Source organism: Castanea sativa, chromosome 3 (genome assembly GCF_040712315.1).
Source record: "Castanea sativa cultivar Marrone di Chiusa Pesio chromosome 3, ASM4071231v1".
NCBI classification, from domain to species: Eukaryota; Viridiplantae; Streptophyta; class Magnoliopsida; order Fagales; family Fagaceae; genus Castanea; species Castanea sativa.
This window is the reverse complement of record NC_134015.1, coordinates 32918514-33062692: the sequence shown is the minus strand read 5'-3', so window position 1 is coordinate 33062692 and position 144179 is coordinate 32918514. Positions and strand designations below refer to the sequence as shown.

At 36.1% G+C, this 144179-nt stretch overlaps 5 protein-coding genes across 6 annotated transcripts in view; 1 reads left to right on the top strand and 4 right to left on the bottom strand.

Annotated features, from left to right (window-relative positions):
• Window positions 1-17926: 17926 nt before the first annotated feature.
• Window positions 17927-20673, bottom strand: LOC142629889 (uncharacterized). The gene is made up of 2 exons (XM_075803940.1): window positions 20210-20673; window positions 17927-19193 (listed from the first exon to the last, which is right to left on the bottom strand). Exons 1-2 carry the CDS (start codon window positions 20544-20546, stop codon window positions 18286-18288), a joined length of 1245 nt encoding a protein of 414 aa, XP_075660055.1. The 5' UTR covers window positions 20547-20673; the 3' UTR covers window positions 17927-18285.
• Window positions 20674-50074: 29401 nt separating this feature from the next.
• Window positions 50075-50921, top strand: LOC142628835 (uncharacterized). Its single transcript, XM_075802872.1, has 2 exons — window positions 50075-50808; window positions 50912-50921. Exons 1-2 carry the CDS (start codon window positions 50075-50077, stop codon window positions 50919-50921), a joined length of 744 nt encoding a protein of 247 aa, XP_075658987.1.
• A 5047-nt stretch (window positions 50922-55968) lies between these two features.
• On the bottom strand, window positions 55969-61368 carry LOC142629842 (uncharacterized). Its single transcript, XM_075803884.1, has 5 exons — window positions 61250-61368; window positions 57988-59217; window positions 57778-57883; window positions 56793-56998; window positions 55969-56449 (listed from the first exon to the last, which is right to left on the bottom strand). Exons 2-5 carry the CDS (start codon window positions 58764-58766, stop codon window positions 56179-56181), a joined length of 1362 nt encoding a protein of 453 aa, XP_075659999.1. The 5' UTR covers window positions 58767-59217; window positions 61250-61368; the 3' UTR covers window positions 55969-56178.
• A 4997-nt stretch (window positions 61369-66365) lies between these two features.
• Window positions 66366-99925, bottom strand: LOC142627854 (myosin-1-like). The gene is made up of 24 exons (XM_075801742.1): window positions 99605-99925; window positions 98508-98887; window positions 96585-96686; window positions 96363-96506; window positions 96087-96237; window positions 95934-95961; window positions 93305-93470; window positions 93100-93163; window positions 92965-92978; window positions 92801-92885; window positions 91816-91919; window positions 91572-91710; window positions 84908-85026; window positions 83123-83275; window positions 82935-83024; window positions 76910-76987; window positions 75080-75238; window positions 74530-74736; window positions 73960-74165; window positions 73692-73827; window positions 69678-69807; window positions 69433-69579; window positions 68270-68337; window positions 66366-67404 (listed from the first exon to the last, which is right to left on the bottom strand). Exons 2-24 carry the CDS (start codon window positions 98871-98873, stop codon window positions 66751-66753), a joined length of 3510 nt encoding a protein of 1169 aa, XP_075657857.1. The 5' UTR covers window positions 98874-98887; window positions 99605-99925; the 3' UTR covers window positions 66366-66750.
• A 32205-nt stretch (window positions 99926-132130) lies between these two features.
• Window positions 132131-144179, bottom strand: part of LOC142629359 (superoxide dismutase [Fe] 3, chloroplastic) — a 21985-nt gene continuing 9936 nt past the window's right edge. For both annotated transcript variants that reach the window (XM_075803330.1, XM_075803331.1), the window contains exons 5-8: window positions 132896-132969; window positions 132789-132815; window positions 132663-132686; window positions 132131-132586 (exon numbers count right to left, since the gene is read on the bottom strand). In XM_075803330.1, coding sequence (XP_075659445.1) covers window positions 132461-132586; window positions 132663-132686; window positions 132789-132815; window positions 132896-132969 — 251 coding nt within the window. In that variant the 3' untranslated portion in view covers window positions 132131-132460. The remainder of the gene's footprint in view (window positions 132587-132662; window positions 132687-132788; window positions 132816-132895; window positions 132970-144179) is intronic.

Below are 144179 nucleotides of genomic sequence, written 5' to 3'. Positions count from 1 at the left end.
CTAGATGACGAAGGGTTACTAAGGAATGAAAAGCCCTATCAGCAAACAAGCGTGCCCATTAGACGCGATCAAGATAATGCATGCTCAAGGTGGGTCGTCTTATAGCTGTAAAAAAAGAAAGTGAATAAAGTTAGATAAATATAACAAAGGATGTAAGACAAGCAGTGAAAATTAACATACCCTCTGGGCAATGGTTACCCATCTCACTAGTGTACGGAGGAAATCGGTCCCTGCCTACCTTAATAGGGTTTCCAGCCTAGAACCCTGAGATAATGAAAAACTATGTCTTCCATCTTCTATCAGATGTGGGGGGGGGGGGGGGGACTTGACCAACCTACAGTTGTGTTGAAAAAACTGGTTTTGTATCTCATATAAAACACACAGCGGAAGCAACAAACAAGGATCTATTTCATTCATGATTGATAACATGCACTATGTAAATTTCAGAATTTAAGAACAAGATAGTGTACCTTGGTGTGGTGAAATTCAAAACAAAAGATTAGAAGTACTTGGGAACACTTTTAATCTTTATTCCAATTCCACTTCATGCCGAAGAAGTGTGGTCTCTCAATTAGTTTCCAAGGGAGAATTATCGAGTGGCTTCACTCACACATACACACCATTTCACAATGATGTCTTTCTTTCTCTAATTTTCTTGATAAAAAATTTTGTATGTTTCTCCCTTTATAACTAACTGATTATCTAATTGGGCTGGCCTATTGGGCCTTTCCAATTGGACTTTAGTGTGTGGCTTGGAGTGGGACCAAAAGGGACCAATAAGACACTAACTCCAATAGGCCTTGAGCTTTTCTGTCAACTCTTGACAAGTCCAAAATTACCATTAATTATATTTTATACCACTATATAAATATAATTGCACTCTAGGCCTTATTAATAAATTATATCCCAAGACTTTGTTATACATGTAACCCCTTCATAAAATATTTGTAGTAATACAAAGTCATGAATGTAGACTGCCACTTTGAAGATTACTACATCTTAATCCTTGAGTACTCGGTTTACTCCTTTAAGTTATTCATCATATATTTATGAAATCCAATTTCATAAATATATACTTTAGTATCTCCTTACTAAAGTGGTTAGGCCTAATACTCTGAATAACAAACCCATTAAACTTATCTCAAGGGAATATTTTATGTCTTCGTTAAGAGATTTTGAATTCCATCTTGAGAATATATGTTCCATCAACACTAAATGTGGCTGCCTAACATACTGAGGTTTTGATCGTGACTTTAGATCTCACTCCTGATATATCATAGCAACCTACACGTCATAATCAGGTCCAGTATTCTCTCAGGATTAAGAGTTCATGCAAATAGAAGTCGTGAGATTTATTATTCATTTAACAGTCATTAGGAGAATAGTAAATCTCACAGCGGTCCAGTTCAATATGTCTTAAATCTTAAAACATATCAACAACTAGAAGTCTCCACTTCCATGATCAAGACAAATCATCTTAGTTGATACGTCATAGTCTTCGCAGATGAAATGCCCAATTTCATCACCGACTACTAACTATAATTCTGAGTTTACAAAGAACTTGTAATTTATATCTTCTGTGACTTTTCACATAAATCACATACTATGCATCTCACGAACTATATGATAATGTCCAAATATTCATGTTACTATTATTTTAGATAAAAATAAAACAACTTTATTAATCATAACATTAAGTCATACATAATGTCATACATAGCATCATACAATAGGATTTAAGGGCACACATCCTAACAAGTTGGAACCCCTAGCAGAAAATTGGTAGGAGCCTAGGGATTGACTTATCTCTGAGGGTTTGTATCAATAAAGGAACTCATCCACAGTAAGAGGACGGTTCCCTCCATAATATTTGCAGGGATATAATAATTCTCCATGCGTTAGGGTTGAGCTAGTTATGCCTATACCTAACCTATGGAGTATTTCCCTAGCAAAGGCATTAAGAGGCAACCTAAGCTCCCCTAGTAGATAAGCCTCATATATGTCAACTACAAAATGAGGATTACGGAACCATTCACCATGGACGGCCAAATGAGGGTTAAGGTCTTCGGGGAAATGGTACCAACTCCTAAGGGAATTAAGTTTCTTCTCATCCGTCGTAGAGGCAATGCCTACAGCACAACAGTATAAAGTTTCTTCTTCACTTGAAGAGGCAGATGAGGGGGCACTGGTGGATGGACCAACGAATGACCTAGAGGCCATCCTCATCCTCATCTCTTCTTGAAGGACCTCTAAAGGAATCCTAGGAACTCCAACAAGTATTGCTCGCCTGTGGAGTTCCCCCCACTACTACTACTACTATCATTGTCACTACTACTACCACTAGAGTTACTCTCATAATGATACTCATCTATTTCCCTCTCATCCCTATAGCTAGACGAAGACACTATTATCTCAGACATTTTGAAAAAAGAAATTTAAAGTAAAACCTAAAGACGAAGAAAAGAGGATACATGGCTCTAAACAAGGATGACTAAGGATGGAAGAAAATTCCCAAATGAGACACTGGACAACAAATGTCAAAGGAGAAAATATGAGGAATGTGAGAGGGTAAGAGAGGAATTGCACTATTTATAGGCGACAAACCAGGACACTGAAACGACGTGAACCAACCAGAACTTGCCACGTGGCACTTTTCTTGAAGAACGAAACGATGCAACAAGCAAGCCCTGAGATTACACCACGTGTCAACATCTGGAGCATTCAATTTTAGATTAACCTTAACAAATAGAAAACCACCACGAGTCAAGCCAACAGGAGCATGGACGACACAAGGACAAGGGGCAACTGATGGGGATCAATCTAAGGTCAACTCATCCATAGTGGTCGTCAATAACTAGACCACTTCTAGAAAGCTTTATGGAGAAAATGAACTTAGGGTGAGCATCATAGGTGGAAATAAAACTCATTCATAGGTAATAAAGTCTTTCAATTTCAAAGTCATCTATGACCCAAGAGCATGGACGACTAGAGGACACTTAGTGAATTTTATGAGAAAGTTCTCCAAAGGCTCCATATAATCAAACCATGATGCACTACTCTTAAAACATGGAGGGAATTCCCCGTAATCCGCTCCACGTACCTTATTTTCAACCAAAATGGTGGTAGATCTGAACAAGTAGACCCACTTCTAATTCTCTATAAAAAGGAGCACGTCCTATTCACCCAAGGTAAGTTCCACCATTCACTATTTCCCATCCTTGTATTCTAAAGAGAAAATTGACTTAGTCGTCAAAGGGTCCTTGGACGGGTTACACCGGTTACCCTTAACAGTTCTTTCTTTCTTTCAGGAACTACAGCCATCACCATCACCTGAAGCATTCCAGCCTACCGATTTTCATCCCTTATAGAAACAATTTATCATCTTTTAATTTGAGCAATGAGAGAACCACCCATTTATTATCTTTTCTTATTGTCATCATTTTTCTTTTTCTTTTTCTTTTTCTTTTTCTTTTCTTTTTTCCATTTCATGTAATTTTTGTTGGAAAAATACATGTTTGTATCACAAACAAAACATACGCAGCAGAAAATTAAAGGATCTACTTCATTCACAATTGATAACATGTACTATGTAAGTTTCAAAATTTAAGAACAAGAAAACGTACCTTGGTGTAGTGAAATTCAAAACAAAATTAGAAGTACTTGAGAACACTTTTAATCTTCACTCCAATTCCACTTAATGCCCAAGAAGTGTGGTCTCTCAATCAATTTCCAATGAGAGAATAAGAGAGTGTCCAACACCCACATACAAACCATTTCATTCCTAGTATAATCTTAATGAAAACACTTATGAAAAGACTTCTGAAATTATGTATGTTTCTCTCCTTATATATAACTAATTATCTAATTGGTCTAGCCTTTTGGGCCATTCCAATTGGGCTCTAGTATGTGGCTTGGAGTGGGACCAAAAGGAAACAAATAAGACTCTAGCTCCAATGGGCCTTGGGCTTTTCAGTCAACTCTTGAAAAGTCCAAAATTACCATTAATTATATTCAATACCACTATATGAATATAATGGCACCCTAGGCCTTATTAATAAATTATATTCCAAGACTTTATTATACATGCAACCCTTTCATTAAAATATTCGTAGTAATACAAAGTCATGAATATAGACTGCAACTTTGAAGATTACTACATCTTAATCCTTGAGTACCCGATTTAATCCTTTTATGTTATTCATCATATATTTATGAAATCCAATTTCATAAATATATACTTTACTAACTCCTTACTAAAGTGGTTGGGCCCAACACTCTGAATATTTTATATCTCCGTTAAGAAATTGTGAATTCCATCTTGAGAATATATGTTCTATCAACACTAAATGCGGCTGCCCAACATACTGAGATTTTGATCGTGACTTATAGATCTCACTCCTGATATATCAAAGCAACCTACACCTCATGATCAGGTCCATTATTCTCTCAGGATTTAGAGTTAATGTAAATAGAAGTCATGAGATTTATTATTCATTTGACAGTTGTTAGGAGAATAATAAATCTCACAGCGATTCAGTTCAATATGTCTTAACTCTTAAAACATATCAACATATCAACTAGAAGTCTCCACTTCCATGATCAAGACAAATCATCTTAGTTGATATGTTATAGTTTTCGCAGATGAAACGCCCAATTTCATTACCGATTACGAACTAAAATTCTGAGTTTACAAAGAACTTGTGATTTATATCTTCTGTGACCTTTCACATAAATCACATACTATGTATCTCATGGACTAAGATAATGTCTCATTAGTTCATTTATAGATAGTCTCATATAATTAAACAAATTAATTATTTATAACATGCCAATAAATTAGATTTTAGGGCATAAACCCCAATAATTTTCACCCGTGATGTCTGATAATAGATTAATTTTGTATATTTATGTCATTATTAGAAAACATTATCATACTGTTTTTTAGTTAATTAATGGATTTTATAGTTGGTTTTGGAGTAATGATAAATAATCAATTTTGTGCTTAATTGAATTTTAATGTGTGAATTTATCTTTTATAGGATAATGAAATTAAATAACTGGATTTGTGCAAAGAAGAAAGCTAACGGATGTTAATTTTACAAGAGCCATGATGAAGTAAAAGAAGGCCAACCCAATTAAATTCAAGTCCAATTGGAGTAAGGAATCAAAGGAAATTTGCACCAAATCCAAGTCCGATTCGTATTAGGATTCTAGCCTGCGTACCAGTTAGTATTTGGAGCATAACTTTCAGTTCAGATGTCTAATCGAGATGATTCAAGTTGGATTGGAATGTTAACTTAAAGGGATACAACTTTGTAGTTTACCAAAAGTCCAAATTCTGAAGTTAAATGGGCCACAAATGTCCGTTAAGTGAAGCCTAAAAGCCTGGGATTTATCCAAATAGGAATTCAACTTGTAATAGGATTCCTTGACCTACTTAAAGGCTCTTTAGGTCCAAATTCAGAGGGAAGCTTACGTAGAACATAATTTATATTTTCTTAAAATTTCTTTACATTTTTAGAGTTTTCTTTGTGTTATGGCTTGCTAGAAGCCTGCTAAGACAAGGGGTGAAACCCATCCATTTATTGGTATGTTCTTAACAATTATTTATTGGTTTTAATGCTTATGTTTTTATGCTTTTGATTGTTTTACTCATCTAGAAAAGTGTTTATTTCTGTATAATCCTTAAATTAATCATAGACTCTAGGCACGTTAAATGCTTAGTACTCCCTACGAACTAATTCACTAGTTTTGTTTTGCCTAAAATCAACCAATCTCATAAAACTACCTTAGACAATTAATTTTTGAGTTTTTATTTTTAAATTATCCGACTAAAATCATCCTTCGTATGAATTTTAGTTGAGTTATAAAGTAAATATTGTTAAGACTATCGATAGATGTGTTATGTGTGGATCCCTAAACCTTAGCACCTTAATATATTGTTATTTTCTCCCAATTTAAATTACCTTTACTAAACCATCAAAAATCTCATCAATTAAACTTTTTTATTTTAGTTTTATTCTCTTGTGGTTTCCTAATCAATTCCCTTTTCCCTGTGGATTTGACCTCGGACTTACCGAATTATTACTTCACGACAATCCTACACTTAGGAGTATTATTTAAGTCGCAACAATGTCCTTTGAGGAATTTTCGCCATGCCCATGGTATTTGCCCCTATCTTTCGCCTAGATTTCCCTTTTGGGTTTTCAACCTAGCAGTGTTCTTTTGCCTTAACTTTTGCCCAAGCCGCCCTTTCGAGTTCTCAACCTAGCAAGCTTTTTCCTTTATTGTTCTTATCAAATGTGGTATTTTCAAAGCCTATCCATGTTGATCAAGTGAAGCATCTCTTCCCAAATCCAAGTCTATTATTCTTGTAGCACCTCCTAACATAATCTTCTTGATAATAAAAGGACTAGACCATCTTGGCTTCATCTTTCCTCTCGAATCAAAATTTTCATCTCTAAGCACTTTTAGAACCAAGTCTTCCTTAAGGTTTCTAGGTCTCACCTTTTTGTTAAATGCTCTAGCAATCCTCTTTTGGTATCCTTGTGGATGGCATTATGCCCTAACTCTCTTCTCATCTATCAAAGCCAATTGCTCATATCTTTGTTTCACCAAATCTTCCTCTAGGACTTTGGTTTCTACTAGCACCCTCAAAGATTATATTTCCACCACAATAGGATGTACCACTTCACTACCACAGACCATAGAGTAGGAGGTTGCCCCAGTTGATGCACGCATACAGATTCTATAGCTCCATAAGGCAAATGGAAGCTTCTTGGACCAATCTTTGTATGTCACTACCATCTTAGCTAGAATGTTCTTGATATTCTTATTGGCTGCTTCTACGGCCCCATTGGTCTGTGGTTGATATGGTTAAGACTTATGATGCTCAATGTTGTACAGTTCATAATTGTTCTAACCTCTCCCTCAAAGTGAGAACCATTATCGGAGATGATCTCTTAGGGTACTCCATACCGATAAATGATGTTATTCTCTATGAATCGAGCTACATGCTTGGCTTTTAGCACGGAGTAAGAGGCTGCTTCCACCCACTTAGTGAAATATTCAATTGCCACTAAGATGTATTCATGTCCATTTGAGGCCTTAGGGGTAATTCTTCCAATCACATCTATGCCCCAGACTAAGAAAGGCCATGGAAGGTCATGCTGTATAGCTTAATAGGTGGCACGTGATTCAAGTTTGAATGTGTTTGGAAATCATGGAAACTATTCACAAAGTCTACACAATCAATCTCCATCGTATTCCATTAGTACCCTATACTTAAGATCTTCTTGGCTAACATTTGCGCATTCATATGAGGACTACAAATCCCTTGATGAATTTCTTCCATAACTTTCTTGGCTTCCTCCTTCTTTAGACAACGAAGATGTATACCATCATAGGATCTCTTATAGAGCTGACCTCCACATAAGATGTACTGTGTTGCCATCATTCTAATCGAACGATGCTCTCTCTTGTCAACACCATCTAGATATACCCCTAACTCTAAGAATATCATGATGTCATAGTACCAAGGAACCCCTTCCTCTTTATAACCAAGACTAAAGTTTTAGCCTTCTCTTTGTGTACCATCCCATAACTTTGTTCAATCTCTAAGGGTCGTGTCCATACTCCTTCAGATATTTCCACCATGGAAGCTAAGGTAGCCAAGGTGTCTGTAAACTGATTCTGTGCTCTAGGGATGATCGTGTATTCAATCTTGTCAAAAGTTTTGGTCAAATCTTCTAAATATTGCTGATAGGGCTTTAAGTGTTCCTCCTTCACTTTCCACAACCTTTGTGCTTGAGATATTACCAAAGTTGAATCCCCAAAGACCTCGGCCTCTTTCGCCCCCAATTCTCAAAAAGCTTCCATTCCAGTGATACAAGCCTCATATTTTTCCATGTTATTAGTTGCCTCGAAGTTTAGCTTAGCTGCCAAGGGTATGTGAGATCCTTTAGGAGTGATCAAGAGTACTCCTATCCCATTTTCATATTGGTTCATGGCTCCATCGAAATACATCTTCCATGCCCCTAGCTCAAAATCCAAAATATCCCCATCCGAAAAATCTTCTCTATCATCCTCTCCCTCCACGAGGTTCCCGACACAAAAATCTGATACGATGCTCCCTTTGATAGTTTTCCTCACCACATACTTCAAATCGAATTCCGCTAGTAGGATCAACCATCTTGACAGTCTTCCACTCAAAGCAGGCTTCTTAAAAAAGTACTTTAATGGATTCATTCTCTATAGGTGTATACCTAGTCTCATAATCATGGAACCTCTTGTGCAAACAGTTTTCAGCTCTCTCATTCTTATCATCGTCTTCTTGTGCAAGCATACTTCCAACTGCATCACCTATGATAGAAAGGTAGAGGAGTAATGGTCTCCCAGGCATTGAGGGTATCAAGATAAGTGAATGGAGGAGATATTCATTAATAAACTCAAAAGCTTTCTGGCATTCATCATTCCATTCATGAGGTTTATTCTTCCTTAGGAGCTTGAAGATGGGCTCACAAGTGGAAGTGAATTTGGCAACAAATCGGCTAATGTATTGCAATCGGCCCAAAAATCCCCTTATCTCCTTCTCACTTTTGGGTGGAGCATCTTTAATATGTCTTTGATCTTTGATGGATCCACTTTTATCCCTCTATCACTTACCAAAAAGCCTAAAAACTTTCCTGCGATTACTCCAAAAGTGCATTTATGTGGGTTCAATCTCAACCTATACTCTTTGATCCTTTCAAAGTACTTCCTTAAGTTAATGATGTGACATTCTCTCTCCTTGGATTTCACAATCATATCATCGACATATACTTCAACCTCATTGTGCAACATATCATGTAGCAAGGCTATAGGCATTCTTTGGTAGGTCACACTCACATTCTTGAACCCAAATGGCATTATGGTGTAACAATAGATTCCCCATTCTGTGGTGAAGGTAGTCTTGGTCATATCCCTAGGAGCCATCTTAATTTGGTTATATCCCGAGAAACCATACCTTTGGATTTAGGGATAAGCCTCTTACATGTGAGAACTCCTTTTCTTTTGTCCCATTCGTCTTAGGGTATGTCATAACTGTAAGGTCATCCTTCCATTTTTACATCTTTTATTTGTCCTTTAGAATTAGATGATCAGAAGATATATGATTAAACAAACAAGAGATATATAAAGAGTATTCTTTTTTTTTTATAGGATCTAAGATCTCTCTAAATGTGGGTAGTCTTCCCTAAGGCTAAAGGGATCGATAAGTAGGTCACTCACAACTAAGTGGGCCATAATTCCAACTGAGGGCCTCAGTGGACCTTTGTGGATTGGTGGCAAACTGTTAACGTACTCAGTGCCCATCATAGGCAATGGCACACATTATGAGTTGGTGTAATGAACTTTGAAAGACTTGGGCCCGAATGGAGCCTTCCATCTTCCAACTCATCATCAACCGAGGTTAAGGGACAAAATAACCATGTAATGTGTGTGCAAGCAAGTATTGAATAAGTCTTTATTAAGGTTAAGATATAGGACACATAGGAATAAACTCACAATCCCTAGTGGAGTTGCCACTGTGGACGTAAGGGGGCATTTAAAGGAGTCATCACCTATTTTTTGCAATGGTCTAGTAACCATATATATAGCATCCTTCCGAGGAAGGACCTTTTGATCATACTAACAGAGATATAGGTTCAAAGTTAAGGTACAGCCTTGGGAAGGTGTTAGGCACCCAAAACCACCCAACCCTATGGTTGGCTTCCCATCATTGTGTCTTATGTTTTAACCCAATTAAAGTCACACTCAATACTTGTATCTAACTCTCTCTCTCTCTCTCTCTCACACACACACACACACACACTAACATACCTAATAATCAACATGGCATCAAACATCCCTAAGCATACACCTATCATGCTTGCAAACAATGCCTAGCATACATCTAACATGGCATCCCTATCATACATCTAGCATGGCATCACATTATCATCATCAAACAGCAACATATGAATCATCAAATCACAACAAGGATATAGGCAACAAGCACATCATATCATCATTAAAAACATTGCATGTACACTTTGGAAACACTTAACCAAACAAGCATGATCATCTTTACCATCAAAGCAAGACCATAAATACATGAACATTACAAATGCATGACTTACCCTTACGTTGCAGTAATTCAGCACCTATGACATCATGCATGAGCATGTGAATACATGTTCATATCATTGAAACAACAAAACCTTGATTCTAACATGTGAGACAAAACAAGCAATTAAACATGTGAAACATAAACCTTAAAAAGCATAAAAACATGGGAAAAGAAGCTAAACAAAATGAACATGTGAAAGCAAAAGCAATACAAATAAAACAAAATTAAGGTTTCTGGGCAAGTTCATGCACAAGCATGAACAAGCCTGTGTGCACATAATCAAGCCTACGTGTGCTAGCAAGGTTATGCATACGCAAGTTCTTGCCCAGAAAACCCTTAAAAAACAACAGATGCAATAAAACTTCAAAACGAGAAATCTAACATCCTAACATGCTTTTAAAACATACAACTACATAAAACTAACCTAGATAGACATATTCAAATATATTATAGGAAACGAACAAAGCGAACTGTTGGTAAACCATGATCAAAACGTTTAGTCTTATTTTAGACTATCTCAAAGTATGTTTGAGTGTAAAGTTGGAATCGAGTGTTCTGCAGGATTTACTATGTAAATCTGTCTGGCTCGATCGATCGATCAAAGCTCATGCAGATTTTTTTTCTATAGAATTTTGCAACTCAACCCAAGCCCGTTTGACGTGTAGGGTTTTATGTTTTGTCTTAAGTATAAAAGGGAAAACCCTAGCCACGTTTTAAGGTTGCTCTTTATGCTGTGTGTGTAAATCTCTTGTGAGATCTAGAGGTGTTTACCTTCACATACACTTAGGCTTATCAAGATCTAGATTGATGTCAAGAGTTTGGTGATCGATTCAATTGCAGATTCAAGAGCTTAAAGATATACAAGCGGGAGTGCTTGTGCTTGCTATGAATCTGAGAAAAAAGTAGTCCGTGGACTCAAAGCTGTCACGTGGTCATGGTAGTAAGTTTCCTACTCGAGGTAGCAATAGGATGTTGGTGGTCTAAGTCGCTATTGTGTAAACTTCAATTATTTCATAGTGGATTCAGTTTACCTTGAGGATAGCTAGGTTAATTCCTCCCCACATTTTTTACTGGTTTGGTTTTCCTGGGTTATCATATTGTTGTGTTCTTTATTTTTTGCACTTTACAATGATATGATATATTTGTGTTAACCTAGATCTATTTAATTTGACTAAGTAATCACTTGGCTAATTAACTAAGTTAATCTGGTTGTGTTTAAGGGGTCTAAAAACCGTACACAAACAGAAAGATTTATAGCATTAAAAGAAAAGAAAAGGAGAAAGAAAAAAAATTTAGACTAATACCTCAAAGAAAATCTCTTCAAGCTTGATATTTTATCATTCCCCTCAGTCAAATCTATTCACAAACTAATAAGAAAGTGATTAGTAATATTGAACTCAAAGATCAAGGTCAGAAAAGGCCCTAATCAAAAGAAAATTGACTTGAGGATGTTTTGTGAAAAAATCCATCTTTGATTCATTATTTTTAGTGAATCTTAGTGTTTTCCGGTAAGATTTTTGTGTTCGTTTTGAAAATATACCATGTAAGGCTACTTATAGTGTGAAAAAAAAGGTTTGGAACGATCTCTAGATGATGTGGGATTTGTTCCAAACCTCAACATTAATGCAGAAAACTTGTCTTGTATAGTTTCTGGAAATCACTATGCATGCGCAAGATCGAGCTTATGTACGCATGCAGAAAGCTGCTGCGTAGGCTGATTCTTGCATGTGCATAGCGAGGGTTTCCTTTGGCCATATTTTTCAAAATTTGATTTATTTTCTCATTAAAAGTTATATTTTTCATTTTAACACTTCTCAAGTCAATTTAACTTCTGATTGGGCCCTAAACCAACCTTAGGTCTTAGAATTCAGCATCATTGGGGAATGGAAGCCTAAGTCATAAGGGGTAAAAAATGCAGTGTCTATAGTTAGTCAACAAAAGAGATGGAGAACAACTAGAGATTGTCATTCTTGAGATGCTAGCAAGTGATGTGGTAGTCAATCTAAATGTGCTTACTGCGTTCGTGGAAGACATCGTTATGAGCAATGTAGATAGCACTACGATTATCACAATAAAGAGGAGTGGCAGTGGGCTATGGAGCATCCATGTCAGTCAAGAGCCATCAAAGCTAGACAAGCTCGCAAGTGGTGTCAACAAGGTCACCATAATCAACCTCAGTACTAGAACAGGAAACCACGTCCTACTTGCTACGCCATGAGATAAGAGAAGTACCCAACAAGAAACAAAAATCTGTGATAGACCATCAATCAGTCAAATCACCTACCCAATCCACATCTAAATAAGAAAAGACCGAGAGGAGTAGTGAAGACCATGATAAAGTGTGCCTTTGACGTATCGGAGAATCCGAAGAATGGAAGCATAGTGGACAGAACGAGGGGCATCCATGAACTTACTAACCATTCTCACGGCATGTGAAAATATCTGGGCAAGTGATAGTGAGATAGATCAAACTTCCAACCAACTGAGGATAACGAGTAGCATCTGATATAGGTTCACTATCTAAGGGTGTGAGCCTGGCATTGTATTCCAAGGGAGTGGAAACAATCTTGTTGTCTATGATACCGGCTTTAGAGAAAAGATCAGAAGCATGTTTAGCTTGGGAAATATAGTATCTGATGATGTAGAAAATCAACAATTGAGATCGTCGTCTGTGTGGATAGATGATGGTAATGGCTTCATCCAAGGACAAACTTGCAACAAATCTGATGATTAAGTTAGAATGGGATTTAGTTGAAGTGTATTGTAAGAGAATTCAAATTAGGAATAGTTTTTGGGGTGAGAATTGTGTGTGTACCTTTTGGTGTTGTTCCTTTCTGACTTTATATCCATCTCTGCCTTTAATGAGCAACGAATCTCTGCATTCATTCTCATTTGTAACAATTGAGGTGTTATAGACTGGTGGTTTGACTTATGTAATGTCTTCTGTCCCATTGCTCCGTCCATTACTCCTTGTCATAAATGCTCGCTATAAATGCGTAGTGTAGCTCAGGTTCGTCCATTGTTGAATGATGAAGCCATTAGTTTTTGGACTCATCAGTTGCCCCTTTATTCTTGTCTTCGTCTATGTGACAAGACAAGAATAATTTGGAATCTTGTCTCTTCGTTTTCGGTGTACTCGTATTTATTGTGAGATGACATCTCGTCTGCCCTCGTGACACGTATAAGGCTAAGATTACTTCGTCGATGCCATTTTTATTGAGGATTTGAAGCCTTTGATGACCAAGCCTTCGAATGAATTGATACCATCACACATTCAGAAGATTATGCAGGTATGATTTTATCTTCATCATATATTTGTATGACGGTTTTTCCTTTAATTTCTTTTACCTTTTTTCATTTCAGGTGTTGGGCAAATCTCTATACATCTCAGAGAAATATTTGAATTATAAGGAGAAGATCGCAGTGGCTCAGTCCAAGGCTGACTCGTGTTTCTCTAAGAATGAGGTGTTGAAGGCAAAGGTTAAGTACCTTCCTGACAAGTTGGAAAAGGCTCAAGATCGTCTGACGACTTTGGAGAGAGAGGTGAACACTGAGAAGGCTTTCTCCAAACTGAAGGATAAGCTAATCAACGATACCCAACTCAAAATTCAGAAGGTTGGTCCTGAAGCAATGAAGAAATTCAAGAAATCTGACAAGTATTCAAATAAGTTGTGTGACTACTACGTGGATGGTTTTGAACTTTTTCGCAAGTATATGGCCAAGCATCATTCAAATCTAAACTTCTCTACTCTTGACATGGAAGCGGTTGAGAAGGAGATTCTAGCGGATCATCCTTCCCTTGGTGTGGCAACTGATAATGTAGATGGTGGGGTCGAAGTTACTATTGAGGCTCCAGTGGGTCTGTCTCCTCCTAATCCTACTTGAGACACTTTTTTTATTTCTCGCTATTGAAAAACAATTTGTTTGGCTAGTTTGTTTTTGGGCAAGTTTACTTTTTCCCGCTTTTCATCTCGTGAAGCCAATTGTTTTCAACATGTATATTTTATTTGCTTCGGCAGTACTTTGCTTCATGTTTGAATATTTTGACACTATATTTTCAATTGCCTCGTCCTTGGCATGTTAACTTTCAATTGTTTTTGTGACCATGTTTGAACGATGATTGTGTTCTGCTTACACATAACCTTATAAGTCACGCATCAACAATTTTCTTTTGTGATGATTTTGCTATGCATTAATAACTCTTTGGTCATGATTCTTTTAGTCACATATTAATGATAATGTCATTATGTGTTAATGACGTATAAGCGACGGATTCGTTATGTATTCATAACTCTTTTGTTCATGATGTCGTAGTTCTGTATTAATAACTTTTGGTCATGTATTAATGACTTCTTCTTTTAGTCATGACGATTTAGTTATGTATTAATAACTTTTGGCCATGTATTAATGACTACTTCCTTTAGTCATGATGATTTATTTATGCATTAATAACTTTTGGCCATGTATTAATGACTACTTCTTTCGGTCATGACGATTTAGTTATGTATTGATAACTTTTGGCCATGTATTAATGACTACTTCTTTCATTCATGACGATCTTCTTTTGTTCATGACGATTTAGTTATGTATTAATAACTTTTGGCCATGTATTAATTGACTACTTCTTTTGGTCATGATGACTTAGTTATGTATTGATAACTTTTGGCCATGTATAAATCACTTCTTCTTTCAGTCATGACGATTTAGTTATGTATTGATAACTTTTGGCCATGTATAAATGACTTCTTCTTTTGATCATGATGATTTAGTTATGTATTGATAAATTTTGGCCATGTATTAATGACTTCTCCTTTCAGTCATGACAATTTAGTTATCTATTGATAACTTTTGGCCATGTATTAATGACTTCTTCTTTTGGTCATGATGATTTAGTTATGTATTGATAACTTTTGACCATGTACTAATGACTTCTTCTTTTTTGAATAATACTGCTCTTCTTGCTTTATTTGTGGATGATAGAAAACGTAGCAAAAGGAAGAAATAAAAATGGAAATACACTTAACGTGAAAATGAAAATTCTTCAAAGTTTCTTGTTGGTAGTAATTTTCTAAGCACTTTATGCTCTATGGACGAGCATAACTTCGTAAGCTCCTTTCATCTGCTTCTAACTTGTTTGTTATCAACCTTACTTCACCTATGGGAGCCTTGGTATTGTCTATCTCTTGCCCATGATTCTTTTCGTCTCTCTGTTGTCATCTATGTGAACCCGTCCTTTGTACAAACTTCCACAACCGTCCTTGACGAAAGGAGTAAAGTTAGTAGAACTTGGCCTTCGACTTGGGAGGTTTCTCTTTCCATCCAAAGTCTACTTTGAGCTTTATGTTTCCTTCTTCTCAGGGTGGTGACTTGTTCCTTCATCTCTTTTCCATTTGCCGGTTAGTTCCATTGTGACTACTACATCTTTTGCATTCATGTACTTTTGGGTTTTGTAAAACAACTCTACTATTGACTTCGATGGAAGAGGTTGATTCAACACCTTAGTGGTGAATGGTGAATCTATGCTTCAGATCATTACATCCGAGTTCTCCATATCTTTTTCTTTTACGATCCTCCTAAGTTTGTCAATCTCTCTCCTAATGCTACGGAGTTCACCTTCCATCCTAGATTAATTTTCTTCTGAAGCTCTTGTTCTACTATTATTGTTTCCTTCCATCCTCTCAGGCTGCTCATATCCACTTTAGGTCTCAGTTGCTTTTTCACAATTCTCCATTCTGGCACATCAATTCTGCTATATTGGCTGTGAAAGCTTGAATCTGTTGTGCGACTTACTCAGGGTCCATCTCGCACTATGGAGATCTATTTTGTTAATTCGAGAAACTGTATGGCTTTGCAAACGTTCCCCACAGACGGTGCCAAACTAATGCTGTAGAAAATCAATAGTTGAGATCTTTGTCTATGTGGATGGACAATGGTAATGGTTTCATCCAAGGATGAACCTACAACAAATTTGAAATAGAGAAAAAGTAATACGTCAGTGTGGTGTTTGCCAAATACCCTCCGATGATTAAGTTAGAATAGGATTCAGTTGAAGTGCATTGCAAGAGAACTCAACTTTAGGAGTAGTTTTTAGGGTGAGAATTGTGTGTGTGCCTTTTGGTGTTGTTCCTTTCTGACTTTATAGCCATCTCTACGTCCTTTTTTACTTTATATCCATCTCTACCTTTAGTGAGTAACGAGTTTCTACATTCATTCTCATTTGTAACAATTGAGGCATTACAAACTGGTGCTTTTACTTATGTAACGTCTTCTTACTCATTGCTCCATCTGTTACTCCAGGTCATAAATGCTCACTATAAATGTGTAAAGTATCTCGGGTTCGTCCATTATTGAATGACAAAGCCATTATATTTTGGACTTATCAATATCCATCAAAGGATGAGGTAACCTTAATCCTAGGGAAATAGCTGAGAGTGTCCAGATCTTTCATCTCAAAATGCTGACTAAGGAAGTGTTGAAGAAATCGGATACTTGCATAATTATCTCTAGTAATAATCATGTCATCAACATAAAGAAGAATAAGAGTGATACCATCAAAGGATATTTGAACGAAGAGAGCAGTGTCATGAGGACTCGAAGTGAAACCCTGCTAAGTAACAATTGAGCTAAACTTGTCAAACCAAGCCCGAAGAGCCTAGTTGAGGCCATAAAGAGCATGGCAAAGGCTACAAACTTGACGGCTTAAGTGAGTATAACCAGGGGGTGGTCGCATGTACACATCTTTTTGGAGGTCTCCATTGAGGAAAGCATTTTTCACATCCATCTGTTAAAAAGGCCAAAGGCCAACGGCAGCCGCATCAATGAGACATTTGACAGATGTAAGGTGAGCAACCAGAGCAAATGTTTCCTCATAGTCAAATGTTCAACAGATCCATCAGCCTTGGTCTTGATTTTGTAAACCCAACTAAAACCTACTAAGGACTGACAAGAAGGCAAATCAAGCATATCCCAAGAGTGATTTTTGTGAATGGCATCTAGTTCTTCAAACATAGCTTGCTGTCAAAGAGGATTAGTATGGGTGAAGTACAAGTAGTATGAGTATCCTACAAGTACAGTATACTCATCTCAATGTATATTGACACAAACAAATGTGAATAAATGAGTGGGAGTACTATAAAGTTCCTTTCACTCGTATGCAAATTTAACTATTTAAGAGAGCAATTTACAAAAGAAGATGCTGAGAAATTGCAAGGGAAAAAAAAATGATCAGACTCACCGCTCACAGGTCACAGGAAGAATTAGAGAAAAGAGAGAAGACAAGGTTATAGGTTGACAGCAGTGCGAGTGTAGTCTTCAACTAGACGCACAGCAGAACCGAGGACGTGGGTGAAATTGTGGTGGGGGGAGAATATGGAAAGGGCTCGAATTTTGGTTAACAAAGATTGTGTGGAGAAACAGCAGTTAGAAAGTCTATACTTGGAGGAGCAGAAAAACAGCATTTAGGAATGGGCATTTAAAAGAAAGAAACCCATTTAGTCAATGAGCTCTAGCTAGCTCAAGCTCAACTGGCACCTCCCCTAGGCCTAAGGTGAGGTTCAAGACCCATGAGTGCGTGTAATTAACTAAAAAATAAAAACCAATTATATAATGTAATGAATAGACTAATTTCCACACAAAAAAAAAACTACTTTACAAAAAATATTATTTGGCAAAAACCCACAACCACAACACTATCAGCTGTCTTCCAGTTCCTTTCATACGTCCAAATCCCTGCGGGCCAATGAACAATGAATAATAATCTATGCGGGACATGAAATAGGAGAAATCGATTGCTACATGTGCAGAATTATGTTATTGGACAAAGATTCAAATCCAGAGCAGGGGACAAATTACAACAATATTTTACAATCCAAAAAATAAACAAATAAAATATAGCAGAAGAAAGGAACCGAAAGACAATGTACATGCAACATATTCAAGTATATTCTGAGTGATAAATCATAAATGTACAAGCCCAACAATTCGTCTGAAAGCCAGACATTAAACAGCAGTGAACAAGACTGACACTATGATTAGCCCTCGCTGGTTGCAGTTAACCTGTAACCTGTCAGGCTTTCAGAGGTAGAATTTTCTGTGCGAGAGCTTGAAAGGTTAGAAAATTTCCCAGAATGCATAACTGTTCAATTCAAGGGTCTTAAAAGCGACACATCAGGCTCACATAAACTCCCTGCAAAGTTCACTTCACAGCATTGAGGAAACTGCAATCCAGCCTCGTCACAACCCGCCTTGGTAATATGTGGGCATGACCTCACATCCAGATATTCCAGAGAGTTGCAATTGTCCAAAAGCACACCTATCCCCATCACCGTGATCTTTGGACAGTTACTAACCTTCAAAACCTTCAAATTCAACTCAATTTCCCTGGTGCCTAAACCCTGGAAAGCAGCATCTGTCACCTCCTCACAGCACCCGATGTCTACAGCCTCTAGGTTTCTGCACTGAGTGAGGACACAGCTTAATGAAGAGTCAGTGATATTCAAACACCAATCCATCCGCAAGTTCTTCAGACTATTTTTACAAGCAGCAGCAAGTGATTTTATAGACTCATCAGAGATGTCCCGGCAGCCACCTACAATAAGAGTCTCAAGATTTTTACAGAATTGGGCCAAGGATAATATGGACTTGTCCCCAATTCTGTAGCAATCCAACAACTTGAGAGTCTTAAGAGAAGTTGAGCAGGCCTCAGAAACACTTGACACCCCACTGTCTCCAACATTGCTGCATTTATTGATGTCCAAAAACTTGATTCGTCGACACCCATTTACAAGATCTGTGAGTCCAGAATCAGTTATACTGTTGCATCCTTGCAGTCCCAACTCTTCTAGATTGTGACAATTTTGGGATAGAGATTGTAATACTTTGTCCGTAACAAATCTACAGCCAGCAATATGTAGGCTTCGTAGGTCACAACAGCCCACAGCAACAGCTGACAATCCCTTGTCAGTTAGCTTCCTGCAATAGGATACATCCAAGCATTGTAGCGAAGAAAGACCACGCCCAATTTCTATCATGCCAACGTCCGTAATTCCTGCAAAATAAAGAAAAAAAAATAACAAAGAAAAGCCCATTAAGCATGTTGAATCAAGCTTAAGAAGAAAATAAGCCCAGAGTTAATTGTTAAGAGACCATTTCCATCGAGTGAATATATTCAAAGAAGAACAAAGGAGATTACCCCAGATGAAATGGCATGTTAGTAAAAAACATTTGGAGATTAAAAAGCAGAATTCTATATCAGATACAATGAGCTGGCTCACTTCCATCAGCAATTAAAACCACCAAACCGCAAGAATTTTGTTTTTTCACCTAGAGGCCATTTAACCTACCACGACCAAACCATATGAACATTCATAATCCTAAAATCATTTAGTATGATGCAAACTTCCCTCCAAACTCAATTAACCAAAAAAAAAAAAAAGCAATATTCTTAATTGAAACACATGGATCTCTTCTAATAAAAATCAAACAAGATAACATCTTATGCCTAGCATATCAATAAATTATTTAACTGAAGCTCAAATTCATTTAACTCCGCATGTGTCTGCTTCATGTCACATATTTGTTCACTTCTAGTTCCTAGCCTAGGAAAAGGTGGGAGGGGGGTTGCGGTAGGTTGATTGCCAATGTAAAATTTAATCACTCTATTATGAATGGATCCAATAGAGATACTTGTTGGGGCATCCGCTACAAACACCCCTAACTAATTTGTTGTGGATCCATCATCCATAGCTGACCATGGGACTACTAAAGCATTGTTGTTGCGGTTGTTTCGCTAGTGACATCATTTGTAAGTTTGGAACTTCAAGCCCAACCAGAAAAACAGTAGGAAAGGTTATAGCAATATTTCAACACAAGTTGTTAAAATGTTCCAAATCAAATCATGGGATTCCACCCTTAATTTAACAAATAAAAGAAAACACACAATAGTATAGCTCTAAATAATTCTGCTTGCACTTAATATGAACATCATGAAGTTATTAAAAGCATTGAATTATGATTTGTGAATTTGTCTCTAAAAGTAAAATCATGAATTGCAATCAAGCATACCTTTGCAATTGTGGAGAGAGAGGAGTGTGAGACAGGTAAAGCCATGGGCAATAACAGAGAGATCGGAATCAGTAACACCAGGATAAAAGGACCTGGAAGCAGACTGAGCAAGGTCGAGTTGGAGAAGCTTAGAGAACCTGGCAGCCATCTTGCGAAGCATGTGAGGGCCAGCACGTGCAGCGAGCCTCTTCCTCTCAGTGCTCTGTAAGTAAAGCCATTTCTTACAAACCAATCCGAAAGCCTCCTTATCCTGATCGCTCTCCACCTTACCCAGAATAGCTCGAAGCTCATCCTCACCAACCCTTTCGTTTATGCATATGCTCGACCTCGATTCCATTATCACTACTTTTTTTTTCTTCCCCCAAACCCTAACCCCTCTTATTAGGCCCAGAGAGACTCTCTTTCTTTCAAAGCTACCCAAACATCCTCGCCTCGGTGGAAAAGAAAAGAAAATAGTGAACAAATGAATAAAATCTGGATAGGTTAAATTTTCCATTTCATAAATTTTTCTTCAAAATTTTTAAATTAAAAAAATTATTGAAAAATATTTTTAAAATTTTTATTTTCAAAAAATTTTAACAAAAGTTAATGAAAATATTTTAATGGAATAAATGAATAATATTTGTTAGCCCACACTGCACCTAATCCAACCGAACGTAGGCATGGTTGTACTTGGATAGGTCATTTTTTTATATATACTAATTTCTGAACACGCGCATGAGATGCTCTTTTATTTTTTGGATAAAAATTAATAATTTTACATTTATTATAATTTGAAATTTCTACTTTTTACCAATCAAAAAAAAAAATCTAAGAGTGATGAATACATGAGGTGAGCTTTGTAGATTGGAGGAGTTTTAAAACTAATAAAAGCTTGTAGGGAGTTAGTGAGTAGATGTAGAAATTTAAATCAACATAAAAGTAAGAGTTTATTAAAAGCAAGAAGACATTTCAACGTAGAAGTAGAAATTTATTATTTTTTTCAATTTACTATTTTAACTTCATTTTTAAGTTTTAGGTAGGGGTATTTTTGACAGTAAAAAAAACAATAACTAACTTTCTTTTGCTAATTTACTATTTTAACCCTATTTTTTAATTTGTTGGTTAATTAATTTAAGCGTATTTTTTACAAGAAAAAAAACAATAACTAACTTTCGGAATTCTCTTAATATTTACAGATACTAGTCTCGTCATACCCACTCTGCATATGTGATGAGGCTTTTTTTTTAGTGGTTGTAGCAAAAAAGAAAAATCTATATTTTTTTTATTTTGAGAATCTAATTTGAAAGTAAATAAATAAATTTAAAAATCAACAGGAGAGTAGCCCTATTTTTTAGGCAATGTTTTAGTGGAAGTTAGGATTATATTTTTACCGGATCGTCCTTTAATTTTGTCTCTACTTAAACATAAGGATGTAGGGGTATTTTAGAACAAAAAAAATCAGTCTAAATAAAAGAAGTCCCTTAAATAGTAATGTACATATATACACACACCCACACACAAAGTCCATTTCCTTTCATACGTGGGATTCCAATTTTTCTTCACTTTGTACGCAACTTGTTTTGCAACCTCTGTTTAACTTCACACCTAAGGCAAAATCGTTATTTTATGATATGATGTAAGAGCAAAATATTTGAGAACAAATATACAAGTTCCAACGATTGACATAACATTTTATCTTCTTAAGTCGAACCATCAGATTGCAATATATAGCTTAATCCATATTTAATGGTTCTCCAACGATTGATACAACTAGACACGTGATTATAATTAATTAATTAATTGTGATTAATTATCCAAAGGATTAATTTTGATCAATGATGTGTCATAATTTCAATGGTTTGGGCTTAGGACAAGAGCGTGCAATCAAGCATAAGATTAATTAATTCTATTGAACAATATGATTGCTTTCGAATTTTAGTTAATTATCATAGAAGTTCATTAAAAAAAAGTTAATATCTTATAAATAAGAGTTTTAATTAAAGTTAAAAAAATTTTACCTAAATATTTGTTGAAGCCAAAAAATGGTCATTACTTAATGACCTCATCAGAGCTTATGATGAGGTAATGTTCCCCACAAAGATGAGAGAGAAAGACACCGGAATAGCATTAGCCAATAGTTCTTCGATGATAAAGTCAGTAGAGTTCTCAATATCTCTCAGATAATCAGAATGTAATTCTCTATTTTTGAATTTGTTTACCTTTCTTCTAGTGCTTGGTGGCTTATTTATAGCCTTAGCACAATTGTGAGAGCCTCATTATGAGTGTAATCATTGGTTGCCTCTTAATTGCTCTCTTGGTTGTTTTGAATAACATCTATTTGAGCTTAAATGGAGGTTTGACTGGCTAATGATTGGCATTTTTGACCGTTAGAGCTCATTAATTATGAAACCAGTAATGACTGCACCATAAATGTCGTCTGGTCGTCCTTTTATGGACAACCCTATGGGTTGTATGCTCGTCATCTAATGAAACAAGCTTGTAGATGTAACATTCTTCCACTACATGGACGAGCTTATAATTTCAATACTTGTCAGTTGCCCCCTTATTCCATTGTCGACCTTCTAGACAACTGTAGGAATATTAATGGTTTACACCTATTTTGACCGGGATTTCCCTCTTTTGATGCCATTCACATCACATTAAATGCGCCTTGTATTGTACGTCTAGCCATGGCCACGTCTCTTTGTTTGATAGGTTGGACGTGTGAGGGTTGAGTATCAGTTTTCCCACGCTGATTTCTCTCGTCTTTCTTTAACGCTCCGTTTGTTTCGAAGTAAAATATTTTCAAATGTAAAATACTTTACAAGTAAAAAATTTTACAGTAAAATATTTTCAGTAAAACATTTTCAAGTGTTTGTATTGTCCTAGACACTTGAAAATGCAAGCACAAATCAACCATTACCAACCATCACGGCCGCTGCTACCAACTAGCCATCATCAACACCGAAACCCACCCCCAACACCATACCTAACCGCCAAACTCAAAACAAACCCCACCAAAACCATACCCACACCCAGCCACCACAACAAACCATTGATCACCCAACACCATACCCAGCCGCCAAACTCAACAAAACCCAGCAAAACCATACCCAACCACCACGACAAACCATCAATCACCCAACACCATACCTAGCTGCCAAATCAAAACAAAACCCAACCACCAAAACTCAAAACTAAACCCACCTACCAAACTCAAAACCAAACCCACTACCGACAACCCACCTATCCATATTTGAGAGATACGGCCTGAAAGATCTTAGGAACATAAGGAAGAGTGTAAAAGGGAGGAGAGAGAGACACAGCAACCCAGATTGATGATTGGCACCGCACTTACTGCCACAACCTCTATGCTGGAGACATCAACGCCGTCGACCGCCTCACCGCTCACCAATAGGAGTCCCAATGGATTGCCAGAGAGAAAAGAAGGAAGATGAGGGAGAACTTGAGAGTGAGAAGGTATAGTAGTCGTGAGGGAGGGAGAGCAAAAACTAAGAGGGACTGAGTTGTGAGGAAGTGAAAGTATCAAGTAAAAGGGAGGAGAGCAAATGTAAAATGTTTTACCAAAATTTTAAGCATAAAATATTTTATACAAATTTGCCTAGGTTGATTTGGTTGACTGAAAATATTTTACTTTTAACTAAATATTTTACTACAAAACAAACATGGTAAAATAGGAAAATATTTTCCTAAAAATATTTTACATCGAAACAAACGGAGTGTAAGAAACCGTTCGTTTTCCTTTTTATTTTTCTTCATCTTCTTCAAGCTTCTGAGTTCATTCTTCTCTCATGTGTTTCTTTGGTGAGTTCTTTCTCTACATATTCTTGATTCATGGTTGATTATGTTGTCGTTAGGTTAGGGACCCCTTTTATTTTATTTTTCTCTGCTAGGCTAGGCATCTTTCTTGAGTACTCTAGTGGTCGCCGCCCCTAAATGGGTTTATTTGTGTCTCGAGAGTGTGCCTTTAGGCCAGTCTTGCTTGAGCTTTACCTCTTGATTCGACATTCTTTAATTCAACATCACTTGGTGAGCGAGATGGTCGAGGAGAGGGTTGTTGGTTCTAAGGTGAGATCAAGCGAGCTGGATACGGGGTTGCTATCTAGCAATGACCCTGTGGGTATGGAGGTAGACACAGTGTTGTCTAAACCATCTACATCTTCTTCGTCAAAACCCTTTCAGGCTTTGATCAAGGAGTGTGTCTTGGAGGGGAAACACTTGTAAAATTTTAGAAAATGTTTCTGATTCCCTGCTAAGATAATAATATTGTTGAGATTAGTGCCCTAAAATCCTATTGTATGTCATGTATGACATTATGTTCTATGTAATAAACTTGTTTTATTATTATCTAAAATAATAGTAACATGAATATTTGGACATTATCATATAGTCCATGAAATGCATAGTATGTGATTAATGTGATTTAGTCACAGAAGATATAATTTACAATTTCTTTGTAAACTCAAAATTTTAGTTCGCAGTTGTTGATGCTCGGCCCAAAATAGAGAACCGTGGACCTTCGTTCGACCACCCGCCGTGGCAACGCTCCCATGCGCGCGGGGCTCGTTGGAGGCCCCTCTCGAATGATCGGCGTGGTTCGCGCAAAGCTTCAGGTGCTCTCTCTCTCTTTCTCTCGGTGGAGGAGGGCAGGTGTCTACCTTTGGTGGTGTGGCGGGAATCTTTGCCAAATTTTAAGGGATTACCAAAGGTGAGAGAAGTCGCCACCAATCATTGGGTTTTTCTAAGGTGTGATTGGTCACCTGATTCTAGTTGATTTTATTACCAACCCTAGGCTAAAAAAAATGGCATTTTTCCAAATCTAATATGGATGGAAAAAAATCTCAATTCTTGAGTCTGGAAGTTTGGTTACATGTGGGGAATGTGTTAGGCACCCCACAATGCCTGTCCAAGGACAGTTCTTTGTTTTGATAAAACCATAATTTTTGGAGACTGGCAGTAAAAGCAAGATTTTGGCATTAGCTTTCAGGGCTTTGCATGCATGGGAAGCTTTGATGTTTGGCTTTTGAAAGGGTGTGGTCCCAATTTATGCTTTCCTAAGGCGTTCGAGCAAAATTCGGCGACGTGTCACCTTACTTTAGCAGTGAAAATTAGGCATTGCTTGCCTTAGGTGACATGGACTATGACAATCAAACCGGAAGGGGCAGAGCAAATATATATACATACATCATGCACAATGCTATCACACAGAGCAGGAAAGTAAATGCCTACATCCCTAGAGCATGGCCCAAAATATAGGTTTAGGAAAGTAAACAGGGGTCGCCACACTCTAGAGATGAGGACGAATGGAACACGGCATGATATACCTAATACAACCCATCTAAGAGAGAAAAGAGGGACGAAGGAAGAGGGTTTTAAAAGAGTACATAACCTAATGGGAGAGGCTAGACCCTCAAACCAACTAAACATAGCCGCTCGGCTCATATTTACATGCTCGCATCCATGCCCTTTTTGCTTGCGCCTGGGAGACCGTGCCCTAACTCCAAGCGTCCTCGCTCCATATGTGTACATGTGAGGGCAAAGACAAGAAACCAGGAAATAAGCGAGAGAAGGAAAAGACACAAAGAGCATATGAAAGAGTTATAAACAAGATGAGCATGATAGACATGGCAAGCAAACAAACAAGAAGGCGAACAAGTAAGAAAACAAACAAAAGGTGGTGTCCGTGAGGGACAAATGTAGGTTTGGATCAAATGTCCATAACTTCATTATGTTGAAGCATGGACAACACACTAGCAACCAAGACTCATGCATCGACATGAAAGCAAGCATGTAAAGATGCATAGAAAGCCAATGGGTGGCGCAAACAAGATGGCAAGCATATCATTGTACAGAGCGGAAAAGAGGGAAGGTATGCACGAAGCAACCCGGCATCTAGAGACGCATCCCAAGTGATTACACCCAAATTAGGCCTCAAGGGCGTCGGATGTAACCACACAACCACAAACCCGCTAAGGGCATCAAGCATGGCAAAGCCTAGGACAAGAGAGGCTAACATGGAAGATAGAGCATAGAAGCAAGCAAGCATAGACGTACCAATGGGGTGATCCAAACCCCTTGATATGGGCCAAGGCGTATGGATAAGGACCAAGACCATAGGGTCAAGATCGGATCTGAACTAGTAGGCCAAAACACAAGAAAGGATGACAAGAGCGACAAAAGGGCTATTACATGACATGGCAAACATAGCCTAGGCCTAGGCACACGAACATGGCATGAAGCGCACAAGCACATGAAAGATGGCATAAAACATGTAGAGAACATAGATCTAATCATGTGGGCATGTGAGAACATAGGTCAAGACAAGTAGGCATAGACACATGCATGTAAACATGTAGATCCTAGCACATAAACATGGAAGAACATGAATCCAAGCATATAAGCAAGCAAAGACAAGGATCTAACAATACAACATGGAAATGTACACATGAACACATAGATCCAAACAAGGCATAGCCAAAAACATCATACAAGCATGTGAGCATGTAACCCTAACATCAACATAGAACGAAAACGGCAACAAACCATGGGAAAACATGGCATAAAGCATAAAACATGCAGATAGAGACAAATAACATATAAACAAGCATGGAAGAACATGGATCTAAGCTAAGAACATGCTAGGAGCAAGATAAAGCAAGAAACATGCTAAGGAAAGCAATAAATCATGTTATTAAGGCAAAAAGAGCAAGATAAATACTAGAAAAAGATTTAGAAAGTTTGGGGTAGCTAAAAAGCTACATCCACACCCCTATACCCTAAATCCAAGATGTAGAACCAAGGAAAAGAAGATTGGGTGCAAGAACACTGCCTTGTTTTTTTGGTGAAGAATGAAGAATCAAGAGGCATTGATGTGTTTTTTTGTGTTTGGAAGAGAGAAAAACTGTGTAGAAAACGTCCAGCAGAGCAGACAACTTGGGGAGCCTCCTCTTTTTTTTTTCTGGGGGGTGCCTAGGGCTATTTATAGCCTTGGCACGCTTTTTGAGGTGGCGACCCTTCAAGGGCCACCACCCTCAAACTTCCTTGGGTGGGTTTGATCATGAAACCTCTGGAAAGATCTTGATTTTCTAATTCTTAAAAGGTATGGAACTTGAAAATCCAATGGTTAAATCAAAAGTTATGGCTCTGGGAAGTTAGTGGTGCATCGATCAGTGCATTAACCCGGTTTTCATGATATCTCGGCCTTTCTAACTCCGATTTTAACCCGTAAAGAGTCTTTGGAATGAGAATTTGATTATCTTTGTAATGGCATTGGTTTTAACCGGTTCTGACGACTAGATCGAAATTGGGGTTTCTAGGCCCAGTAGGGTGTTTTGGTCATTTTGGCTGGAAAATGCATTTTGGGTGCTCTAGTGGTTGCGCCACATCATTCTGGATGTTCTCACGTCCCCATGGAGAGAATAATATTTTTGGATTTTTTGGGTCTAACACGCAAATTGAGGACGGACAAAATACAGTATCAACAGCTACCCCTTCTTTATCGGACATCTCAAGTACAATGAGAAGAATCAGATAAAGAACGTGATTTCAAATTTTGTCGCCCCCAAATTGCGTGTGGAGACTACTCACGAATCGAGACCGGACTTTACCTTACTAGACCGATCTGTTGCAGCTACTTTTGGACATGGATCTAAGCTGTGGGAGAGAAAAAGGGGGGTTTGATCGGGTCAATGGGTCAACTTTGACCGGGTCAACGCTGACCAATGGCCCTTGTAGGATCGTTGGGCCTACACGGTGGCCATAGAAGGTGCGTCGGGCAACCCAGGCACCCCAAGGGCCTATAAATGCCCCATTTTGGCTCATTTGACCTCATTTCGCTCTTTTCTTTCTCTTCTCACTTCCGAAAAATTTTCTGGAGCAACTCGCGCACTAAGCGGGTCAAGCTTATCAGCTTCATTCTGCTACTTCAATCTTTCCTGCACTTAAAGTCAGTGTCTATTTTTTTCCTCTCTTCTTCTTTTCTGTAAAATGTTAGTAGCAATACTACTAGGAATGCATGCTAGTGCTTATTTTATTTTTGGAATTTTCTTATATTTATATATATATATATATATATATATATATATATATATATATATTTGCCATGATTTATGCCATGCTATCTTATAAAAATGCATATATATATATATATATGTATGTACGTATGTATGTGTGTATGTATGTATGTATGTATATATATATATATATATATATATATATATTTTTTTTTTGCTTTTTGTCTGTGTTATATAGGTATGCAAAGATGTGAAAATGTAAATGCTGAAAATAAAATACGGGACATAGGTAAGGGGACTTACCTGGTGGTCAAGAATAGTGAGAATGGTGAGGCATACAGTTTTGATCTTAGGCCGGGATAGAAACAGAGGATATCTGAATAGCAATCCCGATTGGTGTTAGGTAGGAACGAAGGATATTTGGATAGCAGTCTTGATTTTTGCCAAGTAGAACTAGAGGATATTTGAATAGCATTCTTGGACTTATTCCGGGTAGAAGCAGAGGATATCTGAATAGCAGTCCCGATGGGTGTTAGGTAGGAATAGAGAATATCTGAATTCTAGTCTTGATTTTTTGCCAAGTAGAAATAGATGATATCTAAATATCAGTCCCGATGAGTGTTAGGTAGGTACAGAGGATATCTAAATAGCAGTCCTGATTTTTTCCATGTAGAAACAGAGGAAATCTGAATAGCAGTCTTGGACTTAGGCCGGGTAAATCAAGGATATCTAAATAGCAATCTCGATGAGTGTCTGGTACGAAAAGCGGATATTTAAATTGCAGTCTTGATTTTTTGCTAAGTAGAAATAGAGAATATCTGAATAGTAATCTCGATGAGTGTTAGGTAGGAACAAAAGATATCTGAACAGTAGTCCGGATCTTTTCCAAGTAGAAACAGAGGATATCTGAATACCATGCTTGGACATAGGCCGCGTAGAAACAAAGGATATCTGAATAGCAGTCCCAATGAGTGTCAGGTAGGAACAGAGGATATCTGAACAGCAATCTTGATTTTTGCCAAGTAGAAACAAAGGATATCTGAAAAGCAGTCTTGGACTTAGGCCGGGTAGACATAGAGGATATCTGAATAGCAGCCCAATGAGTGTCAGGTAGGAACAGAGGATATCTAAACAGTAGTCCTGATTTTTGCCAAGTAGAAACATAGGATATCTGAATAGCAGTCTTGGTCTTAGGCCTGTAGAAACAGAGGGTATCTGAATAGCAATCCTGATAAGCACCAGGTAGGAACATAGGAAATCTGAACAGCAGTCCTAATTTTTACCAAGTAGAAACAGAGGATATCTGAATAACAGTCTTGGTTTTTGCCGGGTAGAAATAGAGGATATCTGAATAGCTGTCCCAATGAGTGTCTGGTAGGAACAGAGGATAATTGAACAGTAATTCTGATTTTTGCCAAGTAGAAACAAAGGATATCTGAATAGCAATCTTGGACTTAGGCCGGGTAGAAATAGATGATATTTGAATAGCAGTCCCGATGAGCATCAGGTAGGAACAGAGGATATCTGAACAACAGTCCCAATTTTCGCCAAGTAAAAACAAAGGATATCTGGATAGCAATCTTGGACTTAGGCCGAGTAGAAACAGAGGATATCTGAATAGCAGTCCAGATGAGTGTCAAGTAGGAAAGAGGATATTTAAACAATAGTCCTGATTTTGGATTTCTTTCACAATTGTGTGCTGGGTATAGACCTGCATGTTTGGAAGATAGTGCTAATCCACTTGTGTTTCCATTTAACTCATGGGCTTACTAATTGTGCTTTGATTTTCTTGTTGTATTATAGATTATGTCACGGAGGACGAGATCCGAAGGAGATCGGGGGAAGGCCTCTGTCTATGTGTTTGATGAGGGGGATTCCTCCTCTGATGATGAAACTGCATCCGCTGGAGAGCAGGCGGCCTGAGTCTTGCAGAGCCACTTTGATCATGGGTGATGACATGAAACCCACTGGCAGTATTCCTATGGAGACTAGTTCCAAGAGACGACGTTCAATCTGGACGGCTAGTGCGTTGTCTGAGTGACGCACTATTTCTAGTTGGGCTTCCTCATGGCGCATGCCGCCTACAGGGAGAGGGACCTCTAAAGGAGAGATGCGAGCTGAGGATCTCCTTATCGATATAAAGGATTTGTCTAGAGACGAGGTTCACCTGGACTTGGGCCCTTAGAGGAGCAGTTTGAGGCCGAGGTTTCCACCATGCTAGGCCGATGTTGATGCTTGTACTGGATTGGTGGATGATAGCATCAGAGACTCTCATCTTTAGTAGGGGCTGAAGAGGCATCCTTCTGCTTAGATGTGGAAGGGAGAGGTATGCTATCTTCATTTTTCGTCAATTAGATTCTCGTTGAATGCATGTGCTAATGGAAACTTTTGGTTTTGAATGGAGGGGCCCGACAAGATCCGTGGTCGGGGCACTTGGTCTACCTTCCTGCGTTTGTTATCCAATCCTAGGACCCACCAGCGCTATGTGGATTTCTTGAGGGAGCAGGGATTCAAGGACTTCTTAAGGATCTCTCCGTAAACTATGACGCACAGCATCGGGGAGGCTTTGGTGCAATAATTTCATGCCTCGATTGGCACCTTTCATCTGAGTTGTGGGGAGTATACAATTCTCCCACTGGACTGGACAGCCATACTGGGCATTAGATTCAACGGGTACCCGATCCCGACTGATGATATGAGCTTTGAGATGGCCTACGAGCTCTTGGGCATCCCCTTTCCATTGACAGAGGGTACGAGAGCATGTTTTGGACCTACCACATCACCACAAGTCCGTACTAAGTGGCTACAGGGTAGTATCCCTTGGGGTGTAGCACCGACTAACATCCATCTTCGCCGGTTTTGCATGTTTTTCCTTGATAGTTGCTTCCTTGGCAACAACCGATCGGTATTGATCTACTAGTTATTGTGGACCTTTAGGGGAGTTTCAGATGTTGGGAGCTATGACTGGGGGTCCATCACTTATGGCTTCTTTATATCCTTCCTAAGGCGAGCTTTATAGCAGGATTTTAGGAGCCTAAAAGGATGTTGACAAATTTTGACATGGTGGGTTTATGAGTACATCCCGGCTTTGCGACCTCAATTCTCCAGTTTTTCCATGACCTTGTACCCTTGAGCATATACTTGGGCTCTCTACACGATTACCAGGGTTGTCTTGGTGCAATTGGTCACTATCTCTGCGGTGTTGAACTGTGTCACTTGGGGTGAGATGGTGGTTCGCCCTTATGATGGATCACTGCTAGTGAGGTCAGACCTCACTATTGCCATGGGCCAGTCGAAAGTACGACACTGGTTCTGGGCCCTGACGAGTTAGGAGTTCTTTTTAGCTGAGAGGACCTTCCACCAAGTCATGCCGGTCTTTGGAGTACCTAGAGATCCACCTCCACTAGGCTTGTCATTTGAGTCCATTGTGATGGATGATCCGGCTTATGCGACGAGCTCTTTTAATGCCTATGTGGACACCAACATAGACTATGCGCTTGGTTTACAGTGGCCTCTATGGGACCTATCATGGGAGACGTCCCTGCGAGTAGGGGGCCAAGTGCTAGGAGGCATTGCTCGTGCCCAGGTAACTTTTGGAGCGGAGTGGAGAGCATGGGTAGAGGCTTTGCAGGCCAGAATGACAGAGCTTGAAACCACTGCTGCCACTAAGGAGGCGCACATACAAGAGGAGACTACTTGGACATTAGCTTGGGAGCGGGAGCTATGGCAGAGGGATAGAGAGACCCGCGCTATTGCCATAGAGAGAGAGCGGGGCTAGCTTAAGAGTAAGCTAGCCCTGCTTCATGGTTATGCCAGGGTCTTGATAATGGAGCTGCGGGCACTTCGGCAAAAAGAATCAGATCTATTTTGGTTGGCAAAAAAAATGATTTTGATTTGTCAAAATACCATATCTGTTTTGTAGTATGTAGAAAAAAATGGTTTTAACTTTGTAAAAATCAAATCTGTTTTGTGATGATAAAAAAATGATTTTTTTTATAACAAAAAAAAAATATCAGATCTGTATGTTGTAAAAGAATGAAAAAGATTTTTTTTTTTTTTTTAAGAAGAGAGTTTCACTCATAATTTAAATTTATTCAACATGAATCTAAATAAAACAAACACAAACAAAATCATGTTTTATCTTTTTCTTTATTTCAAAAATCTGCAAATGTAAAAGAAAATTCAAATCTGTATCTAAGGAAGATACAAATTAATTTTTTTAATTGAGAAAAATTCAGATCTGCATCTATGAAGATGCAGACCCATTTTTATTTTAAGAAAAAGTTAGATCCATATCTAAGGAAGATACAGATCTATTTTTATTTTAAGAAAAAGTCAGATCTACATCTAATGAAGATGCAGATTTGTTTTTATTTTAAGGAAAAGTCAGATCTACATCTTAAGAAGATGCAAATCCCTTTTCATTTTTAGAAATAGTTAGATCTGTTTTTATTTTAAGAAAAAGCCAAATCTACATCTAATGAAGATGCAGATCCGTTTTTATTTTTAAGAAAAAAAGTTGTTCACATGCAGATTATTGACATTCAAGAAAGAGATTATAACAATTGCATAAAAACAATCATGCTCTAAACAAAACAAAGATCAATAATTCGAAGATAACAAAACATTCATCATTTTAAACAAGAAGCAAAAGAAAAAAGAAAGGGTGATTGACCACAACCTCTTGCATGAGCACTCCTTGTTCTTGAGAGGATGTTTTAGGGTTTAAAGAAACTTATTTAGTTATCTTTGAAACCTAAAAACGCTAATTTAAGCAGCAAAGTTCAGAGAGGATCAGCAAGTATCAACAATTTGAAAGTCTCAAAACGTATGCCTCTCAAAGCGTAAAAAAAAAAGTGTTGAATTATGAGACCTAGCCTCTATTTATAGGAGCCAAAAAACTCTAAAAAATAGGCACAGACGATTAGGATGTGAATCCGGACGCATCCTTTTGCGAAAAGATCGAAAAGGGTGTGCCTTATCGTCACCCAAAGGCTATTGGGCCAAAGCCCAAAAAGGGGAAATTCGACCCTTTTAGAGTGCCTTTCGGCACTCTAAAAGTGCCGAATTGGCACTGGGACACCGAACACTCTTTCATGTTGGGGTGCCGTTTGGACTCTCCTTCTAGGGTTTTTTTATCCGATCCTTGCACCTAAACGTGTTTTCATCCTATGTCCATGATTTTTTTATCTCTTTTCTAGATAATTCAGGCTTTTTAAGAACAATTATCTTGTAGATAAATATCCTAAAATAAATCTTGATAAAGTTCAGATTATCCACAATTTTATTGTTATCCAATCATCCCTTTTATTCCTATGCATGCAACCCTATCTTAGATACTAATTATCAACCAACCACAAAATTATTCAATTAATTTTAATTGTTCAGCCAATCAGAATTAATTTAAATTAATCGTGTATGGTCGACTCTTCCTAGACACAATGCATATGGACCGTGCAAACTTTATCATGCGATATCTTTCGATCCGATGGTTCGATTTAGAAACCGGACACATCATTGTAACCGTTAGAATCTCAAGATCATTGTTATGATATGCAATGAATAGAATGATGCATACAATGCAAGAACAAATGACGCATGTAATGCAAGAACAAATTGATGCATGTAATGCAAGAATGATCTTTGGGTACATGGATGGTCATTCTAGTCATCTTCCTTGATTAAATCATGGGTGCAAAATCGAGTGTCTACACTGCCAGAGTATGTGTTCAGAGTTTAGGTACGATTTAGGGAAGGTGTTAGGCACCCAAAACCACCTGACCCATGGGTTTGCTTCCACTCAGTGTGTCTTACGTCTTAATCTCATTAAAGGCACATTCAACTTTGCATTCTACACTCACACACACTAACATACATCTAGCAATTAGCATGGCATCTATCTCATACTCATCCATAGCATAAAACCCTACCATTCGTCTAGCAATAAATATCTAAGGGCAACAAGCACATCACAAGGCAATAGCATCAACAAGGCATTTAATCAAGCAAATTTAATCATTCAAACCTAGTATTATGATATTCATCAATCAAGGAGACCAATCATCATATTCAAAGATGCATGTTCATATTCATATGCATGACTTAACATCACTTACCTCGCAGCACCATAACACCTCAGCACCTATCAATCAATGCATGTTCATGTTCATATGCATGTTCATGTGGTTCATCAAAGTTACAAACCCTAATCATCAATTCAACAATCAAAGAATGTGAAACATACTATTCTATTAAATCTCCAATCAAAACATGATGAGACACAACAAAACAAATTAAACAAAGAAAAACATATTTCTAAGCATGTAAGAAAAATAAATCCAATTAAAAGCAACAAGGAAGAGCCATGAAGAGAGACTCACCTTACTTATGGAACACAACTTGATTGATATTTAACCGGCCCCTTAGTGCCTACAAAATAAGATTCAATGGGATAATCAACTAATTCAAAGTATTCAATGGTCCATTAGTAATCACAACTCAAAAATGAAAAGATGCTCTTAACAAAAGCTTTAGAAAGAATGTTCGAAAAATGTTTCATGGAATAAGATCAATAGTTTCTACCTTAATGAATAATAGAAAGAGGTTTTGAAGAACCAAAAAACATGCTTGGTGGCTGTGTGTGTAGAAAATCAGAGTTAGAAAAGAGTTTTGGAAGATTTTAAGTGAAAAATCAACTCTCTCTTGCTAGGGTTTGAGTTTGGAGGCATAAGATTGTATTTATATGTTTAAACTAGGGTTTTTAGGCTCATTTAGACGGTTTTTGACATTCCAAAAGGTCTAGGGGCCGGGCTCCATTGAAGAGGGAGGCTTTGGGTACCAAAAATTAATGTTTTAAGGTTCTAGAATGGGCCTTACATACACAGGTTTATGCATGTGTACGCATGCATCCCTAAAAACCCTAATTTTGACAACTCTAATGGCCCGACTTCAAATGGTTATAACTCAATCAATTTAAGTCCAAATCCGGCAAAATTTGTGTCCAAATTGAAGCCCAAGATGTCTAATTTACAATGAAACAATGCTCACTCAAAAATTTTATGGATCAAAAGGTATGGTCAAAACAATGAGCAAAGGTTATTTTTTAGCGTCATTTTCAAAGCGATTTGAGCACTTTTGAGTTGTGGTTACTTCCAAACTATCAAAATAACTTCAATTACCTTTTTTAGACATGTCAAGCTCAACATTAGGACTGAGAACTAAAGTTTATTAATCGGGTACAAACGAGGTGTCTACACCAAGGCAGATGAGCAAGATGGAGTAGAAGGAGAAGGTAAGGGAAAAGGCCCTGAAAATGCTCAAGCTGCTCATTTAGATGATCCCCTTGCTGACCCTGCTATTTATTTTTCATTATTTTTGTTTTTGTTTTTGTTTTTGGGTTTCCCTAGTTTTTATGCTAGCTCTTGTCCATGTTTTGACGAGTTTGTTAAAGACAATCTTTTTCTTTTACTTCTGTTTTGTGAACAATTTGGAGCATCGGATCTTTTGCATGCTTCTTGTTTAACTACGAAGTACTTTTTGATTTGTTGACCATGTTTGTTTATTGCATAGTTTTTTAATGACTGCTTTCTCCGAAGTAATTATGCTCATCAATTTTTATACTTGTGACTTTAATCAAATGACTCAACCTTGTTTTGAGGGTTAGGTCGTCAATATGATTTTATTCCTTGGTTTTAGTCTTGTGAGTTTGACCATATGACATATTTTTTTCTTTGAGAATCTTCATTGTCAATATAACCTTACTAATTGATTTTAACCTTACGGATCTAAACACATGATTTTTCTCTTGTGATGAGATTTAGACCGTCATTGTGACTTATTCTCATGTTGAGAATTTTATCGTCATTATGTTCTACTCGTTGGCCTTTACCCTTGTGTATTTAATCAAAATGATTTACTAAAACTGACCAAGGGAGATTCAAAAGGACAAAGCTTTTCGAGTCGATCTTCATTTGTTGGAAGACCTTCATATACATGATGTTTGCTAAGCTCCCATTGTCGACCAGCACTCAACGAGTGTTATATCCTTCTATTGCAAGCATAATTACCAGTGGATCGTCATTAGGTTGTTTCACTCCTCCGGTGTCGTGTTCGGAAAACACAATGTCCTCTGCTCCAGTCCTTCTACACTTCATCATCAGGTGTCTAGCATGAACACTATTAACATGTCTTTGGTAGGCCCTTCGCAAGGATTTGAACAACCCTTCAGGATGAAGCTTTTTGGGTCGATCTTCATTTGTTAGAAGACCTTCATATACATGATGTCTACCGAGCTCTTGTTGTCGACTAGCACACAACGAGTGTTATATCCTTCTATTGCAAGCATAATTGCTAGTGGATCCTCATTAGGTTGTTTCACTCCTTTGGTATCATGTTCTAAAAACATAATGTCCTCTGCTCCAGTCCTTTTATACTTCGTCATTGGGTGTCCTGCATGAACAGTATTCCTGTCTTTAGTAGGCCCTTTGCAAGGATTTGAACGACCCTCTAGTGATCATTCTTATCTTACCAACAGTAGCCCTAGTATTTTCTTTCTCATCATCTTTCCTTACATTGGTTTTTCTTCTACCTGGTGATGATGATGATCCATCTTTAAGAATTTCTGTAATTTCCCCATATGTATCATTTCCTCAATTTTCCCCTTCAGATCTCTACACTCTTCAGTAGTATGGCCATGATCTTTGTGGAATTGGAAATACTTCTTTTGATCTCGTTTGTGTGGCAGTGAAGTCAAAGGCTTTTGCCACTTCGAGCTTTGATTGTCCTTGATTTGCAACAAGACTTTTTCAACAAGCATCTTTTAGAGGGGAGAAATTTACCATTTTCTTCAAGAGGTTCGAGCTTCCTTTTTTGTTCTTCTGATTTGGGGAACAATCCTTCTTTTCTTTCTTCTTTGTCGAGGCTCGTCAATGTCGTCTATCTTTCGCTTGCCATCCATCCTTTTTGCTGTCAATGCATCTTCTTCGCTCATGTATTTTTTAGCTTTGAACAAGAGATCTGTCATTGTGGTTAGTTGAGCCTTGGCCAAGGAAAAGATAAAATCTTTAGTCATCAGACAGGCTTGGAAGGCCGTCAATTGGACTTGGTCGTCTGCTTCATCTACTTCCAGGATTGCTCAGTTGAAACATTTCACATAAGCCCTTAAAGTCTCTCCTTCATGCTGCTTCACCCTCAACAAATGGGAAGTCAACCTTTCATGCCTTTGAGCCCCGATGAAATGCTGAACAAAAGAGTCAACTCAATTGTTTGAAGTTTGCTATTGAGGACAATTCTAGCTTGCTGAACCAAACTTGAGCAACTCCTTTAAGAGGTGTTGGGAAGAATCTACACATCACTTCATTAGGTGTCCTCTGAAGGTTCAGTAATGTCTTGAAAGATTGTATGTGATCTAATGGGTTTGTATGCCCATCATAAGATTCCAACTGAGGGAGCCGAAACTCTTGTGGGAGTGGGCATTCAAGGGTAAATGGTGAATTTGTTCTCTTGATTATCCCATCAAACTTTTTGGTTGACTTCCCTTTCAAAGTGTCCTTCATCTCATCCTTTTCCTACCTCATGTTTTTCAAGAGCCCATCATTATTACGATTAGGTTGTTTAGTCCACCTGGAACTAGACTGCCTTGTATATCTAGAATTGGACCGCTCTGTTTTCCTAAAGCTTTCTTCTCTATTACTAGTTGAGGGGCTATGATCCCCATCATCGTCATTGTTTCAATTACACTGGCAAGAATGGGGCATGTTGCTATTTGTTAGAACATATGTGAATCATGTTAAGAACATATGTAGTTTATAATTGGCTAATCCTTTGACAAAACGCATTTTACTTGTAATTGGGTAGATCTAGGATGTGTTTAATACTTCAAGGAACAAGAGTTCAAGTCCAAGTATTGAAGCCACTCAAATCTGTCCAAGAAACAAGTGAAGAAGGGTTGTTCATTAAAATTAGACAGATTCTCGACAACTACTCGACAAATACTATCTATCGAGGCTCAACAGCTGCTTGATATCTATCAAGAATTATGAAATCAGAATTTTCAGATTTGATTTTCAGTCCATGCTGACATGTATGTGTAGGGTTTCTTTTCTCACAACCCTAGACATATATAAGGCTTAATTTAAAGGCCATCACATAAGATAATAAAAGGAGAATACATGAAAAAGTGACCGAGTGCCTTATTCTCTCTGAAAGAAGCTACTGCGTCTTTGCGCCTTAAGGTTTTGTAACCAAGTGCTTCTTGATCTTTATTGTTGATGAAGTGAAAAACTTTGCAGCCAATAATCTTCTTTAAGTTGGTGAGTTAGTCACGTACTGGGAGCCGTGCATCATTAGTTAGTCACGTACTGGGATCCGTGCAAAAAGGTGGCGTTCATATATTGAAGAGTTCAGAGGTTCTAAAGCGGTAGAAGGTTTCTACTGTAAGTTCATCTACAGGGATTGTAGAGTCTAGGGACAAAGGTTTTGTACTAGATCTAAAACTTCTCTTTATTATAGTGGATTGCTTTTTGAGAAGGTTTTCCCTCCTATTTTTTTTTCTATGAAACTAGTTTGTTTCATTAATTTTCCTGGGTCATCATATCTTATCTTATTTACTTTTCCGCTATGCATGATATTGATGTTAGTTTGTTTTAACAAAGTTTATTCATAATTAATCTAATTAACAACTTGGGTTTAAAACTTGTTAATTCTATCAATCGAGGTCTAAATTTCCCAACACTATTCTCATGGGAGATGCGCTGCCTCAACTCCTCATTCTACTTGGTCAATTCTTCAACACTCGCTACTAGTTTTTGAATCTATTGGATTATCTGCATTGGACCAAGTGGGCTTGCTGAACTTGGATCCATTGCATAATTTGAATGGTAGAGCTACGAAAATTTGTGATTCAGATCTACGATCCCCACAGACAACGCCAAACTGATGAAGCCAAAAATGGTCATCAATCGATGACCTCATCAGAGCTTATGAGAAGGTAATGTTCCCTACAAAGACGAGAGAGAAAGACACCAGAGTGGCGTTACCAACAGTTCTCCAATGATAAAGTCATTAGAGTTCTCAATATCTTAGAGAATCAAAATGTAATTCTGTATGTTTGAATTTGTGTACCTTTCTTCTGGTGCTTGGTGGCTTATTTATAGCCTTTGTACAGTTGTGGGAGCCTCATTATGAGTGTAACCATTGGTTGCCTCTTAATAGTTCTCTTGGTTGTTTTGAGTAACATCTGGCTGAGCTTAAATGGAGATTTGGTTAGCTCATGTTTGGCCTTTCTAACCGTTAGAGCTCGTCAGTTATGAAACCACTAATGACTGCGCTATAATGATGCATGGTCATCCTCTCATGACGACCCTATGGGTTGTATGATCGTCATCTAATGGGACGAGCTTGTAGATGTAACATTCATCCGCTGCATGGACAAGCCTATAATTTCAGTACTTGTCAATATTCAATCATTTTATTTGACATAAAGGAGACTCAAAGTAGTTCCCAAGTTAGAATTGTCTCAAAAACTAAAAATAATTTGCATAAAAAAACCAATAAAGTTGGAAATCGCAAGTTAAAGTTCCATTTGACACTTTGGGAAGACTTTCATTCAGCATCTCAACTTCGAGTCCTCAATTTCAATTTTTAGTCATTTTCTCTAGTTTTTTAGCACTTATGCAAACTTCATGGAAGATTAAAAAAAAAAATTTTTTAAAAATTTTAAAAAGAAGAAAATTACAACCTTGAGAAGTCAAGAATCACTCAAACTCATCAACTGAGATCTTCTCCTCAATAAATATAGGCTAAAATGCAAAAGGCACTCTCTAAGTATGATTGAAATTCATTTCAGTTCTTTAACTTTACTTTCGTTCAATTGACAAAATTTGCCAAAAGGCCTGAGAATTGAATAAATTTGAAATTTAGAAGACGCAATTGAACGAAATTAAAGTTTGAAACCTAAAATGAATTTCACTCAAACTAAGAGGGTGCAATTTCCATTTTAGCCATAAATATAACAATCCTAAAAGGAATAGTTTTGTCACAATTGAAACTCCTTATAGTTTTAATAAAGCCCAAATCAACTCAATATATGTACGATCTCTCGAACTTATATCTCTGACATTCTCATCAAGACCCACTTTGTGAGGCAATGTCTTTGAGACTACATAGGGTTACCAGGCTGGCACTGATACCATTTGTAACAACCTAAGGAATTTGCTAGCCACATTTACGCTATTCCAAAAAAGAACTAGTGTAATCACAAAGAGTTTTACTTGTGATTAGACTAGTTCACACTTCCAAGAGTCTAATCACAATTAAGACTCTTTGTGATTATTAATAAAATCTAGATCAACCCAATATATATTCAATATGGGACTCAAAACAGATCCACATAAACACACACTCAACAATATCCAATCAAATTTGGAGTATCACAATATATAGAGGAAGAGTTCTCACTTCCAATGAACAATCTGCAGGAAAAATACATGTTTGTATCGCATACAAAACATACGCAGTAGAAAAAATAACGGATCTACTTCATTCATAAATGTTAACATGTACTATGTAAGTTTCAGAATTTAAGAATAAGAGAGTGTACCTTGGTGCGGTGAATTTCAAAAACGAAGATCAGAAGCACTTGGGAACACTTTTAATCTTCATTCCAATTCCACTAACGTCCAAGAAGTGTGGTCTCTCAATCAGTTTTTCAAGGGAGAATGTCAAAGTGTCTAACACTTCTTACACACCATTTCACAATAGTGTTATTTTTTTCACACACAAAAAATTTTTGTATGTTTCTCCCTTTGTATCTAACTGATTATCTAATTGCGCTGGCCTTTTGGGCATTTCCAATTGGGCTTAAGTGTGTGGCTTGGAGTGGGACCAAAAGGGACCAATAAAACACTAGCTCCAATGGGCCTTGGGCTTTTCTGTCAACTCTTGACAAGTCCAAAATTACCATTAATTATATTTAATACCACTATATAAATATAGTTGCACTCTAGGCTTTATTTATAAATTATATCTCAAGACTTTATTGTACATGCAGCCCCTTCATTAAAATATTCGTATTAATACAAAGTCATGAATATAGACTGCCACTTTGAAGATTACTACATCTTAATTCCTTGAGTACCCGGTTTAATCCTTTAAGTTATTCATCATATATTTATGAAATTCAATTCCATAAATATATATACTTGAGTAACTCTTTACTAAATTGGTTAGGCCTAACACTCTGAATAACCAAACCCATTAAACTTATCTCAAGGGAATATTTTGTATCTCCGTTAAGAGATTGTGAATTCCATCTTGAGAATATATTTTCCACCAACACTAAATGTGGTTGCCCAACATACTGAGGTTTTAATCGTATCTTTAGACCTCACTCCTCATATATCAAAGCAACATACATTTCATGATCAGGTCCATTATCCTCTCAGGATTAAGAGTTCATGTAAATATGAGTTGTGAGTTTATTATTCATTTGACAGTCGTTAGAAGAATAATAAATCTCACAGCAGTCCAGTTCAATATGTCCTAACTCTTAAAACATATCAACATAGCAACTAGAAATCTCCATTACCATGATCAAGACAAATCATCTTAGTTGATATGTTATAGTTTTCGCAGATGAAATACTCAATTTTATCACCGACTACGAACTAAAATTTTGAGTTTACAAAGAATTTGTGATTTATATCTTATGTGACTAAATCACATAAATCACATACTATGCATCTCATGGACTATATAATAATGTCTCAATATTCATGTTACCATTATTTTAGATAAAAATAAAACAACTTTATTAAACACAACATTAAGTCATACATAATGTCATACATAGCATCATACAATAGGATTTAAAGGCAAACATCCTAACACAATCAAGAGAAATTTTTTGAGAAAGATCATAAGGAGGCTCTAATCCTTTTAGTTAGTTCACAATTCAACAATCTCATTAAATTCTTTGCTCACCAACCTTATAATATTCATAAGCACAAAATTTTAATGTAAGGATCATCCCTCCAATTCCTAGCTTATCATCAAGCCCTATGAATACATGTATTTCGCAAACCGATGTGTGTTAGATCTAGATTATTGTGTTTCAATTGGTTAAAAACTTGTGTTTTTATGACATGGGCAAAATTAGTACCAAACATGCTAGTTTAGAATTAGGGTTCATATGTTGTTATACTGATTAAAAAACAAATTCAAAACCCTAGTTATTAGATCTTGTTTTCCTATTAACATGGTATCTTTGTTTATAACGTGTTTGGATGAATGGATTGCATGACATAATATTGACCTCTATATTATAAAAGATGAATGCATTAGGCAGGATAGATGCTAACTGTAAGTTTCGTGATCTGTGCCCCATTTAGATGACATATCAGCATGTTAATTCCTTCTCGCAAAGGTGAGGTGCACAGTACTTAACCTCCTTCAAAGTGGTTTAAGAATCAAAGTCAACGCGAGCCTGGGAGTACGCGGTACCTCTTAAAAAGAGACATATGGAGTCGCCACCTAGTTATAGGTTCAGGAAGCAAAACATGACTCCATGAAGTTCTACCTACCAGACTGGGTCTGGAGTTAAGATACAAAATGGAAAGATGTTAAGCACCCCAAGCCTGCCCAACTGTAGCTAGCCTTCATATATTGTTACTGGATAGTGGATAAATTGTATCTATCTAATGAGCCAATGTGAACATGCGCATGCATCTAAGCCCTAAAGTTTGTCTACAGATCATGTGGACAGATAAACTAGAAAACAAGAAATAATCATGTGAAAGGCAATCAAGCGTGTGAATGTCAAGAAGATATAAGCATACGAAGTCTGATCATGTGAATATGGAAGCATATGAAGATATGAACATCCAAGCATGTGTATGTGTGAGCACATGAGCATCCAAATATGTAAGCATCCAAGCATGAAAACATATCATCCAAGTACATGTGCATGTGAGCAACCAAGTATGTGAATATGGAAGCATCTAGGCATGTAAGCATGTGAGCACACAGTTATGTGAACATGTGATCATCAAAGCATCTAAACATATGAGCATAAGGACATACAAGCATGTGAGCTTGAGGGCATACTAGCATGTGAACATCAATACATGTGAGCATATGATCATCAAAGCAAGTGAGCATGTGATCATCGAAGCATGTGAGCATGGGAGCATGTGATTATCAAAGCATGTAGACACATGAGTATACAAGCATATGGACATGTGAGCATGTAAGCATACATGCATATAGACATATACAAGCATGTGAGAATATATAAGCATGTGAACATCTAAACATGTACCTCTTACCGCCCAATCACCTCAGAATTCAAGCACAATCTTCAAAGTATGTGAGTGCATGAATGTCCATCTACATGAGCACCTAAGCATCTAAACATATCATCATCCAAGTGTGTGCACACGTGGATACAAAAGAAGGGTTGATGCTTAATGAGAAATACGATTAAGTCTAATGAAGGAGTGACACTTAATTGGAATGGAGTCCTCATTATTGTTGAGTGTCTTTCCTTTGTTAAACTCAACATCAATTATTAAATATGCCCTTGATTTTTAAGTGTGCTCTTGTCTTTTAATACGCTCTTCAATCATTTGACTTTGATTGCCTTAGCTATCAAATTAGTTTGAATTCAAACATCCAAATCTTTTAGGAAGGATGCTGAAATTAAATTAACCATCAATTTTTTTTTTCATTTCTTCATAAAACCTTTAAATTCAAATTTAACTGTCTTTAATATATTAGGCAATATGATCTCCTTGTAAAGGAGAATCATATTTAAATATTGGCATTTAAATCTAATTAATTATCATCTTTTATAGGAAATCTTTTTGTCTTCCATGCATATAAGACCATTATCTTTTAGGAAATATCTCAAAAGTAATGTTTGATTACCTTTAATGATTATCTTTCAAATTTTATGACCCACACTAACCTTAAAAATTAAAGAGGATTAAAGAAGGAAAGAAGGCTGATTAAACAATTTTTAGATATTTTTGGTATTTTGAATATATTACAAGAGAGAAAGAAGGAAACAAAATAAGATAGAATATATACACTTGAAGCAAATTAGGCAAATTAAGGAAAGATAATAAAACAGTATTAAAAGCAAATAAAAATAAGAAGGAAAGAAATATAGGTTCTGTCCAGATTGGTGTACGCCATAAGAAAGATGTGTATGCATCCTTCTAGCGGCATACACACTTGGGCTTCAAGCCAGATTTCTAGGAAAGCAACCAAACAAGAACCCTAACCGTCTAAAACATGTGTACGCCGGGATATGGGTGTGTACGCATCTTATCCCATGCATACGCATCTCAAGGTAGATTAGGTTGTCACATGTTTTTAGCACAATCAAGAAAATAAACCAAACCAAAGACACAGAAAAAATTATCTACACATAAAATAACATATTAAGACTTAAAAACAACAAGAAACATAAAGGAAACAAGAATCGAGGAGGATAACATGGATCATGGGAAAGATCCATGTGTCCTCCTCGTAACACTTACAATGATGCTATTTTACCAATCCCTCAGCTGAAAGCAACTACCGCGGCTTTGTGTTTGAATCTACAACTTGAACAAATGTTGATTTTTTTTCGGTTTTGATTAAGAAACCCAAGACTAACAAAATGATGATTGAAGGATCTTAATTAAGAAATCATAAGGAAAAGATTATTTTTCTAGCAATAAAAAGTTTGAAAACTCAATCAAGGGCTCATAAAAAATTTCCTTGCACTATTTGAAACTCACTAAGTATTTTGGAGTGATTTTGAAAAAACTTCCGCTATGGGTGAAAAGTTGGGATCCTTTTGGTGGTGGAAAGTAGGGGTATTTATAGGTTTGGTGGAGGCTAGGGTTTGGTGGGACATTTTAATTAATCAATGAGCTAGATTAATTGATCAAAAATCCCACCAAAAAGGGGGAAAATCAATTTTAGGCTTCTAACCAAAGAGTACATACGCATTCACATTGGGTGCATACGCATCCATACACATACGTGCACACTCTTGGTAAGCCTTTTGGAAGTTGGGCTAAAAAATGGGTATTGGGCTTGAAAATGAAGCATAATCGTTGGTAGCAAATTAAGTCATTGGGCTCCACACACAATTCTAATCATTTTGGTAGCAAATTAATTTCTCGTTAGGGATTGGGGGGGTCAAATATAGGCAGGAATGAAATAGATAGTCTACACTAATACCTTCCCATTTGTAACTTAGTCCTAGATCTTAGATCAATGTTTCTAGATTAGGTCTTATCAATTTAATTTTACTTTTTAACAATGTAACTAGGATTCAAAGCCATGTAACTAACATATATGCTCTATCAAGAGCAAATTATTTCAATCAATAAAATAAGGCATTTTATTTATGGTTTTCTTATTTATTTATTTTTCGTAAATAAATAAGTTTTGATACAAATATAAAACTCTTGATCTAGGGGAGTCCAATATTATTAGTGGAACTACTCATTTTATAGAGAAAAAATGTCAATTATTATTTTTCACTTCATTATTTATAGTATAAGAATCTATCTTGTTAAATGTATTACCCTATAGGATACTAGCCTATCATGATTCCACCCTTCACCGCATATTGCCATGTATTTGTGTTAGACAGAACAACGATATCCTTTCGATCAGCACAACTTAAAGGGAGTGATGCCTAACAATAATACCAACAATCAACTGCAATTTGTTTTTATATCAACTCTTCCTGATGTCAATGACATTACAAACCTTTTTTTGCCATTGAACTTCCAAGTGGTTAGTGGATAGATGAGGTACATGAATAGAATGTAGAAGGCGAGGCACATGAATAGAATATAGAAGGCTATGAATTAGATAACCTCTGTTTGCATATATGAATAAGATTAATAACTTATTTATATCAGATAAACTCTGTCCAAGAATTACGAAAGTTATGTGTTAGGATTGTGTATTAGCTCACTGCTTTGTGATCAGATGCACTACGAAGAGAAGTGTACATGCAAGTTAGATTTGAACTTATATGGAAGAGTGAATAAGTTTTCTAACAATACATCTCAATGAGAAAGCTCATAAGTGACAAAAATGCATGCTTTGACATCATAATGTCTAGAGAAGAAGAAAGTGGTCGCAAAAATGTAAAGTGAACACAAGAAATAAGTGGAAAACCCTAGGAAAGGGATGAAAAACCATGGTTTGAGTAAGAAAGAATCATTCTTGCCCTGTTCAGCCTTGTATTGTATGGAAAAAGAGGTAACCCTTGTACAATATGGATGTTCTTCCTTAAAAAAGAGACCTTGTTTTCTATCTCGCTTTCTTATTAACTTTCTACTCTCTTCTTAAAAGATCTACTTGGGTTCTTACCCTAAAAGTCCAGCTACATGTTCCTCTTATAATTTGAGGAATATAACTGAGTACAAAGACAGGTGTCAAGTCATCATTTCATTATTTTAGACCTTATTACAATTGTATTACTATTTGGTGACTAGAGGAGAGAGAGTACGCCAACATCAGCACTGCGGCATGTGGGTAGATGACTTTGCCACTGCCTAAGGAACAACTTTTAAGCAATGAGAGGGACATCAGAAGTACTGTAAGTGATACACGTGTCTCTGAAGAAGTCCAACATGCACTCAACCAATAAGGGTTGTTTCTATAGTTGCTGACCTTAAGAGGTCACTATCTCCCTTTTGTGAGTGCTTGAGTACCATGTTAGATGCATATCTTACTTCCTTCACAAGGTAGTCACGCCCTTGGCACGGACTAAGGATAAAATCTTGTAGCCAACGTTTCCTTTTCCTTGCTCACAACCACTCCACATGTAAAATCCAAATCAATCCACATCGACACTCTCCCATGCCTTGCCTGGTGTAATGTTCAAGAAGCAAGAGCTTCATTGGTAGCAACAGTAGCACGACTCTCTTCCATGGCCAAGGAATGCCAAGCTCTGATACCAAATGCAAGGGTTCAATTGAATTACCCTTGTGCTGTAGCTAAATTCGAGGACAACTAGGCCTCCTTAGAATAAAGAGATGGAGAGAGAGATGTTGAGAGAGTAGAGTTTATGAGTAAGAGTAATCTTTATTTCTTAGCTAATAGAATCAGCATTCACAATGCACTCAATGCCACAACAACACACAATGCAGTGAGCTAATACACAATCCTTGTACCTTACAATCCTTGATGAATGTTGTTTTTAAGCCATTTTTGAGAAAATTTGTTCTTGTTTTCTTTGATGATATACTTGTGTATAGTAAGAACTTGGATGATCATATTAGTCACCTTAGACTGATATTGGAGGCTTTAGCTAAGCACCAACTGTATGCCAAGAAGTATAAATGTATGTTTGCTTGTAAGGAGGTGGAGTACATAGGACACCTCATTTCAGGTGAAGTGGTGAAGACTAATCCTAGGAAAACTGCTACTATGCAATAGTGGTCTATTCCTAAGGATGTCAAGGCTTTGAGAGGGTTCCTATGCCTCACAAGATATTATAGGAAGTTTGTGAAGGGGTATGGACAAATTGCAGCACCATTAACTGCTTTGCTGAAGAAGGATTCTTTTTCTTGGACCACAAAAGCTTCTCAAGCATTCTAATTACTTAAGGATGCCATGTCTAATCCACCTATGTTGGCCTTACCTGATTTTACCAAAGCTTTCACTGTGGAGTGTGATGCCTTAGGCTTGGGGTTAGGTGCTGCGTTAATGCAAGATCAAAGACCTACTGCCTTTCACAATCAAGAATTGAAGAGAAATGCTTTTTTGTCAATCTCTCTCCCCTGTAGGAGCTCTCTCTCTCTCGTGATGAAGCAAGACTTTTCTCCCTTAAGTGTCAGAGCTTAAGGGTCCTTTCTTCGCCCTGGTTTTATTAGCTTTCCCCTCACTATTTCATCTCATTCTTTTCACCTGATATGGAGCAAACCATCGTCGACAGCCTGAAGAAATTACAGCTTACAAAAGAAGAAGAGGAAGATATTTTTATCTCTTTAAATAGTTCACCAGACTTGCTGGAAGAATGTAAGCTGAGCTTGTTTGGGAGATTATTGGTAGATCGGAACCAAAATCAGAGAGCCCTTAAGAATACTTTGCGATCAACATGGAAGATGGGCTCTGATCTTAGGATAGTGGAGGTCGGAAACAATATTTTGCAATTTAAGTTTAGTTCAAAGTATCAGCTAGAGTGGGTGGAACGACGTGGGCCGTGGAACTTCGAAAATAACCTCCTACTCTTATGCCGATGGAGGAGGGGTTTATCTTCAACCAACTTGGTCTTCACCCACGCACCATTTTGGGTCCAGATTTGGGGCCTACCCTTTGAACATATGACTGAAGATGCTAGACGTGATATAGGGAGCAAGATAGGAAGAGTCATAGAGGTGGACAAAAGGTCATGGCAAGCAGACCAAGCTAAGTTCATGCGAGTAAGAATAGACTTGCCCATTGAGAAGCCATTAAGAAGGGGCGGATATATTACAAATATGGATGGAGAAAGATGTTGGGTCTCTTTTAAATATGAGAGATTGCCCACTTTCTGTTTTATCTGTGGAAAAATAGGACATGATGAGAAGCATTGTGGATCAGTGACTGAAGATCTTCCATCGGAGAGGCAATATGGAGAGTGGATGAGGGCAGGTAGCAGCTCCAAAGGAACAAACGAAAGGCCCAGAGCCTCCGAAAATAGTAGTAACGAACCAAGAAGTGGAGGCGAGACGGAGAAGAAGCTCCAAGCTACGGTGAGGGAGCTGGTGGTTTCCGTTCAGACTGAGAATGAGCGGAGCGGTAGCCTGGGCAGAAAGGACAGACTCGGAGGAAGAGAAAATCTTGAAAAACGGAGACATGATGCAAAGTCAGGTATGTGTGCAGCAAGTAATCAGAATGGATGGGACAATTTGGGTTCTGAGAAGCAGGAAGTAACCAAGGGAAAGGGCATTAGCATTACTCAAAAGGTAACTAAGAGTGGTTTAGTTAAAGAGCTGTTCAGAATCAACGAGGAAGGGTCAACTACAATGGGCCAGCCTGTGAAGCCCAACACGAGTGAGCAAGAAGGGACAAGTCCACTTAAGCCCAAGCTAAATAATAAAAACTATGAAAGCAGAGATATGCAAACCGGCCCAAGAAAAGAAAAAAGTGGAGCAAGTAAGGGGAATTTAAAAAAGTTTGCTAGGGAGATGGGAAAGGCCCAAGGTACTGGTATGAATACTCAGGAGACAGTAGTAGGCACGAAGAGGCGTGAAAACATAGAGGTGCTGGCAGAAACTGAAGGTCGGCTCCAGAAGAAAAGTTGCGACGACGAAAGTAAGGAATATGAGAATTTCTGTGAGGAAACGGCGGTGGCTGCTAGGCAGCACCGCCGAGAAAAATGATTTCCTTAGGATGGAACTGCCGGGGGCTGGGGAACCTCCGGACAGTTCGAGTGTTGGGCGAATTAGTCCAACGTTGGGATCCCAAAATTGTTTTCCTATCAGAAACAAAAATTAAGAAAAAAGCTATGGAAAAAATAATGGAGAAAATAAGCTTTGTTAATGGGCTGATTGTGCCTAAACAGGGTAGGGGTGGAGGTTTAGCAATGCTGTGGAAAAGGGAAGTAGATTTAGAAATTATGGGATATTCTAGAAGTTTTATAGATGCGGTAATCTCAGAAAAAGATTCAGGTTTCAGATGGAGAATCACCGGTTTTTATGGGAATCCTAAGGCACATAAAAGGAAGGAATCGTGAGATGAACTGGCAGCCTTGAATAGGAAGCTTCAGCTCCCTTGGTTGTGCTTTGGTGACTTTAACGAGATTCTGTCTGGAGAGGAAAAGTTGGGGGGGTCTCGAAGACCCCAAAGGCAAATGGATAGTTTCAAGGAGATAGTAAATATATGTGGCTTTAAAGACTTGGGATATAGCGGTCCTGACTTTACGTGGTGTAACATGCAAGAAGGAGAAGACCGTGTATACCTAAGGTTAGATAGAGATCTAGCCACCACTGATTGGAGTGACTATTTTAATGGAACCAGAGTCCTCCATTTGGTAGATTCGACTTCAGACCACTGTGCCTTATTGATTACCGACTCATCAGTTGTGCAGCCCCCTCGGAAGCGTAGATTTCAATTTGAGGAGATGTGGACAAAAAAAGAGGAGTGTAAGGAAATAATCAAAAATGCTTGGGTGGGGGGTTTGCACCAAGGTACACCTGAAGGCATAGCTGCAAGTCTGCAAAGCTGTGCTGCAGATTTGGCAAGATGGAACAAGTCAGTTTTCGGTTACGTGCCCAAGCAAATCCAGAACAAAAGAAAAGTGCTTAATGCTTGGACCCTCCAAGATAGAGATGGAATCATGGGAAAGGAGATAAACAGCTTAAGAAGAGAGATTAACGACCTTCTTGATTGTGAGGAGATTTTTTGGCATCAAAGGTCAAGAGTTCTTTGGTATGGTCATGGGGACCGCAATACAAAGTATTTCCACTCTAAGGCTTCACAGAGAAAGAAGAAGAACTCCATTAGTGGTCTATGGGATGAGAGTGGAAACTGGTGTGATTCAAATGAGAGCATAGCTGCGACGGCCATTTCTTACTTTGAGTCTTTGTTCACTACGTGCCATCCCAGCCGGATTTCCGAGGTCACTGACACGATCCCCACTAGAGTAACTGATGAGATGAATCAGAAACTGATCTCAACCTTTACAAAGGAAGAAGTAGTAGCTGCACTGAAACAAATGCACCCCACAAAAGCACCTGGGCCGGATGGTATGTCTGCTATTTTCTTTCAAAAATACTGGGATGTGGTAGGGAATGATATTTCATGTATGGTTCTGAATGTGCTAAATTCCAATATGTCCATTGCTAATATAAATAGAACCAATATTACTCTGATTCCAAAAACCAATAGTCCATCCAAAATGTCTGATTTTAGGCCGATAAGCTTATGCAATGTAATTTATAAGCTAGTATCTAAAGTAATTGCAAATCGCCTAAAAAACATCCTCCCTCAAATTATATCGGAAAACCAAAGTGCCTTCCTATCAGAGAGGCTCATTACTGATAATGTATTAGTTGCCTTTGAATTGATGCACTACCTTGAACACAAAAAAGAGGGGAGGGAAAATTTTTTGGCGGTCAAGCTCGATATGAGCAAGGCCTATGATCGGGTAGAGTGGGGTTTTATTGAGAAAGTAATGGAAAAATTGGGTTTCCTTGAGAAATGGATACAACTTATAATGAAGTGCATTTCTACTGTTTCTTACTCTGTGATTATTAATGGAACGGTTCATGGATGTATTTTTCCTACAAGGGGCCTCCGACAAGGGGACCCATTATCTCCTTATTTGTTCTTGTTATGTGCAGACGGATTCTCATCTTTAATTCAGGATGCAGCAAGGAATCAGATGTTGAATGGGATCTCTATTTGTAGAGGAAGTCCTATGGTCACTCATTTATTTTTTGCGGACGACAGTCTCTTGTTTTGCAAAGCCACTGAGCAAGAATGCCATAAACTCATTGAGATCCTGGAGCTTTACGAAGCTGCCTCTGGCCAGAAAGTTAATGCCGAAAAATCTTCAGTCTTCTTCAGTCATAACACCCCTCTGGAAAAAAGGTGTGAAGTTTTGAACATCCTGGGTCCAATGCAAGATACTAGGCATGGCAAATATTTGGGGCTACCATCCATTATTGGAAGATCAAAAACCGAAGTGTTTGCGGAAGTGAAGGAAAAAGTTGGAAGGAAATTAGCGGGATGGAAAGGGAAATTATTGTCCATAGGAGGGAAGGAAATCTTAATAAAGGCGGTAGCGCAAGCGGTCCCCGCCTATACCATGAGCTACTTCCTAGTCCCGAATGGCTTGTGCGAGGAGATTGAAGGGATGATAAAAACTTTCTGGTGGGGGCAAAGAAATGAAGAGAGGAAAATTGCTTGAGTGAGTTGGGAGAAAATGTGCAAAGCAAAGTCAAATGGTGGAATGGGTTTCCAGGATTTCCAAGCCTTCAACCTAGCAATGCTTGCCAAGCAAGGTTGGAGACTCTTGTCAAACCCAGACTCCCTATGTGCCAAAGTCTTTAAAGCTAGATACTACCCAAATGGAGACATTCTAAGCTCAAAGCTTGGCTGCAATCCGTCATATACATGGAAGAGCATTTTTAAAGGCCTGGAGGTGATCCGGAAGGGTACCCGATGGAGGGTTGGCAATGGAAGGCTCATTCACATATGGGAGGACAAGTGGCCCCCCCCCCCCCCCAACAACTTACAAAGTAATCTCTCCTCCTCGGCCTTTTGATGACTATCCTATGGTGTCGGCCTTAATTGATGAGGATTCTAGAAGATGGGAGGTTGATACATTGAAGTCTTTATTCCTTCCTTTTGAGGTTGAAACAATCCTCAATATTCCGTTGAGCTACAATCTTCCTGAGGATAAAATAATTTGGGTGGGAAATAAAAAGGGAGAATTTTCTGTAAAAAGTGCGTATTATGTAGCCTTAACTGTAATAAATCCATCAGAAAGGGGTGAGTGCTCTCATGGTGACCCTAGAACCCCCCTTTGGAAGCGGATTTGGCAGTTAAAGATTCCCCCAAAAATTAGAATCTTCATCTAGAAAGCTTGTGCTAATGCCCTGCCAACTATGCTAAATTTAAGGAGAAAAGGGGTGAATACTGATGGAATGTGCCCTGTGTGTGGTTTGGAGGCTGAATCTATTGGTCACGCTCTCTTTTATTGTAGTGCTGTGAAGGGAATATGGAACCAATGGAAGGAGTGTCCAACTGCCTTTGGAGCTGAAAAGTTGGACTTCCCTGATATGGCTTTAAAAATGCTAAATGTTGGCACCCCTAGAGATATGGAGTTGTTGTGTGGGGTAGCTTGGGCTGTCTGGCATAATAGAAATCTGAGGGTGTTCGAATCAGTTAGTCAGGGGGCTGAGCAAGTCTGGAATCTTGCAATTAGTATGCTTGAAGATTTTAAGGAAGCTACAAAGTTTAGGTGGCTGGGGTCTTCGTCATGTGAGATTAGTTGGAAAAAGCCTCCAGCTGAGATGTTCAAAATCAATACTGATGGGGCCACTGCAGATGATGGGAGGCGGTCAAGTATAGGGGTGATTATAAGGGATTGTTGGGGATTAACTGTTGCTGCACTATGCCGTGTTCTCCCAGGGAACTTTACTGTGGAAGAGACCGAAGCTCTAGCATTGAGGCGGGGATTCTTCTTGCAAGGGAGCTGGACCTTCAACAGATTATTATTGAATCAGATTCACTATCAGTAGTTAATAGCATTCGGTCCAAGGATTCCAGTGGGGGTTTCGGCCACATTGTCAATGGTATTTTGAGCTCTCTTGATGAGTTTAGCAGTTGGCAGATCCGGCACCTGAAAAGGGACTTCAACAAGGTTGCACATGAGCTGGCCAGGTTTGCTAAAACTGATAATGTTAACCAGGTGTGGAGGGGTGTGTCTCCCCCTGTTGTGAGAAATCTGATACATTTAGACTACTTGTAGCTGGGCTGCTTTCTGTGCATCATTGTACTTCCGTTGCTGAGTGAAATGGAATTTCTCTTTTCAAAAAAAAAAAAAAGAATTGAAGAGAAGGAACCTTACTCTTTCAACTTATGAAAAGGAATTGCTGGATTTAGTGGTTGCAGTGAAGATGTGGAGGCCTAATTTGCTTGGCAGGCCATTGTGATTAAAATGATTATCAAAGTCTGAAGTATTTGCTAAAGCAAAGGGTGGGCACTCCAGCACAGCAGATGTGGATTACTAAACTCCTTGGTTATGCTTCTATAGTGAAGTATAAACAAGGTAAGGAGAATTTGGTGGCTGATGATCTTTCTAGAAGGGATGGATATCTAGCTGCCACAACAGAACCTTTTGCCACTACTGTTGGCACCTTGTGTATAATTTCTTTCCCTACTCCTACTTGGCTTTCTAATCTCAAGTCTAGTTATGCAACTAATCTTGCTATCCAAAAAATTATTTAAGCTATTCAGTCTAGACAAGTTGCTCCAAAAGGGTTTACTTTCTGTAATGATTTGCTATTCTATAAGGGCAGGCTATACTTGGGGGATTTAATGGTGATTTGGAGGCAATGGTGATGCAGCAAGTCCATGATGTTCCTTTAGGATGTCACTCAGGCTATTTGAAGACTTTCAATAGGCTCAAGAAGGACTTCTATTGGTCTGGTATAGGAAGGGACTTGAAGCAGTATATTAGAGAGTGTGATGTTTGTCATAAACTCAAGAGCGAGACTCGTTGCCCTGCTGGTCTGTTGCAATGCTTATCCATTCCAGAAAAACCTTGGTTGGATAAGTATGGATTTTATGGAAGGTTTACCTAAGTCCTAAATGAAGACTGTGGTGTTTGTGGTGGTGGATAAGTTAACTAAGTATGCTCATCTCATCCTTCTCTCTCTCACCCTTACACTACTGCCAAGGTAGCCAACCTTTACATACAATTTGTTTTCAAATTACATGGTATGCCTTCCACCATTGTGAGTGATAAGGATCCTATCTTTACATCTAAATTTTGGTCAAAATTGATGAGATTACGAGGGGTTGTTCTGGCTATGTCATCTTCTTATCACCCCCAATCTGATGGTTAAACTGAGGTTGTCAACAAGAGTTTGGAACATTACTTAAGGGCTTTTGTAGCGGATAGGCCACATTCTTGGGTTGAATGGCTTCTGTTAGCTGAATTTTGGTTTAACACAAACTTTCATACATCCATTAAACTCACTCAATTTGAAGCTCTCTATGGTTATCCTCCTCCCAGAGTTATGGATTATGTGCCAGGCACCACTCAAGTAGGGGATGTGGACTTGTTGTTGAAGGATAGACAGTAGCTCTTGTCCTTACTCAAACACAACCTAGGTGTTGCTCAAGAGAGGATGAAATGGTATGTTGATAAGAGGAGAGTGGACAGGTCATTTGCAGTGGGAGATTAGGTTTATCTCAGGTTACAGCCTTACAAGCAAGCCTTTGTGCAGCACAAGAAGCTAGGGAAGTTAGCTCCTCAATTCTATGGTCCATTTCAGGTTTTGTAGAAGGTAGGACTGGTCTCTTACAAGCTGGATTTGCCTGAAGGCTCACTCATTCATCCTTTTTTTCATGTGTCCAATCTCAAACCTAAACTGGGACAACATGTCCTACCTAGGCCTACCTTACTAGTTGTGAATGCAAACTTGATCATCTCACCTGAACCTGTGTCAATTTTGGCTGACAGATCTCATCAGCTGAGGAACAGAATTATCACTCAAGTGTTGATGCAGTGGCAAGGTGAGAACAAGGATGATGCCACTTGGAAAAATTTGTTTGATCTTCAACAAAAATTTCCACACCTTATGGGCAAGGTGCTTTAAGGGAGAGGGAATTGTTAGGATTGTGTATTACCTCACTGCGTTGAGTGCTGCTATAGCATTGAGTGCATTGTGGTATTGTTGATTCTATTAGCTGTTGATGACATTACCTTTACATTTGTATACTTGTACTGCATTGTGCTAGAGTTAGTTAACAAGGGTAGTTAGTAGGGTTGGCCAGCTATGCAAGAGTTAGTTATGCAGCTGTGCTAGTTGGTTATAGCAGTTAGTTGCAGATTGCATAAAGGGTCTAGTAGTATTGTTGAAAAGCTAAGAAATATAGACTACTCTTACTCACACACTCTACTCTCTCAACATCTCTCTCTCCCTCTCTTTGTTATAAGGAGGCCTAGCTGTCCTCAAATTCAGCTACAACACAAGGGTAATTCAATTGAAACCTTGCATTATGCGACTTGTCACATAGATGATCATCTTTCATGTCTTCACTATCAATTTCAGAACTGAATGAAAGACGTATTTGTTCTTTACACGTTTTAATAATAATAATAATCCTTTCGATTTTGCTAACAATAAATAAATTTTGAGCTGTATAAATATTAACTGAAGTAACAATAAAAAAATAAATAAATAAAAGGGATTTATGGTTAGTGACTCAATAACTTGACTATTGAGAACGTTTGCAACAAGTAAGCACACAGTCCTCCAGAAACTGGGTCAGCTGCAGAGTATATAGTTTTGGATCATTTCTAAAATGATCAACATGAGGTGTGGACACAAAGTTGCATGCCCTGACCTCACGCCCAGCCTTCCGCTGCTCCTTTATGAAAGATTCCACAGAACCTGCAGGAATGACTCTGTCTGCAGAGCTATAGATGTACAATTGTGGACAGCTTGGTTGTCCTGATGATAACAAGCCCAATACATCGGAAAGCCTCCTGTAATTCAATGAAAAGTTTGCAGTAGTTTAGAGACCAGTCAAGTCCAGCTTGTTGATTATGCTATACAAGTCTCTTATAACAACTAAGTCACTGACAGCAGTTTGTAGCATAGATTAGCATTTTCACCATTGCTGTAATATTACACTAATAAAACTCAACCTCCAAGCAATTTCTCAGTCATAAATGTTTGCATGCACGGGAAAATTTCAATAAATGCTTAGCTGCACAGGTGCTACAAAAAAAAGGGGGGGGGGGGTTGAGGGAAAGATCACATTCTATCTAGAAAATACTTATAAATGAATCATAAACAATGTTAAACTTTTAGCATATGATTAACTACCTGTTAACTTTAGGAAGATTCAAAACCACCTCAAAGAACTTCTCCAGAACTAATAGCAAAGCAGCTTCAGTCACTGCTGGTTTGGGTTCCATAACTTCTTTGCTGCCAACCAATACCTTCATGCCTGATTCATTTGAGCAAATAGTTCCCTTTGTTGCAACACTATGCTTTTTGAGAAAAGCTGCAGAGAAACCTGATGCCCAGACCTAAATAGAAAAAATGAAGAACTAAATAAAATTTTCCAGTACATTCATCCAAAACTCGGACTGCCAAAATATAGTTGACACACTTGAAAGACTCTGAATGATAACACAGACATCAAAATCTCCACAAACCATAGGTCCTCTCTCTCTCTCTCTCTCTCTCTCTCTCTCTCTCTCTCTCCCCAAAAAAAAAAATACAAATGCTGATCTCTCAACTTACCGACTAAAGGGGTATTGTCTATCATAAAAGGCAGTGAGAATATACAATCAACACCAAACAATCAAATTAACACAATGCACAAGACATGGAATATGTATTGAGTTCTTCTATAGACACACATTTTGACACAACTTGCACATTTGTCAATGTGTAATTGGATTACATCACTTACACATGGAGACCACCATTAGTTCTCGTGAAAATTAATCTAATCACCCCTTGAAATGTGTACTAGTTGCAATAAAGTGTGTGCAAGAATGCGTCTCTAGCCTTTTTGATATTATATTGGAATTTAAGATCACACAAAATGTCAACACACAGCCTATAGTTTCACTTTTTATGATTATTTTGGGCAGGATCTCCCAGATATATTTAGGCGTTCCGAAATTGATAATTAACTATAGGTCAGCACTCATGAACAAAGCATGGATGAACATTTCTAATAGGACACAAAAATGCCATGTGTGATACACAATGGGATGTCAATGACAAAAGTCTACTCCTCCCCAACATGAGAGCATGTCTCATTAAACAAGTCCATAAAACTGGCAGTATCATTTACCTGTGGATCAGGTGCTGCCACTGGTGCAGAATCTACAATGCAACCCCTTATCCTTCCCATCAAAGAAGGATCCTGCTTCTTAAACTTCTCCAAAATAACTCCATACCTGTTTGCAAGATCAATCCAAACAGCAATTCAAGAAAAACAATTCTACTGGAGCAGAAAATAAGAAAAGAGCATAAGGGTGTATTCAAAAAAGAGTGAACTCACGTTAACCATCCAGTGTTGCTAAAGGTATGAAAAACCAGGTTCTTTCCAAGCTCCTCTTCTAACCAATCAGCCAAATGGTTCACAAGCAAATCTACATGCTCTTCAGCTTTCCCACCAACCTGGTAACTGAGAATCTCAGCCATTGGGAAAGTAAAGGTAATGGCATGAAACCCCCTGGAAGTATACAACTCTGCATATCTATAAAGATGTTTTTGCTTTGCTCCCAACCATCCAAGCAAAACCACCACTGTCCTAGACTTTGCGGATGAACAATTAGAAGTACCCGAAACATCAATTGCATTCGGCTCTGGTAAATGCCATCTATACATAACCTCAGAAGAAGGCGAGGAGGTAGTTATACACTGCTGCCCATAAGCAGTTGGCTTTGGAGGCTTAGCCAACTCTGCAGAATGATACAAATTGAGAAGAGCCGGAGAAGAATACAACAAATAGGGAACAAAATTGCGGCCCGAATCAGGAACCGGCGGGAAGTTAATGTTGGGAACAGGTACTCGAATTCTGGTTACAAAAGACAAGTTGGCATGCTTAGAAACGGAGAAATGAGAAATCCATGATGGCTTGGGCTTGGGTTTGGGTTGTTGCTGTAAGGAATTGGAAGTTGAGGAGTTGACGAAATCTGATGTAGAAGAAGAACAAGAAGAAGAAGAAGAGGTATCAGAGGATCTGTGAAGGGGCCGTTTATCAGCAGAAACAAAAGCTACAGCAACTGTGGTAGCCGCAGCTAAAGGGCGTTGAAGGATTCCTGAGAAGGAACCCATATTGGAAATAAAGCTCAAGATCTCTCATAACAATAAATAAATAAATAAAATATATACCAAGCAAGCAAATTGAGGATTAAGAAGAGTCCAAAATAATTCAGAGGGAGGACTAGAGCTGAGCAAAATTATTATAAAAAAACAATGGGAATGAACAAATTAAAAGAGACGTTGAGTCTGAGAGAAAGAAGAAGAAAAATATATAGGAAAGCAGAGTAAGTGAGTATATTCGATAAAAAAGAAGAAGAAGGTAGGAGAGAGGTGGGGAATATTCGTTAACCTGTGAGGGTGTTCAAAAAAAAAAGGCTGCCAAACGTTGTCCACAGCCCGATTCTCACTGTATATTAACTATGCACACACCCACCGACCAAAGAGAATAATCAAATTTGTACTAATGTAATGGGTCAAAGCCAGCCAGCCCCCACTTCCCATTTCAACAACTACCTTCCTCTTCCTGCAACAAACAAAGTTATTTTTACCATCAAATTAAATAAAAAGATAAAAGATTAATTTTCTTCATAATAAAACATTGATGAATTACGGGGGAAAAACATGTGCCAAAACTTCATCTTGTTAACGGTGGCTAGCTTAGGCCAATTCCATAAAATGTTTTTAAAAAATAGTTGTTAGTTGTTAAATGCATGCATTGGTTTTCCTTTCTATTAATTAAATGGGTTTTACTAAGCAAATATAAGTAAACCATTTTAAGAATTTTTTCATAGAAAAATAATAATATTAATTAATTGATTTGCCAACTTTTTCAATTTTTTATAAAAAATTTCTTAATATGTATGACCTTATTAAAAAGAAAAGAAAATGGGGCAGTAATAGGAGGAGATTAGACGAATATGAAAGTAATAGGAATTGGTCTTTTTTTTTTTTTTTTTACAAAATATAAATTCTAGGGGATGAGTCATTTTCAAAGGGTCAATGAAGATATTGAGCGAATCGAGTTCCTCCTCCAATGATTTAGGAATAGGAGACCCACCCATGTACACTTACTACTCCAACTCCAACTCAAACTAAACAAAAGAAAACATATAACTTTTTTATTATTATTATTATTATTATTATTATTATCTATTCTACTATTTAAGACAGTTCCTCTATTTCAAATCATCAATTTTAATGCGCAAAATACCCTCAAACTATTATCTTACAAGTAAAAAAAAAAAATTTAAAAAAAAATTGCCAGGTGAATTCTACTTTCCATGTTTTACTCCAAAAAAAAAAGTGTTTTTAATATGTCAATAACGTTTTTCACTTTTTCAATTACCAATTTTTTTTTTTCCTTTTACAGCCTATTATATTTAGATTTCACTCCCATGTTTTACTCTCATAAAAAGAAAAAAAAATGCTTTTAATCTATTCAGTTTTTTTTTCCCTTCTACAACCAATTACATTTAATTTTTTAAAAACTATATTTTAGGATTAAACAAAATTTATAACTGCCATAAATAAAAAAAATTTAAAAAAAACAACACTAAAAAATAAATAATTAAAAAAACTAACACAAAAAATGTGAGCCTTTTACCGAATAAAAACTATTAAAATTTTTTACTTTGTTTTGTTATGGATCTGGACTAAGTGAAAAAATCACATCCATTTTACTTCCATAAAAAATGTTGAGTTTCTTTAAAATTGAGTTTCTTAGTTTTAAAGATAATTGTTAAACTGAATTTAAGCTTTTTTTTTTATTATTGTTATGCTAAGTGGTTAAATTTTGGGATCAAAGATAAATAGATAACCCTCGTCAACGGAAAATTATTGAATCCTTATTGAATGCTCTAATAGTATATGCGTACTCCTCCTTCTCACATGATTTGCGAATCTCACTATAAATTTAATTATTGAGACTCACATTTACATGAGAAAAGAGAGCACATATTTTTTTTTCAATAATTACTCCTCGTCAATAAATCAGAATCTTCTCTTAAAAAAATATAAGAAATAATTGAGGAAAGAAGCGTAAATAAAAGTTTCGATTAAAAAAGAAGTATTCTTTTTCTATACTTCACTAAAAACAAAAACAAAAATTTAGATATTCCCAGGAATATGGGATTCCCAATTCCGATAACGTTACGTTATCAAGAAGAGTCAATGAACCAAACCCGCAAATTACTGTTGTGACCGAGGAGGTTGAATGGAAAATCGAGTCAAACCCAAAACTCACCAAAATTTGTAATGAAAAACCAAAACCCAATTCACAATTTCCGCTATTCTCTATCTCTTAAACCATTTTGCTGTTATTTCAAAAATATCTACTAGATCCGCAGCAGAAAATTAGGGAAACCCTAAAATTTCGTATCATTCAACATTATGTAGAATAGAATGGAATTGGATAAACTCGGACAGATAAAGCAAATTAAAATTTATAATAAGAATATATATATATATATATATATATATATATATATATATATATGAAATCCTTTGATAATGGAAAGTAACACAAAGAGAGAGAGAGAGGAAAAAAAAAAACCAACCTGTGATAGAAAGAGGGAAGAATCTTCTTCTTCTTATTGTTTGGCGTGGTTTGGACAAAGAATGAATGAAGAATTGGAGGAGCAATGTAAATGTATTATTATATATAAATATATCGGAGATTAAATTTTTAATTTTATTTTATTGTGTTTGCTTTCCTAAATAGTATAAAATACTAGTGGTGTGGTGTGGTGTGGCGTGGCGTGGCGTGGTATGTTTTTTGCACGGTCTGCGGTTGTGGATGGCGTGTCCTGTGTACCACCGAAAACCAAATTTTAAAAATAACTCTTCACCTTCCTTCTTTTCCCATTGCCTCTACTCGTTTTCGTGCCTTTTCTATTTTTTTTTAAACTTCAAAAAAAAATGATCTCTACTATTTTGAGGTCTCACTCCTATCCCAACTAGTATTTACCCCTTTTTTTTTTCATTATTTACTTCTTCGAGGTAGGAGTAGGAATATTATTTTTATTTTACTTTTTTATATAAGAGAGAATTCTATTCTAATCTAATTTAAGTGTATATGCGTGTGAAATTCCCTCTTAGAGACTTGAACCCCGACCTTACCCCCGACACTCTAAAAGCACTTATACTTGTGGAGGAATATTATTGAAACCAAATAAGAAATACCAAACCATGATTTTATTTTTGGGAACCAATACAAGAATTAATGTATCAACAAGGCAAGCATGTGTTATTGTTTACTCTCTTTCATGGGAGAGAAGAATTAGGATTTAGATGACACTCTTATCTCAATTGGCAGTTCAAGGCTTCAAGTTGATTAACACTATGTGGAATTGACAATTTGATGTCCAAGTTCCCCTTGAACGTGAGGAACGTCTAATCATTGGTCTTGTGCTTAATTTGTAAAATGTAACACATGTTTTAATTTATTAGAGTACGATTAGTTTTTTTTTTTTTTTTTTACATATAAGATAAAATTCTACTCTAACATAATCTAAGTGTAAATGTGTGTAAAACTCCCTCTTGAATTCTACTCTTTCCCTATCTTTTTGTTCTTGCAATGGAGGCTTTCACAAAAATAATGAGGTTTAGAGTTGAAGAATCCCATAATTTTAATTTCCTTTCCAATTGTGCAGATCTAAGAATCACCCATTTTGAGTTTAATTTGCAGACCACCTTTTATTATTTGAAGCTACTAGTGATGCCCTGAAGGAATTTAAGGGTCGTTCAACTAACTCTTGATCTCCAATTTCAAATTCTTTCTTTTTTATAATTCAAATCAAAAAATCTCCCCCTCATGTACTTGGGAGTTGGGATTACCTCCCAAACTTAGCTCAAGGGACTACACCCCTCCAATTGAGAAGATCATTACAAGACCAAGAAAATTGTCCTTCTCAAGCAAGCATCTCCTAATCCAGTCAGTGCTATCTCTATAGCATCCAGATGTATTGGTCTAGTGTGCTTATCCTCCTTAAGAAAGCCGTCAAAACTATTGAACAAAGATTCAACCCTTTCTTCTTTTTTGGTAAGGGTCTGATGATGGTAGGGAAAATTTAAAAGTTTCTTAGGATCAAGTGTGCATTCCAAAAAAGAATTGGGTGTTAAGACTTGAAATGGTGGAATATTGGAATAGGGCAGTGGTCACTCAAACTGGCTCCTTGAAGGGTAGGTGCTTTTTAAGTACTGAAGATTTCCCTAGAATGTACATAGGGATGGAGGAATTTACTAAAGGTTTTTTAGGGAAGTGGATAGGCAATTCTTAAAAGTTAAAACCATGACGTTGGTGATGGAAAGAAAATCCTTTTGTGTTTAGACAGATGGCGTCCAGTTGAATTTTCGTATCAAACTAATGGATATAGAATAGTCTACATAGCAACAAGTTCTCTTGAAGCAAAGTTCGACAGTCACTATGTTGAAGAATAAATAAATAAGGATAGTGTGGTCTAGTCAGAATCTTCTTCAGGTATATTCCACCAAGGAAAGAATTTGAAGCAAGAAAGAAGGGAGTGCCTTGGAGGAAACTGATCTGGTTTCCAGTTGTAATCCCTAGCATAGATTTATCATTTATTGGCTGGCTTGCTTTGAAGAATAGATTAGCAACAAGAGCAAGGATGTTGCAGTGGGGTTCACAGGGAATTGTGCATGCTCTTTTTTGTATAATAGTTACAGAGAGCAGGAGTCATTTGTTCTTTGAGTTCTTTTGTACAAAAATAATTTGGAAGAATATTATGGTGCTTTGCTTGGTGAATGATATTCCCTCCAAATGGGATGATATTTCATGTTGGGACACCAGAAATTTTAAAGGGAAAAGCGACCCTCCCATTGCCAGGTGGCATGGTGGACAACAATTTTTCATTCGTGGATCCATCATAATTGTAGATCCAATGGATGAGAATTCAAGATAGAAGAGCAAATTGTTAAGAGTATTAACAGAGATGTCAAATCCAAGATGAAGCTAAGGGCATATATTTGGTACGCAATAGATCCTGTAATAAAATAATTGTTTGTGTAATAACTTTTTGATTATTTTGTTGTATATTCATTGCAAGAAGTAGTTTTAAAATTGTTGTAATAATTATTTCTTAGTAAGTATAACAACTTTTAAAATTAATATATTTCTAAAAATACAAACCTTCCATATGCATCATCCTTTACAAACTTTCCACAAGTGACAATTAATTTCAAAACCACACGTAGGGGTATTTACCAAACCGCTCAAACTACATGACCGCACCCAAACCAACTAAAACCGCCCACAAAATAAAGTAATCGCACCACACGATAAGTGGTAATAAACCACACTGCACCGCACCACATTGTGTGGTGCAGAGTGTAGTTTTATAATAAAAAAATCACACCGCACCGCACCGCATCCATATATATTTATTTATTTTATATTAAATATATGCTAATAATTTAATATTATATGAAGTAAGGAGCCAAACCAATTTTAGTGCATTCCAATTTCACGTCAAAAACTTCATTTTGGCTAAATACATAATCAAAAGTTCAAAAGTTTAATATATATATATATATATATATATATATATATTTATTGGATATACTTTATATTTGTGGCACTTTTAGTTTACTATCAATTTATCATGGATTTTTTTTTTGTCTTGTATATATTTTAGTTACTTTTTTTTATTACATGGGTTTTTTTTTTTTAACTTTTTGTCATATTGTCATGATTATTAATAGTAAATTAGAAATTAGTCATAACATCTTGAAAAATATACCATCTCAAAACCGACTGAATCGCAACTTGTATACCGTACCAAACCATACTGCACCACACATATGACTGCAAAATTGAGCGGTGCAAATATGGTTTTGGCAAACTGCACCGCAAAGTGCGGTGGTTAAAATGGCCCTAAAATCATGCTAAACCACACCGCAAACACCCCCTCCACACCCATCACAAAGTATGAATAGGATTAGAACTAGTTATTCCATTACAACACCTCTTAACCCCAGTAAACAGTAAATAAGATTACTATTCCAGGGAATAATTACACTAAGAGTAATTTAGACAAATCCAAGGATTGATTGCTAGAGAAAATTGTAGGATTGAAACATTCAATATCCGATTCAAATTTAAATTATTATTGACTTTTATGTATAATCTCTATTATAAATATGGATTCCATTGTAATGTACTATTAAAAAACAATTGTATGAAGCTATAGCCCTTTGGGCTCTTGTTATGTGGATATAGGCCACAAAGCCGAATCACATAAACTCTTATCTTTTTCATCACAAATTTCTATAGGGTTAACAGGCTCAGATCCAGTTTTATCAAGTCTATTAACATCACTCCCAAGTTGAGAAGGAAACTACTAGAATTACAGGATGGCTCCAAGCCAACTCAAAGGGACAAAGAAAAACATTAAATGCCCTAAAGATATTCTTCTAAATTACTCATGATCTTTGAAGTCTCTTATTTTATAAAATAGCTTAAAGCCTTCATTCTACATACATCTTTAGCTTACTTTTGCAATGTTCTTAATTATCTATCCGTCATATTATTATATATAAGGGAGAGGATTTGCTGCATACCCATATGCAGCAATTGTTGCATACAGGATTAGGTGGCAGTAGAATGAAGCAATGAATGTCTAAAGGTCATGTGGCCATCACTTCACTTATATATCAGTTTTATATCACTAGAGAGTAAAAACAATTGTGTTGTGTCCATGTCAAAAGAGAAGGATAATTGCGGGGTCTTATTTGTAACTAATGCTTTAGGTAGTTGATTTGGTGTTTAATTTTTGCTATCATTTCAACTATGTCGACTCCATAGCAGTTCCATGAAATGGAAAAAGAAGTGTAGACTACTACATTCACAATTTCGAATTCTCATTGTTGCAGCTCTTGTGATTTTGGCACACTGAAGATATAGAAGGTTAATGGGAATGAAAACTATTTTTGAACGATATTGAGGTTTCATTGGCTCTAGTTTATAGGTTTCAATCGTCTAAACTTATAGCGTCAGAAAATATAGTGCTGGTCAAAGATCCTCCAACAATTAAGGTATTCCCCAAAAACTGAGTGAGAGTTAGGAAATTTCACTCATACTCTGCAATGGAAGAATCCTGGTATTTATAAAGTGGCTTAGGGTTAAGTAGGAGGATCTTAGCGTTCAAGTCCAGAGGACTCATGTTATTCTGAAGAGCCAAGTATCATTGGTTGTCTGCCAGACCTGGTCATCTGTCAGCCCTGGTCGTCTGCCACCATTGGGTGTTGGACGACTGGTGCTGGACGGGTTGGTTCACCGCCACGGGGCTGGTGTCAATCAATTTGACTGACCGACTGCTATAACGATCCACAGGTGCTAGACGAATGAAAGCATGTCAAACGATCAATCTAAGAATTAGCTTATATTGTTTTATAACCGGGCAATGAATTTGTGACTTTAATCTGTTTGTTATCACAGAATTGGAAGTATTTATTTAGGTACAACTAAGACTCCACTTTTTGTTCGGGTTTAAACAAACATTTTATTTAGGGTCCTTCAGTCTTTGACATGTAAAATAAATAAATAAATAATAAGTTATAATAATTTTTATAAAGCACATGAAGCATCTCAGCAATACAAACTTCCTGGAACGCTCACTGTAGATTGCCCAAATTGCGAAAGAGTGAGAACAAGTCAGAAGCCCCAAAGTGAATGCTATACACAAAACAAATGGAATCAATCATTCACAAACCATATTGTCAGATATAAGCAGGTGAAAGCATCATTCAAGACCAGTAGTTCCTATGCCTACGGTAGACAACTCGCATTTCATATACTTAACTCTAACTATATTTAAATTGATTTACATATTTAAATCACTAGGCTCTGTAGTGTACCAAATCGTGTAACACCAAAAACTCTTCACAATTTCTCTATGCAACAAACTCGCAACCATAAATATAAAAGAGCTAACAACAAATGATGATGAGGCAATAAACCTGCTACAGTGGGTTGTTCCTCAAGAATTTCCAGAGACAAATGGAAAGGGACTCAAAAAAATATTCAGACAACTATAACCTTCTAATTTATCCTTGAGCTGTTCCTCCTTCCCCACCATTTCCTTTTCACAGTGGAACCATCTTCATTTCCAAGCTTATGCAAAACCACCTTTGTCTCCCGCAGTCTTGCCCCATAATCCTTCTTCCATGCTTCAAACATCTGCTTCAACCTTCTAAGCTCGCGGTCTGGATTTAAACTTGCTTCGACTTGACCAGTTTTTACCTCCACCAAGAACTTAGCATCATCACCAAATACTTGACTCCTCTGCTCAAATTCTTCAGCCAATCGGCTAATTACACTCAAACCTGCACTCATTGGTCTCAACCCATTGCTCTCGACTGATCTAGGATTACTTCCCATATCTGAGCTATAGTCTCTGTCATCACTTGCATTTACAGATGCATCAGAGTTTCTTTCAGAATCATCAATGGCTAGGCTCTTTTTTGCAATGGAGAGGCTAGATTGTAGGGATCTCATTTGTTTCTGCCACACTTCTTCCATGGATTTCATTTTCAGCTCATATTCAGACCAACGACTCTCATACTGTTGGAGACGTTGGTGGAGAATGTCATTCTCCTCTTCTTTTTCTCTCAGAGCAGCCTCAGCCTTCAGAACTCGACGTTGTAATTCAGCAAGGAAAGAAGACTTTACCAGCACCTCATCTGACTCGTTAGCCTGTTTGGAATTCATAATTGTGAAATATGTCAAACAAAATGAAACAGTTGATAATTCATGCAAACACAAGAAAATACTGGAAAGTTTAACATCGTGCAAACACAGGAAAATACTGGAGAGTTTAACAAAATATGATTTTTTTTTTTCCCCTCTTTTACTTTTTTTTTCTAAATATGAAATTTGATAATTATGATAATTAATAATAGGTATTTATTATGATTGTCTTTGTATATGAAATTATCTACTCTATCATTTAAAGAAAATATGATATGGTAAGATTCTAAAGGAGTCTTTAAATATAGGATAGAATTTCATCTATATATATTATATAATACTGATGTGTAAAATTGTGAGACCTCAAAAACTTATATGGAACAATATGAAGAGGTCAACCAAAAGTCAAACGCTTCAGTTTTATACATATTATAGATTATAGATTATAGATAATAGATAAGAGGGACCATTGCATGCAAAATATGTTATATTAAACTACAACACCATCAAAAGACAAGCTGTCCATACAAGATTAGCAAAGATACTTCTATGAACATTAGTATCTCCATTTTATTTTATTTTTGTGTCAAAAAATTGATCCACATAATTGGATCTTGATATGTAATATTTACTTAGGAGATTAAACATGGTAGCATAGAGGAGAAAATGGCTCATAAATTTTCCAGCAATTATTTTTTGTAGGGCAAAAAAAATGTAAATAATTTGGGAAAGATTCAGTATGTATAAACATTAATTACATACATGGAGATAATGTATAATTTGATTTGATAGCATGAAAATGAAGAGAAGCAAGCCTGTTCAGAAAAGTTGAGAAGTTAGAAAAGGAGCATTGTCAAGGAATATGGAGTACCTTTATGCCCTCAGATTTTAATAGTCCTATATCTCCTGAGCATCTTCTGACCAGCCAGCCACGAATGACTGCCAAAAAGCAACAAAAAAATATAATGTATGGTAACATTTGCCAAATGACTTTAATGTCGGCAATCTAGTTAAAATTTCAAACTTAAGCAACCCATGTTAAACAATTCCTACTTGGGTTGATAGAATCAGTTATCCCAACCCTATTCCAGTTATTAACTAAAAGGTAAAATTATAGATAACACCCTTGTGGTCAAACCAAGTGCACAAGTTCCCACTTTTGCAGGGTCTATGAGAGGATATTGGCAGATAGCCTTACCCCAATTTTTGTTTGGAAGTGGCTAAATCCCAGACTCAAACAGCAACCTATTGCATTTGGTATAGCACCACCCTTGTGGTATACCCTTAAAACACAGAATTACTTTATGCTTTATTTTGTGACACTGCCCCTGTGGTTAGCTCTGTGAGGCATCTCATCTATAGTCTTAGTGTTTTGTCAGTTTATACTTAGAATTGGAGGAAAGACCACTTTGTCATGACGCTTATGTTGTACAAGTGATTGTCAGATTGGGATAAGTTCGTGTCACCTTAGAAGTTTAATGATCTCTACTAGCCTTAGGTAGAATGGTCTTTTTCTTCATTTCTTTCTCAATAAGTGATGTTGGCACTTGCCACATCATCAAATTCTGTAAAAGCTAAAACAGAAATCCCTTACGGTTACCATGAGGGAGATAAGTGTCACAAAATAAAGCACAAGATAGATCCATGTTTTAAGGGTACCACAGGGGTTGTATATGTAATTTTTCCTAATTTCAAATATAATTATGTACTTTCAACATTTCCATTTCAAATTATATTTGATTACACATGCCTTAAGGACTAAACCACAAGAGAGATAAGTGTCAGAAAATAAAGCACAGGATAGCTACATGTTTTAAGGATAGGGGTTGTATCTGTAATTTGCCCTAGTTTCAAATAAAATCAATCTGAATTTTTTTTCTTATAAACAAATTGGTGCGTTGAATTTGGGCTGAAACTACCCATATTGAATCTATTAAATAGTTCTGTGCAAATCATATCTGAAGTGAATATAATAATAACACTATTACCATGCATCAGAGGATTTGATCTACAACTTAAGAATTTAATTTTTACCTGATTGTATCAGAATTGAGGCATCACAAAGATTCTTCAATTTCTTCCTAGAAATCCTGGCTTTCATCTGCTTTTGTATTACAATAGCAGCTCTATGTCTCTGCAGTAAGACTGCATATTCCTTTCTAGTTTTGTCTGACCGAACAACTGCATAAGTGGATGCAACAATGTCAATTCTTGCAAGAAATTTCTTCTTAACAGAGTATGAAATATTTCAACAAAGTAGAGTTGTCAAAGGGAAATACATGACTGAAGGATGGAAATTCCTCTTCTAAGCTCCTTAAGGTAACAGCGTGCTTGGTGTCCTCTGAAGCAGCTTTGAACCCGTAGAATGCCGTGGAGCGTACGGTTTCTTGTATCCTCAAGTACTCCAATCTGCATCCATTGTCCTCAACACTTTTATATTGGTAATCAATGAAATTATATGGATTGCATTTTCACAACAGCATATCATCCACGCCGAACAAACTAAGACAATGTTGAAATAAGCCTTTCACTACCAAAAAGGTTGTAACTTAAATAAGTTTTAATACCATTTGACTGGGGCTAGTTACATAAATCACTTTAAGCTACTTAGCCCAATCTAGAGCCACATGCCCAATTCTCATTCTAACAATCACGTTTTCTTTAAACCCACATCATAATTAAGGAACAAAGTTCAAAAGTACTCTCCACATAATTATACCCAACAGAAAATTGGCTAAAAAAGCTAATTCTGACCAAACCCATAAGGGTTTCTCTGGTTGATAACATGAGTTGCACCCTTTATGCTTCAAATGATACCTGGACTTTTTTAGAGAAAATAAATAATAACAATAAGAAATTCTTGCGGAGCATCAAATCTTCTGAGTTGCGACTGCAAATAAACCAAGCTGTTTGCAAAATTTAAAGCTTAGTTCATAAGGAGGCAAATGGCTTGGATGTTATGCCATGGAAAAGGAGACATTGTGGAGAACAGTGGTACACACCAGGTATGATACTGACTGGGGTGGTTGGGTGTCTGAGATGACCAATGAACATTATGGTGCAAGTCTTTGCAATCATGTCCGTAATGGGTGGGACCGTTTTTTACTTTCATCAAATTTGAAATTGGTGATGGCCAATGTGATCGATTTTGCATGAATGGTGGTATAGAGAAAGAGAGGTGATTCTTCATGAGGCTTTTCCCACACTATTTAACATTGCTCAAGATATAGAGGCTTTTGTAGGAGATTTTATGCGTGGGAATAATGGCACTATGCGTTGGTATATCACATTCATTGGGCCTATTAAGGACTGGGAGTTGGAGACATTGAAATTGGTTTTTTACCCTTCTTTACTCCTCCAAAGTTGGAAGGGATGAGAAGACCAGATAGCTTGGACTCCATCTAAAAGAAATGTATTCTAGTGAAGTCTTATTATAAGGTTCTTTCTCATGGTAAACCCCATTTCTTTCTGTGGAAAAACATTTGGAGGGTGAAGGTTCCTCCCAAAGTAGCTTTTTCTAGTGGAAAATAGGTCAACAACTAGAGGAAAGATGCTCCATTGTGAATATGCATCTCAGCTTTAGTTTTTGCATTTTGTCAGTTTGGACCTCTTTGGGCTATGTTCAAGAGGATTGTGTATATGTTGGCCTGCTGGAAAGGGAATTTCGATGATGTGCTGCTTTATGGGGTGCAATTCCTTTATGCAACATGTGGACTTAGGAGAGAATGCACGTTGTTGGATTTAATATTGATTTTGTTACATACTACGCATGATTGGATGGCTGATCTTTTTCCAAGTTGAAAGAATTTCTAGATGTCTGAGATCAGTGATGGTTTCGTATTACCCTAGTACACTGCCTGTGTACAAGGGGTGCACTGTACTTTCTTTATTTCCAACAAAATCTTTCTTACTTTTCAAAAAAAAAAAAAAAAGCTTCACTTAATTTTGTTTAGTAAATGAACAGGTTTAGCAACTTGTGTATCAGAAAAGCTGATTCCAAGCAAGGAAATGTCAGCTCCTTTAGCCTCATGAAAAATGACCTCATAAACAAACTCATATTGGCCAGGCAGTAACCTGAATTAGGAATTTAGGATCAGGAACAGAGATATGTAGATGTAATAAGAATCTAATTATCCTTCTAACCATTTTTCTTTTAGGGAAAAAGGATGAGGATCATCTCTCTCCATTGCCGCCATCATCTCAAGATACCCCCCCCCTAACCACCCTTTTCATTGTGGGCTTTTTGGGATTATGATTGATGTTTCTAAGCTATCTATGTGTTCCTAGAGTGTGTTTAGGAAGCAATGAAACTCAGCTTATTAGAGTTTTCAGCTTATTTTTTATACTATTCATGGGTCCTATTGTACTTTTTGGTACTATTCATAGGTTCCACTGTACTATTCCATTAACTTTTAGCATTTTTCTACAGTACTTTCAGCAAAAAGTTTTCAGTTTCAACTAAATAAGCTATTCCCAAACGGACCCTAGTCTCATTTTTTACCCTCCACTTAATGTTGCTGTTAAAAATTGATCTAACAATAGGAGGTATAATGGACTTAATGCTGATATTTGCAAAGGCACTTCAAGCTCAAGTCCAAGATCAACCCAAAAAACAAACAAACTTGAGCTTAGACTCAATTTTCCAATCAAGCTGACGTGAGCTCAAGCAACCAAGCTTTTCTAATATGTTTTCCAACTGATCAAAAAGAGGTGTTTGTCCACACCCTAGATAAAATAAAATCGCAATAAAGAGAGTATGCAAATCATAAGCATAAGAAACAAGATTTTATTTGTTCAGCACACCTTCTCTATGTTCATAGATGAGGAGAAAATCCATCATCACCAATAAGGCTTACAAAATTCTCAACCCCTCAATTCAACTCAAGTCAACTAAGCCCATATTAAATTGTGTCACAATCTATGGAAAATCATCAACCAATCCAGTAGGCCATAGCATTCTTTTGCACCATTTTCAAAAATTGTAGTCCACAATGCACAAAACTTTTAAAATAAAAGAGACAGTCATGCCTCCTTTTCCTCTACTTAACAATGCAGTATCTTCATGTGGACTCCTGCTAGACCAAGAATTTCTTTTCCTTAACACAGTCACAAAGCTACTCTCCAACGACATATTCCTAAGCTCGACCCAAACAGCCCAAAGTTTTGTGGGCTAAGACATTATATCATGGGAGCACTTCACACCATTCTCCAGAAATGTGATTGATCAATTACATGCACTCATAGTTATAAATAATTTGTCTTCCCAATTTATTTTATCATCCCAGTAGGAGGCAGGACTTGAATAACATTAAGAGCATTCACATTGGGCTACTCATATGGTTTTTTAAACCAAATTCTAGCTAGCCCAGCCCAAAACACATGCTCCACCAAGCTAGCTACGTTTTTAAAAATCTACACTCCCTTGGCACACCTAGTAGTATCATAGCAAATTATTTTCTCTGGCTAGCTAAAATGTAAAAAAGCTACAGTAGCTCACCATGCCTAGCAAGATCATAGAAAATTAATTTCTCCTCTTTTTGTTTATTACTTAACCTCTCTCTTTCTCTCTCTCTCTCCTCCCCAAAGGTAAACACCTTAGACATGGATTGTTGCAACAACATGATTGTTCCATCTTTCTCACGTGAAACCCAAATCAATTGACAACTACAACCAAACCCCATCAAAACCAAAAATCACCTCCGGCACCAATCACCAAAATCCATAAATCCATCACTGGCCACCGCCCAAGGCCCATACACAACCAAAAGCAACCTGATCACTTTCAATTGACTTTAGTTGGAGTAATGACACGGTGGGATGGCTTGGTGGAAGTGGAGAGCTTGCTATAATTGGAACCACTGGGTAGGGGACAGCAATAATGGGATCTGTTTGGTTCAACCACAACTGAAGGGTATTGAGTATATGTGTTTCAAGGGGGCGATGGGTTCTGCAGGTGAATTGACTCAACGTGGATTCAATTGCGTAAGGAGAGAGAGAGAGAGAGAGAGAGAGAGAGAGAGAGAAGATTTGTGTAGAGAAACAATTTTTTTAAAATGTTAATGAAAATAGAATTTATTGATAAAGAGTTTGATGTAGGGTGTATGTACATACAATTTAGCCAAAATTTTGGCTAAACCAATATGAATGCTCTAAGAACCTACACAATTTTATCTTCCATGAATTACCATATGCATAAATGCCCAGCACTACCATCCATTCCTTCTACCTTTCCAGAAAATTATCCCAATAGAGAAAAAAAAACACTTTGGTCAAAAACTAATCTCAAATATTACCTGTCCAGTTCGGAAAAACAATTTTGTATAGCCAACTTGATACATCTCTGGCAAGATATTGAACTGATGAAGAATCGCAACTGAAACACTAAGTGGATCCTGAGATGCGACATTCTCCAGCAGAAGAAAACCATATCTGATGCAAGATTCACCCCCCCCCCCCCCCCAAAAAAAAAAAAAAAGGGGAAAAAGTAGAAATCAATTAGATAATTGCAAATGCAATAAATAATTTTAGAACTGTAACTGAAGATAAAATATCTTTCTTTACCTTCTAGCAAACTTTTGGTGGGACATTCGGGTGGGAAAGCCAGATCTTGATATTCGAACTACTTCTAGGACTCCACAACATCTTAACTGCTGCAGTACAAGTGTTTGCTCATACAATCCAGGAGATTGAAGGTTATTGGGCTTGATACAACGTATGAAATGTGGTGTGGTGCTTTCTAGGCGTTGCATCAGTTGGAATAGTTGACCCTAAATTACAAACAAAAGTAAGTAAATAAAAGCAATTTAATGGGCAGATGAACTAACCATACTAAAAAAAAAAATGAATTGGTAAGCTACACAATGGATCATGAACCCACAACCTCACCCTCTACTTAAAATTATAAGTGGGTTGATATTGAGCTAGCCTTCCACAACAATAAATGAGCTAGCTCATTTGTAAGTGGGTCAAGAGCCTTGTGTCAATATCAATATAAAGAGCCTTGTGTCAATATCAATATAAATGATCTAGCCTTCCACAACAATACATTTCATAAAAAGTTAACACTAATTTGTTGCAAATGTCAAATGCAAGATCAAGTTGGGGAACACCCACAACTGGAAAGTAGTTTACCTTAAATTTTGTTGCGACACTTAGCTTTTGGGAATCTGCTCCACCTAATTTATATAAAGGACCAACTACAGGCTTCTCAGATTGTGTTAGCATATTGGAAGCAAATATCTGAGGAAGGTGGCAAGAGCATGAAGACAAAAGTTGGATGGAATCCAGATGCAACAAGTCCCTGTTCTTTTCCAGAAATCCAGTCGTGTCATACGTAACCTGAGTGGGCGAGCAATGTGAACTATCTAACAGTCAGGTAGCAAGAACAAAATAAACTAAAACAATTAAAGTTTTTCTGTTAATTAGCATTTTTGTCAGCCAGAACAACGTTGTAGATGACATTTTTGTAAACATGACAATCTAACAAACAGTACTTATGGCATTGGTTCATTCTAAGTTCCTAATACATATTGGATCAGACAAATGATTTATATCTCATAACATGAAACAGGATCAGATTGCTAGATCACCTCTAGATAAGAGGGTACCATGCACTTGAGACAAGACTGCCATGAACTATTAATGACAAGGTGAATACAACTATTAATGACGAGGTGAGTACCTCCCCTGCATAGTGACAGACAGAAAAGGCTTTTCCTCGTTCTCCTCTGAAATAAGAATTAGAATTGAGATGCTGCTTAAGCTTGTTCGCAAAGGTCAAATCCGTGCCATTTGGAAAAGTTGACTCCTCATCTAGCAGGGACAATAATCCCAACGGTTTCTGCGTATAAAGGAAATGCAATTTATAAATCCAATTTGCAAATGATAGGCAGAATTAGCAGCTATGACAAGCATTAGAAATTTGGTACTTATTTTCATTCTTTTACTTATGACCTTAACATCATCATTAAACAAGAGATTAGAAACAAAAGGAAAAACTCAAGCTCTTTATATGTTTCATCAAGCCAAGAACAAACAAGAAGCTCCCCTCAGATCAGTTCAATTGCAGCCGCAGCAGCCCTTTCTTTTGTATATTTCCAGTGTACTACTAGGGCACTGGCCTTTTCCATTTTTAGTAAATTCTTTTACTTATCAGAAACATAAAAAAGTACAAAAGCTCCCTTTTTTTTTATAGGTAAGAAAAAGTTTTATTAAAGGTCTACTTTATGCAAGAAAAACATAAAGCAGCCAAAAAATACTAAAAATAGAAAAGAAACAAAAATCTATAAACATCAAGATGGATTCACTAGAAGTGAGTCCCCAAACCCGAGACCAATCAAACAAGGTGCCAACAAAGGAGCTAGAAGCTGAACCCTTGATTTCTCCACATCTTCAAAAGTACGAATATTGTGTTCCTTCCAAATACACTACATCAAACATAACGGAGTCAAATTCCAAAATCTTTAATATTTTCGAAAAAAGCTTCAACCTGCACTCTCAATAATGTTCTCAAGAGCTCCATAAGCAAACTGAATCACAAAAATTCAATAGAATTGCTCTAGTTATATGACAACTTGAGAATCTACGTGATCAAGATTTCACCAGAGTTTGACCAAAGCACTGTACTTGATGAAGGTATGTTAATTAGAAATGTGATTAATATAGCGTATCAACTTAGGCATAGCTGATAAAGATATAGACTAATAATCTTTTTGCCCAGCCTGTCCTGCCCAGTATGCAGGCTTGGAGCTACATCATGCATATTGAACATGATCCCCCCCTTAATGATAAACAGCAACCTTTCTAAGAAAATTATTATTAAAACAGGAATAACCTGCAGAAGCAAGTACAACCGTTTTAATGACAACTGGCTAACTTTTGATACATGAGCTGGAAGAAAGTAATGACACTCCAAACACAAGACTCACCCATTAGTAACATATAAAACCTAGAAGATACCCTAGCAAATGCCAAAAAAGTCCAGAACTTTAACCAATGTCTCATAAGAGGACACCACCATAGGAAACACGACATTTTTTCCCTAGCAACTGAACTTTTTTTTTCTTGACTCTACATGATATAATTCTAAACAAGTCCTTTACTGCTATAAATTACCCAATCAAACAATATATTTCCCAAACATCCACTATCTACATTAGAGAGTATCTATGTACACTTCATTATCATACAACTACAACCAAACTAACTGAATAACGACCAGTCCTCTACAATTGACATAAAACTGTCACAGCCAGTGACCATAATCTTTTTGTACAGAAGATAATAATGCAGATCTGTCTACTGCACAAGAAATATTTTGCAAACATCTACTGAAGATTTAATAGATATCCATACATACATAATATGAAGATTTAATAGATATCCACCTTTCCAAGCTGCCATCTTAAATTTTTTAAGCATGGAAGACCATGCCATTAATTTAATAATAACTTTAAATACTAAAGATTGGGAAATAAGGCACACCCAGAATCTAATGCATAAAGTTCTGTACCTTTTCAAAAAGACTAAGACAATCCTGGTTGTCTTCAAAATCAACTTTTGCCCAGTCAATGCCATCTTGGATATATTCCTGAAAATGAACATGGACAGTCAATAGAAGTAACCAAGTTTTCTGCGCTTTCTCAAGAAAAAATAATACAAAACTTTACTATCACTATTTCTTCATACCTTAGAGATCACTTATATTTATATTCAAAATTACACCAACACCCTAATTGACAAACACATATTAACCTCATATATGATAATTGATAAATTACCATTTGTCCTAAAAGTTGAAACTAATATGAAATTGTGAATTAATCACTAAATCGTTATTCTAACAACCACCCCCCCCCCCCGGGCGGTGCTCTTTCATGGCAAAGCCTAATGTCACCATCAATAAGTAGGGCCCAACACTGATTTTTTAAGCAAAGATAGGCTCTGTAACACCTACTCTGATACCAAGATAAATTTTCATTTATTCCAAAAGCTTAAATTGATAAGAAATAGTGAATTTAATCAATTAACCATTATTCTAATAATAAGCAAAGAATTTTAGGGCTACCTGTAGATATCCACCATAAAATAATAGGGTCATTTGCAATGTCCACTGATGTGAACCTCAATCGACACGCTTTGAGACCCAACAAAAATATTGGAATACTTGCCCAAGAAAGCTAAAATTCAGATTTTTGATAGAAACCCTGACCCAACGTTTATAAGAGAAACGCGAACCAAAGGTATAAGTTGACCTTGACCCAATGATTATAAAGAATCACGAACCAAAGGTATAAAGTTTGAACGCCACAAGAAAGAATCCTTGATAAGTTCACAGTTCTTGAAGAACCAAAAGAGAGCAAAGCCTCACCTTTTCTAATTTTTATTCAATAATATTATGAAAAACGATTACAAACTTCAAAGCCTATTTAAGGGCTCTATAAAACTTGACAGACAAGAAAATATATTTTAAAATAACTCCTAATTGATACCTTACCATATCAGGAATCAAATTTGACCTAAAAAGCATTAAATGCACCTAAAAACAACAAAAATACCTAAAAAACGTACTAAATAATACAACCCTAAATAAAAGTTGATTTGGTCTGAAATTAGCAGATCCAAAATAGAAAAAAAATCTACCTTAACTGATATAGAGCTGGAAAGTCAATCAACCATTAATTCATGCCATAAATCACTCGCAATTGAGCCAGATCAGCCCTAAATAGCTTGAATTAAATTTATTACGTTTTCAGCTTCCTTTGGGCCAAGCTTGGAATGTCCTGCGTTAGAATCAGCCCAAATCTCTTGAATCAGCCCATTAAGTGCTTCTTTGATTTTCTTGGATCTTGCTCTTATAATAGGCCCAACTGAAACATGTAATGGATCCTTAAATGCTTGTTGATTCTCATCATCCACCCTAAGGTTGTGTTTGGTATTGGCTTAAAAAACCAGCTTTTTTTACTATATAGCTTATTTTTGCTACTATTCATGAGTCCTATTGCACTTTTTAGTACTATTCATGAGTCCCACTGTACTATTTCAGCTACCTTTTAATTTTATCTATAGTACTTTCAACAAAAAGTTTTTAGTTTCAGCTAAATAAGTTGTTCTCAAACGTACTTTTTGAAATTAACACTACTTCGAAATCAATTTGTAATATCCACCCCACTACTCAAACTAAATATTAACATTAATATGTCAGTGAGCTGTTAGGGGTAGATATTGTAACTTTTTTAGGGTAAACTATACTTTTGTGCCTAAAATTTGGAGTAAGTTTGACAATTTTTGTCCTTCACATTAAAAAATTTCTAATTCAGTCATTTACATTTCAAAAATGAAACAATTTCATCCCTCTGTCTACTTTCTGTCCATTTCTTGCTTGAATTTTTGGTCCTATAAATATTGGGGGCCATGTAAACAACAAATTAGATGACGGAACTAAATTATTCCCATTTTGAAATTTGAGGAACCAAAATTGAACTTTCTAAATTTGAAGGGCCAAAATCAAACTTACCATAAATTTCACTGACCAAAAGTATTATTTACCCAATTTTGCATAAGTAATATCATTGAAAAAGCATAATAAGGGCGCAACCAATGTCCATGTAAAGTATGGGTGGATATTGTAAATTAATAGCAGCTATTAAATTTTTTTTTTTTTTTTTCATTTGAAATGGGAACAAATCTATTAATTTGACATATAAGTACACCACACTATCCAACTAGCTGTCTCATTTGTTATCTTTGACAATAAATTTGGATGGTAAACTCATTGCAAACTAATATCAATTAGGGTGTTGATTGCAAAAGTTTATAGTTTATGGTTATCATTGCAAGATATCTCATAGCTTATGCTGAATAGCTATAATTGCCCCAGAAATTTATTAAAGAGCAAAGAAACAATGCAGAGGAGTGTTCAAAAGGTCCTCCAAAACTTAAAATCTAAAATTTGAATGGGCAAGAAACTAAAAACAAAGAAACAATGGCACTACCTAAAACAGACATTACTTCTAGCAACAGGATACTGCATAAATTAGTGATACTTGGAAAGATATACTACAAGATATCCCAAGTGAGTAAAAACTATTGAAGGTCCAAATATCTATGTTGGGATTCTGGTTTGTGAAAGTTAGAGAATCAATATCTTGGGGAGTTTTTTAGTGAGGACTTGATACATGTTAGGACACCACTTTAACCCTAAAATTTAAAACCAATGGTTTTGGATTGTTATAATAATCACTCTTGTCCCTGCTACTTGATATGGGACTCGACCACTTAACCAACCATATCATTCAGACAGGGAACAAGCAAAACAATACTCCCATATCTTGCAGCTATCATGACAAAAAAATCATCACTTCCAAAAGGCAAGTTCCTGACAACTATCTTAGGCATCAATTTACAAATTCTCAAAAGCGAGGGCACCAGACATCATCCTGCATAGCAACAGACGGTCTACTATGTAACCTCATCTGTATATTTCTGGTAGTAATTTTTTATAAACCCAGGTACCGTGGCCATGATTAATTAAATGCTAGGGTTTTGGAGCTCTTGTAATTCACATTTGTTAATATTTTAAGACTAGTAAATTAGTTTTTTCTTTTTTCTTTTTTAATCATTTGTCTTGTATTCGTTACATTACTCTAGTGGCATCATGGCTCTACTAAATCACAAATGAGTATTGGTGGTTAACAATGTAGAAACCATTTAATTTGTTGTTCATCATTATATTAAAAGAGTGGTTGCATAGACATCAAAATGGGAATATAATCAGTTTCCATGGATGCTTGTCTCAGCATGAAAATGAGGTCTTTATTTATTAAGGCTAAAGTGCAAACTACACCCCTAAAGTTTGAGAGTCTTTGGATTTTGCACCTTGAAGTTTCAAAATTGAAGTTTACCCTCTTAAATTTATATTCTGTTTGCATCAGCGGACCCTCAATCCTTATTTTCCATCAAGTGCCACATAAGCTTACTACACATGTAACTCATCCAATAAAATGATGCAACATCACTTTTTTTTTTTTTTGATAAGTAAAGGAAATTTTATTCAAAGACATAATAATGAGTCACCCAAGTATACAGCAGGGGACCAAAATAATCAAATACATAAATTACAAGTATCCATCAAATCATAGACAAAAAAATGATGCCACATCATTTTTGTTTTAAACTTATGTGGCACTTGACAGAAAATAAGGATGGAGGCGCCATTGATGCAAACAGAAAATAACTTTAAGGAAGTAAAATCCAAATTCTAAAACTTCAGGGTGAAAAATCCAAAGATCCCCAAAGTTTACGGGGTGTGTTTTCGCTTTAGCCATTTATTAGTGAAGCCTTTCTCATATAAACTTCTCATTTTATTTATTAAGGAGGATGCCAACAATCTGATCCAGTTCACACTACAGTAGAAGTTGAGAATTTATTCTTCTTTTTTAAAAATTAAAATAATCATAATAAAAATCTAAAAGAATTGTGCTTGACCATTGCACTCTGTGCAAGGCTTGCATGTATTGGAGCTGAGGGTTAAGGTTCTTAGTGTTCACCGGCATCCATCCATACATCCAAGGCTGGCTAGTCCAGCAATCGATAACAAAAAAATAAACAAATTCAGACAGACTTAAAATACAGGTTTATGCTGTATATAAGTGCATCTACATTGTGAAGCAACATTGACTGAGCACAAAAATGATGAAGAGCTCAAATTAAAACTTTACTAACACAATGGATGTAATTCGCAAGCAGATTCAAGTTAGAATACAAATGACTTCAGAATTTGAAAATTCAAACAAAACAGACAACTTGAAATTTGAATTCTAACAAGAAATTGGAAATTTTTTCTTATAAATGCAGGTCAAGAAGCTTTAGTTATCATTCTAGTTGGTTCATGTGGTTTAATAAATTCAATATTGCCAAGAACCTTGTGGCACACTGGCACTCTCCGGTATCCCATGTGGGGAGAGCTTGGGTTCAAATCCCTCCTCCCCCCACTTGTTGTAAGCCAAATAGAAGAAGAAGAAGAAAGAATGAATGAATGAAAGAAACATATTTTTCTAATCAACATAGCAGTGGCCTTTTTGTAAACACAAAAGTAAAAAAATTGCAGCACTGCACTTTCAGATTCCAAAGCTCATAAAGTTTTTATTCCTGTTTCTCTCCTACCTTTCCTGAATAGTTGTCGAAAACAAGCAAGAAAAAAAACAAAACAAAGCTTTGTCCTCTTATTTTTACTGAAGTACTATACACAATCAGGATAATAGTTTGGTTCTAAACAGGGGCATGTTTGGTATACTAAATGAAAATCAAGCAGAATATAGGAATCAATAGGAACAGCAGCTGTTGTAATAGAATATCCATTTTCTTTCATCTCTTTGGTTGTAATGTTGAAGGAGAATCTCAAATTGGTTTCCACAATTTATTTATTACTTTAGATCTGTCTCTGATATATATAAAAAAATAAATGTATTTTATATATAAACAAAAAAAAAATTACAACCAACTTTTTTTTTGAAGATTTTATTATCAATATCTTTAACAATGCCAAGCATATGCAATTTACCTCTGCTGTAATCTAGGCGAGGAGAATTAGATGAGGCAGGCCTGAGTAAGAATATCGACAATGGTGGAGGCTGTCCCTCCTTGTTTGATGTGGTGCATTTGGCAGGAAGAGAAACAACAAGTGTTATGAGGATTCTGAAAGGATGGTAATTGATCTAAAACTTTTCATTTTTAGAACGCTACCAGATTGGATGTCTATCATAGGAAGCCATTCTATTTCTTCGAATTATGATTTGATGGATCCTTATAATTTGTGTTCTTGATTGTATTGATCCCCAGTTGTATACATTGGGAATAGGGTGACTCTTTTTTTAACGTTTGAATAAAATTTCCATTACTTATCAAAAAGAAGAAGAATATCGACAATGGTGGAGTAGGTGATAAGGTTGCAGTTGCAAAAGGGACTTGTGTTGGGTCCAGCAGAAGAACTAAGGGCAAGGTGGAGGGTACTTCAGGAAAATTCGTCAAGATGGAAGCTGTTACAGTAGAGAGAGTGAAGGTGGCTCCAATGGGAATTAAAATGATGCTAGTGAGGATCAAATGACAGTTGAGATTAATGTTTTGGATGATGATAGGGTTTGATCAGACAATGGAGAGGGAGAAGAGAAGGCAATTTAGGATTGGAATGGCAATTAAATAGTAAAGAAAGAATGCCTAAGGAGCAAAGCAGCAATTGCTTAATTATTTCGTACATCAAGGAATAGTTATTCTATTTCATGCATCAAGGAATAGTTCCTCACTTTAGGGAAATTATTATTCCCTGAAATGAAAGTGCAACCAAATGACTAAATAGATATTCTAATAAAAGGCCTATTCCACATACCTTGTTATTCCCCAGACTTTAACAATATGGATTCCATTTTCTTTTTGCAAATTATTGAAAGAGTCCATTCTATGAAAACCAAGGATTGCCCAAATCTGTTTGGTTTTATACTCACATCTTTTCATATTTATACAAAGAAAATACAAGATAATACCTCTTGTTCTAACTTGAATAGATGGCGATTAAAGTGTTGCTGCAATCTCTCATTTGCATAATTTATGCAGAATTGTTCAAAGCTATTCCTCTGCAGAAACAAATTAAACCTGTATAAATAATTATTAAGTAAAAGAAGAGAGAGAGAGAGAGAGAGAGAGAGAGAGGGAGAACATAAATGAAACATACATCAAATGATTCAAAGCCATAGATATCAAGAATGCTGATGGATCTTCCGGTACGCCGTTTGCCTACTGCAAGTGATTTGTTGATTTGTTCAACCAGCCACTCAAACAAACAAGCATATATTGACTTCGCTAATGCATCTCTTGTGTCAATGGCCTGAATAAAAAAGAAAAAAAAAAAAAAAAGAAGGAAAAAAAAAAAACATAATTTTTTCAATCATCAAGGAGGCTAGAATTGGTCAGACTCAAAGACAGTCCACCATATTCATATATTTTGACATGTAAAGAAAACTTCTACGATTCTGCAAACTTCAAAATTAGATCCAATACTAGAATGACAAGATTGTCACCCCATTTTCTAAGTACCTTGAAAACCTTGACTATAATTCTGGGGTAGCCAAAGACTAAATCTAAAAGCACTTGAAAAAGATGAATAGAGGAAGAAATGCATTAAAATAATCAGCTGCTGAATCATAAGCCTTCATGGAGCTTACATGCTCTTAAAAAGAAAATATTAAAATTGAGAATAACCTCATGTAAGAATGTAAAAAACTAAACTAAGACACAAAAAAATGAAGTTATATAAGAGTATATTTCAAAGCATCTAAAGCCATAAGACAACCATCTTTGTTTTACTTTTTCTTTTTTCTTTTTTTTAATATATGTTTTTATAGGTAAATGTTAAAATAATGGTTTAAGTGATTAAATTCACCATTTCGTAACATGTTAAGCTTCAGGGGCAATCAATAATTCATTATGGTATCAAAGCAAGTGGTCTTCAGTTCAAATCTATTCTCCACTCTACCTCCCATTTAAAAAGTTATAAAAATCCAAGGTGTTGAGTCTACTTATTAAGAGGGAGTTTGTACTCGCATGTGAGAGGGAGTGTTAGAATAATGATTGAGTGATTAAACTCACAATTTCCTAACAGTTTAAGCCTTTGGGACAAACAGTAATTTAACAATAAATATAACAAGCATGCTTATGTAGGATTTAACCTACGAGATCACCTTCCACTCATTAAGGAGGGAGCAGGTGCCATTTGGTCAAAGACCATTGGCTATCGTTGTATGAATAAATCAATTTGATATAATCATTTAAAACTTGAATTTCAAGTTCAAATTTATATGCCTTGACTAATATATGCTAACACCTAATGAGCCACCGCTAAGGGAAATGACCCAGTAATATATGCCAACACCCATGCCTCAAGTCATGTCAAATTAAGAAACAAGGAAATGCAGCTATCACAACTATATTATGTTCCCACTATAGGATATCCTTAGAGAGAGAGAGAGACTAAAACCGCACAATTGCAACTCAACATCCTGTTTAGCTTGAGCTTCAATACTAAAGAAAGGCTTCAAATATGTTACATGCACCTCATGTGAGCCACAAAGCACTTGGGTCAGAAAGGAGGAACCAGATATTTGATAGAAGACTCAACTTAAGGGAAGCCCAATGCATAAGTCTCATACACATTTCATAACATGACACCACTCCAACACGATATTCAGATATGCAAATGGGTAATAAAACTCAACAGCTAATCTTTCAAGTAAAAGTTTAGCCTGATCAAGTAGCTGACATCTATTTTGAGCAGTATTTACATTATAAGAGAGAGCTATAAAGTGACATCAAAAGTCCAACAAAAAGAGAATTACAAAAAAATGAAAGTATTGATATTCATTAATAACAAATATTGGGGAGATGAGTCATCTCTGCCTATTATCTTTATGCCAAATTTACATTGTGCACAATTTAAGTTTTACCATGAAAGTCTCCTTACCTGGGATAGAGTTAGCTTTTGGACAATATTATCATTCCCAACTCTCATCTTGCGAGTTGACAAAGCTAACTTAAGCTCCCCAGCATCACATCCAATTAAATTAGCAACATTATGCAGACCTGAAAGTAAAACAAATCACCTCACATTAAGAACATGTGAGCACAGATTAAACAAAAAAATAAAACCTAGGAAGATCAGATTCATAGAATATTTTTTAAAAATAAGTAGATGCATGGAATTAAGATTTCACGTATAATTTGTATATTACTCATATGATAAAGCAAGAGGAAAGAGATGACTAAAAAATCACTAGATAATATAAAATGTCAACTGCAAGCATATGCTTTGCACTGCCAAGACAACTACAAAAGATTGTTGACAGAAGAAGCCAGCCCAAATGCAACAGCTACAGAAAAATCAATTTAGAATCACCATGTTTTCTCAATAAGATTATAAACAGTTCAAATCAGCTTTAGACAACACATTGATAGCAGAGAAATTGTTTCGACTCCCAGATTTTAGAGGTGTCACCTCACTCTGAGCCTTGTACATAAAACAAATTAGATGACTAGAAATTCTTGTACTGGATGAGATTTAGACCAACTACGTAATTTGCAAAGCCAGACAAGAGGAACAAAGAGAAAACATAGGAGTTTATATTATCTTCCAAAACCAATTCTTACTAAATTTTTCAGAAATTTAGGACCACGAGAAACAAAGATTTATTAACAAAATGGTCTCTTCAACTAAAGTATTTTGGTTAAATGCAACTACAGACAAAACTTGTCAAAATGAGCAAATTATGTCTACCCCTCAAATTTTGCTGTATAATTACAACCTATGCAGTTGACTTTGCTAATGCATCTCATTGCTCAAGAACCTAGAATTCGCTGATGCATCTCTCGTGGCAATGGCCTCAAACAAACAACCATATATTGACTAGGGTTAGGGATTAGACCTCTTGGGAATTTGAGTATGACAAGATTTTAGTGAATTATAGATGTTTAAGGATGGTTTTTGGTTGTAAATCGAACTAAGGTTAGAGTTTTGGATTTATAGTGGAACATGGATTGAGATGGATCTAGGAATGAGATTGCATGAGGGGGATAAGTAAATGACTGTTATAATGACTTCGAGAGAGAGAGAGTTGCCTTCTCCAATTGAGACTTCTTCTATGAAGCCTCTACCTCCAAGTAAGACTAACACAAGTCTAAGCGCAAAATAATATTCTTTATTCAATGAGCAAAATGAGAGTTACAATCCATTATTTATACAACCATAACCTTAATCTAATTTACCTACATGGCTCCACATTATTGACTTACTAATCCCCCATGTGCGTGCTCTCACTAATTCAGCATGTGATCCTATAGATTTACACGTGATTAATGTGATTCATGTGCTTAAATTTAACTAATTGAAGTTAGTCTATCTCTGAACAACTAATTTGTAACTAACAATGCTAATCATGTGCAACTCTTGAATTCACATCCATTTGAGCCATTTGTTGTTCAATCAAGGTTGATTTCACATGCATGGAAGTCTGAGGGAGCTGCCACACAACTTTGGGACTAAACTGACCATGGAGTGTTGATTGGAACTTGGGGAAGTGAGGGAAGTGTTGATTTGCCTTCCAACCTTCCCTGAGTGTCGATCTACATTCCCCCTAAATTAGGTTTTTTTTTTTCACTTTTTCCTTTCCATGCCAGAACTCCTAAATTAGAGAAGTGTCTATTGGCCTTCCACCCTTCCCAAAGTTTTTAACATTATTTCGTACTGGTCAGTACAACCGGTATTTACCGTACCAGTACAAAACACTCCCATGTTCTGTATCACTACAAAACACTCCCCCTAAATTAGGGAAGTGTCTCTCAGCCTTCCACCCTTCCCAAAGTTTTAACACAATTTCATACTAGCCAATATGGTCGGTATTTACCATACCGGTACAAAACACTCCCATGTTCTGTATCACTAATAAATCACGACATGTTTCAAGCGCTCTGGTGGGTTTTGGTCATTTCAGTCAAAATATGTGTTTCGACCAGCTTGAAACAGTGCTTTTGTCCTCAAAAACTACGGACAGTTTTGTAATCCCCCAACCCAATCAGACCCTAAATTTCCAGTTACACATTTCTTCAGTTCTTCATCCTGACTCTCTCGCCTCTCATCTCTCATCTCTCTTGCAGTCTTGCTCTCGCCTTTCATCTCAACAGTCAGCAGCACCCCACTCCTAGCTCACAGTGGCACCTAGCTACTAGCAAAGAATATCCAAATTTAAAAATGGAATCTAAGCTTTATAGATAGAGAGTCTGAATCTAAGTTTTGGAGATTTGTGCACATGGTTGTTGTTATGACCATTGGATTAGGAGATTTGGGTTGATCGTGACCATTGGATTCATAAATGGGGGATTATACAGATTGCAATTATTGGGCTCTGCCGCATTCTCTAAGCTTGGTTCGTGCGGGTTAGACCCAGATTGAGAAAAATTGGCAAGCCGAGGTCACAGTCGCTCACAATGGTGTCTCCACTAGGGATTTTAAGGGCTAGACTCTAGTTTAGGTTATGGTGGCCATCCCCTGTCATTGTTTGTTTTACTGCTTTAATAAAATGTCATTTTTGCTTGTCATAACATTATTTGCATGATTGAAATTGTGATATGAATTGTGTACCCAATGGTGAACCTACCACCCCACCGCCTAAGACTCTTAATCTTTCTTGCGTTTTGTAAAGAACAAACTCTACCGCTTGCACCAACATGGTGTTCTTGCTTTTTCCCCACCTTGAGATTTTTTTAGGACTTCGGAATAACTTTTAATTGTTTCTAGCATTTATGTTAGGCAGTTTTTACTTTTAACTTCACATCATTTCTTTTCACTTTACTATGACAATCAATGATAGTAAATCCAAGGAGTACTTTGTTCTGAAGCAAAGGGAAAATTTTCCTAAGCAATCTGTGAATGGGTTTTGATATATCCTATTAAGAAAATACAACTACAAGCTAGTGTTGTCTTATGGGGAAAAAAAAAAGAACAAAAAAACAAACAAACAAGCATAACAGTTACATGTAGTTATGTTATTATATTATTTTGTTTTGTCAAATGTTAATTATTTTGATTTGAATTTTTTTTTTTTTTTTTGATAGATAATGAAAAATTGTATTAATAAAAAAACAGCCAACTCGAGTATATTGGGGATGTACTGTGGGGGCAAAAATCAAGAACCAAAATTACAATGATCAAGCAAAACAGGAAGGGAAAAACAAGAAAAATGCGACAAAGCTATACTCCAATCAAGGAGAATATGTAAGAAAAATGACTTAATCTCTAGTAATGACCGTTCGCATCCCTCAAAGCATCTAGCATTCCTTTCGCTCCTAACACAACACATCAAACAATGCAGCACAAGTCTCCAAAAATCTATATTGTGATGTCGCCTAAATTTACCTTGCCAAGACTCAAAACAACTCAATTACCTTAAGAGGCATAATCCACTGAAGTCCAAACAAACACAACACCAAAGACCACATCTCAAAAGCTATAGGGCAATGAAGAAGATGATCCACCGACTCCTCACACCTCTTACAAAAGTAATTATTATGAAATTTTATTCATATTTTTCTTTTTAATGTTACCTTTTATGGTATTATGTTAGTTAATGAGATGGTATAAACTACTATGAACTTCTTATAAGTTGTTGTTTATGTTGTTACATACTAGAAATCCCGAAATGGTATACCGGTACATACCGGAACCAAAATTTCTGTTCCGATGACCAAATCGAAACAATCATCAGAACAGAATTCAAAACATTGTTATGAAGTGCAAACCAGATTAATGTGTTCCAATTTATGGTATTTACAAATTCCAATTTCCCAAAACTTTCAAAACCTAACATGCTGTGTTTGTTCATCATTGTTGAATAAACCACTGCATTCTACAAAATCTGCAAAATTACAATTCATCCCCTATTGAAAAGATTCAATCCCTTGACTTCAAATCAACTAAAATCAAGGAATCATATATCTAATTAGTAATATCAAAACCTTAACCCCTAAAATATTATTTTGTAGACTTTTTGGTTAAGTTCTATCTATTGGAATTGACAGAAAATTCATAGTGTAAAGGGAAAACAGATTTGAGGCTGTTGTAGTTCGAATAATTGGTGCTGATATGAATTTTGAGGGTGTTATAAGCAATTGATTTGAATATTGGTGACTCTTATGTTTGGCTGGAGAAATTGGATGAGTTAACATTCTTCTGACATTTAGAATTTGGCCACATTGTGCTTGATGCAGACCATATGGTGGGAATGATAGAAGCTTCTTTGAGGATGTGGAGAGTGCAGGGAATCAACTAATAGCAACATTCTGGCTCTCTATTTGATTGGTCTCTTGCTTGGGGTTTTACAGATAGGGATTTAATTCCATTGTTTCTCACGTCTTTTTCCTTTTGCATGTGATTCTTTAGGCTACTTTGTGTCTATTTTGCATGAAGTAGTCTTTTTTTAATGAAATTATTCTTACCTATCAAAATGGGTCTACGGTTTGTACTCCACTCTCTACAGGTGGTTTGGGGATTAGGAACCTGAGAACCTTCGATGTAGCTTTATTAGGGAAGTGGTTATGGAGATTTGGGCAAGAAAGGGATGCTCTATGGCGTCAAGTGACAGAGGTGAAGTATGGTTATGATTGGGATAGTTGGTGTTCTAGCTCATTCTCTGGTCCATATGGTGTTAGTTTGTGGAAAAATATTAGAAGGGGGTGGCCCTCTATCTCGGTTTATTCTGTATGAAATTGGAGATGGATCAAAAGCGCAATTTTGGCTAGATTGATGGTGTGGAACATCTCCTCTTGTAGACTGCTATCTTGAATTATATAGGATTTGTTGAAACAAAGAGGCGAGTGTGACTGATCTAATGAGGTACACCAATGGAGTCCTTCATTGGGATATACATTTTTGTAGGGATGTACATAATAGGGAATTGGAAGCTTTCTGGAGCTTCATAAATACCATTTATAGCACTCCTATAAGAGGGATTGGGGAGAATAAGAGATGTTGGCTACCCATTGTAAGGGCAAGGGGTTTATGGTTAGTGCGTACTACCATCTTCTAGTTGGCCATAGTGAGCAGTTCTTCCCTTGGAAAAGCATTTGGAAGCAGAAAATTCCTTCTAGAGTGGCTTTCTTTGTATAGACCGCTGACTTGGGGAAATGTCTGACAATTGACAATTTAAGGAAAAGAAAGGTATGCATTTTGGAATGGTGTTATATGTGCAAGTGTAATAGTGAAACTGTTGACCATCTATTCCTTCATTGCCCGGTTGCTCTAGAGTTGTGAAATATGATTTTTGGTTTATTAGGAGTTTGTTGGGTTATGCCAATGTCCGTTGTTGAGCTTCTTGCTTGCTGGCAAGGTCGATTTGGTTGCCATCACAATGGAGATATATGGATGGTGTTCCTCATTGTTTGATGTGGTGTATTTGGAAGGAAAGAAATGGTAGGTGTCTTGAAGACAATGAGCGTTTTATGCCGGATCTCAAGCTTCTATTTTTCAGAACCTTGTTGGACTAGTTCTCAGTGTGGAGAAACCAACCTTTTTCTTCAATTTTGGATTTACTTGATTTATGTAATTTTTGTATTTGATATGTACACCCCTATATACTCCCTGTGTACTTGGGAGTCTCTCTCTTTTTGATATCAATAAATCTTTATTACTTATCAAAAAAAAATTAATTGGAAAGCTAAAGGGGAAAACGAGACAAGGACTTGTCAATGATTAATTTCATATTTTAATACATACATACATACATATACTCATACATGAGTGTGCATTTATGTTTATATGCGCATAACATCGTATCAAAGCAACCCAGCTCAGCAATTTGATGAGAACCACAATCTCAAATAGCAAACCAACTAAGCCTAGACCCAGTAACCTGTACAAGATAAAGGAGTGTATCACGTTCCCATACCTGTACCATGAACCCAAATGTACCACATTCCAGATAACTTTTCCCAAGCCCTTATTATATACCCCCCAGGATTTGGTTTTCCCCATTTTTGACTCTGCATTCTCTGTCCTCTAACCTCTAGGGTTCTTTAAAACTTAGTTGGTTTTATTTCTGAGATTGGGTTCATATCCCCATAAATAGTGGAGTGTCTCACGTTCCCATACCTTTACCATGAACCCAAATAGCTCAAATAGCTCTATACAAAGCTGCTCTGCCTCAATGAGCTTCTCATCTCTCCACTAGTTACAATCTCTCAGCATAATTGCCATCTAAAACCTCTTATCCTCTTTGGACTCTTCTGAATTTAGAAGTTGATAATATACTAAAAACAATTTCTGTGAATTCACAGCTCAAGTCTCATGGCAAAGTGATGCTTGAGGGGACCATGCCAGTTCTAACTATTGATATGTTCATTTATTATCTAGGAATCGAATTAGTTCTAAATGTGTTTTAACATAAAGTATGTCTGCTTATAGATGTATTGACTTTCCTAGTTATGTTATATCCTAGGGTTCCTCGCTTTCCAAGAACTGTCATGGTGGCATATCCAGTCGGTCTCCCGAGTCAAAAACCATGATTCACAGTACATCCACATTGTTAATTTATCACCATCCTGAAATTGTTTTTTGCTTTTAACTTTCAGAAAAGTCTTACCTTCATCTGTCACAGCTTCAACATGGTTTTCATTATCAATCACAGAAAATGAGATGTCTCCTAGCCACAAGACAGCAGCAAGCATTGCAAATACACTTTGTTGGTCTTCTTTGCTGATATGGACCACATCCAGAGCTTCCTAGAAAACATTAACAGCCATATAACAAAATTCATTTGCAAATGAAAAAAGTACAATAAATCTTGAATGTACACAGGAGATATAATTCACGATAAGAGAAAGTACCACAACAATGCGAAATTGTTCAGCATCATTAACCCCAGAAATTGAATAACAATTGCTCTGCATCAGATAATTATACTCATCTGCACTCTTCAAATTTAGTTTCTCTGTGTTTCAAAGTCAAAAGGAACCAAAAAATAAGTAAGGCAAAAGAATAAAAACTGATTAAGCATAAAATATAGGTCTTCAAAACAAAATTAAGCAGCAGGCCAATCCAAGGCAACTAACACAGTAAATGGATCAAAAGACTGACATTTAGCTATAATGTTTACAACTTGCTGACCTCAAAACAAATTTAAGCATAAGGCCAATCAGGAGAAAACAATTTAACATGTACTAGGCCGAAACCATAACAGCACAGCGGTGCAAGCACGGCATTTACAAGGATAAGTCATTGTTTTTTTTTTTTTTTATATAAGTAAGGATAAGTCATTGTCAATACTAGTCATCAGTCCATTAATAAATATCAGAATACATCTTACAATGTTCCCACTTCCTGAAGTCCTACACAACCAATTTTTCATTAAAGCCCATTAGAAATATAAATGTAAGATTGCCTTCACTCCATTATTCAGAATTTGGTCAGTAGTAGAGATAAACAACATCAGTTTCTTTGTAAAAGTCAAAAAGTTGTACTAAAATCTAAAACAGAGTACAACAGATCCCGAAAGCAATTATCTATGCTGGATACATAATCATTCCCCAAGAAAGACTCAAAAGTACAATAAATCTATAAAATCTACAAGATTAGATAGCCTACGCTCATCTAATAATAACCAATAGAACAAAGAGCTGACAAAGATTGATTTTATTCTCTCAATCGACAACTCCTATAACACAAAAGTTCTTCCATGTCTCTCCCTCCACAAGGTTGACATGAGATCTATATCAATTTATTGAATGCTTATATTAGCATATTAAAGCATTTCCCATATCATATGAGAAAATTTCTTGAAAATGACATAATGAAATAACTGACAATAATTACCTCTAAGAGCAGATGGAGCCCCAGCACATAGCTGATAAAATATATGATATGACCTCTCTCCCTCTGTGCATTGGACCACTCGAGACTGTTGATTTAGTGGAATGAATAAGTGACTTGAATAAAAATCAAACGGGTCCATACAAAAGGCCAGAGAAGAGAATTACCTTTTCAAGCAAAACTGTGAACAATAAACAGAAAGAAACAAACATTCAAAGTATGGTCAGTTCCAATTTTTTCAGAAAAAATAAATTAATAAGCTAAAACTTTATCCCATGACCTCATAATATAAGTGAACTCACAAGTTTGAATATTGGCACCAGATATTTTTCCAGTTTCACTAAAGTGAATTTCTATCAGCTTTCCCTGTGACATTTCAATAAGATTATCAACACTCATAGTATAAAAGGAAATAACCTCAGCACTTTTACTTCCAGAGGTTATTACTATTGCCAAACCTCATTACATGTATGTTAAGGTAATTCATGGGAAGAACAGGGAGCTTACGAAGCGACTTGAGTTGTCATTTCTCAATGTTTTTGCATTACCAAAAGCTTCTAAGATCGGATTAGTCTTCAATATTTCATACTCTATTCCACTTCCACCACCAAGAGCAGCCAAATATTGCATCGCAATCTTTGCTGTCTCAGTTTTCCCGGCTCCACTTTCACCACTGTACAAGTAAATGTAGCCAATTATAAGTATGGTAGTTGATCAAAACAGCACAAATTCATTGTATCCCTACAAGCATATTTCATGATAGATAGAAGCAGTTCATGATAGATAGAAGCAGTTCCTAAATTGTTAAGTTTCATCAGGGACTAAGCACAAAAACAACAAAACACCCATTGATCAAAAATGTTTGATGGCTCAAGTTATGATTACACATTCAATTTCTTGAATGTTAAAAAAGTACAATTCAAAGGAAAATAGAGTTCAGTCCAATATCAAAAGATGTCCCAAGCTGAACTTCAATAGAGAAGATGCAGAAAATACATAAATAAGTTGGTTGCATGTATATAACTATTACATGCAGGATTTTTAGCAACCACTGGATTGCAATTTTTAGAATTAAGAATTTTAACATAGACATGCAATCAGAAAATCCAATCTTTTAGCATATACATAAAAGAAAGTCCCAATTTACATGGTTATAAGATTTTTCAAAATAAAGTTTGCATCAAATACTCCAGGGATGCCCATTTTAATCTACCATCAAAGCACCCAATTACAACGGGTTCTGAATCTAAAATACATCCCCTTGGATAAATGCATTCTACATACTAGATAACAGCTTCCCCAACAAAGGTCTCCACCAACTGGTTCACAATACAATTGTTGTAGATCTGTATAATTTCCTCTAGTCACCCCTTGGTCAGATACGATCCCCCTCACCCCAACTAATAGATCACCAAAAAAATATTCCTATGAGGATTCACCCATTAGTGGAAGAATATAGTATTTTTGCGTCCTTCCCATAGCCAAATAGCCCTCAAATTTTTGTCACAAACAAATCTCCTCCATGAGCATAATTATTTCCAATTCAGCTTTAGTATCTTCTCTTTATTCTCCAAAGTGGATAAGGACCCCTCCTCATCCCAAGTATCCAACACCCAAATCTCCCCAATTAAAGATTGTTTACAAATCCTTATATCTCCAAATGCCTCCTTATTCCACCCCATTAAATCTGCTTATAGAGCTTTAAGTTCATTTACCAATGCGAAGCTTGGTGTGCCATAGAAATAATTTTTTGATTAGTAAGTTACAAACCTAATGAGGTGTGAACCCACAACCTCACCCTCTACCCATTTCTTATGGGATAAAATGTCATTAGAGAGCTCATTGGTGCAATTGAAGAATAAATTCAAATGCCAAGTTAGTATTGGCAGCCTCAATGATGACAGATTTAAGCAGCCATCCAGTAGATAACTCCATGGATCTTATAACAAGGACATTGATATGGGTTTTTGCATCTAGCGCAAATAGGACGTGTCTGACAAATGATTTGCACTTAATACAAGAATGAAAGTGATTCTACATGGGCATCAACCTCTCATTTTGTCTTCTTCTTTTATCCTGCATTGAAGATTTCCTCTTGATTGCACAATTTATCAATGCAGCAAACATGTTGACACCCATATGCACAATATTCTAAATATCCAAATTGAAAAATACCATAAATTTGATAAAGAATCTCCCTGTAACATAGTCAAAGATCTTTGCATTGGGAAAAATGGAAATTTCAATTGCATAATATGTTTAGCCTTTAAAGCAGAAACCTCCCCTTGAGGTCTTTATTGTGACAATGACAACCTTATGATTAGAGAGAAGGAATAAACACTTTCTAGTACTGAATTGAAAGCTTTTAGAAAATTACAATAGTATCCTCACCAAAAGTATCATATCATGAAATTTGACTCTCTCTCTCTCTCTCTCTCTCTCCAATGGGATCTCCAATTTTTGGCTAGATCATTTCCAACAAGATCTCCAATTTTATAGCCAGTCAGATCTCACTACTGAAGCATAATGTACTCTTTGGTTCTAAAGTCGTCTTCTCTTCTCCAAGAACTTTCAAACCCACTAATATGGTTTAATTAGCAAATCTCTTCCAAGAGTGTAATGGAATTTACCAGAAGGTGTGCAACCACGCAAGTTTTACCAAAACAAATTATAAAACAAAAATAAAAGGCCCTTGTTTTAAGGTGCAACTGTAATCATAACCCCCACACCCACCCCAAACCAAGGAAAACAAATTCAACCAAAAGTGAAACTGAATGGAGCAGATGTTCAAAACTGCAATATTCGTTGATTTGTTCCTAAAGCAGATCCATGAAATCCTTTTCCCATGCAACTTTCTTCAAATTCTACAAAAATACATTGCCAACAGCTAAATGGGAGATAAACAGGAGTGGTGGATTGCATAAAGCAGAAACTTAGAACACATACACAACAGTTATAATAAAAATAAATAATAATATAGAAGCCTATATCTATAAGAAAAACAACTTTGAGCAGACATACAAAATATAATCAACGTGACAATTCAACTGTTAAAAGCTGTAGACAAAAGATGCACCCCATCCATACAATAATAATGACTAACAGGAATTGCAAAGTATAGTCAAAATCTCCTGACCTTATTATGATAGATTGATTTACTTCATCTGGAAGAAAAAGAACCAAAATAAAAATTTCAGACACTAAAGACAATTTGTAGAGAGACAAGTTGTAGAGAATATCTTAACTTTTGAAAACTCAATCTTTCGATGTAATTAATAAGCGAAATTACCTCGTCTCATTTCTCGGATGGCCGTATCCGTAATGGCATATACATGCGGGCTCTCAACAGATTTACGCTTATATGCTTCAATGTAACCATTTCCATATAAGGGAACTTTCTTAAAGGGATTTATAGCTACCAAAACAGGCCCTGCTTTTGTCTGAAAGCACAGAATTCCACCCATAAACCCATAGGTAAAAAGTAGAATATTATAAGCAGAAAAAAAAAAATATATATATATATATATATAAACACATTCAAAAAACAAATTATAGAAATACTTACATATATCATATCTTGATTGTATCTATACTGAAGATTGTATAACACTGAAGGTTCATTTAAATAACTTAGCTGCATCAAATCATCTACGCCATCAAGTATATCAGGATTTGCTGGTATCAAGCTTTCTGTTTTAACATTTAAAACCTACAATAGAAATATGAATTAACCATCTGAATGCAATCCAGAACAATTACAATTCACAGTTCCCAAAAGTTCTCTTACTTTCCCATCAGGCAGTGAAATAATAGACTCAGACGATGAAGTTGTTAAATTCTTCCCCAGCACCCAATCCCCGTTTGGAAGTTGAATCCAAGATTGAAGTTTCTGTAATAGTAAACTTCAACAAGTAGGTAATAAATACTAACTAGTATGTTAAAAAATGTCAACTCAAACAGATCATAATTTGTAAACAACTTACAGATTATGGTATCTACAATGCAGTTTTTTTTTTAAATATAATTTCTACAGTTGCAGTATTTTTAATCTATCATGCAAAATGTAAGAAAACAAACCAACAGAGCAAAAATACAAATGCATTAAAGCAATACTAAGAAATGCACTAGTAGTAAGCAACTAAGCATTAGTGAGCCGGAGTTACCTAGTATGACATATTGTTGCATATGAGATATACAAGCCATATCAACATGTAAAAAATTTATAAATAACTAAATCCATGATATCCTTCCAAGTTAAAGAGCATAATCATAACCCTTCAAACTACCCCATGAGATAAATAAGAGAAACAACTGCTAATGAAGTCAATACTGGAATAACATTTGTAGACCAAGGAGCTCTAACATTGTAAGTATCAAATTTTCGATATCTTAAGAAACTGTAAAAATATAAGTTGTATTTTTTCTCCAATTCTTAACTTCCAAAATATGGCCTTGACCCGGTAATAACTCATGAGCAACAATTAATAGAAGATATATGGCAGCACTTCAACCAGTTGATGGAGTTAGACAAAAACACGTAATATATAAAAAATAAATGCAAACATAAACAAATAAACAAAGAGAAAAATTAAGATTTTAAGTTGCAATAGCCATAGAGAACTGTTTTACTAACAAACCACTGGTCCAAAATAGAAGAATAGACACTACCACTGGTCTTATTACCATATTTTTCGATAAATACAAACTTAGAGTCATTGGATTCGAAAGTTCTTTACCTAAAACTTGACGTTAGTGCTCAATCTAATCATGTCTTTGCGTAAAAAAAATTACTTAAAAAATGTCGTACCCGGTGCACAAAACTCCCACTTCTGCAGAATCTAGGAGAAGTAATTAGTTGGCAGCCTTACCCACATTTTTAGTTTTTGAGAGGTTGATTCCGGAACTCTAACCAACAACATGTCGCTTTTTAAATTGTATATATGTATATAATGAATTAAATGAGAAGCTAAATACAAATTTCATATAGGAAGCAATGAATGATGAAAATAAATATATGTGGTACAACCTAATGGGCTCTTAGTGCAACGTAATAAATTCAGTCAAACATTAGTAATACAAACCCAAAAGAGCATAATAGGTACCATTAGTTTATTGATTATTATGGTCTAGATGTGCTTACTACTATTTTACAGCACTTTATTCAGAACTCATCAGTGTATGTATAACATAGAAATATACAAATAGATTTCTTAAAATTGTGCAACAACCCAGCAGTTGATTAGTTCCATTGGTATTAATGGGTAAGTAACCTTTGTTCTTAATTCAACAGGTGAGATAATTCAATCTTTTCCTACCAAGGAAAAGTTCTAAAATCCTGCCTTCAATCACAGAAGAGTCACCATCCCTAAAAAGGATGGCCAAAATTATTAATTATCTTGAGCCAGGAATGCATCTCATTCTCTTATACATTTAATCTGTTCGCCCATTTTTCCATGTCAAATGCTAAGTATCATAAACATGTACATAATTCAGAAATACATTAGTAATAAAAATGCACTGCACAACACAATAAAAAAAAATTGCAACAAAGAGAACCAACAATAACAAGGATTTCTATGACATCCTTATAGATGAATTAAATTATGCAATTCAATTGATCAAGAAAATAAACCATAATAATACCATGTATCCTTAACAATAATCAGAGCTCGGCAGGAAAAGAAAATTTTAACCTGAAGCCACAAAATACCTTCTTGGCAGCATAAGGAGTGGTGTCACCCCACCTACGCTCAATACGAGATGTCGAGATTGAAGGCAAATGTGAAGCCACAGAATCCAACTCTTCATCACCCATTGAGGGCCTGTCTTCAACTAATAGTGCATTCCCACAATACGGCGAATCCTCAATAACCTGATGATCCATGTTGCCAACTGTACCCTCAACAACCGCATCCCCTAACTCACCATTTTCAGGAATACTAGATGACATCACATCAGTGTTTCCCGAATTCCCAACATCTGATTTTTCGAGATGATCAGAAGTACCTGCCAAGCGAAAATCCCCAGGCAACGATCTGATGGACTGGAAAGAAGGCTGGACCCGAGAACGTGACATCTTCCCTGAAATGTCTTTACAACCCAAAAGCCTGAGTGTATGGGCAGATGCAATGTGCTAAAATAGAGATAGAAAAGCTTGCTTTAAAACCAAAAAGGCCAATCAAACTTTATCAAGGTCCCACTCAATGACTTATCTGATGAACTTAATGGCGGGGACCATCGTTTAAGATACAGACTCTAGTGCTATTTACTGATCAGTCACCATTGACATGTTCCAAACCCAAAAGATTGCTAAAATTTGCAATTATCTCAGACCCATATTCCACTCAAATTTGGGAGTCCCAAACAACTTTCAAATGGCTAATGCAACTTAAAAATATCGTTGGAATTTAATTTTTCAATACAACATGTATGTATCAGACTTCAATTAATAGACAATGCCCCTTTCAAGAATAACAGATCTTTCACTTGGAGGCATTGTTTGGTTGATAAGAAAAGGTAGGAAAATCAAAGAAAATTAAAAATTTTTGAGTTAAGAACAAGCAGAATAAACTAGAAATTTATAATTAAAAAGCGTTAAAAAAAAAAAAAAACTAAATAAATTTTAGTTTTCTCAGTAGCCAAACTAGGAGGTGAAAAATGAACTAGCAGTACTTAAAACGAAAACACCGCATAGAATCTAGATGAGCAGGTTCTTTTCTTTTCTTTTTTCTCAGCAACCAAACAGAGACTTCAACTTAAAAAGAGAAGACAAAATTAAGAGAAAACTAAAACCGATCTCTTACTTACCTCAGAAAAGAACTCACTTCAGAGACTTTCACTCAAAGCAGATGACTACTATAACTCCGATCGATCAACAAAACAAGCTTACTTCTCAGAACTCAGCTCAATGAGAAAGAAAAATGTAAGTGGAAATAAAGGCTTTTTAAAGTGAAATATTGAAAGAACAATCAAGATGGTCACGGTGTGAGTCTGACACACACAGCTCTGTTTGGATTCCCAGAAAAAATAAAATTTTACTATATTCCGAGGCGTGTTGAGACGATTCAGCTTTTCTTTTCTATTTTTTGTTTTGGTTTTTTGGTTGGTTTTGCTTTTTTCTTTCTTTCTCTGCTAATGTGCCTCATGGATACTACTGATACACATATACTAATATCATTTTTTTTTTTTTCATATTATTTAAATCTTAAATTAATTTATTGCTGCTTTTCAAATTTTCTTCATTTTACTATATTACCCTTGTTGGTTTTGCATAGTGACGGAAGTATCCATTATTAGGTAGTACTGGTTATTCACCTAACCGAAATTGTGGCCCTCTGTTTTTTGGGAACCTAAAAAAGAGAATAAAAAATTATATCAAAATGTTTTTTTTTTAGAATAAAATATTAAAATGGTTATTCGCCACCGTTTCTTTCCCACTAAAATATATTATATTATATATTTAAAAGTTTACATGGCAAAGAAAAAAAAGGAAAGGCCCAATCAAAAAAAAGGAAAGGCTTTTTTGGTCAAGAAAAAGACAAACTGAAATTAATTAATATAAAACCTTGACCATGAGTGGTTTGATTGAGGATCCAAATTAACCATTAATTGCTATCTTTTGTTTTGTTCTTTATCCATTTTGTTTTGATCAAAACGAAGATAATCATAACTATAGCCATCTTGATTTCATAATATAATTCCGATTTAGTCAAAAAGTAATTTACTAAATATCTTATCAATATTTTAAACTACATTTGTTCAATTATTTAGCACCGGTAATCTGTCAAGCATTATCAATGCTAGATATTACCATTTATGTAATTCAATAACATATGAAATTTAGCCATTAAAAAATCTTTATCAACAAAAACAAAATATAATTAGAAATTGCTGATTATTGTTACACATTTTCGTGTACACTTCACAACTAAAATTATGTTTCAATAACATGATTTTAAACTATGTGTTTCATACATAGCATGTGTAAACTTTTTTTTTTTTTTTTTTTGAAAAACACACATACACATATATAGGAAAAAGGGATGAGACAACATGTGTAAATACTACTTCTCAATATTGAAAATTACAAATAATAGCTTATTCTAAACATTGAAGTGATTGTAGAAGATTTATTTTAAAGACCAATATCATCATTTTGATAAAGTGTATAAAATTAGATATTAAATTCTGTAAGGACGTGATGTAAAACCCATATTTTATCCCTTCAATCCTAATATGTCACATCATCTTATAACATATTTAAGAATAACCATAGCCACACTCAATCAATTCTGATACCCATATATAAATCTAACCAAATTGGGAGTTTATTGAGATGTTATTAGGAATTGTAAGATATATTGAATTTTAAGTAAAATGTTGATACGACAATCTCTTATTTGATGGTGTAAAATATGTGTTTTACACCTCATTTTTACTAAATTTGGATTCATAAAATTATGATTCATACTTATCGCTAATAAAAGTATGGACATAATTTAAAACAAATTGAAAGCATCCAAAAAAAAATTCCTGTCATTTATGCCTCTCTTTCATAGCAATCTCTTGTAAAATGAAGGGAAGTGAGAGTGAGGGTGAGGGTGAGGGTGAGGGGGGGAATTTGGAGTTGGAAAAGTGAAAAGAAGGGCAAATTAGACATTCTTAAAAAGCAATTATAATGATTAGGAAGACAAAATGAGAGAGAGAGAACTGCAAAAGGTGTGGAGGGAGGGAGTCAAAACTCAAAACTCAAAAGTGGTTTTAAAAATAAAGAGGCAATTTTAAAATAAAACCGTTGGATAGAGATTGGACAGCCACAGATGGCATACAAAAGTGAGAGTAGGAGCATGTGATTACGCCACCATCACTATATCATGTTCATACACCTCTCTAACTTCCAATCTAACAATAAGTTATAACTTATTAAAAAAAAAAAAAAAGGGCCGACAAGGCAAATGTTCATTTCGTAAGGTGTAATGCAGAGATACAGTCTCAATCTAATAGTCGTATTGAGCATTAGCATTTGGATCGGATGTTTTCAATCCCACTATTACCAACCTTTGACTTGCCATGTGTCTTTGTGCCAGTCAATATCCTTTGCCCTCCAAAATATGAGATGATACCCATATGGATGAGTCTTATGTTTCACTGACATGTGAGCCCATACTTTGAGTGCATATAAAACTTTCATCCAAAATACACCCCTTCTTTTTTCTTTTGGTATTGATACACTCAAATCAAGTTTTGAGACAGGATGTTAGTTAGAATTATGAAATTATGTTTTTAAAACATGATATTACTATAATATATATAGTCATGTATAAATCAGTGTTTTTTTTTTTTTCTTTTTTATAAAGAAAATGTTGAAAAACACACCCTTTTTTACAATACAAAGACACAATTTTTGCCCCCATATGAAATCAATAACAGTTTTGCTTCTTCTAAAAAAATATTTAAAAAAAATATTTTGACCTACTTAGAAATTTCAGCTATTTATAGAAATATCATTAAATGCTTTATCTCTTTAAAAAAATTCAAAAGTTTCCTAAATTTCCCTAAAACAAATTTATCAAAAATTTAAACAATTGTGCATATAAAAAAGAAAAAGATAAAACTTTTGACAAAGTTTACTTACAAAACTAATTGTAATCTAAGACTATAACCTTACTCTTTATCATTAATATTACTACATATTTCAAAAATCTAACTGTTGGATTGCATGCTTTTTACACTCTTAATACATATGTTAAATTTAGTGTCAATCGAATATTATTTACTATATGATCTATAAGACTATATTTTATACATAATATTAAATTACAAAAACTTACAATTTAAATAATTTATTGATGACATAGTTATTGATTTTTAATTTTCTATAAATTTTACAAATATGAAGGATATAAGAATAAAATATAGTTCAATGGTTAATTTGTCAAAATCCACCTTTAATAAAAAGATATTAAGTAAGGTTATATTCTTAGGCTATAATTAATTTTTTTTTATCTATACTACTATTTAAGGGGCTTTCCCTGTTTGGATTCCACATTTTAGATACTTAAAGTACCCTCATCATATCCACTTACAAGTTTTCAACTAACGAGGATAAATATGTAAATTAAAATTCCTACACTTTAAAACCCACAAACTCACATACTTTTTACAGTTTCTATCTCACTTTCTATCTCTCATTCTTTTTCAGATTGAAGATATTTAGTTTAGCTCTACATCCTCCTTTCTTTTTCTTCAATTAAAGACATTTATTGTCAGAGTCTCCAACAATTTTCAGGTTCTATCTTTTGTAAGTTCCTCTTTGTTTTCTTTTCTTTGGTTTATGAATGACTTTCTTTGAGTTCTACTTTTTTTTATATGTATCACGTTAACTCTCTTTTTTTTTCCTTTTTTTTTTAAATGTAATTTTGAAAATTCGATTAATGATCAAAATATAAATGATCAATTACTTATGGACAAGGGTCTTTTTTAAGGGGGGAGGAATGAGACGTACATGTATTTGGAATTGTGGGTCCATTAGACTAATTGTTGGAGTTTTAGTTTTCATGGAGCAATATTTTGATCAGGTTGAAGACATTTTTGTTGAACCAAAAGTTGTACCACCTCAACTTTTCTCATCCAAGAAGTTATCTAGCGTGTAAGAAGCAACCCGGAAAGATCAAACAATAAATTTTAGATTAAGCCCTTGAGGACAAAGGCTGATTTCAGTGGCGAAGGAATGTTATGTATGTTAATTTGTTAAGAAATAATATTAATGTTTATTTATTAGTTGTTTCATGTTTATCAAGAATTATCATGTTTATAGGTATTTGTTGAGGTAGGGATTTGTGCGAGTAGGAAGTTGTTAGTATTTGATTTGTATTTGGATTGTGTTATTAGTGTTAGTGGTGTCTTAGTTTTAGGAGTACGGCCATCGTGGCCATAAGTTTAGGAGGAGATGTGCTCCATTGCTTTAGGTCTTTAACGTTACTTTACTTTACCTGAAGTTATCTATCAATATCTTATCTATACTATTATTTAAGGAGCTTCCCCTATTTGGATTCCTTATTTTTTTAGTTCAAAAATACCCCTACAATCCTATGTTTAAATAGAGACAAAATTAAAAGACAATCTGGTAAAAATACATGTCTAACTTCCTCTGAAATATTGCCTACAAAATAGGAACACTCTTCCACTAACCCATTTTTTCAAAGTAACTATATGTTTATTTTTTTTTTTTTTAATAGAAAAATAAGTTAAACAACCCGTCCTATGTTTAAGTAGACTAAAGGACAATTTGGTAAAAATGCAACTCTAACTCCCACTAAAACATTACCTAAAAAATAAGACCACTCTTCCATTAATTTTTAAATTGATCTATTCACTTATAAATTAAAATTTTAAAATAAAAATTATATATATAAAATAATTAAATACAGTTATTTAAAAAAAAAAATAGGACCACTAAAAAAAAACCTCATCGCACGCAAGAAGCGCGTGTGATGAGGCTAGTATTACCGTATTGCTTTTCTCTTTATTTAAGAAATATTCCCGTCATGCTATTTATTCAAGTTGCTTGTAAATCAGCTCGAAGGACACAAGCAATGTCCAGTGGAACATACTCCAGAAGTTTCTATAGTTATATTTGTTTTTTATTGATTGTTTTACGGTTGTTCCTTTATTTGGGTGGATGAGTGCTACAGTATCCTGTTGGAAACAACGGAATGTTGAGAAAGACAATAAAACCAGAAAGATATTGTGGAGAAGTAAATATGATACTTAGTTGGCTTCCAAGTATCAATGTTGCCTCCGTTTTAGGTAAGGAATTTAGCACGTTATTTACTTCAAAACAATCTCTGCATTGCTGGCGATAAGATTGATATAAAATATTTTAATTTATCTATAAAAATAATAATGAATTAATAATTTTAAATTATTTGAATGACTTGTTATATAGATACAATAAATTGTCACAATATTTTCACAATATAATAATTGAGGTATCAATCCCTCATAAAGTCAAAATAAATTCAAATCAAATATTAGATCAAGACCTACAAGAATTGAAAACAATAGTATTATGACAATGTTGTGATATTTTATTATGTTTTTAGACTTTCTCTTATTTTATAGAATCACACAATTGTGACCCTCATTAAAAAATTAAAAATTCAATATTTGGAGTAGCCGAATTTGAATCTTAAATGTCTCCGTTAGAAATATCAAGAAATACCAATTATTACTACTCCGTCCCACTTTGTTTGTCCTGTTTGAAAAATCAAACTTTTTAAGGGAACATCATTTATTGTCTTGTATGCTTTATAAAAATATATATAGGTTTTCAAAACTACCCTTAAATAAATTTATCTAAAAATAGTTTTGAAAATAAAATAGAAACATTAGTAAATTAATTACTTTTATTTTTAGAAACGGAACAATATTTTGGGACATCCCAAAATGGAATAGAGGACAAACAAACTGGGACAGAAGGAGTACAAAACTATTGCCTACTTCATAATAAATAATTATTAATACTAAACATCTATTTTATAATTGATAATAATTAATCCACTTAAGCAACACACTCATAACAGTTTCTTTTGGTGAAACAATTTAGGGATTTTAACTTTTAATTGGGTTGTATTTCTATTGACCCAATATTTTTGGAGGGCTTTCTTAGAGGTGTGAGAAAGAATGAAAAACTCATATATATTTTTTCTTAAGAAAAAAAACTTAACTATCATTTTATTATTAACTTGCTTTTTGTACAATTTTGGGGGCTTTTCTTTTTCAACGTGGTGGCCTTGGGACCCTTTTATGACTTTTTGGGGGCAAAGGGGGCCTTAAGCCTAGGCCTTAAGCCAGCACTGCCCACAACCCACCCACACCTCCCTAATCTTGGGACCAAACCCTCCTCGGTGGCAAAGTTAAGCTCTGAATGAGATTAAAACAAAAATAAGTAAATATATATTAATCAGTGTCAATAACAAAATAAATAAGCAATAAAATATAATTAGCATTCAAAACATAATATAAATGCAAACTGTAATTTATTTTTCCAAACATATATATAGAAATATATGTTTCATATAATGAAAATAAATTTACAAAAATAGTCTATATATAATTAATAAAAAATTAGCACAAGATATTTATGGATGTATATATTAAAAAGGTTTTTTTTTTGGATGAGATTAAAACAAAATTAATCAAAAATATATATTAATAAGTGTCAATAACAAAATAAATAAATAAAATATGAAAAATATAATTAGCATCCAAAGCATAATATAAATGCAAACTGTAATTTATTTTTCCAAACATATATATAGAAGTATGTGTTTCATATAATGAAAATAAATTTACAAAAATAGTCAATATATAATTAACAACAAATTAGCACAAAATATATGGATGTATATATTGAAAAGTTTTTTTTTTAAACAAACTAACTGTTAAATACACACACTTAATTACACTATCTCACAAAACTCAAACACATTATCTAACCTAACTACAAAATGGCCTAACTCTTGTAGTAGGAGATTGGGGCTTTAAACAAAGAGAAAGAGTTACACTCAAGCATTGTGGGACAACATCCACTTTATTTTTTTTAAGAAGCAAACTAACTATTAAACACACAAACACTTAAAGCTTGTTTGGATGGGATGGAAACTGAGTGATATCACTCAATTTTCATGATCTATCATCCAAACTAAGTGGGACCCACAATTGAAAATCTGTTTGGAGGAGTTTTGAGTGATTGTTTTCATGACTCAATGACTCAAAAAAATGGATGTGGGTGATGGAAAATGAAAATAGGTTTTGGGTGTTTTCAAAACTTGAAAACTCAAGCTCAGGGGCAATATGGTAATTTCATTCAACTTATGGGACCCATAACTTTGTCTGGTCATGTCATGCTAGTGCACCCAACGACTCTCTCTTTCTCAGACTCTCTCTTCTTTCTTTTTAGTTTTCTTTCTTTCTATTCTCCTCATCTCTTCATTCTTCATTTTTTCTTCTACACAAAGCCTCCACCGATCACTCTAACTCAGTTTCTTCTAGCTCTCCATCCAACCTCCACTACTCCACAAACTACCAATTGCCACTACCACGAGCCACCACCACAAATCTCTTGGTTCAAGCTCAACCAAGGAAGGGTCGAAAATCCTAAAATCTTCCTTCGCCATCAATTGAACCAGTGTGTCTCTGATCTAAAGATTTATGAGTTTGGATTTTCTATGTTTGTGGGTTTGAGTTTCCGATGTTGGTGAGGGAGTCGCAATTTTGAGTTTTCGATTTGTGTTAATGGGTTTGAATTTTTGGTTGTGATGGAGGTGGGTTTGTACAGATGTTGGTGTGTTTGGCCGTTGGTGGTGGTGTTGTTGATGGTGGCCGATTCTGCTAGGTTTGTTGTTGATGGTGGCCGATTCTACCATCACCACCACAACTGCCCACCGACCCTCCAAGGCTGTCCACATCTGCCCACCATCGCCACCAATCACCAGCGATGAGCCAAAAGAAAAGATCAAGTTTTGGGTTTGATTTGGCTTTGGCATGTGAAATGAAGTTTAATTTGGGTTTGGTGTTTCTAAATAAAAGATTTGTGTTTTGGGTTTTGGGGTTTGTTCAAAATGGGATTTGATTTGGGTTTGGTATTTCTAAAAATGAAGTTTTCTTTTTGGTTTTAGACATTGTTGGTAGGTTTCTTTGTTTTGATTGTGAGTTTGAGTTTTCTTTTGGAAAATCCATACAAACATGGAAGAAAAGAAAGTAAAAACTGAAGAAATGAAAGAGGCTTGAAATGAAGAAATTATTGAAAGAGAAAGAAGAAAGAGAAGGGGCACGCGGGTAGGCAACTACTCGTTCTGACCCAACACAGTAAATGGGTCCCACCATTTTATGCAAAATTCTGAGTTATAGATACCAATATATGAAATCAAACAAGTTTTATTTTGAGTGAGTAAAAAAATAGAGTTTGAGTAATGAGTTATGAGTGATAGGTGATGGGTGATGAAAAATGAGTGATGAGTGACCATTTTTTTGAACCAAACAAGCTCTTGATTACACTCTCTCACCAAGCTCAAATACATTACTTAATCCAAAGTATTACTACAAAAGGGCCTAACTCTTGTAGTAGTAGAGTGAGTTTAAATATATGATTTGATCACTTTTTTTTTTATAGAGAATTTCAACCTATAGCGTCTGCTCCCAATGATAGCTCTTTTATAATCTGACCAAGACACCAATTGGTTTTTGGTGTAGGTGGAGATTAAATCTCAAATCTCTTATTCAAATATCAAAAACTTTACTAGTCAATTTTTGTTTACTTAACCTACTTTAGCATTAGGTTTTTGCAGGGACGGACAGATGATTTTAAGCTAGCGGGGGTTAGAGTATAAAGAAAAAAAACTCCAAATAGGCATTCATATAGTATTAAAAAAGTATAAATACTCAAAATCGTTGTTTTTAAATACATTAAGAAGCAATCATTTACGAACAAAAACAAAATAATGTTTTTTTTTTCAATACTAGGCAGGCTAGGATTTTTTATTTATTTTTAAGTTAGAGTATTCACAGTGGTGGCGCTAAATATTTTAGCTTTTAACACCTTATTGATGCCCACTTTGGCAAGGAGGCCCAATAATAGGAAGAAGCCCAACAATATGAAAGGGAATAAGGAAAAAGAATTAGCAAAGTGAGAAGAAAAACCATTAAGTTTGAATGGCAAGAATAATGGTCCATGGGCTTGTAAGATAGTAAAAGGCCCCAAAGGAAGCAAGCGGGCCCAAGAGAGCCCAAAGGAAAAAGTAGCAAACTCATGTGCATTATGAGAAATAGAAAGCAAGCAAGAATGAGCCAAAAAAGCCCAAACGAAGGAACTAGTAAATGAGGTTGGTGGAAAAACCAATAAACCCCAAAAGTAAAAGATATGGTAATTTGGGCTAGGGAAGCTCAAAAGACTCAGCAAAAGCTCATGGGAATGAAAGATTGGAATGGGTTGAGGATGCTTGAGGGAATGAAGTGGGCTGAGGATGCCCAAAGGAATAAAATGGGCCAAGGAAGCTCGAAACAGCACGAGAACAAGCCTAACGGTAGTACTGGGCTATGGGGAATTGAGTAAAAGGAAAATGTATAGCAGGCCCCAAAGAAGCCCAGCAAGCACAAGTCAAATGCTAACATGGCAGAAACAATGGGGCGACATGGCAGAGGTGTCAGCTGACCCACAATGAGAGCAGGGGTTGGATTGAAGAAGGAAGGGCCCATGCCCAAGCAAAACTCGTCCCAAGGAAGAAGCAAGATATAAAGAATGAAGACCCAGTGATTCATCCACACCAGAAGAGGTAAAAAATGAGTAGCAGAACGTGTAGCAAAGACCAAACAAGCCCCCAAGGCCATAACAAATGCATGAACAGTAGACAAGTCATGGACACACATGGGAGTGGAGCACGCACAAGGCTCATGCACCACCCACTTGTACCCAGCCAATACAGGAGTGGTAGGCCATGGGTCAGAGGCAGGGCGGCCAATACAGGAGTGGTAGGCCATGGGTCAGAGGCAGGGCGGAGCTAAAAATTTTTTTTTTAGGGGGGGGGATAAGTTACGACACTAATATATTTATCAAGATAACTCCGCGCACGCACACACACACACACACACACACACACATATATATATACATACACGCTTTTTTATTATATACACACACACCTAACAACAACAAAAAATTTAGTATTTTCAATCAAAATTATATTTGATAGCCATCTTTCATTAAATAAAATTCATTTTTACCATTTTCATAGTGAAATTTTTAAAAAGTATTATTTTCGATACAAATTATCAAATTTTATACTAAAGTTAGTAATAAAATATTTCCATTGAACTAATGCGATTTTCAAAAACTAATTCAAAACTTGGAGGAATAAGTTTAGCTATGAACATATTTGAAGCTATCGTGCTCTGATCCATTATGTGGCTACTAAAGAGACATTTCATGTGTTATTTTAGTGACAAGATTGTTTTTAATGAGTTAGTAACTTGTTAATTGCCACATAACGAGTTGAAAGAGATAGATTCAAACATTTTTGGTGCCAAACTTTATCAAATATTTTACAGATATAAGAGCACATTTTACAATAAAAAATAGAATTGAGAAAAATAAAGTTATATCTCTATAACTATTAGACCAATTATTTTTTTTAAAGAGCATCATTGGACTGATTCAATTATATGGGGGGGGGGGGACTCTTATTTTTGTACACTAAATTTTAAAAATATAAAAATAATTATATATATTTAAAAAATTCAAAATTTGGGGGGGGGGGGGGGGAACCTATTACTTACCTCTGCCCATGGTCAGAGGTAAGAAAGGGTATGGTCTAGCGGTAGGGAGAAGGAGGAAGTCTATTTTGGAGTTTCCGCTCAAGCTTTTTTGGGAGAAATGTCCTGCTGGGATGACATACCACCCAAAAGAGGAAAATATGAACTAGAATTACTAGATTTATGCCATAGGAGTTAGTAAGAGAGAATGTCCACCCTTATCCAAATGGGAATGCCAAGGAGAGCAAGAAAACAAAACAAAACAATTTTATCTGTGAATGGAATGTGGCACGGCCAGCATAGGTAAGTGGTAATGGCTGGGTAGCCAACAGACCAGTGGGTAGTTTGGGAAGGATGCCCATACCAGGACAAAAGCAGTTAAGGGGTAAAACAGTAAAAACTCATCACGGTAGGCAGTATAAAAAGGGCCCTAGCTGTGCACAGTAAATAACAGAACAAAGTGGAGGTAAACATGAGAGAAAAACAAGTAAGAAAATGAGTGAAAGATAAGAAAGAAAATAGGTAACATAGAAATGGAAAAGGAATCAGAAAGGAAAAACAGAGAGTGAGCTAGAGTGTGATGGTAGACATGCACTAATAGGCTATTCCCTTCTCTCCCTCTAATAGCCTGCTCTCTAGTGAAGATTAAAGAATTTGAGGATAAGCCATCTAGGCCCATTCTTTCAAAGTGAGCAATTTCTGTGGCAGATTTCCCTTGTGAGATTGCCCACATTAAAGAGTGGTTCCCTTCCTAGACTTGAATTCGTTGAAAAACCAAGCACAACAGACTAACCATTCTTCCTTTTATTTTTATTGATCAAGCATTAATATTATTTCATTTTCTTTTATTGTTGTTATTAACTTATTCCTACTGTATTTATATCACTGTGTTATTTCCCCCCTTTTACTAAGAAAATGGCTTAGTTATTGTCTTTGGCTGACCGCAAGCATCGTAATCTCATTTTGTCATATTATACCTTCCTGCTATAACATTTTTGTAACAACATCCTCTGCTGTGGGCACATGTCCAAGGTCCTAGCAAAGGGGTCTTAGCTTGTGCACAAGCTGGCTTGGGGTGTGTTGCAGTCAAGCCAGTCCCGACTCTCCTACCCGAGAATAATTTGGCCGTAACGTGGCAGGAAACAGCCTAGTCTAGGGTTGCAAAAAAAGCCCACCACACACCTCAAAAAACTATTTTATCTATTTTATCGTCCACCTCACTTTACAATACACCTAATATCAAATAATCTATTTTTTTATCACTTTATTTAAAATAATATAAGCAACTCATTAAAATAATAAAGGAAGAGAGAGAATTTGAGTTTTTAAATTGAAGGAAGAGATATAATCTTAATAAAATATTTTATTTTATTTTTAACAATTTGCTATAGTCAACTGATATTTATATTAGTTTATTGTAGTTGCAAAAAACTTAATTTTAGCTTCTCTAATAACATATAATTTTTTTTTTGGTTTTTGATAGTAAAATAGTTTTTTTGTTGTTGCTAAAATACAATCATCATTGTGAATGTTTTTATAGTTTTTGTTAAGTTTTTGGGTTGGATAGTTGCTATTTGGGTGAGGCTAGTTAGGGTTATTGAGGAGAATGGGGACCTAAGGTTTTGGAAGTAGAACCAACTATGAAAATGAAATATATAATAACTATAAAAAAAAAAAAAAAAAAAATTGGACCCAAGGGGTCCTGGGCCCTCACCTAGGCCCATCCCTGGGATTTTGGTTTAGAAGGATCTTGCAATTCATTACGAGAGTTGCATGATGGAAAACTACTTTAGCATCTACTTCAATTTTGATAGTTGCCAAGTTTAGCTTTAAGCATAACCATAAGCCATCTGTTAAAGCCCACAACTCTATTACAGTAGGAGTCGGTACATTATGAAATAGGTGAAACTTCTAATCCAAACCATTATGGTCTTGAAAAATTCTCCACCTCCAGCTAGTCTGTATTCCTCCATAGAAGAGCCACTTGAATTGAGTTTAACCGACTGTTTACATTGACTCTTAAAAATAGGAGTGGAAGAATAGAAAATTTTTGTGGCAATATATGGATGTATTTTCTATAAAAATCTATCCTATGGAGCCAAAGTCTCTAAATAGCAAAAGTGAAGAAAATCTTTCAAGGGATGCACATACGGGCCTCCTGGCAAACAGCAAGGGAGGTTGCATTATTTATTTATTTATTTATTTTCATGCAATTACACAAATCCATTTCGTAAAACCTTAGAAGCAGCCTAGCAACTTGAGAATTAGCCAAATATGACTGTGTTCAATTAAAGTTTCGGAGTTCAACTCTTTGATAGGATTGTTAAATTATATTATACTAATTGTAGATACTGTATTTTGTCCGCTCTCGATTTGCATGCCAGGCTTCGAAAATCCCAAAAATATTAACTTTTCTCCAAGGGGCCCCAGAAATATCTAAATTGACGTGGCACAATCCATTCGGGCATTAGAGCACTCAAAGTGTCATTTTAGGTCTGTAGACACTTGATTTTGCACCCATAATTTAATTAAGGAAGATAACTGGAGTGACCATCCATGTACCAAAGAAAAAATCATTCTTGCATTACATGCATCATTTTGTTTTTGCATCACATGCATTAATTTGTCCTTGCATTGCATACATCAATTCAGTCATTGCATATCATAACAATGATCTTGAGATTTTAATGATCACAACGGTGTGTCTAGTTTATAAATCGAACCATCGGATCGAAAAATATCACATAATCAAGTTTGCATGGTCCATATGCATTGTGTCTAGGAAGAGTCGACCACACACGATTAATTTAAGTTAATTCTGATTGGTCAGACAATTAAAATTAATTAAATAATTTTGTGATTGGTTGATGATTAGTGTTTAAAATAGGGATGCATGCATAAGAATAAAAGGGTTGATTGGATAACAATAAAATTTTGGATAATCTGAACTTTATCAAGATTTATTTTGAGGGATTTATTCACAAGATAATTGTTCAAGATAATTGTTCTTAAAAAGCTTGAATTATCTAGAAAAGAGATAAAAAAATCATGGATGGAGAATGAAAACACGTCTAAATACAAGGATTGGTCAAAAAACCCTAAAAAGAGAGTCCAAATGGCACCCGAAAACCAAAGTGTGTTTGGCATCCAAGGGCCAATGCAGCACTTTTGGAGTGCCGAATGGCACTTTGAAAGTGCCGAATTGCCATCATGTGGGTTTTGGCCCAACGGCCTTCAGGTGACGATAAGACACACCATTTTCGACCTTTTCGCAAAAGGATGATACCAGATTCATATCCTAATCATCAGTGCCTATCTTTTAGAGATTTCTAGCCTTTATAAATAGAGTATGGGTCTCATAATTCAACATTTTTTTTTACGCTCTAAGAGGTATACGTTTTGGGACTTGAAATTTGCTAATATTCTTTGATCCTCTCTAAGATTTACTACAAGAATTAGGGTTTTTAGGTTTCAAAGAGAATTGAACAAGTTTCTTTGAATCCTAAAACATCCTCTCAAGAACAAAGAGTGCTCATGCAAGAGGTTGTTTCCTTCACCCTATCTTTTCTATGCTTCCTTTTATATTGATGAATGTTTACGTCCATAACATGAATGATTCGTAATTGTTTTGTTTAAAGCATGATTGTTTTTCTATGTAATTGTTATAATCTTTTTCTTGAATGTCAATAATTTGCATGTGAACAATACTTTTTCTTAAAATAAAAACAGATCTGCATCTTTATAAGATGTAGATTTGACTTTAAGGAAAGGAAGGCACACAAAAGGAGCAAAAAAAAAAAATTATTATACAAACATGTTATCAAGTAAAAGAGGGTGTCCTAGAAGGATAAATGTGGGTTTGGATTTGGTGTCCATAGTTCCATTATATTGGAGTACGGACGACACATTTGCTATTAAATGAAATTCCTGAAAAGGACTCGGGATCTCATGTACAAAAGAAGGATGTGAACCCGAACAAGATTATAAGTAGGAACTAGGCTTGATGACATGAATAAGCATATAATGCATGCATGAACATGTAAATAAAGATGCAGAGAAGCAAGGAAACAAAGGAAGCCAAACGAGATGGCATAAAGCAAGCGTGTAATCACACAAAAGGGGAGGGTAAGCATGTTATAAGCACATAGAAAGGCTAAAATGAGAAACCCTAACATGCAAAGCTAAGCAAAGGAGAAAAAAAGCAAGTGCAAGCAAGCCAAACATCATGAAAATGTACTCCCAACCACACATGGTTGCATCCAAACAAGTTGCAAAAGGGAAAATGATGGAACTAAACAAACAAAGTGAACCCAAAGACCAACAGGCACAAACCCATAAAGGGGAAACAAACAAAAACATAGCAAAGACTTAGATCTAAGCAAACAAGAATGGATCCAAAGCAAAAGGCACGGAAAAGAGCAAACAAAGCATAAACATGCAAAACAATAATGCAAGAACCTTGATCTAAGCATCTAGGCATGGCTCTAAGCATGAAACATCCAAAAATAGCATCACAAGAACAGATCTGACAATAGGAACACACAAAAGCATGTAAAAAGACCAAACAAAGAATAAACATGCAACTAGGAATGAATCCAAACCCTTTATTGAGACTTGGGTGTATGGATGTAGGTCTAGAACACTAGATCTAGATCTACACCCTACCCAAAAGCCAGACGCAATAAATAGGCAAAAGCAAGATACACAAAAGCTAAAAAAAGCACTAGGCATAGCATCCAAACTTGTAGATCTAAGCACAAACATGGAACTTAGACATATCCTAGTCGAAGAAGTCAAGGCCAACAACATCAAAGTAATAAAATATGTTACGAAAGCAAGTAGACATGCTAGAAAGCAATAAAACATGCTATGAAACAAGATAAAGCAAGAAACATGCTAGGAAAATAAAAGAAAGCAGTAAACAACTAAAAAAATTAAATGAGTGTAGATAGTAGCTAAAAAGCTACATCTACACCCCTAAACCTTAGATCCAAGATACAAAGACCTAGGAGAGGAAGATGAGAACAAAAACAACACCTCTTGATTGATGGGAGAAATGAGAAATCCAAGGTTTTTCTGTGTGTTTTGGATAGGATTAAGAGAGAGAGAGAGAGAGAGAGAGAGAGAGAGAGAGAGAAACTGCTTGGAAAATGCTCCAAAATACCCAAAATTCATTTTATTTTTTTAAATCTAGGGTGTCTGGGGGTGTTTATATTGCTTAGCACTATTCCTGAGGCTTGGCGGCCCTTTAGGGCGTGCTAGGTTGGGTATGCTAACGTTAGCAATTTCACCTTTTTCTTGTTTGAATTTGATCGCATATTTGTAGGCATTCCTAGACTTCGACTGAGCTGACTTGGTGCTTATGGAAAGGTATGGATGTATAGTTTCCAGAATACTAAAGAAATTGAAAATCCAACGGTAGGATCAAAAGACATGGCCTCAGGAAGCAAGCTGACACGCCCAACAGGGTTTTTAAGATATCTTAAGGGTTTTAACTCCAATTTCGACCCATGAATAGTCATTGGAAAGAGAATTCAATAATCTTTGCAATAACATTAGTTCCAACCCATTTCAAAGACCGGATCAAAATTAGGTTTTTGGGTCACTCCTAGAAGGCTATCTTGGATCAAAGTTGGTCCAAGTTGAAAAAAATCTTTGATAACCTCGGGTTTGATGTAAAACATGAAAATTTTTGTCCTGGTGTGGTTTTGACCAATTTGACCCTCTGTCAACTTTGGGATGACCAGGGGTATTTTGGTCAATTTGACTTAAAATGGCACTTTGCGTGGTTCAATGCCCAAATGGGTTATACCATGTCAATCTAGGTGTTCCCAAAATTCCCCGGTAAAAAATTGATATTTTTGGAATTTTCGGGGGGTTTGGCACACAAATCAAGGGCGGATAAAATATTATCTACAACTAGACAATAATGTAAATGTTTTGATTTGAATTTTTTTTTTTTAATTTCTTCTGAATAAGCTCTAATCTTGTCACATCCAACCTTATGAGTTCTTTTCCATGTCGGCAAATGGGAGTTATGGAGACCTCTACAATTTTCCCAGAAACATACTAATATTATGCTTAGGAACAAGGTTTATAACCCAGTTACGAGTAATTCATCTATAGCAAATTACCATCTTCCCACTAAGGTTGGTCGTGCAAAAGGAAAAATTCTCCACAAACCTTCTAGTTAGGAAGATGAGGATTTATCCAAGATGTTGCGTTGTTTTCTATTCTTTAAATCCAAGGGATTTAAAGAGAGATGACAAAAAATATAAAAGGGTAGAAAACAATAATTTTACGAGTGTAGAGAAAGCTTTAAGGAATAAACAGCATAAACAATAAACATACACAAGTAGAGAGATATAGAACAATATGTACAGAGCAAAAAGAATAGATGGACAACATAAAAAAGGGAGCATTTCAATATATATAGAATGATGTATTTACAAAGAGAGAATGGTGTAGTTATGAAAAAAGCTACCCATTTCTATTACAAGGCTTACCAAGTTTACCTAAGAGTTTTGGAGGTGGGAAAATGGTGGAAAAGAGGTCTAGAGTGATGCAGTGTAGGAAATTAAATAGCACTATTTTTGGAAAATTCGTTTCTCCCAATCCGAGGCAGATATGGCCGAGCCCTTTTTATGGAAAGTATATCACTCATCATACTTCAATTTGGTTTAGGCGGATCACACCATTTGTGACTGAATCGGTATAGTTTTAATGTACAAAAACGTCCCAAAAACAATTCTTTTAATCTGAAAATAATAGTACATTTAATTAAGATTTTGGTATATTCTTAATATCTCATCCTTTTTAACTCCAATTTTGGCCCGTAAACTATCTTTTCAAAGGAAATTTCATAATCTTTAAGATGGCTTAAAATTTACCTCGATCAGACACTCAGATCAAAATGCAACGCTTTCACCACTCTCGGTTAAGTTTAATTAGAGTTGGTCCAATTTTGCCAAAAATGGTATTTTTTTGGATTTTGAAATCTTGTATGGTTTGTTTCGATTCTTGATCAAGGTAAATATGATTTTTTTCATGCAGTTCCCATTTTCTCGATTTTCACTTTTTAAAGCTTAAACTTGCATTTTGGCACCTACCGAGGCTAAACGAATTATGGTATCAACACTAGCTAGTTTATCTAAAGCACAATTGCAAATTTACCAAATAAAATGATCACTTTATACTCTTCTCAAAAACAATTTACACTCTAAACTTGTCCAAATAAAAAAAATTATTGCATAAGTCAACAAATAATATTAACACAAAGTAAATTATTCTTATTTTATAATTTTATTATCAATACAATTTTTATTTGACTATTATTAATATAAATAAGCAAGATAAAAATTATTAAAATTAAATGACAAATTTTAATTAGCATACGATGTGGGTTGAATGATAGAAAACCAATAAAACAAAAACAAGAGACTAGCCCACTATCCAGCATCCACTAAGAACTTAACACAATCTCCATAGTCTTCTAGAAAAGAGTAAAGACAACCAAAAGAGTAAAGTGTCTAAAGACAAGAGAGAGGGGGGAAGAGGGGGGGGGGGGGGGGGGAAGAGAACTAGAGAAGGCTAAAGGGGCAAAGATTAGAGGGGGAAAAACCCGAGTTAGCCAACTAAGAAAGCAAGTGTTTTTTTGAGAATCAAGATGGAGAGAGTGAGTTTTTTTTTCCTTCTTTTTTTTTTTTCTACCTTTTGTTTATTGTTTATTGATATCATCAGTGTCTCTCTCTCTTTCTCTCTCTTTATATATTTCAAGAAATAAACATAGGTTTTCTTAATGTACAAATGTTTGATCCATAGGATACTAGGTGTGAGAGACCATACTTCTTGAGAGGGTGCTCTCAAAAAAGAGATTTAGGTGCTTTTTCAAGGCACCTCTCTTTTTGGGTAAGTGGTGTGTGTTAGGATGTGTGCCTTTAAATCCTATTGTATGATGTTATGTATGACATTATGTATGACTTAATGTTGCGTTTAATAAAGTTGTTTTATTATTATCTAAAATAATGGTAACATGAATATTGTGACATTATCATATAATCCATGAGATGCATAGTATGTGATTTAGTCACAGATTTATAAGTCACAAGTTTTTTATAAACTCATAATTTATAGTTCGTAGTCGGTGATGAAATTGGGCATTTCATCTACGAAGACTATAACGTATCAACTAAGATGATTTGTCTTGATCATGGAAGTGAAGACTTTTAGTTGATATGTTGATATGTTTTAAGAGTTAAGACATATTGAATTGGACAGCTGTGAGATTTATTATTCTCCTAACGACTGTCAAATGAATAATAAATCTCACGACTTCTATTTGCATGAACTCTTAATCCTGAGAGAATAATGGAACTGATCATGAGGTGTAGGTTGCTTTGATATATTAGGAGTGAGATATAAAGTAACAGTCAAAACCTCAGTATGTTGAGTAGCCACATTTAGTGTTGATGGAACATATATTCTCAAGATGGAATCCATAATCTCTTAATGAAGATATAAAATATTTCTTTGAGATAAGTTTAATAGATTTGGTTATTTAAAGTGTTAGGCTTAACCACTTTAGTAAAGAGTTACTAAAGTATATATTTATGAAATAAATTTCATAAATATATGATGAATAATCTTAAAGGATTAAATCGGGTACTCAAGGGGTTGCATGTATGAAGGGGTTGCATGTATAATTAAATCTTGGATATTTTATGAAGTGGCAGTCTACATTCATGACTTTGTGTTACTATGAATATTTTATGAAGGGGTTGCATGTATAATAAAATATTGGATATAATTTATTAATAAGGCCTAGAGTGCAATTATATTTATATAGTGGTATTAAATATAATTAATGGTAACTTTGGATTTGTCAAGAATTAACGGAAAAGCCCAAGGCCCATTAGAGCTAGTGTCTTATTGGTCCCTTTTGATCCCACTCCAAGCCACACACTAAAGCCCAATTGAAAAGGCCCAATAGGCCAGCCCAATTAGATAATCAGTTAGTTATAAAGAGATAAACATACAAAATTTTTATAAGTGATATAAGAAATGGTGTGTATGTGAGAGTGAGATACATTTTCATTCTCCCTTTGAAAAATGATTGAGAGACCACACATCTTGGGCGTAAAGTGGAATTAGGGTGAAGATTAAAAGTATTCCTGAGTACTTCAATCTTTGGTTTTGAATTTCACCACACCAAGGTATGCTATCTTGTTTTTAAATTCTGAAATTTACATAGTGCACGTTATCAATCAAGAATGAAATAGATCCTTGTTGTTGTTTTCACTATGTGTTTTGTATGAGATACAAAACCAGTTTTTCCAACAGTGTGGAGTCTGTAACACCCCAATTATTAAGTGTAATTTGGAGGAAGCTTGAGGGGCAAATTGGTAATTTACTCACAAGATATTTTTTGGGCAAATTGATAATTAAGCAATTCAACTTAAGTCAGCCCCCCCCTTTTCTTCCTCATTTCATGTTGATATCTCTCTCCCTCTTGACCGACTACCCCTTCTCTCTGTTTTTTTTATTTTCCTATCTCACTCACCCACCGAAGCCCACACACATGCACATTCTAGCTCCCTCTATTTCTCTCACTCCCTCGCCGGCACACCGGCCATCCACCACCACTTTTGGCGGATTTCACCGGAGAACCCTATTAGAAACCCCATATGCTCCATTCTCTCAAACTTTAAAGGTAAAACTCTTAATTGTTTGGTAGCTTTTCAAGTTTTTGTAAGATTTCTTTCTAATCTAAGCTACATGAGTGGTATACATGTGATTGAGTGAATGGGTTTTGATTTGGTGGATTTATTTGTTAAATGGTTAAGAGCTTTTACAAATGATGATCATTTGGGCTTTCTTAATGATTAAAAACTTGGGTTTCTTGTGCAAATTGTATGAGTTGATTTTTGTGGGGTTGATTTTTGGAAGTGTGTTTCTTTGCATTTAAATGACTTTGGCAAATGTGGGTGTGAGTGAAGTGGCAACTACAAATTTATGCAAGTGAAGTGTGTCTTGGAAAAACTAGTTTTGTATTTCATACAAAACACATAGCGGAAGCAACAAATAAAGATCAATTTCATTCATGATTGATAATTTGCACTATGTAAATTTCAGAATTTAAGAACAAGATAGCGTACCTTGATGTGTAGAAATTCAAGACAAAAGATTAGAAGTACTTGGGAACACTTTTAATCTTCACTCCAATTCCACTTTACGCCCAAGATATGTGGTCTCTCAATTAGTTTTTAAGGGAGAATGATAGAGTATCTCACTTTCACATACACACCATTTCACAATGATGTCTTTCTTTAATTTTTTTCTTAATAAAAAATTATGTATGTTTCTCCCTTTATAACTAACTGATTATCTAATTGGGCATTTTCAATTGGGCTTTAGTGTGTAGCTTGGAGTGTGACCAAAATGGACCAATAAGACACTAGTTCCAATGGGCCTTGGGCTTTTCTGTCAACTCTTGACAAGTCCAAAGTTACCATTAATTATATTTAATACCACTATATAAATATAATTGCATTCTAGGGCTTATTAATAAATTATATCTCAAGACTTCATTATACATGCAACCCTTTCATAAAATATTCGTAGTAATACAAAGTCATAAATATAGACTGCTACTTTGAAAATTATTACATCTTAATCCTTGAGTACCCGGTTTAATCCTTTAAGTTATTCATCATATATTTATGAAATCCAATTTTATAAATATATATTTTAGTAACTCTTTACTAAAGTGGTTAGGCCTAATACTCTGAATAATCAAACGCATTAAACTTATCTTAAAGGAATATTTTATATCTCCGTTAAGAGATTTTGAATTTCATTTTGAGAATATATGTTCCATCAACATTAAATGTGGCTGCCCAACATACTGAGGTTTGACCGTTACTTTAGATCTCACTCTTAATATATCAAAGCAACTTACACCTTATGATCAGGTCCATTATTCTCTCAGGATTAAGTGTTCATGCAAATAGAAGTCGTGAGATTTATTATTCATTTGACAGTCATTAGGAGAATAATAAATCTCACAGCGGTCTAGTTCAATATGTCTTAACTCTTAAAACATCTCAACATATCAACTAGAAATCTCCACTTCTATGATCAAGACAAATAATCTTAATTGATACGTTATAGTCTTCACAGATGAAATGCTCAATTCCATCACCAACTACGAACTATAAATTCTGAGTTTACAAAGAACTTGTGACTTATATCTTCTGTGACTAAATCACATAGATCACATACTATGCATCTCATAGACTATATGATAATGTCCCAATATTCATGTTACCATTATTTTAGATAATAATAAAACAACTTTATTAATCAAAATATTAAGTCATACACAATGTCATACATAATATCATACATAGCATCATACAATAGGATTTAAGGGCACTAATCCTAACAGTGTGAGAGTGTGCTTTTGCATATCTAGTGTTTGATAAGTTGTTTATATGAGATTTTGGGTTTGATTCTTTGTTTTTAATATGCTTTAAATCTGGTGGTTTTAATGTGAGTAAATTCTCAAATAATTTGGGCTAGTCTTACAACTAGAAAAATTTTCTAAAGCTGTCATGACAGATTTGAGTCAGCCGCGATGCATAATTTTTAATAAATTATAGAAAAATCGTTTTGGTCTGAATTTTCTGTGGTAAATTTTATACATATATGGGAATGTTTCCTTAAAGTTTTGAATTAATCGGATAACTTTTCGTTGATCATTTTTAGAAAATGGCTGCCCTGCTATGTACTGAATCTGAAAGTAAGACTAAAACGCTAAGAAATTGTGAAATTAATCCCAAACCTTGGTTGATCTTATCTTAGCTTAAATATATTATTTAGTACCCAAAGAGATTCATGAGTATGCTATATTATCTTATCATGCACATTATTGCGGTAATGAATTTAAAATGTTTTGGTTGATTATTTTACTAATGGGTATTTGAGGTTTGGTTTCCTAGAGTAGCTATATGGGTTTTGTTGTTGCATGAGTTGATTCCAAAGTGTTTCCTATGCACTTGAATGGCTTTGACATATGTGAATGTGGGCATGTGCTTGTTGCATGTCAAGTGTTTGGTAAATTGTCTATATGAGTTAGAGGATTGAATTTCTTGACTCGCGTTGTGATGACTATTATATGAGGTTATTGGTTGCATTCATAGTTGTTATCATGTGCTAAAACATGTAGCTTTGAGGTTAATCAAGTCTGAAAGTTTTTGGCATAGTATTAAGATTATAGTAATTTTATTTTGAAATTGTAAATCTGTCCTTGACAGATTTGAGTAAGCTGCAATACATGATTTTTAATAAATTATAGAAAAATCATTTTAAGCCGAATTTTTGGTGGTACATACTACACATATAAGAGCTTATCCCTATTTAATTTAAAGTTGATCGGATAATTTTTCATGGACCAAATGGTTTTTACAAAAGGGCTAACCTGCTGTGTAGTATGACGAGTATGTTGGGATTTTGTGGAATTTACTTGAAACCTTTGTTGAGTGGGTTGGCTTGTAAATTCTTACATTTTCTTCGACGTGTGTTTTACTTAATTAACTTTAATAATGGTTTGGTTTAATCTCTTTCAATAGTGTATTATAAGGTTTTGGTTGTGTTGTAGTCCTATGAGTTTCTTGTATGCTTGTTTGGTTCCCTTTTGGGTAGGGGTACTTGTCTTGGGCTGGTCAAGCTAGGCTTTAGGGCCTTAGGTTTTGAGGGAATCCTTTCCGATTTATGGAGACAAATTTGATAGAGTAATTTTTGTAGTCGGCCTTGTTATTAATAGGCTTGATACTTGTGTTTCTAGGTTCCAAAGTACTTGGTAATGGAACTAGTAACTTGATTGGTTGAACGCGGCGCCCAGTTGAGGTAAATTTGGAATGAACTGCTGAGGTAAGTAGCTTCTTAATGAGATATTTTTGGAAAATAACCATGTTTTATAAATGATGTTTTTGGGCCAAACACATTTTGGAAAATTATATTTGGTTATATGTTTTCTTAAAAGTGTTGTGTTGTGACCCTATTATATATTATTATATATGAAAATGCATTATATTCGGTATTGCATTTAGGGAAATGCATGAATTATTGATATGAAAAAATGAGCATCTTTTATTTAATCTTTGATAAGGAAATCATGGATTTTATGGTATATTAGAAAATTAAAGATGCTTATCTTGTCTTGTTATGTGGGAAATTGATAGAAAATCTTATTGACAAGAATGAAGTTGAAAACCTTACAAATTTTGTGGAAGTTAGATTATTTAAGGTTTTTCTAAAACTACTTGGATATAAACTATGTGTTTCAAAGTATATGTAACTTGTGAGCTTTATGTGGTTTTAACACCATGCCATGTGTGATTTCCTGGTGATCACCCGATTTGGTTTCCGTAGTCTTTGTGACAACGGAATCAAATCCAGGTTAGTGCCCTTTCACTTTGGATGACGCGTTCTTCCCGGCTACCTATGGGGGGAAGAGGTTCCTTGATTGTGTATGGGTGAGGCTGCTGCTTATGGGGAGAGAAAAAAACCTTGGAGGTATGGGTGAGGCTGCTGTCCATGGGGCCAAGAGTCTGCATATCAGAGAGGACAATATCATGCCAATTGTGAATGGGTGGATCCCTTAACCAGTCTATGTGGTAGTGTGGTATATTTGTGATAAATTACCGTATGTTAGATTTTATGACTTTGGAATTATATTATTAGTGCTCATAGATTATAATATATAGTTTCATGGTATTTTTTTTTTTGAGAAACTTTGTGTTTCATCATTTAATCATTCTTGTTACATTATCATTGAAAGAGATCTTGCAGTATTCAGTTAGCAATTTTCCAAACTAAAACATGTTTTGCAAACTGTTTATAACCATGAAACTTGCATTTCCCCCACCCCCATTAATTATGCTACTTACTGGGCTTTAGCTTATCCCAATCTCCAACAGTTTTTTAGATAAATTAGCTACACGTCGGGCATGGAGCTTAATTTATTGGTGGTGATTGGAGTGCTATATTAAATTGGGAGACTTGGGCCATTAATAGTTGATTACTCAATCTTGCAAAGTTCAACGAGATCATAATTAATTCTATTGGAGGTTGGATACTTGAGGTTTATTAGTCTTGGGTGTGGTAGGCCTAGGTTTTTAGTTGAGGTTGCATACCTTAGAGAGGATTGTGACTTTGTGTTTATTTTATTTGGAGCATTGGATTGTTAAGTGTATTTGGAGACACGTGATTTGTAGTTTGTATTGCTTGTAAATGTGTCATAGAGCTCTGACTTGTGTTGTGGAGAGACCAATATATTTATTTACTTCGTCAATGGAAAAAAAAAAATCCCGTATAGGTTCTCTTGAAGGCTTGGTTTTTCATGCTTTGGACCCTTTTGGGTTTGGGGCGTGACAGAGTTGCCACTTATTTTTTTTATACAAAAAAGTAAGAAAAAAATAAATACAAAATACTTCATTGTCATTGATTGAATAGAAATAAATACAATCTTCATAAATTGAATCTTACAAGGCTTTGAGTCCTAGTTACAATCTACCAAAAGATTAAAAAAAAAAAAAGAAAAGAAAAGAAAAAGAAAGACAAAGCACAGGTCTACCTATCCAAAAGAACTCAGTTCGAAGGCTAGGTTACGAAATGAGAAGGTGTTAGGCACCAATTTCGCTTAGATAGAGTTTCGTGTTCTAGACTCTAATGACCTTTGTACCCTTTTTGCATGATGTGAATGTATGTTTAACATACATGACACACTTGACCAAAACTAACTCACATAAATTAAAAAATTAATTCGATTCATTAAAAAGAAACCAGATACGTTTTGTGAATAAGAAAATCTAGATTTGTAGGGAAAAAATCAGATCTGTTTTTTATGAATAAAATAAGAAAGATACTTTTTTAGAAAAGGAACTACACTCATGAGATAAATCTATGTCACATGCATCAATCAAAAATCATCTCAACTTTTAACTTCTTTTAAATTTCAAAATTTGCTATTTTGTAAAAAAGAAAAATTTCTTTAAAAAAAAAAATCAAATCTGTATTTAATGAAAATATAGATCTATTTTATGTGTTTAAAAAAAATCAGATCTGTATTTAATGAAAATACAGATCAATTTTATGTGTTTAAAAAAAATCAGATTTGTATTTAACGAAAATACAGATAAGTTTTTAGTGTAAAAAATCAGATTTGCATTTAACGAAAATACAGATCAGTTTTGTGTGTTAAAAAAATCATAATCTAGATAAGTTTTGTGTGTAAAAAAAAGGCGTAAATGCACTTTTAATCCTTACATTTTGGCGTTTTTTCATTTTAGTCCCTACATTTTAATTTTACCACTTTTAGTCCCTAATTCAATTAACTCGTTTCATTTTGGTCCTTTCCGTTAGCCCACCAACAGAAATTGCTTAGGTGGCAAACTGATACTGACGTGGCCAATTAAAAAAAAAAAAATTTAATTAGCATTTAAAAAATTATTAATCAATTTTAACGAATTTAAAAAAGAAAAAACAAAATTAAAAACAATAAAATACATCAATTCAGATCTAATTTATTTTGAACAAGAACACAATCACAAATTTAGACATCAACACAAGAACATAAAGCACAAACCCAGAACCAAACACAAAAAACACAAACTCAAATTTAAATATTAACACAAGATCACAAACACAAAGAACACAATAACAAACATAAACCAATTAAAAAGAATAATTAAAATTTTTTCTTTTCATTATTTTCAGAAGAACAGAGTACCATGTTCTTCATGTTCTTCGGGAAAGAACATGAAGGTTGCCTAGAAAATTAAAATAATCAATATTTTCTTTTCTTTTATTACATTTTCTCAGCAAATAAACATGCAAAAATTCATTCAAAATCCCTTTCCTCCACAGAATCCTCCAACAAATCAAACCATAAACCCAGAAAAATAATAAAATCCACATGAAAAAAACAAACCCAGATAAAATTGATAAATTAAACATGAACACATTATATATTTGAACAAGAACACAAACCCAGCAAATTTAAAACCCAAAAAATTAAATTCAAACCCAGTAAATGAAATTTGAGCCTCCAAATCTCACATCCCAGCAAACCCAAGCAACCACCAACAGATTCGAACAAACCCAACCCACCACCACTCCACTGACCACCCACACCACCGACAGATCCGAACAAAACCACCCACCACCACTCCACTGACTACCCACACCACCAACAGATCCGAACAAAACCACCCACCTCCACTCCACCGACCACACAAATCCACGACCTGAGAGGGAAAAAAGAAAAAACATAGCCAACAGTTTTTTCAACTGTAATAACTGAACCAATATTCACCGTCCATCAAAAAAAGAAAAAAGAAAGAGAAGGATCCGAATGACGGATCATAATCTGGAGTTACAGGAATCGGGTTGAGAGGAACTGAGAACAGAGGCTCGAAAGATTGAAGGCGATCTCGACATTAAGCTCAATTCCTACGACAAACTCGACACTAGGTTCACCCAAGGAAGATTTTGATCTTTAGAGCTTCGATCCCAAATACATGATCTGAGAGAGAGACTTTAGAGCTTTAGAGCTTTAAAAAGTTGAAAGAGAGAGGGGGATTTTGGTCTGAGAAAGAGATCTTTAGAGATTTTTGTTTGGGTAAGCAAACCCAGATCTATAATCTCTCTCTCTTCATCCAACCTCCACCCCAATCTGGCAAAACCCAGATTTTCTTTTTTAATTTCATTAAAATTAATTAATATTTTTTTTTTGCATTTAAAAACTGACGTGGCATTTTTTAAAATACTAATTAAAATTTTTTATTATTTTTTAATTGGCCACGTCAGCATCCGTTTGCCACCTAAGCAATTTCCGTTGGTGGGCTAACGAAAAGGACCAAAATGAAACGCGTTAATTGAATTAGGGACTAAAAGTGGTAAAATTAAAATGTAGGGATTAAAATGGAAAAACGCCAAAATGTAGGGACTAAAAGTGCATTTACGCCTAAAAAAAATCAAATCTGAAAAATTCAGATCAGCTTTTAGTTTAAAGAGATCTTTCTTAGTTAGTAGATTTTTAGATTCAAGAGAAAGATTACAACAAAAATCTACTAAGAACATATTTAAAGAAAAGTTTAAACAACACATGGCAATTACATCAGAAATAAAAAATAATAAAAACATCTTAATCCAATTCATGCATCATCAAACAAAATTAACAGAAAAGACTAGACAAGTAAAAGAAATAGACTACCTCTTGCATGAGCATGCTCTTCTTTGTGAAAGGATATTTTAGGATTCAAAGAAATTTATTCAACTCTTTGAAGCCTAAAATATTTTTTTTACAGAAAAGAAATTCCTAAGTCAAGAGCCTCAAGAACATCTTTAACGTAAAAGGTAAAAGAAAAGAAGAGAAGAGCCAGAAAGAGGGGGGTTTTAGAAAGAGTGAAAAAGTGTGCCGAATTTTGAAAGGCATCTTGTATTTATAGAGGTTGGGATATTCGAAAAATTAGCTGAATGATCATAATACGAACTGGGACGCGTCCTTATTTCTAAAAAAATTGTAAAAGGTAAGGTTTATCTTAATCCAGGAGCCTTCGGGCCAAATCCCACATTTGTGCCAATCAGCACTTTTGAAGTGCCGAATGGCCCTCTTGAGAGCTGGTCTCGTGTATGAGTTTTAGTCCACTTTGGACTCATTTTTTGAGGTTTTTTGAGCCGAGACTTGCACTTGGACGCGTTTTTAATCCATATTCTGAAAATTAAACCCCTTTTCTGATGATTCAGATCTCTACAGCAATCATTATCTTATAGATAAACACTCCTAAAAGTCTTGATTATCCACAAATTTATTGTGATCTGATTAGTCTCTTTATTCTCATGCAAGCAAGCCCATTTTTGACACTAACAACCAATCATAAAATTATTTAATTAATTTTAATTGTCTAGCCAATCAGAATTAATTTAAATTAATTATGTGTGGTTGGTTCTATCTAAACAAAATGCATGCAGACCGTGCAAACTTGATCATGCAATAATTGTCAATTTGACGGTCCGATTTGGGAATTGGATATACCGTCGCGACCGTTAGAATCTCAAGATCATTTTTATGATATGCAATGAATGAATTAATGCATATAATGCAATCGTGAATTTTGAGTATATGAATGATCATTCTAGTCATCTTCCTTTATTAAATTATGGGTACAAAATCGAGTGTCTACACTAGGATTTGATTAGAAAAACAATTTGATCAAACCTATCATTTCAACTTGTTTTACTTTGGGAGATGGGGCCTTAAACAATTAGAAAGAGCTATATTTCCTCTCAGTTTTCAATTTGTGGGCCTTGAATAATTTGGGTGGAGCCTTAAAATCTTTTGAGCGAGGCCTTAGTGTTTTGTTCTTTTTCCACAAACGAGGAAGCAAGATAGTATAATGTATTAGTACTAGTGGAGGCGTTAGGCAATGGCCTAAATGACTTATAGATTTAGATAGTTCTGGTTCTTTTTTTTTTTTGGTAGAAAAAGGAATTTCATTGAAACTAAGCAGCAAAAACAGGAACTACACACTGTCTGTTACAATACAGACCACAGCTATCAGCCTCCAAAACAGAATTAAGGTCCACAGGTGGACCATTCAACAACTTAAAATCAGAATCTAAATTCAGCCTGAAATTTGCAAGCCAATCTGCACTTCTGTTTGCTTCCCTGTAGATGTGTCTAATGCTTGTTTGAGGAATTTGGTCCATCAAGAGTTTACAGTCATCCATTATTAAGGACACAATGGTGTTAGCTACAGATTGGTGCTTGAAGGCATCCACTATAGCACTTGCATCTAATTCAATAACCACAGCTTGTACATTCATTTGCCGACATAAAAGAAGACCATCTTGAAGAGCCCATAGGTCAGCTGTGAAGCTGTTTGCTATGCCAGTCCTTCTAGAAAAACCCTTTATCCAGTTGCCATTCTCATCTCGAAGAAGTCCTCCGCCACCAACCAAACCCATTTTCTCCATAGATGAACCATCTGTGTTTAATTTCAACTAGCCACTACAAGGTTTTTCCTAACGCACATGCTTCACAATTTTGCGCTTTGTCACCAACGGCTTGCCAACACAGTAAAAGTATTCTAAAGCACGGTGATTGATGTCCATGGCAAGGCTTGATTATAAGTTCTTGTTCTCAAAAACCAACTGATTCCTTCCCTTCCAAATTGACCAAATAGCGAACATAAAGGTTTGGTTCCAAGGAGCTTGTCCTGAACTTCGGGCACCTTCATCTCTACAATTAGACACAAGCCAATCTTGAATGTTGGCCGAGAAGAAACCTGTGTCTTGATAGCTGATTCCTAACTGATGCCAAACAGCCTTGAGCACATGACAGTCCCGAAGAGCGTGGAGGATGGACTTAGGACTATTGTGACAGTGGGGGCAAAGATTATCAACTTGCAGCCCCTTGGCTTGTAAGCACTCTCTGACCCCGATACTCTGGTGCATGCATTTCCAAATGAAGGTTTTAATCCTTGGCAAGGTATCTAACTTCCAAATCCACTTCCCTTGAAAAGCGGGTTCAGGAAAGGGTTCACTAGCAAGGAGATATGCAGTTCTAAGATCAAATGAACCTTTAGGAGAAGGTTTCCAAGCTAATTTGTCCGTGTTCCTTGCTACATACGAGAAAGGGGTAGCTTGAATCTCTCGTCTAACATCCTCAAGAATCTCCATTTGCAACAAGTTCCAATTCCATCCCTCTAACTAGCAACATCCTCAATTTTAAGCATATTAGACTCGATGGTTAGAGGACCTTGGATAATATCTCTTAAAATTCCTACCTTGTTCTAGCTGTCATGCCAAAAACTAAGGTTGCTTTCATACCCCGGAACCCAAGTGATTCCCTTCTTGAAAACCGTATCCCTTTTCTTCATACTCCTCCAAGTGCGAGAACAAGGTAACCTCGCTTCATTTCTGGAGTTAACACGCTGATTAGTGTGGTACTTCAGTCTCAACACTTTTGCCCATTGAGATTCTTTCTCCATATAAAATCTCCAATTTAATTTAGCAAGAAGAGCCGTATTCCTGCCCTTTGTAGCTTGGATGCTCAGCCCACCTACATCCTTAGGGGTAGTGACCTTCCTCCATCCAACCCAATGCATACTTTTCTTATTGGTTGAAGAATTCCATAAGAAATTCTGATTAACTTGGTCTATGCCATCTAGAATCTTTTCTGGGAGCTGGTTGCATTGCATTACATAAGCGGGGATGGTTGAAGTGGCTGCTTGGATTAAAACTGACCTCCCGGCCATGGAGAGGAGATTTACTTTCCAACTTGCAATTTTTTTCTTAACCCTTTCCAACATGAAGTTAAAATCTTGGTTTGAAGCACCACTATGTTTAATGGGGAAGCCAAGGTACTTACCTAAGTTCGAAGTAGACTGAAACTCGAGGATGTCACTGAGAGCTTCTTCTTTGTCACTTCGATCCACATTCGGAGAAAAGAACACCCTGGATTTAGCTTCACTTACTGTCTGGCCAGATTGGCTGCAAAAATCATCCAACACTTCTCTAATTACTAGACAATTTTCCATGTTTGCCTTGGCAAAGAGGACAAGATCATCAGCAAAAAACATATGCGAAAAGGCCGGCCCTCTCCGGGAAGCTTTGATAGGAATCCAAGACTTATCTTCACACATTTCCTGGATTAGTTGCCCCAAATAGTCCATGCACATAATAAAAATGTACGGAGACAGCAGATCATCTTGCCTTATCCCTTTGGTAGGAAGAAAAGGCTCTACAGCCCCTCCATTAAAAAGTAAAGAAGTGGAGACCGAAGAAATGCAACTCATAATAAGCTCAATTAAATTCCCGGAAAGATTGAACCAGATCAACATATCCCTAATGAAGCTCCACTCCAATTTATCATAGGCTTTCTTTAAATCAATTCTCAACGCCATATATCCTCCTTTCCCCTTTGTTTTACCCATAGTATGTATCAACTCTTGAACAATAATAGCATTATCCACTCCTCTTCTTCCCGGCACAAAAGCTGCTTGACAAGGGCCAATTAGATTATCCAAATACGATCTCAACCTCCCCACTATAATTTTAGTAATGATTTTATACACCGAGTTGCACAAACTAATACGGTCTCAGCTAGTTCTGGTTCTAAACATTCTTCTTATTAACCTGTATTTGTAATTACTTTCACAAAATAGGGATAGAATAAATGTTTCACCTTCATTTTCATTACTAGCTTGTTTGCAATGGGATAAAGAAACGAAATGGAATAGATTGCAATTAATATTTCTCTACCCATACCAAATTCTGACCTATCTTTCGGTGTTATTCCATATATTCTATAATTTCTTAAGTTTCTTACCGTGTCAATTTCCAATTTTTGGTCATTGAGATTCATGGACAATATGAATTAATAGTTAAGAATAGATATTACCTCTCCTTTTCCTCTTTCAAACAAATTGAAATGATTGAAGTTTTTCTATTTGGAATTGTCTTAGGTCTAATTCCTATTACTTTGGCTGGATTATTTGTAACCGCATATTTACAATACAGACGCGGTGATCAGTTGGACATTAAATTAATTAATAGTTTGGTTTTTTTTAGCAAACAAGAACTGTGAGGGAAAGATGAAAAGGGCTTTGAAAAGAGAGTCAAAGAGTACTTGAAATTGTTAGGTGGAAAGCAGATAAGGGCTGGCGATGCGCCTCGATCAGATGTGGACCAAAGACGGCCGGTCCGCAAATCGACTCGAGGTGTGGACCGATGCAAATTGCAACGGCGGTCCAAGCTTAGGCTATAGTCATGCCCACGAAGAAGTAAACATTTTACCTTAACGAATTTGGTAAAACATTTTATAAATGCACATAGTAGCTTCGCTCCACAGCATCGACAACCGGTGTCGGAGGCCTGATCACCAAAAATGTTGTTCTAGAGATATCATTTCGGCATAATTAAGTAGAAATTACCTTCCTCTCAAAAAAAGAAAAAAGAAAAAGAAAAAAGCATCTCGGTATTTTCCCTTCTCTTTTTGGGTACACAACAGAAAATCAATACATAACAAAACACCAACTACCATTGTATAGTTGGTTTCCAACTACCCAACATGCAGTTATTATCAAACTCTGCATCTGTTACATTGCAGTCACTTGGGGCATCGTATAGGGTATCATCTGGGCAACCACTGTTAACGGTATTACAAAGTATATCAAGCAGATAACCCCTAACTAATTTGATCACCGAGAACTCCTAACCTCTTAACTCAAAGTAGCTTGTGAATCATAATAACACCATTCAGCCGCAGATTCTGGGTCTAAAAACATCTCATGCAATGGGAATTTTGGGTTCGCCTAAATTCACAAAAGCCTCAGCACGGGCCATGCGCGCCATTGCCACATTCCAAGAAACGAGGTGGTTCATAAACACATTCACATACTTCCCTTTGTCGTTCTGTTCAGAAAAAGCCAACAGATCATTAAGTAACGATCTCATGGTCCTGAAGAAAAGTCAAGGCAATGAAGCTTACCTTGTAATCCGGATAATAAGCATGCTGCAAAAAAGCAAGCAGAGGTAGTATCAGCACCTTCAAGTTTAAGATTTGGGAAGGGGGGGGGGGGGGTGCGGCTCAGAGAGAGAGAAATCATTGACATACCTCCCACATATCTAAACTGATGATTGGCTGCAAAAGAATAGATGATTAATGCAATTGGAAAGATAAAGATCGAGTAAGCTGATATTGGAAAAAAGACATTTACTTACTATGTCATCCCATACTAGTGGGCAAGTGCTATTTGATGTTTTAATTACTGCAAGCCGTCTCTCTTCTTTCTTCACTAAACAAACATAAAACAAGATTAGTATTTTTTTAGGGGATTATCTAAACAAAATAAATCATAAAATGAATTCCTTAGCTAGTAAGAACAAACACTTGGAATCAATATTATAATTTCTATTTTTTGTACACTTGCCGCACTAAGCACAGGTTCCAATTTGTGATGTCTACTGCTAGATTATCTGAGAGTTTTGAAATAGGGTAAAATATGGGCAAACATGCAAAAAATTTTAAACATTGATTGTTAGGAAAAATATGCAAAACAATTGAAGACGATCCTAAAAGTATCATAAAAGGAGGCAGCAAGGTTAACGGCAACAGATTCTTATCCAACTCATCAACCTTGACCTCCACAATCAATAAAAAAAGTAGTCAATCTATTAGAAGTATTAAAATAAATTCCTCCATGTGCAGCTAATAGCCCAATTCATCTCTTTCTTTAAATACAACAGACGCGTAACTTACACACACACACACGTCTTCTTTAACTTTTTCTATAATTCTTGGGAAGATGTCTCATTCAAGATATTGTCCTCAACCTCTATGGCAAGACTTAAATGACAATATTCATTGCTTTCATCTCAATCTCTTATTCAGCATCAGATATAATAGCCAGCTTTTTCAACTTTTTACAGAATGCCTTAATCAATCCTAGCAGTTCTAGAATCTCTTTGACAATGTTTTCCAAAGACGTTATTTTTCCAATCAAAGGACTCCACCGCGAATTTCGGCCTCATCATTTCCAAGATCCCAAAGGACCCAAACCAATAGTTCTACTTCTAACACCAATTTGCTCCCAAAAAAAAAAAAAACCGTAAAATAGTAAAGGAAAAGGTCCACAAAACACAAAATTTAACGTGGTTCAACAAACTCTATTCCTATATTTGCAAGCAATACCAAAAAAAAATTTCTATCATAACAATCACACTCACAAAGCGCACAAACATAAATTGACCTAAATCCCAATATTGGGGTGCTATCGCACTAATAAACATGACAACTTTGTCTTTAAATCTCTCTCTCTCTCTCTCTCTCTCTCTCTCACACACACACACACACACACACACACACACAAAAAAAAGTACAGTCACTCTATTATAGGAAATGTCAATGTGAAATTCCATAACCAATAAGGAAACCTTGAAACTTATCCCCTCATGGGCTAAACTTAACATTTATCTTAAATGATTATCTTGTATAATCGCATCTCTATCTCTTTATTAGGAGAAATTATCAGATTCACCAGGAGGGCTGCTGACGTGGTCCTTCCAACCAATGAGACAATGTCATTTATGCAAATGTGTGAGTGGGCTTCCTATAAGGAATAAGAAATAAAAATTAGCAAGTGATGTCACATTTGCATAAATAATACATTTTCTTGGTTGGAAGGTTAGGGAGGACTATGCTAGCAATCCTCCTGGTGGACTTAATAATTTCTCCTTCTTTAGCCCAAAATCAAATGCCTATTTATTGCATGTTATAACGAAATGTAGTTTGTTAAGGTTACTACATTTCTAGTCCCTATTTCCCCCCTTTGTTCCCTAATAATAGATGTTTCACTCCAAATACCTTGTCCATTTGCCACTTGTAGCTATTTTGTGTTTGAACATAGGGAGGTATTGACTCAGGACAACCAGAAAAAAACTGAAACAACAATAAAATAAAAGGATATGACCTAGGAGTCAGCACTTAGGCCTGGCTTAGAGTCAAGACCAAGCAGGGAAATCATTAGGAGTCAGCACCCAGGGTAAACCTAGAGTCAGCACCAGACCAAAAGAGACCAAATGACCATTTTTTTCATTCACCAAAATATCAACTAACTCCTCAAGGAGTTCAATAGGTTGCTTATAAAAGATTGCTAAACCCTAGTTCTATTTGGCTAGGAAACCCTTATTGCCTTATTACAAAGGTTAGTGGATTCTGCTATGGAATTTCAAAAAGATTTTGGGCTTCACCTTCTACTCTGGGAGACTAGTGAAGTGGATGATCGTGGTTGTGGTAGTGGAGAGAAAGACAATTGTGTGTTGGAGTGTGACCATCTATCTCGGTGGGAACCCAATGAACTCAGAGTTGTTGCTGGTTCAGGATTCTGTAGAGGGAACTCAGGTGACTGAATCAGGGCCACCTTCGAATTGGGTGTCCTAGTTGATGAAATTTTTTTGTAATATAGTGGGTTTCCCTATTGTGAAACATGAAGCTCAATGTTTGGCTCTATTTCGCCTTCTGGAACAAGAGTGTCTCAAGGTGATTGATGATGGGGTGTCTAAGCGACTTGCAAATGGTCACGAGGTCTCAGGGAGCTTAAGGGGCTTATTTCTAATGTTAATTATGATGGTGTCTCTTCTAGGAGTAGGAGCAGAGCTTCTTCGACTGCTATGGGGGTTGTTGGTAGTTTTAAATGACTCTACGACTACTTTCTTGGAATGTATGGGGGCTTAACAATCCCCGGAAGAGAGAGATTTGTAAGAATCTTCTAAAAGAGTGGAAGTGTGATATTGTATGTTTTCAGGAAATGAAAGTATCTTCTATGGATGGTGTTTTTGTTCGAAGTTTATGGGGTAGTTCTTTCATTGATTGAGCTGTTTTGGATGCTGTGCAGACTTCGGGAGGGGTACTGCTGATTTGGGATAAGAGGGTTTTTGAAAAATTGGATATAATTGTTGGACAGTTTTCGGTCAGTGTCTTATTGAGAGGGTTGGTGGATGATTTTGTTTGGGCTTGTACAGGTGTGTATGGCCCAAATAACAATGGATAGCGGTCTAATTTGTGGGAGGAGTTGTCACAAGTGCATGCCAGATGGCCCATGGCATGGTACTTAGTAGGTGATTTCAATATTATCAAGTACCCAATTTGCTGACTGAACTGATGGGTTGTCATAGGTACCCAATTTGCTGACTGAACTGATGGGTTTAGATGCAAGAGAGGAGTTGGTGGGTCTATCGAATGAAGAACAGATTCGTCGTCTTCAACTCAAAGAAGACATAAAACAGTTGGCTTCTCTTGAGAAAATTTCCTGAAGACAAAAATCTCGGACTTTGTATGTGAAGGAGGGAGATAATAATATTCGTTTCTTTTATAGATTAGCAAACTCACATAGAAATGCTAATCAAATTAAAAGGATTGAGGTGGATGGTGTTCTTTATGAGGATGAGTCTAATGTGCGGTCTCAGTTAGTTCTTTTCTATCAAGAGTTGAATGAGGAAACTGAGTTAGGGTGCCCTACTATGGATGGGTTAGATTTTGCATGTATTGATGAAGATGAGAGGTTTTCCTTAGAGAAGGAGTTCACGAAGGAGGAAGTCATCCAGGTCTTAAGGGAGATGAAGAGTGATAAAGCCCTTGGTCCTGATGGTTTCACCATGGATTTCTTTCACAAATGTTGGGGTGTTGTGGAAAAGGATGTCATGGATTTATTTGATTATTTTCATCGGCACTCTGTATTTGAACGGTTTATGAATGCTTCGTTTCTTACTTTAATCCCTAAGAAGTATAATGCCGTTAACATTAAGGACTTTTGCCCTATCAGTTTGGTGGGTAGTGTGTACAAGCTGCTGTCCAAGGTGTTGGCTAACAGGTTGAGGGTGGTTTTGGATAATCTCATCTCTGAGACTCAAAATTCGTTTGTTGGCGGAAGGCAAATCCTGGATTCAGTGCTTATTGCAAATGAATGCCTGGATAGTAGGTTGAAGAGCCGGTTATCGAGTGTGGTTTGTAAGCTTGATATTGAAAAAGCATACGACCATGTAAACTGGGAGGCCTTGTTTTATCTGTAGGGTCGAATGGGTTTTAGGTTGGAATGGAGGGGGTGGATTAAGGCTTGTGTTACATCTGTCCATTTTTCAGTCCTGGTAAATGGATCCCCTAAAGGTTTTTTCGAAAGCTCTCGTGGATTGAGACAAGGAGACCTGCTTTTGTTTCTCTTGATAATGGAGGTTTTAAGCAGACTTTTGAAGAAGATAGAGGAGAGTAATCTTATTCGGGGTTTTCATGTGGGAGCAGCGAGTTCTGTTGGTGTGCGTATATCCCATTTGTTGTTTGCTGATGACACTATCTCATTTTGTGATGCCTCTAGGGAACAGATGTTGTCCATAAGGTTGGCGTTGTCTTGTTTTCAGGCTTTTACGGATTTGAAGATCAATGTTGGGAAAAGTGAGATTGTCCCTGTTGGGGAGGTGAATAATCTAGATGCACTGGCTAATATTCTTCAATGTAGAGTGGGTAGTTTGCCTATAAAATATTTGGGGATGCCATTGGGAACTTCTTCTAAGTCAAATTCAATCTGGAATCCTATTTTGGAAAAGATGGAGAAGAAACTATCAGGGTGGAAGCATCTCTATTTATCTAAGGGTGGTAGGCTCATGTTACTAAAGAGTACTCTCTCAAGTCTTCCAACGTACTTTTATCTCTTTTTACTATTCCTAAAGCTGTGGCTGCTAGATTGAAAAGTATTCAGAGGAATTTTCTTTGGGGGTCTTCTGAGGGGAGTTTCAAATATCCTTTGCTGACTTGGGAAAATGTGTGTCTACTCGTTGAATCGGGGGGTTTAGGGATAAGAAGTGTGGCGTCGTTTAATCAAGCTTTATTAGGGAAATGGCTATGGAGATATGGTCATGAAGTTACTTATCTTTGGCGGAGAGTTATCTCCACAAAATATGGGGAGGGTCAAGGAGGGTGGAGTACGAAAGTTTGCAGGATGACTCATGGCTGTGGCCTTTTGGAGAAGCATTCATGAAGCGTGGGAGAGCTTTTCTAAGCATTTGTCTTTTGTAGTGGGTGAAGGCACCCGTATTCGTTTCTTGCATGATAGGTGGATTGGTGATAATACCCTAAAAGATCTCTATCCTGAGCTCTATGTGTGTTCAGTTGCCAATGATGCTAGTATCTCTGAGTTTTTGTGGATTCCGGAAGGGGGTACTGTTAGAGTGTGGGATTCAAGGTTTTATAGAGCTTTTGAAGATTGGGAGCTAGCTGCATCTTATTCTCTACTTCAGTTTATCCAAACTCGTATTCCTCGGGGTGATAGGAGAGATAATCTTTGGTGGCAGCTTAAAGGTGATGGTAAGTTTGACACCCGGTCTTACTACCATGCGATTCAGGATACTCCGAATTCTTTGTTTCCTTGAAAGGGTGTTTGAAAACCAAAGATTCCTAAGCGAGTGACTTTCTTTTTGTGGACAGCAGCTCCTGATCGGATTCTCATTTTGGATAATCTCCTGCTTAAGGGTTGCCCATAGGCAAGTCGGTGTTGTATGTGTTGTTGTGAGGTGGAGTTGGTGGACCACCTTCTTCTTCATTGTCCTGTTACACATACTCTATGGACTTTTATGCTTCAAGCTTTTGGTATTCATTGGGTTATGCCAGGATCAGTGGTGGGTTTGTTATCTTGTTGGCATCAGTGGCTTGGGAAGCATAATTTGAACATTTGGAATTTGATTCCAGGGTGCTTAATGTGGACTGTTTGGTTGGAACAAAATCGTTGCTCCTTTGAGGACAATGAAAAGATGTTGGATGAGTTAAAGGTTTTATGCCAACGTAATCTCTTTGGGGTGGTCTCGTTGTTGGGGTTTTAAAATTTTTCTTCTCTCTCTGAGTTCATGTTTTCCCTTAGATTAGCTTCCTGATTACTCTCTTTTTTGTTTTGCTGTTTGTTTCATCTTTTTCTTGTTGTTCATCATCATGAACAACTTGTACTCTTCCTTTTTTACTCATTAATAATAGTTTTCTGATTACCTATATAAAAAAAAAGCATTCACTACAAGGAAAAGTAACAACTCTTATTGTCTATGTAGATGATATGGTGCTAACTGGAAATGATGAGGAAGAGATACAGAGACTAAGGCAATCCTTGGCACAAGAATTTGAAATAAAGGACTTGGGAAATCTGAAGTACTTTGTAGGCATTGAAGTGGCAAGATCAAGGCATGGAATACTTCTTTCTCAACGGAAATACATACTCGATCTTCTCAAAGAAACATGAATGTTAGTGATGGAAATCAAGATCAATTGATTGAGAACTTGAACTAGAATTGCATTAAAATTAAGAATTAAAGCTGAAATTATAGAGAAACTGGAGAAACAAGTTTCTGTCCAGGTCTGAAACTAAATTATATTCACATCAAAAACTGATTGTACTCTTACATAGCTAGCCTATTTATAATCTTTAACTATTAGGAAATAAAGTAGCTAATAGTTACATAAGTCAAAGCTGTAATTAAAGAGGATACATGGCAGAAATGAGAAGTCAAAATAAGGGGTTGCTGGCTGTCCTAAGAGGTTAGAAAGGTTGGTTGGCTGTTTGGCTTGTAGAGGGTGGCTGATTGTCAGTCCTAATGGTAGAGGGGGGGTTGGTTGGCTGGCCCAAGGATAGAGAGTGGCTGCATCAGTTAGGGTGCAAAGCTATTGATAATCCAATAGAGCAGAATGTCAAGTTGGGAGAAGAGCACAACAGCCCCCGAGTAGAAAAAAGGAGATACCAGCGACTAGTTGGCAGACTAATCTACTTATCTCACACTAGACCAGATATTGCTCATGCGGTAAGTGTGGTAAGTCAATTTATGCATACGCCATGAGACAAATATGAAAGCTGTTCATAGAATTCTCCGTTACTTGAAATCCTCACCGGGTAAAGGAGTACCATTTGCTCGACATGATCACATGAAGATAGAAGCCTATACAGATGCTGATTAGGCAGGTTCAATCATAGATCGACGCTCCACCTTCGGATATTGTCTATTTGTTAGAGGTAACTTGGTTACTTGGCGGAGTAAGAAACAATCAATATGGAATCCAATCCTTGAAAGGATGGAAAGAAAATTAGCATATTGGAAAAAATTATATTTATCCAAAGGAGGTAGAGTCACTTTAATTAAAAGCACTCTCTCTAATCTTCCTACTTATTTTCTTTCCTTATTCCCTATACCTGCTTCTGTGGCCAATCAAATTGCTAGACTTCAACGAGACTTTCTTTGGGGTGGTCTAGGAGATGAGCCCAAATTTCATCTGGTTGATTGGTCTTTGGTGTGTATTCCGGTCTCTTCAGGTGGGTTGGGGATTAGGAACCTGAGAACTTTCAATGTAGCCTTATTAGGGAAGTGGTTATGGAGATTTGGGCAGGAAAGGGATGCTCTATGGTGTCAAGTGATTGAGGTGAAGTATGGTTGTGATTGGGGTGGCTGGTGTTCTAGCTCTTTCTCTGGTCCATATGGAGTTAGTTTGTGGAAAAATATTAGACGGAGGTGACACTCTTTATCTCGTTTTATTATGTATGATATTGGAGATGGATCAAAAGTGCAATTTTGGCTAGATCATTGGTGTGGAACTTCTTCTCTCGCAGATCGCTATCCTAAATTATATAAGATTTGCCGTAGAAAAGAGGCAACTGTGGCAGATCTAATGAGGTTCACTAATGGAGCCCTCCATTGGGAGTTTCAGTTTTGTAGGGAGGTGCACAATCGTGAATTGGAAGCTTTCAGGAGCTTCATCAATTCCATTTATAGCACTCCCGTAAGGGGGATTGGGGAGGACAAGAGTTGTTGGCTGCCTTGTAAGAGTAAGGGGTTCACGGTTAGTGCTTATTACCATCTTCTAATTGGCCATAGTAAGCAGTTTTTCCCTTGAAAAAGCATTTGGAAGCAGAAGATTCCCCCTAGAGTGGCTTTCCTTGTTTGGACCGCTGCTTTGGGGAAATGTCTGACTATTGACAATATAAGAAAAAGAAAGATTTGCATTCTGGATTGGTGTTATATGTGCAAGTGCAATTGTGAAAGTGTTGACCATCTTTTCCTTCATTGCCCGGTTGCCATGGAGTTGTGGGATATGGTTTTCGGTTTATTTGGAGTTTGTTGGGTTATGCCAAAGTCGGTTGTTGAGCTATTGGCTTGCTGGCAAGGTTGTTTTAGTCGCCATCGTAATGGAGATATATGGAAGGTCGTTTCTCATTGTTTGTTGTAGTGTATTTGGAACGAGAGAAATAGTATGTGTTTTGAAGACATCGAGAGTTCCATGCCTGATCTCAAGCTTCTTTTTTTCGAACCTTACTTGACTGGTTCTCAATGTGGAGAAGCCTTCCTTTTTCTTCTATTTTGGATTTACTTGACTTTTGTAATGTTCGTCTTTGATTTGTTCCCCCTTATATACTCTCTGTGTACTTGGGTGACTCTCTCTTTTTTATATCAATGAATCTTTATTACTTATTAAAAAAAAGTAGCTAATAGTTACATAAATTAAAGCTGTAATTAAAGAGGATACATGACAGAAATGAGAAGTTAAAATAAGGGGCTACTGGCTGACCTAAGAGGTCAGAAAGGTTGGTTGGCTGGCTGTTTGGCTTGTAGAGGGTGGCTAGTTGTCAGTCCTAATGGTAGGGGGGGGGGGGTTGATTGGCTGTTTGTCAGTCCTAATGGTAGAGGGGGATTTGGTTGGCTGGCCTAAGGATAGAGAGTGGCTGCATCATACTCCCCTCCATAAAGGAAGCTTGCCCTCAAGTTTTAGTTGGAAAATAAGGCTTCAAATGCTTCACATTGAAGGCATTAGAAATGTCTAAGTGAGGGGGTAGTTGGACTGTGTAGGCGTTGTCATTGATTATAGTCAATACTTTGCATGGACCTACTTTCCTTGCTCCCAACTTGGAATAGGAGCCATGGGGACACCTTTCTTTAGTCAAAATCACCATACAAGGTCCCCTTCCTTGAAAATTAGTCTCCTTCGGTGAATATCAGCAGCAGCCTGGTAGTTTGCATTGGAATGTTCAATTCTCTCCTTGACTTGTGCATGGACAAATTGCATAAAATCTATCATTTCAGTTGCTCTTACATTCTCCTTCTTAGAAAGTGGCAACGGTGCCAAATCTAAGACACTCAAAGGTTTACTCCCATACACAACTTCAAAAGGAGATGTGTTAATAGTCCGATTAAGAGAAGAGTTGTAAGCAAATTCAGCCAAGGGAAGGATACTTTCCCAATTCCTGGGATTTTCTCCAATCAAGCATCTCAAGAGATTTCCAAGACTCCAGTTGATAACTTCAGTTTGACCATTCGTTTGAGGATGGAAAGAAGTGCTAAAGCTCAATTCAGTTCTTATCTTGCGCCATAGAGTTCGCCAAAAATGAGCAAGAAATTTAGCATCCTTGTTGGAAACAATAGATAGGGGTACACCATGAAGCTTGTAGACTTCTTTGAAAAAAAAGCAGCCACATTGGAAGCATTCGAAGTCTTCTTGCATGGGATGAAGTGAGCCATCTTGGAGAAACGATCCACTACCACCATGATTGAATCACTCTTTCGTTATGTTGGTGGAAGGCCAAGAACAAAATCCATACTAATATATTCCCATGGTTTATTAGGCACTGGAAGGGGTAAATACAGACCTGCATTAGTGGTTTTACCCTTTCCTCTTTGACAAACTTGGCACCTTTGAACATGCCGCTCAACATCTTTAGTCATTCCCGGCCAAAAGTAGTCTTGTTTAAGGAATTCTAGGGTCTTTGATTTCCAAAATGCCCCAAATTATGTTGTTCAACAATCATCAACTCCCTTAGAGAACATTTAGGCACACATAATTTCAGCCCTTTGAAAAGAAATCCATCCTTCAACCAAAAGTCAGACTTGGTAGGTTGCTGTCCTTGCTGCAATTGTTGGTATAGATCACCAAAATGTGGGTCATCTTGGTAATTCTCCTTGAAAGCTTCAAAACCAGCAACCTTAGCTTGCATTTCCACCAAGAAATTAGTCCTCTTACTCAACCCATCAGCCACTTTGTTGAGAATTCTTGACTGATGTTTCAATGAGAAAGTGAATTGCTGCAAAAAGCTTACCCATTTAGCATGCCTCTTGTTCACATAGATTGGCTATTGAGATATTTCAAAGCCTCATGATCGGTGTGTCGAATAAACTCCTTGTAGGCTAAATAGTAACTCCAATACTTGATGGCTTCAACAATAGCATAGAATTCCTTGTCATAGGTAGAATACCTAAGTTTTGCTTCATTCAACTTCTCACTAAAGAATGCTATGGGCTGCCCTTCTTGGCTAAGTACACCCCCAATTCCCACTCCTGATGCATCACAATTAAGCTCAAATATCTTGCCAAAATTGGGCAAGGCAAGAATAGGAGCTTCAGTTAACTTCCTCTTCAAAAGTTGGAAGCTTTCTTGGGCTTCATCAGTCTAAACAAAGGACTTTTGTTTGAGACAATTGGTGAGAGGTGCTGCAATGGTGCTAAAATTGCTAATAAACCTTCTATAAAAGGTAGCAAGACCATGGAAACTCCTCACCTCATGCACACTAGAAGGTGTAGGCCAATCAACAATTGCCTTAACCTTGTTTTCATCCATGAACACTCCTTTGGAAGACACAACATACCCCAAGAACACCACTTGATCCATCTCAAAGCTACACTTTTTCATGTTACCATAAAACTTTTCTCTCCTCAAAATGTCAAGCACAAGCTGTAAATGCACCAAGTGATCCTCCAAACAGCGGCTATACACCAAAATATCATCAAAATACACAACACAAACCCCTAATAGTGGTTGCAACATTTGTGTCATCACCCTCATGAAAGTGCTAGGTGCATATGTCAAACCAAATGGCATAACATGCCATTCAAATAATCCATGATGCATCTTGAAGGCCGTCTTGCATTCATCTCCTGGGCGAATTCTAATTTGATGATATCCACTTCGCAAATCAATCTTGGAAAACACCTTTGCACCAGCCAAGCAATCTAGCATGTCATCCAATCCAGGAATTGGAAAACGATACTTGATTGTGATCTTGTTGATAGCTCTACTATTCACACACATCCTCCAAGAGCCATCCTTCTTAGGAGTCAAGAGAGCGGGTACCGCACAAGGGCTAATATTAGCCCGAATGTAGCCTCTATCAAGAAGCTCTTGAACTTGTTTTTGCAACTCTTCCTTCTCCTTTGGAGCCATACGATATGCTGCCTTATTTGGACGGGGTGCACCCGGTACCAAATCAATGGCATGTTGAATGTCTTGCATAGGAGGCAAGCCAGGAGGTAACTCATGGGGAAAAACATCACCATATTGCTGTAATAACTTAGTGACAACACTAGGAACATTAGTTCCAGCCACTGTGTTGACTGGAATTAATGCCAAAATGTAGCCACTATCTTGACTTTCTTGAATGAAGCTTTTAGAAGCAAGTAAAGAGGTTGTAGAGGATTTAGAAGTCACCTTTTCCTTCATTGG

Bases quoted from the DNA above. Each gene is read 5' to 3' on its own strand.
- LOC142629889 (XM_075803940.1), bottom strand. From the start codon at position 20,546: ATGGAATCGAGGTCGAGCATATGCATAAACGAAAGGGTTGGTGAGGAT. The intron at 19,194-20,209 runs GTATGCTTGATT...TTTATTTTGCAG, and splicing joins CTCTCTCCACAATTGCAAAG to GAATTACGGACGTTGGCATG.
- LOC142628835 (XM_075802872.1), top strand. From the start codon at position 50,075: ATGGATAGTTTCAAGGAGATAGTAAATATATGTGGCTTTAAAGACTTG.
- LOC142629842 (XM_075803884.1), bottom strand. From the start codon at position 58,766: ATGGGTTCCTTCTCAGGAATCCTTCAACGCCCTTTAGCTGCGGCTACC. The intron at 57,884-57,987 runs GTGAGTTCACTC...TCTTGCAAACAG, and splicing joins AGCAACACTGGATGGTTAAC to GTATGGAGTTATTTTGGAGA. The intron at 56,999-57,777 runs GTAAATGATACT...TTTTCTATTTAG, and splicing joins TGGCAGCACCTGATCCACAG to GTCTGGGCATCAGGTTTCTC.
- LOC142627854 (XM_075801742.1), bottom strand. From the start codon at position 98,873: ATGTCACGTTCTCGGGTCCAGCCTTCTTTCCAGTCCATCAGATCGTTG. The intron at 93,164-93,304 runs GTAAGCTCCCTG...GAAATGTCACAG, and splicing joins ATGACAACTCAAGTCGCTTC to GGAAAGCTGATAGAAATTCA. The intron at 83,276-84,907 runs GTAAGGAGACTT...TTTTTTATTCAG, and splicing joins AAAAGCTAACTCTATCCCAG to GCCATTGACACAAGAGATGC.